The sequence below is a fragment of the Oreochromis aureus genome, linkage group 16 (genome assembly GCF_013358895.1).
Source record: "Oreochromis aureus strain Israel breed Guangdong linkage group 16, ZZ_aureus, whole genome shotgun sequence".
Lineage (NCBI taxonomy): Eukaryota > Metazoa > Chordata > Actinopteri > Cichliformes > Cichlidae > Oreochromis > Oreochromis aureus.
Window position 1 is genome coordinate 10,527,452 of NC_052957.1, and position 134,153 is coordinate 10,661,604.

Sequence of the window (134,153 nt, forward strand, 5' to 3'; positions counted from 1 at the left end):
ATTTACACTTGGCACAGTGCAGTCAGACAAGTACCACTCTCCAGGCACCCTTCAAACCTAAACTTGTCCATCGGATTGCCAGATGGAGAAACGTTATTCGTCACTCCAGAGAACACATCTGCTCTGGAGTCCAGTGGTGGCATGCTTTATAACAATGCATTTTACGCTTTGCATTGCGCTTGGTGATGTAAGGCTTGGATGCAGTTGCTCGGCCATGGAAACCCATTCCACGATGCTCCCTATGCACTGTTCTCAGCTTGCCTTTAAATAAAACTCAGCCCATTTTACTTCATGTTGATATAGATAATACAAAAACTATGGAAGCCATGGTTTTTTCTGAGTGGACGTGAGATACACAGGGTGAGTATAAACAAGAAAAGGATGTCCATTTAGGGAGCACACAAGTGAGTCAGGAATAAGAAAACTTTGTCATTTCATTTGTTGTGGATTTGTTCTGTTCATTTGCAAAAGTGAACCACACAACAGGAAATTGCAAAGAACAACTCTGTAATACCGTTTCGATGATTGTGAAAATTGCGAACAATGCCGTCATTTTTGAGTCCATCACTGATTGTTGCGGTAAATGCTCTCCAACACCTAATTTGTTGTATTCCTGATTTGGATCCTTAGCTGGCCACCTACCACGGTACCTGAAATAGAGAGTCTGAAGCAAATATGAAAACATATTTCAAGTGCTGAAGTTTTTCAGTGCCAAATGTTGTTTATTTAAACATTTGTAGTTTTTATATACAAATACAATCAGTTAATTGTGTTTTTTTTCTTTGGTTATCATTGGATTGACTGCCCAAAACCATCCTCTTAAAACTGTAGTTGATGATTTGGACATTTCTCACTCTGTTACTCAGTTGACATCAAAGCAAACACTGAGTACAGAGACATCCAATAGATGGAGCTTTTTGGACAAAATGATAAAACTGTCAGCCTTTTCTCTAAGGGAAGGCATCATGTATCCACATCTTACAGCTCTGCAAACTGCTTTCATTTCTCAATAAACAGACCAAAAGGAGCGATTTTCAACAGCCATTTTGAAGCATTTTCTGTCTCAACTGTACCTTGTATTTGAAAAAGAGAAAAAGCACTTTGTGTATGACTTGACCGTGATGCCCTACAAAAAGCCCCCGCTGATGTTGTTGCAAAATGAGACATTATTCATAGTGTCAAAAATAACTTGAAGGTCAGTGACATTTAATCCATTGTGTCTCATTTTTAGGGCATCAGACACAAAGCAGGCCTGGGGTTTGGAGTGTAATTGACTCTGACAAACATCATGACAAATGTAATGCCATCCACTCCTTGAATGGTTTTCATGTGCCAGATGTGTCTGCATGTTTTTTATTCACATTTGGTATTTAGTCATGGCGTGGACTGTGAGCCTTCATTCCCTCTGTGAGACAGTAAATAACCCCAGCATCCTCTGGGAGTGACTACATAAAACACTCTGTGGTTAGAAGGGCTCTGTGCCTGCCAGAGGCATTGCTAAACTGTGGATGCTTAACTTGTATCAAGTAAAAGCAATATCCTACATATATCTGTTTATCTAGCCGAAAAACACAACACCAATAAACAGTTGCAATAAAAACACATGTCTAAAGATCTGAAATGACAAAACAAGACATAAAGAGAGAAAATGGCAAAATTGGGAAATTCTTGTCTTTGTTTGAGGAACATTTTTTTTTTATAACCAGCCAAACAGATCAGACAATTTTATTTTGATTATTTCTAGAATCTTATGCCAAAAATGATTCTTCTGTTGTTTTTCACATATTATGTGAATCACGAGACATCTTTAGGCTGATTAAGAAAATGCAGGGCATTTTTCTTTTTAAGTCCCCTTATTTGCTGCTTTTGGTCTCTGGTGCTCTTTCAGACTTGACTTGGCACGTGTGTTTAGAGCGGTTGAATTCACTTTTAAATATGCCTTTTCTCTAGAGGTCCCAGCCCCTTGTGATGTGACCCGCATGACTAATTCCATTTAAAGGGGAATAACATGCATTAGGGCTCTCACTTTTCTGCCTTCCATTTGCATAATTTTGTTTGGCAACTTGGAAAAGGGCCATTAACAGCACTGAGACACACACTGTAAAGGGTAGGGACGGAGGCAGATCGATACTTGATTTCAACGTCTTTAGCAGCATCGGGGTCCAGATCAGGATGCATTCACTAATTCAAATTCGTGCTGGAGTCTTGTGATGCTACTATTAGTTCCTGATAAGGAAACACCGTTGTACTGCCTCTCTTAATCTCTGACAGACACATTCGCTCGATCGATAGTCTTTTACTTTTTTGTTGCAAAGACAAGATTGATTGCCAGGGGTTAGCCCGTGCTCAATTCCACTGCTTGCACCGCTCATTATTGTTTCAATTAGGCATTCTCTAGAGACCTTATTCAGTGTGGCATGAAAATGCCGTGACCCTCTGCAATTCACATCAAACACCAGATGTTTGCCAGGAGAACCTCTGACACCAACTTTATTCAGGTTGAGAAGTGAAAGCACCGTCCAAACAAGTGGATTAAGCAGGAGGTGGTCTGTCAGCGGGGAAGCATGGGGATGACCGGGGGAAGTTGCGACTCGCGCCAGTGAGGAGGAAATAATGACAATGTTACCTCCTCATGAATTATTAAGTGCCCTGTTCTTATTTTAGCCCGACTCAAAATGCTGCATTTTCATCTGTGGGTCTGAGGCTGTGTGCAAGGGTATTTTTTTTATTTATTTATTTTTTTTGACAGCTGTATTACTGCTGATAAGCGAGACTGTGTGAGCTGATCAAGTAGTGAGACAAGCGTTCAGAGCACTAGCAGCACAGCAGCAGCAGCGCTGTAGTCACTAGGAGCCGTGGCAGCAGAAGCAGCAGCAGCACTATCAGTCACAGCACAGGCAGCAGCGACAGCAGCAGCAACAAACTCTCTCCCGTCTTTTTCTTTTTGGAGTTGTTTCCTGCTCAGACGACAAAAGGCGAGGAAGTGGGAGAGAAGTGATCCAGGGCTTATAGCTGTCATCAAAAACAAAACCAAAACGCAGACCTGGCTGCCCCCATGCCTATCGAATTTGTTTGCAAAATCAAATTTGCAGAGGAGGATGAGAAGCAGAAAAGCAAGCAGGATGGGGACAAGGAGAGCCTGATCGAGGAGAGCTGCACACCTCCGGCCAAGGACCTGGCCGGGTTTGCTAACTCCTGCTCCCTTCATGGGATTAACCACATCTTTGTCTCTGGTCGCCTGGGCATCCGGCAGACTCTCTGGGCTCTTGCCTTTTTGACTTCACTGGCACTCTTTCTGTACCAAGCAGCTAAGTGTGCCATCTCTTACCTGGAGCACCCTCACGTCACAGCTCTGAATGAAGAGGCGACCCCCGAGATGGTTTTCCCCGCTGTGACCATCTGCAACATAAACCGCTTTCGCTTCTCAGCGCTCACCGATGCTGACATCTACCACCTGGCTAACTTGACAGGTCTGCCCCCCAAAAACAGGGACGGGCACAAACCCACTGATTTAATGTATCCTGCTCCTGACATGCAGGACATTTTCAACAGGACAGGACATCAGTTAGAAGAGATGCTCATGAGCTGCAATTTTAGTGGACAGAACTGCTCAGCCGAGGACTTCACTGTGGTGAGTGTAAAAGTTTCTCAAAGTTTTGTGTTTTGCTCACTCTTACAAAGTGACACCACTCATTCGTGATTTATTGGCTTCAGAAAAACTTTTATTGTTGTTGTTGTTGTTCCTGCAAAAACAACCTTGTTAAACAAGTATTTGAAACATTAAAGGGGCCACAAGTGTGTAACTTAACAATGTCCTTGTTCATACAAAACTACCTGTAAGGATGAAAGCGGTAGGATCACGTTAAGACAAGAGCGGTTTAAATTCTCTTTGTGTTTCTACTCATCTCTTGGGGCCATGTGGTTCCCACGGTACAGTTCTGCATGCAAGATTCATGTCTTTTGTTCAGTCATCGAGCTGTATCTCTTCTCACTAAGTTCTAAGCAGCAACAGTGTTTCTCTTCAGCCGTGCCTCCACTAGAATCTATTATGTCAAAGAACAAAGGCTGCTCCCAAAGAAGAAAAACAGAGAGCTGTTGTATGTGGTTGTGGACTTTTCCAAGGCAAACTGTGCTTTAGTGCTGCCTCCAACCCTACTAGCTGAGAGTGCATGGCAACAAAATTGCCATCAAAAATAGCCGAGTCTCTTCTTCCTCTCTTTTCCATCTCTCCCTGTCGCTTCCACTCTCTCTTCCTGACATTGCAGAGCAGCTGCCTGCCTCTCTCTCGCTCTCCCTCTCGCTGGGCTCTTGTACCTTTCAGGAGGGAAGGAAGGAGTAATGCTTCTTCAACGTTGTATTTCAATCTCGCTGCTGTTAAGATTAAATATTTAAAGACTGACATACATGATTTTTGCATTAGCCAGATTGACTAAAAGGAATGAAACAATTTCCATGAGAGGGAAAGTGTGTGTGTGTGTATGTGTGTGTGTGAGAGAGAGAGAGAGAGAGAGAGAGAGATGGAAAGAGAGAGAGGATCAGGTGAAAGAGGGAGAGTTTGTGCCTGTGTTCTGTGCACTATTTATTAAAGGCACTGTCCTTGCAGGAGATGGATTTCCCCATCTCTCCTGCAGGAATAGGAATATGCAATTGCTTTAGTGATGATAAAGTGGGGGTGTCAAGTCTTAATAGGGTATGTTGAACATTGATATGCTCACCTTTCTGAGACCTGAAGATTCTGTCTTATCACAGAGATGGCACTACATTATGTCTGATGTGCCAAATTACGCTGAAGAAATAATGACGTCTCTCTGCTTCTCATTTGATTTCTCCGACACTCTAGCACGGTATTTATTTTTTCTTTATTTTGTTGGCAAGGCAGCCTCTTACATATACACATAAAATTACCTGTGACATGAGCGTGGATTCCCCTCCAGAGAATGTTCTCAGTTGTTCTGTCGAGCAAAAGAAAATGTTGTGCTCCTCGGGGTACCCAAAAAGTTTTGCAGTATTCAGTCTGAAGCGGCATCGCGAGTTTATAACGTGCTTCTGGCACGTTTGACGGCAATATCCTCTGACACTTTGACACTCACTCCTCTCCGAGTACATTAATTAGCAGACAATTCTGACATCCAGGAAATGTCTGTTCCATGTCGATGAAACGTCCTGTAGCTCTCTTTGGACACTGGGTGACTTCATCACAGATTAGGATCCTGTTGGAAGTTCCCTAAGCTGCTGTTTCCTCTCTGTCAACTATGTGATCTGCATTTTCAGGGGCTGTCAGTTAGATTTGTTACAGACTACTTGCTGCCGCCACGCATGAAAAATCACTTACTTTGAGTCCTGGTGGGGATCTGCACTGGGAGTGCAAGGAGAGGAAGGACTGGGAGTTGTGGGATCAGACTGGTGAGCAAAAACAGGACAATGAAGCTCAGTCACGTGTATGCATGCCTCTGTTTTTGTTTGTGCATGTGTATATTTGTAACTAGAAATTGCGTGCAGCAAGAAGGCCATTATTACAGGTGATGTGCTATTAATCACATGCAAGCATGTTCAAAAAACAAGAGTCCTGCACAAACCGGTCATTATTCTTCCTCTCTTAGGGCCCTGCTTCAGGATCGAAATGTATTTTCTTTTGATTGATCATTCTGAGAGCTCCAAATGTTATATTTTGGTAAAAGCTTCATGGATGCGGGACTCTTGGGAAAATTGTATGATGAAATATAATTGTGACATTTTCTGACATTTGAGCTTTTCTGTAACCAGACCGTGTTCTGTGTAATAGACCTCCGGTTTCCAGTTTTCATTTTTTTTCACTCGGAATCTTTATTATATCTTTTATTTTTTTAAATCTGAATTACTATAAAATCCCAAATCTAAATAGCCATGCATGGTAAATTTAGTGACTGAAATGGTTTCTGGAAAAACACTAAAATCTCAAAAATATATCAATATTTTTCTCTCTTTTTTTAAGTTTGTTTATTTCAGAAATCATGACTTGCCCTGTGTGCATTCACTGATGAAAGAGTCAAATAAATATGAGTCTCAAGGCCAGGAAAAAAAAAATGGTCTGGCTGCTTTAATTCATGGCAGAAAAATACATAATCACGTAGCAGAGAAATTTGTTTTCCTCTTTCCAGCATTGTGGACCGGCATGATTATTTGACGTAGGTAATAAGGCCATTCTTTATAATTAAAGATTACATTATTGACTTGGATTAATCACAGAAGATAAAGCTGATTCAACAAGCCATGAATAAATAGATTAATATTTTTCTTCCAGTCTAACTCTGAATAATTGTTCATCTATTGTGTGGTGCTGTCGCACAGATGAGCAGCGAGCCCTTTGGCTTTTTTTAAACAGAGCTCTGAATTGGTTTGCTCTGACTCTCAGCTGTGTTTGCTGCTGCATTATCAGATTTTGCTCTCAGCAAGGACAGATCCCTTCTGCATATATTCATGGAGATAACTAAACAGCTATAGGGTGGCATGCAAGGTGATCTATAAAAACCTGGGTTAACGGGGACAACACTGAAGAGCTCTCTGCCTGCAATTTGTCATTTCACTGACTGAAGCCTCCATTGTGTGTTTTATAGATAATTGAATGTTTAATGGTGTAAGCCACAGATGATGTTCACCCCCTTCCCCCGTCATATCCTTCATAGTAGAGCAAAATCCGAAGCCGCATTAATGTAAATCAATATAATGTAAAAAATGGCACAAAAGAGACATAATTGGGAGTTGATCTCAATAACTGTACTGCTCCTGTGTGGGTCATGAGAGAAAGGGGGGAGGCAATGAAAAATTATAGTGAGAGCGTAAATAGGGATGCGAATTTAAGTCTCGGTGGTAACAAGCTGCAGAACTGGCATACACCTAGACTCAGAGTTTTATATGTAGCTGGCGTGGATTCACATAGAGCCGACTTTCAAAACAAGTTTTTACATTTTTCTGATATGCTGAAGCCATACACAGTCTCCGCAATCTCCTACTTGGGCCTGATGTGCAAAATGTGGCTCCTGAGCCCTTGCATGAGTGTGACATTCCATGTTACAACAAGAAATACATCTCTGACCTTTGGCGTTGTCTTTGAGCCCTGCAAAAACTCAGTTACAGGATTTCATTCTCACTTATATATACGTGTGTGTGCGTTAGAGCGCGCGTGTGAAAATCTGTGTATATGTGCAGATAACTGTGAGAGTGACATCCGCTTCCCTAGTGGCTCCAAAGTGTAACAGCACATACACACACACACACACACACACACACACACACACACACACACACACACACACACACACACACACACACACACACTTCTCCCCCAGCCTGCCGTCTTCCCTCCTGGTGGAGAGCGAGGAGTGTGGGAGCGTGAAAGTGACTGGCTATCTGGACTGGCTTCGTCTTCAACAGCCTGTCAATTAGCCATCTACAGTTCCACTGCTGTGGGAGTCCCTGCAGCTTAACATGCTGTCTGATATCGGATTCAACCCTAGAGGCCAGCGGTGAGCGTTATTACATCCTCCACCACCCATAAACAAACAACTCTTTTCTTGTCTTTTTTTATCATCTTTTACTCTTCTTGCAAAATGCAAGAGAGGGAAAAGAAACAAAAAGCTGATCCCATATCTTTTCAAGGCTAAAGGGAGGACTACTGCTTTTGCAACCTACTTCAGTGCCACTGCACTCCTTTCCCACCTTCTCCTCCTCTTCCTCCTCCTCCTCCAGTGTATCAGAGGAAGATGAATTACAGTGCATTTGGTCCGTTGCTCCTCCTGATATGCATCACCACTGTCTAATCAGATTAAACCCACCTGTGACCAGCCAATGGATAACACCAATATGCAAACTGTTTATATTTGGGAAGATTTACCTTTTCCATCGCTCCCTGAGCTGGTTTTAAAACCTCTAACTGTGCCTCGGTTTAGAACACTCGGCGTGATGAGGAGAATCTGCGGCTCAGGGATGGCGGTGGCTTTTAACTCGACGATAAAGGCTTCCGATGTTGTGGTACAGCTAAACCCCCTTTCTCTAACCCCTGGGAGTCTTTTACTCACACAGACATTTGTCTCTTTCTGACAAGTCATAACACCGAGCTGTTGGTAGTGTTAATGTGGCTGCACACAACACACACATGCACGCAGGCACCCGCACACAAACATGTGTACCAAAGGGTGTATAGTGTAGATAGAATACTTCCCCACACAAACACACACAGGTCTCATCACAGATTGAGAGAGTAGGCTTGCAAGATTGATCATGACTCCTGACTGGGTGCCCCTCCCTCTCTGGAGGATCAATACATCCTTCAGTCAGATTGCTTCCCTGCCCTTCCTACTCCAAGCCTGGTGTGACTAATTATCTTGTGCCTGTGTTTTGGGCCCAGTCTCAGCTGCATTTGTTAATGCTGCCAGAGTTAGTGAAGAATCTGATCTTTGGAACAAGATATCTGTTTGTTTTAGCGTATATCCAACCCAAATCAATCAATATACACTGTCTACCTTTCCCCTAAAGGGCGCTGAAATTATCGAGCAATATAAGATGACTCACGGCTAGAGCTGAGATGAGGAGGAAAGAGCGTTTTGACAAAGCAATATAAAATTTACAGACAGATCTGAAAGTCAAAATGCATATTTTTCATACAGCTATAGGACTTTTTTTCCCCCTACAAACAGGTCTTAAACGTGTATCGCTCCTCAGGCTCCACCAGATTAAATGGAAGTCTTTTTCTTGACAAATAAACCATGTGTTTACACGTTGTGCAGGTGATGGAGCATCTAAGCAACATCTTTTTCTGTCTACCCAATTTTCATATCGCAGATGTTCTCCATATTAGCAGGTGTGATATTTTCAAGTTGGGTATGTCCACATTACCAATTTAAAAAGTTTCTCTTGCAGCTCTTCTGCACTATGAACATGTTTCGGACCATAGATTTTTGAAAAAATGCCACAATTTGGGTAGTTTTTCCTCAGTACAGCACCGCACTGGTTTTAAATCAGTTAATCAAGATATGATTCAAATGCAGACTTTCACTCTTGGGTTGATTTCGTGGTATGCTTTGGGTCTGTCAGATTAGTTTTATAGCATTCGTTTGAACATGGCAAGAGAGTATGCTGCTTCTATCAGCAGTCAATAAACACTAGTGGCCCAATTAAACTGGAAGCCATACATACCGATGCCATAACACAACCTCTACCATGTTTGACAGTGAGGTATGCGTTAGACCATGCCTTTCCTTCTCCATACTTTTTTAAATTTTATTTTTTAAATCGGATACAAGTTGTTCCTGATTTCACCCGCTCAAAGAATTTTTCCCCTGAAATCTCCAGGCTGTTTTTAGATGTTTTCTGACATCATCTATTCAGGCTTTTGTGTTCTTCAGTGTAACCAGTGGTTTGCACCTTGTTGTAAACATGCTGTATTTAAAAAGGGGTTTTCTTAACCCTGGAAACAATTGTGTGATCATTAACTTTAGTTGCAATATATGGTCCTTCAGGTTTGGTTTTGCAGACCTGGTTAGTGCATTACTTGCTTTATTCTCGTTAAAATGACTTTAACGCCATAACCACATTAATGCGGAAAATCTCCATTAGCGAGTTAGCATGGATCGCCCTTGCGTGGGGCTGCACAGCGTCAACGTGTTAGCGCGGTTAGCTCGTTAATGCGTTTTCGCCGTACGATCCGGGCTAACTCGCTAACGGAGATTTGCCGCGTTAATGCGGTTATGGCGTTGACGTCATTTTAACGAGATTAACGCTGACAGCATTAGTTTGTTTTTGTTTGTTTGGTTATTTTTTTTCTTGTTTTTCCAGCTTAATAATGCTTCCTTTATTTGCATCAACATCTGTTTTTGGAGCTCCAGCTACCAAAAGTTCAACACTTAAACTCCTGCTCTTTGTCTGCTTATTTTGTTGTGGAATAATGTGAGTACAGCCCTCGCCAAAAATTTCCAATTACTTTAGAGACTCTGAAAATGTTGACTGTGTATAAAAGTAGCTGTAATTCCTAAACAGTTGATGCAATACTTTTGTTGAAGCCCTCGAATTAAACCTGGGAGTCTGCACTTGAATCGCATCTTGACTGATTGTTGTAGTGTACAGAGGTAAAATTACAAACATTGTGTCACTGTCCAAATACCCATAGACCCGTACAGTTTAACCATAGCACTGTCCTCAGCACTGCTGCTGCTGTTCCTCTGGGTTTTTTTGTTTTTTTTAAGAACCCTCATTAAGCAGTGATTTCGGGAAAAGTTAATCAGTTATTTAAGTATGCATTTTCTTGAGTAAAGTTTAATGAAGTATTTTTGCACATGTGTCATAATAAGGCTTTTTTAAAATACTTTTCAGTAATGATGAATGGCATTCACTGTGAAGATAAGTATGATTATGAAAGTCTTTGGCCGAGACACTTTAAATCTACACTTGTCTTCCTAGCTGCCAATGTGAGCCTTTTATTTTGTCATGTTTCCCGGTCTCTGAATACATTAGTGGAAATTCCTCTGAAAAATTAACCAAGCTTGCTTTTAGGCCACCACATAATGGGTTGGTGCTTCTTCATCCCCCCCCCCTCTAAGATTTAATTACTTTGAGAGAGATAGCACATGCAGGTGGACAAAAAAACAGAGACACCTTACAAAGTAATTCTGTTTTATACACTGGGATTATTTTAATCAGTAGAAACTAAAGTAGAGTTTTGAAAAAGAAAACATTGGTTTTATGAAAACTGCAATGCTACAGTGGTAAAATAAACAAGACAAAAGTATCTTGGTTTTCTCTTTGTTCTTTTAAAGCCTCATCCTAACAACATTGAAAAAAATGTCTCATAGCACTGATATTACTTGAGATTAGGGCAGGGCAATATGGCCAAAAATATTTATCACGATATATATTTGAAAATTTGAGATAATGATATAACTCATGATATAATTGACGTGAGACAAAATACTTTACAACTCCACAACTTTATTAGTGCAAAAAAACCCTCATCAATGTATTTTCACTTAAACGAGCAGCTGTTTTTTATGTGCATTAAAGCTATATAAAAATTTAACAGTGCAAATGCAAATTCCTTGGTGACAGTTTAACCAAAAAGGCATTTCCAGTGGAAATTGGCCAACATATCCTGAGCATAACCATGTATAATATCCACAAAACTTAAAAAGAGGTTACACACACAATGCAGCACAGTACGTATCACTCCGCGAGGCTCCTGACTACGGTAGCTGTAATGCTCCGACTATCCATCAAGCGGTGCAGCTTTGTAGCTTACGAAAGTCGTACTAAAACATTTTTTGACAGATTTTTGAACGCTGTGTACCACATAAAATCGGTTCGGTAATAACGACGGCTCGCTTGCATGCTCTAACAAAAAATATGCGTTGGTGTGTATATGACGGACTAAAGCCAAACCAGTTCCACATCACTGAAGTTGCACCATTTTTACAAACCAATTCTGATTCATCTGTTTCATTCAACGATCCGCTTTCGCCGTTCTAATTCTCTGTCGCCGCCATGCTTTTTCCTGCCATGTCCGTATGAAAACAAAGGCATTGCGCATGCGTGTTTTACCCATATTCTATCGCGATATTTCATTTTCTTATCATTGCCTAACATTATACCGGTATTACCATGAACGGTATGATGTGGCCCAGCCCTACTTGAGATCATGGACTTGAGCTACCAAAGTAAAGGTTTAAAAGAATTTATTTTTGTGGGATAATTTTAGTATGGACCAAAATTTGTATCAAACATAAGAGCATGCCTTCTGGCAGCCATTTGTGGATTGTAATTTAAATTGAAAGACTAACATAACATCTTTTAAATGCATCCCCACTCCCCCAGTAATGAGGTCTTAAAAGATTTTAGGAGGGGAAAGACAAGACAGAAAACAGCTGTAGTGACTTTCTGTATAGTATACTATGGATGTCTAGCAGAATATATAAAATAATGCACACTGGTGCATTGGTTTAATGTTACCACTAAAGTATGGATGGTATTTCAACCAGAAATGCAATTCAGTTTTTACTGAAAACTATTCAAAGTTTCTATTTCACTGTCAAATGATTGTGCCTAGATATGGCAAAACTACTTTTTAATATAATTTGATAACTGTTTTACTGTTTAAAGCCATCCTGACTTCAAAATGAAGTAAAACGGATGTATTTTCAAAATAAAACTTCATTGAAACAAAGGAGGAAAACTAAAAAGTGAATTAGATGAAATCTTTAAATACTAAATGAAAACTGCGACTGTTTCTGAGGCTGTCGTTGCATTGCTACTTCTACTGTTAGGTGGTCTCGATGTGTGCAGTTCCTTTCTGTCTGATATTTTAAATAGACAGAAGTGGAGAAATCGTGGCCAGCGTTACTTGGATGAAAATGTCAGTCGGCTACAATTCAGCCGATGGAAATCGCACGCAGCACAAATGTCATACCGAATATTTACCCCTGGCACAGTCTGAACATGAGGGCCTTGTCTGTCCGCTTGGCTGGACACTTGGCCCTTATTCTGAATTATGTCTAATGTCACACACTTGGCTGTGCCCCTTGCTGCTTTTTAGAGTTTATGTCCACATATGCAATGTTTTCTCAACAAGCATGCTTATTAATATCCTTTTGCTTTCTTTTTTATTCTACACTCAGTTTCCCTCATTACTGTTTGCTACAGTTAATGCAAACGAGGTTAGAAGTCTAGTACATAAACGCTAAGGTGTTATGACAGGTGTGATATTTTGTCAGAATCTGTGAGTTTGTTTTGTGCACCACCTGAGCAGGCCTTCCTGTATGATGATTTTTGGCATACCTTGTTGCTTCCTCTCAGGAGACACGAGCAATGATTTGTCAAACAGCTTCGGGGCCGGCTTTCCAGCAAAAGCACTAAATGCATTTTTTCCCCTCAGTTTAATATCGGTTCCTTACATTGTATATAGCTTAATAATGTACGCCCTTCTTATAGAACAATATGCTCTGATAGAAAATGCTGAATTATTCAAGCTAATGCTTTCCTAATGCCAATAGCTCCTGGTGGCCATCTTTGAGGCCATTTGCTGTGGAGGGACCCTTGTTAAGTCTTTATGCAGTTTTATAGGCTACAGCTTGGAGGGAAGGATTAAAAAATTTCCACCAATATCACCTTGTTCAAGAGCAACTGCACTGCTGTAGACACGGCTTAGACAGCTAAAACAGAGCCACTCGATTCATAATATCCAGAGATGAGAAGAATTCATCTGTACCCTGGTTGTCCAGTCAGCTACAGAGCCGAGTGGGAATTATCTGACCGCAAATATGTTCTGTGTTCATGCACAGTATGTATTAAACAACATATTTAAACCAACAATTTATTTCTGCATGAATAGGATCAAATAAAACGCCATGATTGCTGTTCAGATCCTCACAAGCTCATCTTGTATAAACCAATCGGTCAACTTCCGTGTTCACGACCTTCGAATGTAGCATTATAGAACCATATTTGCTGAATATCATAATGGAAAAACTGTTGGTTTTGCTGACAACTCACTGTTGACAGGTCTGCACTGTAGCCGGCTGAGCTGGCGTTACCTTCACACACTGACAGAAGCTTTTTCACAGTTCCTGGAAGTCCTTATTCAAAACTTTTAAGAGGAGATGAAAGAAGGATATGTTTTTAAAAATTTAACTGTGAGATTTTCAACACAGTTCAGCTGTCACTTACACTTGGGAACTCCAGCTGGTTGCTAGCTGCTCAACCATAATATATGTAAGGCCATGATCGATGTTGTTTACATTGTTTATGTATGCTGTAACAGAAAAGATACAGCTTTTATCACTTTGTTTTCTTTGCCTTTATCCAGTTGTTTATAATGCATGCACCAGGATACTGACAATATTTTAATCAAACAACATGTGTCCTTATTTTTAACAGGAACAGAGTGCTTTAATGGACGTGCAGGAAATAAGATCGCAAGGCAGGCTATACAAAACTCTACAATATCCAAAACCATTACCACGCATCCAAAAAAAAGACAAACACAAAAATGAGTTACAAATATAAGCCTGGTTTGGTGCATGTTATTGTTTGACATGTGCTTTTAAACTGTGATATATATATATGTATAGAGTGCTCTTTTATTGACATTAGATAGCTATTCCAATATTTACTTTTACCAACAGCAGTTTGTCCAAATGTTGCACAGTTATTAAACACCTCACTGTCCCCTGCAGTGGCTGCAGTAGCCCACATCAGTCTTTTTGTTAATTTAAAGAAAGCCTCAATATGGAACAAGCACACTGGATTCAAAATGTTTGAAAGTTCAAAAGACTGTTTTTCTAAAATGTTGGTAATAAAATGATAATGCCTTCTTCCCAAAACTCTGTGGCATTTTTAAAAAGGGATTATATTAATTCATTCTTGTTATTTATTTAAGGTTATTTCTTTACCTGTGTGACCCACCTGATTTGTATAAAATTACAGTTACTGTTACAGTGGTTGATGCCTGTTTTAAACATGGACGAAGTTTCAAATAATGAGGGCTGGTAGCCAAAAACCATTCTCTAAAAACACTTCTTTTATATCTATTATCAGTTATATATGTGTATGAAATCAAAGCGAGGGGATGTCCTTAATATGGTCAATTCAGGCACTGGCTATTAACTTGTAATGACACTTAAATTACAATTAAATTGCAAGTTTCAGTATAAAAACAAGGCATTGCAAATTTAATGTAAAAGAAATTGTGAATGCAAAGGGCAAAAATACAGTCATTCAAACATTTTCTCCACTTGTAGTACATGCTGCACATTAGTATGTACCTTGAGCATCCCCTTCTTTTTCCCTCAGTGGAGAAAAAGCAGCCGTCACCCAGCCAGGATTTCTTCTTAAACACAATACTTTCACGCCCCTGTTTTGATAATATGAGGACATCAAATCTTTCACCTGATGTTGGCAGCTTTATCATCTGGGCCTGTCCTTTGCTGACAAAACACTTGACCTTCAGGTGTGGCAAAATGTCATCTGATTTAGCACGCCCAGTTTGAATTGCCACCACTCGTTTTGTCATCCAAGCATTGCTTTTTGGTTTGCAAGTGTCAGAGCAAATGCATTACAGTGAAATAAGCCTGTTTAAAAGGGAGAGAGTCACGCCAATGGGGATTTCTAGCATCATTTCAACGTAGCATTTAAATAGCTGTTACTGTATATTTATGCGTCTGCTTCCGTGTAATTTTAAAGAACACGATGATGGATATGCAATTCACATTGTCTGGTAGCTTTGATGATTTGTAAGTCAAGTAAATGTTGAAACATCTCGACCTCTTTTTTTCCCAGCACGACAGAGACACTAGATTTATGCACTACAAATCTTTGAAGTGGCGTTCAGGCGGAAACGCGTGATTTTATCCAAAATGACAGAGGGGGAAGCCATGATGCACTCAGGTCTTGAAACATTGAAGATGATATTGTGGATGGCGTGTTTTCTAAATATAAATGAAACATCGCTGCCTGTGCTCGTCCTTTTTTTAAAATTTATGCTTCTCCTTCAGTTGGCACAGTAGTAGCTTTTTGTCCAGTATAATGTCTGTCAAGCTGCATTTACCTACGTTTTCATCTCGCCATCACCAAGTCACTCTTAGGCGTGTTTGCTTAAACAAGCATGTAACTGTCGTCATGTTATCCGATGGTGTTGTCAAGATTAATTCTCTGTTTTCTTAATGCATGCTAATGGGAAAGTTGTGTGCATTTGATTGTCAATAAAGTGAAATACGGCTCTGCTCCCTAAATGCTGGCTCCGTTCAATATCCTATTAAAGTTGAATCACAGATAACTTGGCGCGCATCAGGAAAGCAATCTGAAATTTGTGCTGACATTGATCCAGCAGGAAGGAGACCTATTGCTCCGATTAACACTGCTGCCCCAGGAGAGGAGTCCCTTGGCCATTAATAGCCCTCTGTCCTAGATTTTACTTAGACCATATAAAATGCTTTTATTTATGAGACAAATAGTGCAAAGCATTATGGATGTAGAAGACGAGTACCAACCTTTTTGGCTATCCCTGGGAGCTCTGTGTTTCATTTCCAGGTAATACCTTAGCCCATATTATTTTTCTCATCTGTTAGCATGACATCTTTGCTGATTGTACAGTGTTTTAAAGATTACTCTGGCACACCCATATAAATCTTAACCATGCCGTTATTGTAGCATTGGGAGTCATGTGTATTCTGAAAAATCTGTTGTGCTACCATGTGTGTCTGGTGTCGGTATGTTGCTGTTCCTACAAAATCATATTAATGTTGCTTCAGCACCTGACCAGCTTCAAAACTAGGGTGTGTTTCCCATTTGAAACCAAAATCAGAGATGGAATTCATATTTTAGACTCAGTGAACCTCTTATTTTCTGCTTACAAAAATATTTTCATTTTTCAGACGCATGTTAGTTATGCATAGCTACAAAAAACTACTTAACTTTTTATGAAAAGGTTTGTGTTTAGAGAGATCCACAGTGTTTTTGGCTTGGCCTTCTGGCACAGAGCCCTGAAGGCTTTGCGTGTGTAGTCTTTTTTTCCACCAGGTTTCAAAGCTATAACAAAAGCATGGCTGATCAGTTTTAGTGATGATACTGGGGCAGCACTGATTACAACGTTGTAGGCAGAACACCAACACAGGGATGGTCTGACAGTTGGTGTAGCCTTATCCTCACAGTCAGAGTAGGAAGCTCAACATAAAGCTAATGGCTCAGAGGAAAAACAGAATAGCAACCACAGTGGGACTAGGAAAAAAATCAGTGGTTACCTTATGATTGCGTTGATTATTTATTTATTTATTTTTGCATGTAGTGACCAATTCCAGGTAGTTTTTGCAACCATAGGCAAAGAGGCACCACTAGGGGAACATTTGCTCAGGTTACCTGATGGGAGGCAATGTGTCACCAGACGATCTCGACCCAACTCGAAGTCACTCTCAAACAGACTGGTGAAGGACTGCAAACAACAGCAATCTGTCTGTGTTTATAAATTAGATGACAAACATGTTTTAATAGGTCTGAATCAGTCTGTGCTGACGAGCATCACTCATGATGCGCCTCTTTGTAATAATGCACTCAGCTGCTTCCCAACTTGTTGTAGTTTGGTTATATGTAAACATGAGACTGCCAAGCACCTTAATGTGACTTTCTGTGTAAATGACAACACATTTGTTTTATTTATAGCAGCTAATCACTATATTACCAAAAATAAATTGTAAGTATTTGTCTAATTGATTCTGCAAATGAGATTGGTGTGTCAAGATGATGACTGACTGAGACAAAATTGCTTTAAAGAAATCAACTGTGACTGTGAATATTTGGAGACCCGGTCCCCGTGTTCAACACAACCATTTCAAAGACAACAAGAGTGCAGGTTTATTGCACACGGTCCCAGAACACGTAGCAATACCATTTTACAGTTTGCTAACATTCATATAAAGAGAAAAAAGGGGAAATTTGTGTCCAGAAGGGAAAAAAAGAAAAAATTCATACATGGAGTAATAGATTAAACTGAATGAGTACTGCTCAGTACTGAGTCCTGTTGATGCTGAGGTCATTTTATACACTCATGGTCGAAAGCCCATCTACTGTACACATGAAAATAATATAATCAGCAGAAACAAAACCTTGGAAGGAAAAAAAAAATATTGTAGCTCTATTCTGGTTTTGACAAAACAGAGCCAGTTTTTTCCTTTTGGTCAAAAACAGAAAAAGTAATTAATTTTTGGGAACTTTTTTTGTGTGTTTTGAAATTGATTATACATTGTCAAATTTGTTTATAATGTAAACTCTTCTTTTTTTTTGTCTTTCTCTATTTTTTGTTATGCTTCAGAAATGTGGAATTGAAGGTGTGGTTAAAAAGGAGGCTCAACATTTGCAGACCAGGATTTCTTTAATTCTCGACTAGATTTTTTTTTCACATGTTTAATCATCTCAGATCCAACTAATGGGTGTCTCGACAAATTTTAAATGGTTCACGAGAACATCTGTAAAATGCCACACACCCTTTCTAAGTGTGCCAATTATTTGAATACCAGATGTCTGCGTGCGGCTGTAGTCTAATGCCAACTCAGGGGAGGCTGCGATAATTACACCCACTCATAATGTGATTGTCTGATCTTACAACGCGACAAAACGTATGTAACATGCATCATGGCAGAAAAAGACAAATAGCTTATTTATTAGGCAAACCCCAGGAGCTTGGAGAAAGAAAATGACACATCTTTGTTGTCTTTCTTCTTTCTTTAACTGTGATCTCATCTGTTTAATTATAAACACTGTGATAAGGGCAGCGTCTTAGAATAAATATGACCAGTAATGAACTATGGCATCACTGTTTATGCATGTCCTTGACATTCACTTTGAGAGGGGGGGGAAAGGAGGGGGTAACAGCATCCTTCTAAACAAATCTTAAAAGTCCACTGGAAGGGATAAATGTCAGTGGGCCTCACTGAGAAATCGCCGTGCTTTTTTCTTCTTGTTTGACCTTCACTTTGTCTACTCTAAAGAGAATTAGCAGGATATTAATAAATAATTGGTATGTGGTATATGAAAGTGATCCCCAGAGACAGATTGAATATGTCTTCCATAAAAGCATGCCCTTAAACTGACAATTAATTAGTGCGTTTAGGTAATGATAAATAATTAATTAGTATGACATTGAGGGACTTCTGGGACAGCGCGACAACTAGATAAATTACCAAGCTCCAAGATCGGCTAAATAAGCCTAAGACGTGAGCCCACACCACATAAATCCATTGTGTATTTGAATATCAGTGTAATCTAATTGGTGTCATCATATCTCTCTTGGCAAGCGCTTCGCCTAAGGATACTATTTGGCTGCTTCAGTGGAAGTGTGCTGTGAACAGATCAATAGATGTAGTGGGCATGATTATGTTACGATTATACACTGGAGAGAGAGAGAGAGAGGTGATTTGAAGAGAGGTACCACACCTCTTGGCACAGTTCCTTCCGCTGAAAAAGCTCAGTGGGAAACAGAGCGGTCAGCGAGCTTGGCTGCAGCCCTGCTTTAGGACCAGCTGGCTGGAGAGCAGAATTAGAGCCTCCCCCCTTGTTTCCACCTGCCGTATGCTGCTCAAGTGTTCCAAATCAAGCCATTATTTGCTTCATTTCCTTGCTGTCTGACTCAGCTTGCAAGTAAGTCAGCTGCCCACCCCGTGGCATGACATGTGACTGTTCTGAAAGATCAGTCTGAAAGAAATCTAAAGGCAACACAGAGCACACTCATTTAACTACAAACAACAGGAAAAACAGCAGGATAAGTCTGTTCTTTAAAGTCTGGGTAATAAATGCGATTCGTGTTTGTCATGCCTCGAAAAAAGTATCTCAGCCGAATTCTAATGATTTTAAAAAACTGCTAAACTATAGTTGGTGTTCAAAATTCTGCTTTGAGGCCACTGATTAACAGGTTGCAATCAGCCAAAATGGACGGTGCTAACCTGCAAACCTGGGCTTATTTAAACCAGACGTACACTATAAATGTGCAATATTTGCAGATGTTTTTGAGTGTGGGACATGCAGAACCCTGGCAAAATTATCTGCTGGTGATGTGGCTGGAAGATTTCTTGATATTTAACATTAAATGCATAAATTCTTATCAAAACACTGTTACTGAACCTAAAGAGCTACCGTGGACTTTATTCCCTATGATACTAACTGAATGACTCCATAATGTAGTGGTTTACACATTTATCTAGCTAGATAAAAAAAACCCTGGTCGATCTTGGAAAGAGTCACAAATTGGAGTTCCATCATGAAGTGCATCTGACACAAAAATCTGCCAGATTAAAGCTGTGGAATGTGTTGTTATGACCTCTTGTGGATAAGGGAGCAGCTGAAAGTAGCTTTTAACCTATACGTAACAATAAGGCGTCTTAGACTCATTAGCAGATGTGTAGTTTGGATGACAGCAGATAACGCCAGGATATCAGGATGTCATTCAGTTTGTCCTGTTATGAAGCAGCAGCAGATTATCGATAAGTACCAGTGTAAAATGGTGATGCGGGTGGATATTTTCAGCTCTCCATTAATGGAGATTTTCACAAAATCAGTGATTCTTTGTCTCATTTTTGGGAAATTCAATTCAGAACATTGAGTTGATGCAAATTCTAGCATCACGAGAAAATGCGTTTGCAGTAAGAAGGCAAAGCTAGCAAGCGAAACTATATGTTACTGTATAGCACCAGTAGGTGTAGTAAGCAAGGACCAACCTCCAGAGCTGCAAAAACAAAGTCAATGTGAAAGTAGCAAAAACTGCAGTGGCTAGGTGCCAGTTGAAGCTGCGCAAAAAGGAAAGTCAGCTCCATAGACTTCTATGTAAAACTGTGCAACTATATAGCTTAAAGCATTTTTACAGCCTGGTAAAAAATATAGTTTTAGCCTCTGTTGATAGTTTTCCCCTTTTATAACATCTCTACTTGGGCTATTTCTTTTTAAATAAATCATCCACCTAATTGATTTATTTAATTGACTAGTCACTGGAGCAGGCTTCATCTTTATGTTATTTTGAAGCATTTTTAATTGATTTTCAGACTAATATGTGGCTTTCTGTGTGGTACAGCCCACCCAAGTTTGTGCTGCAGATTTGATTCAGTTCAGTTTTATTTATGCAGCGCCAAATCACAACAACAGCTGACTCAAGGTGCATTATATTGTAAGGTAAAGACCCTACAATAATGCAATTAAAACAGAAAACCCCAACAATCATATGGCAAGTGCACTGGCAACAGTGGGAAGGAAAAACTCCCTTTCAACAGGAAGAAACCTCCAGCAGAACCAGTCTCAGGGAGGGACGGCCATCTGTCCAACTGGTTGTGAGTGAGGGGAGGAGGACAGGACAAAGACACACTATGAAAGAGAACCAGAAATTAATAATAACTAATGATTAAATGCAGAAATTATTATTGTTATCATTATTATTATTATTATTATTATTATTATTATTACGGTTTGATGCTACAGTTCAGTAAAGTTGAAAGTCCATCAATTCCATTCACACAAACCTTAAAGTTCTTTTTTTAATGGGACCACAACAGAGTCTGTTTTCATTCCTACGTCTCTGAATAATTGAAATCAGCACTCCTAAAAGCTACGGTGTGGAAAAATGAACCAGACCTGATCCTCACAGAGGTTGTGATGATCCTCGGAAGAGGTCACCTTTAACTGTGGCTCTTTCTCGTGGCCAGACTCTGGTCTGATCTCACCAGACATCGCCTTTGTACAGAGTAGATGCCACTGAATAAATAAAACCCTCACTCTTTGAAACAAGAGTGTAAGATTCCCGGATTAGCATCTCATTAGACGGAACTTGCACTTGCACTACGTGGACAAAGAAGTGAGAAAAAGAGACTGTTTGTGCCAGTGTCTTTGCAAAAGATCAAATTTTTATGTCGAGCTTGTTAGAGGCTTGATCTCCTGTTCTGTTATACCAGCTGCATTATTTCAAAAGTGCTGTGGGAGAGTTGTTGGCTCGGGGTACGAACAATTTCACAAAAGGAAAATTCACCCTTGTCATTCTTTAAAAGTGCAAGATTATTGCTTAAACCCAATCAGCTAAGAAGACAGTGTAATCTAGTTGATACTTGCGCTGAAAAACTTGGTGACAGTTTGCTTCTGAGATAAATTGGCCTCGGCAAAAGTGTCTCCTGCTGGTGGCCAGTCTGTGTTATCTGTGCCATGAACATGCAATTTCTCCTTGATTGTACTCCCCACGGATAAGTAAACACATTCAGCAGAGCAGTAAACTACAAAGGACAAGCATTCAAAAGACAGTAGTAATAATCTGGCTGAAGAGACAAATTCAAACCCTAATTCACAGAGATTCAGAAGATTTCAGGTACTCGGATTGTCAGCCGGCAGTAAACGTAGTTTTATTTTTTTTGGAGGATTCATTTATTAAGATAAAACTTGCTGTCAGTTTGTTCTTCCTGCATGACTGCAGATTACGAAGCAAAGAACTTTCATATTGTTCTGATTTCCTAGATGTCTCTGAGAGATGTACTATACCTGACAGATATGAATGAAATATGAAATGCCTTGACAGCCCGGACTATCCCGAACACCACCTCAGTTTTGCAGTACAAACCAGCACTTTGCAGTTTTACATGGCCGGGCTAATGTTGCAGACTTGTATGGAACAAAGTGCAAGAAGAAGGTTAGCATGTAAGTCCCAGGTGTGCCGTGCAGCAGATTTAACTGGAGGGGTTTTGTCCCATATGGATTGTGAAACATGTATTTTCATATCTGAGGGGAAACGATAGCTACGGCACTCTATGCTGTAGCACGTATTTAGATTGAAATGGCAACGGCATGTTTACCTCTGGCTGTTGATAGAGCCATAATCTCTTTCAAACTGTGAGGACTGTTCCTCGTTAGTGTGCAACAGTATCATAAAAATCTTTATGTCACCACGAGCAGCACAAGAATCATACTTTGAATTTTACTGAAGTTAAACTGCCTTCTCTTGTCATCCTGTAGGCAGTCTGAAATTAACTTTTTTGCTCACTTCCAAAGGCTGTAAACTAAAAAAAATTACCTGCCAAGAATACCACCTCTTATCAGGCAAAATAATTATATTTTTTTTCATCAAAGTACATCACCCTGCAACTTCTTTGCCTTTTTGAAGCGCGGCTTTAATACACACTCGCATAATCACTTGTATCCTCACTTATTTTCCCATAATAATTTAATGTGTCAGACCTGCCACGAACGGTAATCAGTGGAATAGTGTTAAGCGAGAGATGACATTAATTTAATAATATGACATTTGTACTCGATGGTTCACTGAACAGTAGGCTTTCAGTTGTTTTGATTTACTAAAATATGTCACGAGTTGATTTCACAGAGAGAAATATTAAACCTCCCCTCCTGCTGACGGGTTGGAAAGGGTTTTGTTTGAGCACACAGTGAGCAGTCCATTAAAGATTTTTGAAGCTGATACAAAAGGGCAAATGTGGCAACAAAAAACCCCCCAGAATAACACAAAACACTGGAACAGCAGTGTGCACACTACTGTGTCTACCATGGAAAAGACATATGTGGGGTTTTAAAAATGTGTGCCATTTTATTTGCCTTGTAGTGGAAAAAAAAAAAAGATGTTCAGGATACGTTGGCTGTTACTTTGTCTCTTCTGTTTGGTTTCTTTGGGCTGGAACAAAGATTCAATATAAGTTGTTTTTCACCAAAGACAGTTTTAGCAAATTTCCCTGCATCATGGTTGGTGCTGTGATGCAGGGACTGCTCCTAGGAGCCCGTTCAAGGCTGTTTTCAGGGGAGAAAAAAGTACCTACAGCAGCGTAAGTGCTCCTAAACAGCCCTGAAATTTTTCCGAGCAGGACTTTGTGCTGTATTATTTTTTATAAAAAACAACCCAAAAAACAGTAGCATATCAGAAACAAGATGAAAAATAGCAGACTGCTGGTTTCTCAAATAATTGCCATCAAAAACACAAAATTTGCCATGCACCCTGATGCCAAGGTTTTATTTCATTCACTGTATCAAAGCAGGAGCATTTCCGAAGCTGAGAGTTTAGTCCGGAAAGGGTCTTTTATTTAGAAAATTGACCACATTCTCCATGCCGTTCCTCCTCCTGACTTCCTCCTCTCCTCGTCTACTTTGTACAGTCTGACCTATCTCCTATCAAAAATAGATTAATAGACTCGCCGTGTACTTTTAGCGACACAGAGCAGAGAGCTGCTTCTGGAGCACTTCCAGGACACGCTGTGGCACTTCTGGTGGAAAAGTATTGTCTTGAGTGGAAGCAGTCAGCCGTGTAGCAGCGGTTTTACATCCCTCCATTTTCACAATTGTTTTAGTCTCACAGATTTCGAATTAGAAATCCTGCACTGTTTTGGGATGTCCTAACTTGGTGTCATGGCAGAACCTATTCGAATTATTCCACCTCACCTCTGGAACCCAGTGGATCCTTCATTGCCATGGAAACAGAAAGCCTGAAAGGTCCGTAAATGTTCTGGCCACCGGAGAAGGCGGCTGCACTGTCCTTGAGTTGTGTCCATTTTTTGGGTCATAGCGACATATTACAGACCACATGAGCTAGACAGGAAGATACGCAGACTGCAGGTAACTCTTTTATTTGATAGTATTGGTCACTAATCACCTCGCTTTGTTAGGACCTGCAGGAAAAGCAGAAAACACAGTTTGTTCTGGTGAGTGACAGCGAGCCTGCACTCTATGGCTACATTAATCTTCTGTGGTATTCGAGGAAGAATGGCAAACATACTAGAGCTTACATCTGTGACATCGAAACCACAACTTGCATCCTGTGTCATGTCAGCTTATTTTTAACTGGGGCGCCTTGACATCAGCCAAATTGTTTTTGTGCTTTAAAGTTGAACATTAGCAGTGTCGGGTCAGAATAATTTCATCTGAATTACATCTGTAACCGTCATTTCATGTAGATAGAAAATGAGTTTTTTTAAGCATTTTAAATAATCAGTTGTCTTTGTAAAAATGTATTTTGTCTTGTATCTTTTTGATGAGTATAGCTGAATGCTGCCTTCCTGTTTTTTATGTCCTCTTTCACTAGCAGCAAGTAACCAGTTACCAATTTTAATTTCATCTTTTTTGTTTTTGTTTTCATATCTGACAAATACTGCAGGATCATCATGGAAATACTGGAGATTATACTTGGAATAAGCATCTCTTAATAACTGCTCTATTTTTCTGCTGTTTTGTATCCTTACCTAGAACTATCTATTATGTTACTAATTATTCATTTAAAGTCTCTTGAGATGCACTTATTTTATGAAAAAAAAAAATGGTTGCGTAAAGGTTTCATTGAAATTGTGCATCTGTAAGATTTCCTGTAAATGCAAGAAAGCTCTGAAGAAGAAGAATTACAGTGTAAAACTAATAATAATTGTCATCTCAGGTAAGAATCAAGAATGCCTTCAGCCTCTTACTTGTAACTATTCCACCCATTTTATCAGCTAATATTTGTGCCATCAGAGATGTAGCGATGATAATGAAGTTCTCCGCTTGTTTATGTGGTTAGTATTACTCGGGATCATGCTAGCTGGAATATGTATTATTGTCATAATTCAAAAGGAAAGAGAAAGGCCATGATCATATGATGGGAAAGTGGTTGGAGGCACTATCATCCTCTCCCGAGGCCAGTCATGTAATTTCTTTTTTAGATTCACAGGCACAGTGAAACATTATCAAAGGGGACGGAACTGAAACCAAAAGGCTCCAGTTGCCAAGCAAAACCAGCCGGTGGAAAAGCAGAAGTTTAAACGTTGCGGTTTTGTATGGACTGAATAATAGAAAGCCACTCGGAGTCATTGTTTTGCTTTGATGTAACTAGCAGACAGTGCATGGAGGCAGGCGAGAACAAAGAGTGAGAACAGAGACATTCAAATGCTGCTGTTCTTTTTACCAAGCGGTAATAGATACACCAGTTAGAGCTTTTAGGGTCATGATTAGCCATAATTGGCTAGAAAAAAAAAAATTAGACATTTTTAAATTTGTGTTTCCAAAAAGAGAAAGGAAAAAAAAAACAAAACAGTGCAACAGCATGGAGGTTCTAAATGAGCTGAAAGACATTTCACTGTCTGCGTTTGTGATATCTCTCTTTCTTTTATGCAGGAGTTGAAAATGAACACAATCTTTAAACATTTATTATTATATAGTAGAATTGTGTAAAGGGTCTGCATATATAAAATATAATATAATCTTCAAACCTCACTTTGGTGGGATCAATGTAGCAGGTGAGATTGAAACAATCTTAAAGCTGCTACATCCGCCTGTGAAATATTGATAAGTGTGTCTGGGAACTGCTACTCCAACAGTCTCCCCATGCTGGAAAGTTAAGATCATTTGATCACCCACCTCAGAGACATCCCCGGCAGTGATTTACTCCCTGTATTTTATTTTATATTTTATCCGGCCGATCATCTATCTTGGCCTGGCACATGGAGCTCGGATTTGCCCTCTGTATTCCGTCTTCCAGATTACACCAGGTTCAGCAGCCTGTCTGCCGCCCACTGCTCAGCTGAAGCCTTCTGTGGGGCTTGTGGGACATGGCTTGGTGCCGATGATCCTGAGATGTTGCTTGAGGTTTAATCCCCGGCTCTGTGAGAAATGAGGTTCTCTCGCCTCTCCTCCTTGCTCCTGCAACTTTGATCAAGCTCTAATGTGATTAGGCAGTGACCCTGACATGACTGGCCCAGCAACTTGTAAAAGAAGTGTGGAGAGAAGGGGAGAGGGGGCTGGGAGAGCATATGATATGACCAGTAAACCAGGAGAAGAAAGGAATTATTCTGAAGGTGTCTTTTCTCTGTTGCTGCTCTGCCTTGTGGGTAATAAAGGTTTCATGTATTCGTTTTACCCTGGCAAAAATTGCGATCTATAATGACCTGACATTTCTTTTTTAAAACTAGCCAAGAGGCTCATGATTTGAATGTTAACAGGGCTTTACTTGACGTAAGGTGCAGTCTACTGGGAGGAAGCTTCTTTTGAATTCTACACAATCCGGCCCCCTGTCAGACGAGTCGTCATGGACACTGATGTAAATCTCCAGCTTTCTGTATGACAGAGCAAAATATTTGCGTTCACCTCTTGTCACGAAGCGTAAATAACACACTATAACATATTTCAGCTACTCGCATGAGATTGGCCTTCACTACACCCCTTACAGACATGTCTTGTTCAGAATCATGCACTGAGCCTGTTTACTGTGTCGTGTACTGGACTGCTCCCATATGTGCCGCACATTATTCTTGCCGTCAACTCGCTGATGATGTGTGGGGTGAAATGCGGTGCCTTAACTTCAGAGGCCAAATGTGTCAAGTCTCGATATATTAACTTCACTCTAATGGACTTTATCAGCCATAGTGCAGAAAGTCATGGAGATTAGAGTGAGAGGGAGTGGATGCTTGATTATTTTTGCATTCTGTTTGGTTCCCTGCACCATGTCAGCAGCTGCATGCGGATAGTTAAAATGCCTCTTGGAAACAGTTGAATGCAGCATTACCTGCATTTCATCTGCTGATACAGAGCTGGGCCACAACCCCGACTGACTAAAACTGAGTTTGAAACCTGATACAATTTTGTGTACTTTAACAGTAAAACATATATACTGATGAATTAGAAATATAAAGCACATGCTTTTAGTTTTAATCTTTATGAATAGGGTCATTAATCATATGCATATGCAGTGCTGTGCAAAAGTCTTGAGCCACCCCTCATTTCTGTATATTTTACTACTAATATGGAGCAATTTATTGCAATGTGCAAACATGCAAGAAAGGCAAAAAACTGAGTTTCTAGAGTTCTTATGAGCTTAAAATTCCATATTTTGTATGTTCACCTTTATTCTTCAGCACATGCTGATCTCTCTGAGCAGCTTGCTTGTAATTTCTTTTAACGGTCTTCAGGAATAGTTCTCTGGGCTTCTTGAAGGACATTCAAAAAAGCTCTTCTTTGGATGTTGGCTGCCTTTTGTTCTGATGCTCCCACACTGCTCAAATAATGTCACGATCCAGGCTCTGGGGAGGCCAATCCAGGACTAATAGTGTTCCTCTGTGTGTGCATGCTTTTACTGCATTGGCTTGTGTTTGTAATCATTGCCATGCTGAAAAATGAAGCCACTCTAGATGATATTGCATGGTGGACCAAAATCTGATGGTACTTTTCTGCATTCGTAATTTCTTAAACTTTGGAAACTAAACTGAACTAAAACAAAAAACTATTTAAATATACAAAACTATAAGAACTCGACACCCCCTCAACCTTTACATGAAACACTGTGTTTTTCATTTTCAGTGTGCGTATACAAATGACTGTGTTCGAGAACTGTATTAATATTAAAGTCAAGGTAATATATTCTACATGTAGACTTTTCCTTAATAAGTATTTCAGTCAGACAGCCTAGCTTGCACCTATGTATTGTGCATTTCTTGCTTTCTTTGGCAACCCCAAAGGGACAATGTCAAAGAAGAGACAGAATGTGAAAGATGTCCTGTACAATTGGCAGTGAGATGGAAAAAGATGCAGCACCACCAGGGATCCTTCGCCATTAGTCTAGAATGAGAGAGCTGGTGTAGAATGGAAATAGGCTGATTTACAGCCACGATGGTGCTTTAGATCAAGAAAAAATGTGTCAGATAACTCCCACTGGTGATTGCATTCAGTATCTAATTTTGACCAGGCATAAAACAATAAACAGTATTTGTTCAGCAATTAAATATGGACGCAAACCTGACAAAGGCCCATTTACTGAAACACATACAGATGCAGCATATGCAGCAACCCTGTGGCATGTTTGGATTTAGTGCATTTATAATCTAACAATGGTGTCTAAATTAATGCACAAATATAAATTATAATCATAATAATATGTGTATTTGTGTGTGCATGTGTAAACAGAAAGAGTGACAGGTTACTTGGAGGAATCTGTTTCCTATGCATCAAATTAACTGTAATAGTTTTATTTTGAAAACGGTACATTTTCATATTATGTATGTTATTGAATTCTGGGGGAACCTGTGACTATAATAAACAAGAGCAGTCAGAGAAAGCCACTCCCGAAGGGCAATGGCTTTACTAAAACTTTACGCTGGTTTTTATTATAACATGCTGACTTCAGCCTCTTTTTATTACAGTATGATGACATCAGATTGTTGTGGCATCATTGTGACATTATTTGGCATTATATTGAAAAAATAAAAAGTGTATTTATCTCATCTTGTACATCTGCATGTCCTTTTATATGATATGGTTTCTTCATATTTTTTTTCAAGGCCAACTTTTGACCTTTTGAACTTTTGACGATGAAGGTCAAAGTCAAATGCTTAGTCACCTTAGGTATTCGTGTCTCCCAAGTCCTAGTAATATTGGTGTGGAGTTCGAAGACTTTCCATAAAAAATTGTGGGTAATATGAGGTTTTTACTGATTTTCACATTTGTGTGACCTTGACTTTGACCCAATTTTCAACAAAATTAAATCAGCTGAAGCTGTTATTGGTATCTTCAATCACACAAAATTAGAAAATGATATCCTGGTAGACTGCTAACAAACAGACTGACAGACAACAAATTGAAATGATTATATGCTCCCTTCAGGGGGAGAATAAAAGCATGAGAGAATGAATAGACCTGCAAATTTACGTATGCAGACACATATAGATACGTACGTTAAGGGATCAAGAGTTTTCGTTTTGGGACAGAAAACAGATCAGGAAGGGAAAATTAGTCACAAACATCAACACTGTGAATTTTTAACTGAGCGACTTTTGTGCCTGTGCAGATTAAAAGAACCAAAACAATACAAATAAAAGTGGTATTTGAATGTTTAGCTGGCACTGGGAAAGTTATTTGCTTTAACATGTCATTATAAACCAAAGGTTGATTGGCTAGCGAATAATGACACATCTGCATTTAGACTGGTTTCCATTTCTCTTTACCTCTCAGTATGAAATCTGTGGAAATGAAGGCTCGACTGTGCCACTGAATCAGGAAGATGGTAGCATTTTTGTGTTCTGTGTTAGCTCGTGGAAGCTTTCTGGAAGCTCGCAAAAGAAATGAGTCCCTTAGGGAGAGGGACAAAACCAAAAGTTAAACATGATCAGTATTCAGTTGATAAATGGAGCTTAAAGAAATTATTCTATAAGATCAAACCGACTGATCACAGCAGAAGGTGGAAGGGACCTGGTCTTTGGAACACAGGTGGATGTATGGAGAGTGGATTTGTCCTTTGTCCTTTAAAAAATGTAATTTGGGATCTAATGTAATTTAAAAAACTTTGATTTTATGCACACATCTGGGGTGAAGTAGACAGTTAAGCACAACCTTTTACTCCACTTTGGCATCCAGCGAAACGACACGCATCAGTAGAGCAAAAATCTTCCTGAAAAACAAGTTTCAATTTTGACAAAAGCCTGGAAAACGCTCTTCTCTGCTTCATTAGGACTTATCATGCTTCCACATAGCACTCGTCGGGCACTGGGAGTCCAAAATCACTGTGTGCCTCACTGCATCCCGAGTCCCACTTCGTTCAGAGGCGTAATTTGATACTCCGTGGAGCTAGACAGGAACATAAACTAACAGAGATGCCAATGTGATGGCCTTTCCTAGATAAAGTGACAAATGCATCATTTGAGCGAGGTTCATTAATTTGGCTGGCCTATCTTAAGATTGTTTCTGCTCAGTAAATACAAAGATCATGGATTGAGTCATTTATAATGAATTAAGCGTATCCTGCTGCAGCGTTTGGGTTGTGCACTTTCCTCAGTTTACTTGTCAATTGTTGGATTAATCAAGCTGTTTTGAATGGATGAATGCATATGTGGCTTATAGAGTGTGAACCTTTTCCAGAAGGAGAGAGAGATACTTTTGCTATTACAGTAAAGTGAAAATACAGGTTGAATAATGTGTCATCTATCTTTTTTTTAAGTTTAGAAAGTAGAGCTAAAAATTTGGAAAATGTCTTTTAGGTGAGAAATTCAGTGTTCATGGCAATCGACAAGTATGCTGTTTAAAATCTCTGCAGGCCTGAGTGAATAGATGTGGACATGAACAATTATGGTGATACCTGTGCTGTTCTGCTAGTAGATGCTAAGCTAAATTTCAGGTAAACACAAAATATTCATACATCATCGCCTCTAAAATAATTCTAGCAAATGAATGTGGACCTGTCTGTGGAAGGTAATCTTCAGGAACATGCTCCACTTTTAAAAAACAAAATTAAGACCACTGAAACCACTGATTCTAGCCTGGATGTGATGTCATAACTCGAGCTTCCTAAACCTGTTTTCACACATGAACTCCTGGCGGTCTTTAGAGAATCAGGAAGTGGAGAGAGACTCATTCTCACTACTGGAAATACGTTGTTGGGTTTTGTAGGGAGAGCTACCTGGAGACCAGAGGCGGCATTCCGACACGCTCTCTGTGAACACACCACACTATTGTCGCATGAGCACAAATCTGGCATCACACAGATTTTGGACATAGAAAGCTGCCAGGTTAAACATCCATTAATGTCAATCTAACTGCATCAGATTTCATATGCACCTACGGTGGGTAATGTTTAGAGTAATTCAGGACGCTGTGCATGTGTGAAAATGGCGTAGGAGTCAGGAGTCAATGATGGACAGGAGCTAAAGTGAGCAACAGCTAATTGCTGGTCTGGTGCTTAAAGAACCACTGGATTTTCATTTCAAAGACAAGTGCATCACTTTGCCTTGCAGCTAGGCCAGACACTGTGTGTAAAACTTTAAAACCAGATAATTCTCAGAAGGACTGAATGTTTTTCAATCGAATGATTCTCAGAACAGTATCCTTGGAAAGTAAAACAATGTGTATCGTGTCTGAGTGTTCAGAGCAGACCGAGTTTCTGAGGCAAACTGTGGCATTTGGGCAGGCGGGCAGGCTTCTGTTCTTTTTCCTTCGCTCAATATCTTTGTCTCATGTCTTGTTGCCCTCGCTGCAACTCACTGTGCAACCATATGGCAGTCTGAAAACTTCATTGTGGTATCACTGCATGTTATAAAAAAGAGTTATGGTGCATTTGTTTGAGTAAAGAACATTGTGGATTTTGGCTTCTCAGATGAATTTGCCGTCCTGATATGTAAGCCTTGGATTGCATTGGCTTTTACACTTTGTTCACGTTGTGTTGTTCATTTCTTTACCCTGTACACACTTTATTTTCCATGTTGGAGCTCTGAGCTGAAAAATGAAATACATGGCAGCTTTCCTTTTCTACCCAGAATAGAAAACTCGTTTACATCCCACACAGAGTGGGCCAGACATTTCACCTTCTCCTGTGTTGGCCTTTTGTTACTCCTATTCTCCAACATTACACGCGCACACACAAAAATATATACCTGCTTTCAGCTGCATCGTGGACCAGTGTATATAAACAGAGACCTCAAAGTAGTCCTAAGTCAGTGTCCTCCCCAAGGGAAGTCAATCAAAGCCTCCCAGCAGTGAGCCATTTCTCCAAGCCTAGCTGATCATTTTCCCTCTAATATCCTCGGTCCCAGCAGCTCAGAGGCTGATCAGTGTTGTTGAAAACAGAAAACTGTCCATTCTGTCTGGGAGCAGTGGGTGAAGTGAAAAACACACCGAATTGATGACTTTGTAAATGGAAGCTGGGGTAGACTTTGTGACACCCATATGGCCCCCCCGCGCCTCAAAACACGGTCCCCGTCGCCCTCATCACAAACAAATTAGCAATTCAGAGCGTGGCCCTGGGGTTGCCGAGTGTTTATGTGGATGCCTGGTGTGATGAAGCCTCACATTTGTTTTCTGTCACTGACCTGTCACTCACTTGGCTATTAGACCCAAAACCTACACTGATTTTAACCTTAAATAGTTAGAAAGACATTGGTAGTGACCAAAGAGGGAAGGACGGAAAGATAGAAGTGAGAGGAGAAATGTTTACCAGCCCACTCCACTCCCCCTAATCATCCCGTCACACACAAACAAAGCAGGCGTTATATCATCAAGGCTTTCAGGGAGAAAATGCCCTTCACAAAACTGGTGAGCTGGCACACTTTCACACTAAATTATATGGTGTGAGACTTGCAGCCTGTTTTGGTTTTGTTTTTTTAAATATTGTTATATGGAATCAATATTCTTAATTAACACATCTAAAGAAGACTGAAGTACTTGTCAGGTTTTTTTAGATTATGGTTTCCAGTGAGTGGATCAGTTAGCTCTTTGAAGTGCCATTTCACCTTGTGCATCGTAGTCTTTTAAAAGGCTGCTTAACTTTGCATTAACTTTACTGTAGTCGAATATGAGGCCCAGCCCCGACGCACGCACCTCGCATTGTGTAGTGTTGATTAGCTACATTGAAAGTGGAATTTTACATCAATCTGATGCAAATACCACCTGCAGGTGTTAAATGAGATTCAGTGTGAAGAATGCTATCGAGGTATCGGCTTGTGTTATGCAGGAGGTTATTTTATGCATGCCATACCATCGGTTTTACAGTGTCTGCTCAATGTATGTTGGTCTTTAGCCAGTGGTATAAATTCAAATGAGAGGTTTAAGCTTACGTGACAGTTGCCTCCTTCCTCTTTAATTTTTGTCCATTAAACCGGTTCATGATTAGAGGTAAAGCAGACTCTGTCCACACACAGATTTTTATTAGCGCACTCTTTCGACCTGAAGGAAAGGCATCCATGTGAACAAAACACAGTCTATATTTAGTGTACAATTAAAACAGGACAGCCAAATTATACAAAATTATACACAAACAACATTATTTTGCCTACATAGAGAAGACAAAATACAACAAAATAGCCTATAAAAGATGGAGAATATACATGAGGACAATGATTAATTAATAGTTGTTGTAGGTCCTGACATGGGAGGAGACATATAATTGAAGCAGGAAAATAAAATCACATTTTGTAACATCAGTCTTAAAAAAAAGGATTTATGGCATATTATTAGTATTTAAACAGTGTGGCCTCACTGCGTGTGACTTGTATGAATCCAAAAAGAGTTTCTTTTCCTAGATTACAACCCTTAGGAGACTTTTTTCAAAAGCCGGTATAACTCTGGCTGCTGATTGCCGGGCCCACCTACTTGAACTGAGCTGTTTCTGATGACGACAGCACAGCTGCAGCTCTGAATGCCCTGAAGTTTGTATTTTTGCACACATAATACAGTGTACTATCCAAACAATATTGTAAGCGCCTGGTTACTACTCCCAGCACAACAGTGCAGTAATATCCTCCAACAAGGAAAAAAATAAATAAATGGGAAATGTGTTTTCATGTTGCCTCCTAAGTAAGCAGTTTCACAAGCATCTGTATTTTGTATTAATGTTATGAAAAGAGCCACCAAACCAAAGTCAAACACATAAACCTGCAAGGCTGTGTTTTTTTTCTCAGCTCAGTTTCTTGAGATGTTTTTAAATGCATGCATAGAATGAATATGTAGTGTAAAAGCACTTTGAGTGCTCGGTAAGAGAGGGGGAGTGCAATTTATTTAAAAAAGAAAAATATTCAACATTTTGCTGCGGCGTCGCTAGTAATGACACTAAAAATGGCGGTTTCGGTCTCTTTTAAGACCTCTGCAAAGGGTGGTCTCCTGTATTCTCACTCACGCCTCCACTCGAGCAGCCAACCTCTCACAGGACTGGAAATGGAGACATCCCTCACTGTAGCAGACCATATTGATTTCCAGGCCACCCGAGGAGCAAGGAAACGTGAAATAAAGCAAATTAGGAGAAGCGATTGTTTACATCCATGATTTCTTGCTAGCGGTTTTCTTCATCCTCGCCCTTCTTCCATGTTTTGCCATTTGTCGTGTATTACTTACACATTTCCACCTCCACCTTGCAGTGGAAATGCGTCAAACGAATGACGGGCCTGCATACTCTGCCGAGCGTGAGAGGATGCGTGTGTGCACGAGATATAAGAAAACGATTGCTCCACAGGGCTTTTAACCTGCATTAACAGCATATTTAGGCAGGATATGGGTGCAGCATCCGAGGCTTTAAACACGTTTTATCACATGATAAAATATGCTGATGTGCTGAATTAGTTCTCAGAACTCTTACTCATCCAGCTTATGACATTAGCAGATATTTACATTCCTTTTATTTCATTTATTTATTTTGTGTCTATTTGATTTTTGTCTCATGTCCTGTAACGCTTTTTTTTTTTTTTTTTTTTTTTAATGCTGAAAACAGGAGAAAAAATGCAAACACATAAATGGGCTCGACTTTTTAATTGTACAGCTTAGTTATTAAATGTTTCACCAGCTGGCCAAACGTTTTCAGCTTCTAGAAACATCACACGAGAGAGCAGTAAGAATTAACCAAAGCCGTTAAGTTAAAGCAATAAAGCCAAAATAATTAGCTGAAAGAAGCTAAAGCTCTGTAGGAACGCCTGTAGAAATAATAGGTGTGCAAACAGGGAGACAGATGTGTGATTTTTCGTGAACAGTGGGACCTTGAGCTGTGTGTGCTGCTTAAACAAACTCTGGGGGAAGAAGGGGTGAACAGTGGGTAGCTCAGAGGCGGCTGTAGGCTGCACAATTAGAAACAGTGCTGGTGTTTTTTTTTCTGCAGTTTTTTTTTTCTTTCTTTTGGCTTAAATCGATCTTTTTAAATTTTGTCACCGAGACTCGTAGGTGGGCCCAGCTTGCTTGTAGCAATCTCTGGCTTAGCTTAAGCATTAATTTGATCAGTTTACAAAACATTGATTATATTTTTTGCCTTTCTTTGACCACTTTAGCTGCTGTTTTCTTAAATCATTAACTGCTGTCTACTTGCTGTCTACCACGTTTGCATCACCAGTTGTTAGTTAAAGGTTTGCACTCATTTATTCACATTATAATAACAAAGCAATCCTTTTGCTTGTGTTCTGCTGCTAAGTTATTGTCTGATAAATAGAAGGCATTGCCGCTGAATTATTATCATATTAGACACCTTTAAGATTGTGTTCCTTTTAACATTCACTTGTATATTAATGGGATTCAGTATTTGTGGATCGTGATAAAACGGAGTGCTGCTTGCTGCAGAAAGAGCCTAATCAACATGTTGTTTCCTACCTCATTTTTATCCACCAGCTCCATATAGGATGACAGCTCATTGTGGCTGCACAGTCTTATTAAATTCAATAGCAGTCATATCAGCTCAGGGTTTATATATGTGGTGTTTGTCCATCGCTGACCCTAATTATTTAAATGTAGCATTAATCCTCAGAATCCGGGGGATTGTGAAGCTGAAATAGGGTCAGCCAGAGGTTAATGATGGTCAGAATTACCTGGGTGGTTCTCTGCACAGTCTTCTAAAAGTCCTGAATTTAATGTGGCTGCTGTGTGATTACACCCCGCAGACTCGCTTTTGACCGCTTTGTGTGCATCTCGTTTGTGTCCCTATTGTGTTTGTGTGGCCATTTTTAACCTTTACTTTGTTTAAATATCAGTTGTATTTTTAGGCCCACTTCCAGATTGTTCTTGCTGTGTTTGCCAGATGTTATCAGCCAAACAAATAGCCCGTTTAATAGTATAGATCTCTGTGGGCAAAGTGTCAAGGTTTGACTGTCTTTGATTTCTGTGAAAGCGTTGTGAGTGTCTGGTGTTTCAGTACGCTATTGCCTAATCAATAAGAACTTGGGTGGCCACTTACATGTTCTACATGAAGCCATTCACTCGGCTACAGTTCTTTGAAAACAAAGCACCAAACGAATTGAATGAATTTTGGTAGGAAAAAAAACCCAGCTGCGATCCTGCAGGTGAAAAACTGCGAATATTAATTCAATATGCCTTGAAAGCCCTTTGATGTGATTTTGATGCGAGTTTTTCTTCAGGCCGCACTTCACTCTGCGCGATCAGCAAGTGTTAGTGGAAGGTGAGCAAGTCTATAAAGTGCTCCTTATGCAAGGTTTTTATAAATAATACAAATAACGGTATAAAAGACCTTCCAGGCGTTTTTCCATAGTCTGCTATCAGATAAAGTGGTTGTTTGCCTTTTGTTCCCTCAGTATCAGTCTCTCTGTGGTGGCGAGATGTGCCTGTGTGTTGGTCAGATTACCACAAGACATAATGACGATGATAATAGTGAAGTTTTTATTACTCTGTGATGCATTTTAATATTCCCAGGCCGTGCTGGCTTAAAAGACTCCGCTAATTAATATAGACCAGATCGAGACTGCAGTGCAGCCATTTCACGGTAATCTTACAGAAAGCAGCAATTTCCTGGACTTGATGTGCGCAGCACAGTTCACTATAACCTATGGAAATGTAACCTGCAGAAGTCTTAGTGAAAGACTGCATCCTGCATTCATTTCTATTTCTTCTTCCCGTGTCTATTTGCCAGAAATGTTTTCATCAAGCGTTGGCTCGTCTTTTAAACTCTCAGTCTAAAGTCGTACCGCGTCTTGGATGCTATCAGGTGCTGCAAGAAACCGAAATTCAATTGGAATATCATTACCCTTCATGTTTGTTTTTCTACTCATCTTGCATGTTCTTTTTGGCGGTTTCACCTGCACTCCTGAGTGTTGACCTGATTTAAAACACTGTACAAAAACAATAATTACGTGGCACAAATATGCAAACAGAAGTCTGGATTCTGGGCTCATTATGGCAGTAATTTAACATTTAAAGTCCCAAAATTGCTGCATTTTGAATTAAATTTATTTAAGTCATTTTTTAATCCCCTACATAGTGACATTTTCATAAAGCTCAATACATTAGCTCACTGCACTCACCATTCCACGCTCAGAATGGCTGAAGCAGCCTGAAGCCTCACCTGTTTGTGATCCTAATAAGGCAATCTGGCAGCCTGACAAAAAAGGGCTCTAACTTAATTAATAACATGTCATAGCGTAGCTGGCATACATGTTGTATTAAGCACCCTACAGCTCCAATCAAGTCTAACATGACAGCGCTGGTTACCCGTGACTTGGCATAAGCAGTATCTAAGGAAGAGTGCATGGGACCCAGGGGTGCACTTGATTTGGTCATCAACATAATGAGGTAATTTTAAACAGATTGCCGCTGAGACAGATAATAGGCACATCATCAATGTGCCAGCCTGACCTTTACTAACAAACCATAAAACTGTCTTACTCTGGCTTGATATTCATGTTCTCAGTTAAGCCTTCAGACCAAGTGATGAAGCTTCAACGCAGCTTTTCCTTCTTTGATCTCTACCTAACGAATATGGTGATACTAATTAGTATGTCCTACCCAGCGATCGTACTTTATTATTTTGCTTTTTTTCCACAGTGAATTACGTTAAAAGTGTAATCTTTGATTTTTATGGAAACTCATAAAACTGAAATGAAACGCTGACATTCCCAAATTGCTTTTCATGATCCAAAGGCAAAATAAGCTGTTTTTAGGACTTTTTTAGCAGCTGAAATTATGTTTCCAATCTGCATTCTGGAAGTTTTTTTTATGTTTTAAAGTTACACAAACCTATTGATGCTTTAAATAATAACTGTACACTGTGGAGATCTTTTTTTCAGAGATCAAATCCAGCTACTGAGAAGGAGAACGGGCTCATACAGCCTTCCATGTGAGTGAAACTTTGTTTTTCAACACAAATTGAATGCAGCGCAGAAAGCTGGAGGAAAATTTCATTGAGATCTGTCCAATATGTGACAGAGGTATTTGAGTCCAGAGAGAATTCCTGGTTCAATAGACCAAATGAGTTTCAAAATACCATTTTTTAAAGGTTCGTTTTATCTGACAATAAAATGTATTTGTGAGTCTTTTAATAAAGGTCACTGTTTTGTGATTGTTTGAAATGATTACATGTTCAGCGGCGGGAAGGATCCGGCTTCAGTCGAAGCCGCAGCACATTAAACGCTGGAACTAGCGGTGTGTGAGCCTGTTATTTACTTTGTACAAATTGACAACCTCAAATAGAAACTCTGCTCTGACTGATGTTCTCATCTCACCGTCCTGCTCAGTGAAAGATGCACACTCTATCTCTGGTCAGTGAAAAACTGTGAGTGTTTTTGCGTAGATATGTTAACTCTCAGCAGGGCTCCGACTGATCTGGTGCAGCTGTAGACTTTCATTTTGAGCGCACATGCGATTCTGTGTGTTTTATTTTTTACCTGCTGCACTGAGTTTCCACAGCTCTTGGGGACGTGAGGCCTTCGCAGCCTGTTTTTCCATTTTAGGAAGCAAAATGTCACACAGAGACAACGTGGCACTATTCGGGACGGATGAACCGCAGGTTGAAACCAATCTGCCAATGAAGCAGCTCTTTGTGGCATTTTGACTGTGTGCGTAATTGCAGCTTTGACTTGAGACTTTTGAGAACAATAATCAGCCCATCATCTTGTAAGAAAATGTCAAATGCAGAGCAAAACAAATAAAAATGGACTAAAGAACAAATGTAATAATAGAGTATAATAGTCCCCATGCATCATGGCTTGTTATGATGCCTGTTATCAACATCCATGGCATTAGTCATCATAGACAAATGCTCACAATAGCTGGCAACAGACATTACAGAGATGGAAGCCGGCAGTGTGATGAAGAATGTGTTGTCCATATTTCTCTTGCATCCAGAGCCCTGAATGATTTGTCACACTTTCTGTGACCAATTAAATCCGTTTGCATGTAAAGGCTGTGATATGTTTATGGCTTCCTCTTTATAAATCTATTGTGGCGTGTGTTTTACATGCTAAAATCTCATTAGATTGGCATGTTTTTCATAGAAGCAGTGAATTATCTTGTGTTTTTTGGGTTTCTTTTATCACTTACATATATTGGACAAAGAAAAAAAGTTTTATGATGGGAACTAAATGTGTTTTCTTTAGATTAATGTCTCCCCTACCTCTCAGTTATTGTCGACAGTACAGTAGATCACATCACTGGGAGAGGCACTGCAGATTAAAAATGTCAATTTCAGACGTCACCCTCTGCTCTGTGATATACAGCCCAGGATTGGAAACGCACACAGGAATTTGAGCAAGGATTCTTCACTTGGATGTCACAGAGAAAACACCTGCTGGAGCCACATTCACTTGAGCACACACAGGACGTGACTGTCTTGACTCCTGGTGACACGACTATACACTCTAATCTCCGTTAGGGTTCGCCCGGCGTGCTACGCGCTTCAGCCTGAATAATGTTTCTCCATCCTCTGCCTCCTAAGCCACGCTGGCCTTTGACTTGTTTACACAGATTAAAGATGTGATGTTGAAACATGTGCTGGCTCAAACAGCGGCTCTGCCGAGGCGTAACAAATGTCAGCATGATGAAGGTGAGGACTCTAATGCTGTATTATCTCTGCTGCATTGGGAAGCAGGTGTGATGAATGTCCAGCAGAGACAGATGCACATTTCTACCTGTCTCCACCTGTCTGCAGAGGGGGAGGGGGGAAATCTATTTAGCCATTGGGGGAGGGGGTGTCAGGCACTCCAATCTGAAGATGTTTGCTGGTTGACGGGGTGGAAGTGGTGAGCGAACATGGCACGGTTTGGCCCTGGGAGATTTCTGTCTGACACCGCCAGGGAGGATGGACAGGAGAGGGTCGAGAACAAAATAGGAAGGTCGGCACAGGACAGGCAGGTGTCACCTGATGTATTGTGGGTTAACAGCTTCCGAGTAATGTTGCCATCGGCTCAGACCACAACAGAGACATCAGTGAAACAAAGCTGAATTCCTCCGAATGCCTCTGATGTTATGGGACTGATTCCAGGAAATCCTGTCGTACTGATTTTCTGTCCAGGCTGCAACGCTCGAAAACAAGACAACAAATGATGGCAGTAATTTACCCATTCATCTGGCTATTATTAAATAATCTGTTTTAAGCCATATGGTAAAGACATTAAAAAAAAAAAAAAAAACAACACTGTGCTTCTGAGAGTAAATGTTTCTGTTTCTGTCACTTGTCAGCCTCAATGTAGCATCAGTTTTGTGAGCTCGTGTTTAAGGTTTGATTACATTTATTCAGTCATTGGCGCAATGCTTAACAGTAAAAACGACATCTTGCCGGGACTGAAAACAGCCGATGTTTATTATGTCCGTGCTGGTCTGGTAGGAGGGGCTTATATAGGGAGGAGTTGCAAGAGGACTCTGGGCTTGTTTTTAGCTAGAGGCCACCCAAGGAGGCATCTTGCTCACCCAATAAAGGAGGTGACCAGCAGCAATGTGGCAACCAGACACCACTGAAAGTTAATGACATTTGGTGACCTCAAGCGACTTTGGGTGAAATATCCACTGGCAGCACAAAGCGGGCGGGTCCCGAGTTAAACTTCTCACAGCTTTGAAACGAGCGGCCGAACACAGCGCGGGATGCATCTGATATATGACTGCTGGTTTTCAACACTTAACCCCTTAATGCCTGTTGTGTCATAGTTTTTGAAACATCATCAGCGTGATTTTTTTTATTTTATTTTTTTTTTATTTTAGCAATAAATAGTAAAAAATGTTTGACTTGGCAAATATGATAGAAACTAAAAAGTCATAAATGTATTTTTAATTATTAATTACTATTATATATGTTAACATTTTACAAGTTTTGGTAATTGTTTCATGGTTCAGGGTTAACAGTGACACTGAGTCATGTTATTTATTGCTGATTTATACTGATGATGGTTGAGGATCATTCACAAAAGCAGTGATTTCAGAGAGGAGATGAACCTGCAGGTTCTCAGCTGGCTGCTAATCACAGGGCTTCATCTTGTTTAAGTTCCCCACCTGTTATTTCCAGGTGCTCTTTACTTTCAGTTCTGCTGTTTTTTATGTTGTCTGTTGCTTATATTTCTTCTCTCTGCACCTTTAAGTGTGGCATTTGCAGCTGATATTTTCTGACCACTAAAGTCATAGTGGTCTAACATAAGAAACATGGTGAGCAAGTTTGGTTTATGGCTTCAGCTGATGACAAGAAACTTGAAGCACTTGCTAATAGCAACTTGTCATTTTTACACTTAGATGAGGTGGGATGAGTTTGCTATTTTGGGATAGAGCTCTTCACAGGGTTTGCTTAGAGCAACAAAAGTGGTAGATTACCACTTATTGGTGGTTTTTGTTTAACCACCAGTTAGGATAAACCTACTGCTTTGCATTTAAAATAAGAGCTTACTTGCTATAATGGCCATCTCTCCCTTACATTAACCATGCTGTAGTGGCCCTGTGCTATCTTCTTTTGCAGAGCTGTCTAATATCTTTGATCTTCTCACTGGGTTTTACCCTCCTGACCTCTACAAGTATTTGTGACGCTTTGAAAATGCCTTTGCTCCAAACTGCCAAGGGTCATGCTTCAAATGGCAGCTGGAGGCAGGTTATATCGGGGCTTCTGAACGAGTGATGAATGCTGTTGTTTTTCTCTTAAGGATAATAAAATGAATAATAAGTTTCCATCAGTGGAGTAATAAATGATGAATCCCATCGTGTATCGGTATACAGCTAATGTTTTACTCTCACTGAAGAGGCATCAATCACTATGGCTGCATGAGACAAGTCAGTCAACAACAGCTTCTCAGCCTCTTCAGATTCAGATAATGAATCGCGGAGCTTTATCAGCAGTCAGTGGTGGTGAAGCTTCCATTGTATCAGATCATACTGGTGTCTTATTCCAGTGGAAAAAAAGAAAAGAAAAAAAAAAGCTCTGGTTTCAACATGTTAAATAATTATAAAGTAGCACACTGACCTTTTCTCTGACCCTTTTTTTAAAGGCTGTTCTGCTGACAGGCTCTAATTAACATTAGCCTCCAGAATCTGACTGCTGTCTTCTGGGAAGCGGAGAACAATCCTGGCCAGGCTGTAGTCCTGTAAAACACAGCAAAAGGCCATCAGTTCATCTGTTCATCCCCCACCACTCCTCCTCATCGCTTCCCACTCCCCCTCCTGCTTCTCATCTCCCACTCAAGTGAAAGAAACAGCTGGAAAGATGCTCGTAGATGCTGCCATTAGAGACGCTTTCTATGTGTTGCGTTGCATTTAATCTTTTCACTCAGTTATGTAGCTGACTGGCAGCTCAAAACATGCTGATCATTTTGATGATTTTACAGCCTGACAAGCAGTAAATGTGTAAAATGCGACATGATGCTCACTGGGATTTACGACCTTTTGGACACTGGATGTCTTAGAAATGTCTCGTCAGTTTGAAAAGTAGTTTTTGGCACCTGTTGCTCCCTTAAAGCCCGACACTGCCAACAGTCTGAGAGCCCAAATGTTCCAGAAACTTCAGTCTTTTAAAGATGTTTATTTAACTCACCACAAGCAGTACAAGTCAGCTCATGAAAACGGTGCTATGACATATTTTATGGAAGCTTGTTTCTGCCACTGAAGAGAAAAAAAATGCCATCCTTAACTTGAAATTTCGAGTTAATAAGTCAGAATTTCAAGTTAACTCTGCCAATGAAGAATCTCTGTGAAGGTACTTTATTTCCTTGTTACCCCAAAGCAGAAGGTAGAAGACATCAGATCCCAGTGTGACAGCTGCTGGCCATGATTTAGTAAACTGCTGAGCATCCTCAGCATGGATTTACAAATGATGGCATCCTTGTAACTAGGTGGATCGTGTGGCATTATCTGGACAACAGCAATTTGTTCATGTTTACTATACATTGGTATCTCACTGATGCCATCTCTACCTGATTTTGCATGTGCCTGTTCCTGTGCAGTCTGCTTCTGGGTAACAAGGATGATGTCATTCACGGAGCTTCCTGATTGTAGTTAGAAAGTAACTCAAAATTTCAAGATATGCATGGCAATTTTATTATTGTTTTTTTCCAGTGGCAGAAAAAAGCTTCCATCCTTTCCTGAATCTAAAGGTTAAAAACATAACTATTGTATAATGACGTAATAGTGATGTCATCAGGGTCCATTGAGACTTGGATTTGAATTTGTCAACAGAAATCTTCTTTTACCTTGAGGCGTAGGAACAAAATGGAGATGCATTAAGGCAATCATTTTAAAATCTGCATTCCACTTTCTGGCGGAGGAATTCCAAATAGCTTAATGCACCTTTTTTATGTCTTGTATAGAGAGTTGTGTGTAGTGTGCTGATGGGAAATGAAGCAGCATTACGCAACACACTCAGTATTTGTCCCTCTCCGGGCCCTGCTGCTAGCAGAGCAGGAACTCAATTAAAGCTCAAACAGTGAGAAATTGTTTAAAGTTAATGTTTTCTTTATGCATTTTTTTAGCATTTTGTGTATAATGAATACCCAGAAGTGTAGCCAAAACTAGCAGAACCAGAAATCAATGAATGCCCTCCACTCCTTATTCTCCTTGTGAAGTTTTCTCTCCTTCATCCCAGAAGCACCTGAATCAGCTGCACATTGCTGGAACGTGGCCCCTTTCTACTTGTTGTCCTGATATTACCAGTCTTATGACAGTCGAGGCTGACATCACATAAGTGCTGTTTGTGTGCTGTATTTACTCAGGCATCAGTTAACCCTTGCTTGTGCCGCACTCTCTATATCGATTTTGTTTTTTCTTCTCAGCTCTGAAGCTGTCGGCTAAATCATCGTTTCACTTTAAACACATTTACCTCTCCAAAAATGATTTTCTGGCTTTTTCCCTTTTTTTAAGTTCTATTTTTCCAGCAAGAATTGCCTCTCTGTGTGTGTTTTCTAATCTGTGACTGGTTCAGATTTTTCAGTCAAGGTCAAACCACTTCTGCTCCTGAAATCTCAAAGCTTGCAGTTTCCCCTCATTCTCCATGATAAATTCAGGTAGCATGAGAATACGTAGTGAAAACGATTCCCCATTCCTTCTGCGATTCGTGTAGTGCCGACAAGTACTCCCCACGCACCTGCCATTTTTCACTGAAAAAAATCAATCAGCTGCATCTGGGGGCTCGTTTTCATCATCACTTCATTGACTTTCTCCCCAGCTAAATTTTCTTTACAACTACCTAGTGATACTGCTGGAGGCCAGGGAGATCATAGCACGTCTTAATGAGCTTGTGTGTGCAAGCATTGCTTTTTCCTTTAGCCTTGTTAGCTGACATTTAGTGAAGGTGCTCATGTTGCTGACAAAAGCATTCCCAGTAATGCTCTTGGAAGGTGAGACACGTATAGCTCTTTGTTTGATCTTGACAGCTTAGAGGCATGATCATCACACAAGCGGTCAGAGGAGCAAACCAGGTGATACGAAGGCACCATGCTAGGATTTTTTGTTGATTTAGCAGTTTTGTGGTTTACATTAACGGGACATATTTCTGCTGGAAAAGATAAAGCTGCAAAAAGTGTTTTTTATTTAAAACTTTCACGAAAAAGCTACAGAAAGTGTTGATTTTCTCCATGCCGTGCCCCAGCATGATCTGGTATTGATCGTACGCATCTCTGGAGCTCTACTTAAGTCTCGCAGGTGTTTAGTAGACTGAGATCCGGTGACTGTGAAGGCCACAGCATATGACTAACACCATTATCATCCTCATCAAATCTTTCAGCGACCCGTGCGCCCTGTGGATGGGGGCACTGACATCCTAGACGAGGCCCCTGCTATCAGAATAGAAATTTTTTCATCATAGAGTAAAGGTGATCACTCAGAACAACTCTGTATTGATTTGCAGTGACCCTTTCACTCTAAGGGGACGAATGCCAGCAAAATGTCTCCCCACAGCATAAAAGCGCCACAGGACTTCTTAATGTAGGGGTCAAGGGTCAAGGTTTTTCTTGGGTTATAATTGATGTAGTTGGGCCAATAAATATTTGGCACATTTACATTTAATCGTTATTATTTTGCATACTGTTTAATTTGTTCGGGGACGTTTCAGGCCTGTAAATCATTAGTCAGAAATTTTTCCTGAAATTTTTTCAAAGGCCTCATATACCTCATGTACAGTACCGTAAAAACATTTTGAGTTGCCCCTCATTTCTTTCTATGAAACTGTAAAAAATCAGAAACTCGTGCAGCAATTTATAGTTTATAAGGTTAAAACTGTTTCCTTGAATGTATTGAATATTAAGCTTGAAAGTTAGTTTTTAGTAGGGCCTCCTTTAGGCTTCGCACAGCCTGAACTTTCTTCTCCAGGCTTCCTGAAGGACATTTAAAGCTCTTCTTTGGATATTGGCTGCCTTTTCTTCTGTTTTCTGTCAAGATTATCACACGCTGCTTCAGTAATTCTGAGGTCTGAGGTAGGTGGAGACCAATCCATGATTAACAGTTAATTAACACTGCACTGGACGTGTGTTTGAGATCATTTTCATGATGACATTAAGTTGCTTTCAAGGTCATTTTGCGTGGAGGATCAAAATCTGCTGATACTTTGCTTTGTTTATAATTCCATCAATTTTAATAAGATCTCCAACACCACTTGGCGACATGCAGGCCCAAACCATGACAGGGAGGCCAGTGTTTTACAGATGGCTGTAGATTCCCACTATTGTGCCTGAAAATATGCCATATTTTCAGCTAACACCTCTTTGGAAATCACCTTGTTGGTGCAAAATATTACTATGCCAGTCAAACTGTGTTATCCTTTGCATTTTTCTTTTCTTTTCTTTCTTCTTTTTTTTGTATATTTAAGTAAAGAAATTGGGGGCGGGGGGTGGGGGGGTGACAGGGTGCTTGTAATGAATTACCTAAAATTTGTTGTATTTTTAACCAAAAATTACAAATTTAGATTACTAATACCCAGTAATGAGTCAGTCCTATACTACTAAAATTATTTTATAGCGTTTGTTCATATTTCTTGCTTTCTTTGTTGTATGACTTTATCTTGGTTCACCAAGTCATGCAGCAACTGCATGGTCCAGAATAGCCCTGTTTTGTCTTGCAATCAGGATAATTGCAAGAAATGTGAATGTTTGACTGTATTTTTTGTATTTGCAAATTTGTGTATTGTTAACTGAGCCGTGAAAGTGGAGAATTTCCCTTTTTGAGTACATCTATATTTGGGAAGCTGCTGTTTCTAACAATCCCCCCACTTCGAGTCAGCTCCATCCTTATAGCTGTTCAGTTCTTCCGTGCTTTTCAGTGCTGACCTTACTCCCAGCATGTGTGATGTGATCCAACATGACATCGAGTATGTCTCCTCGACCATCGAATGGCTCTTAGAGCTGTGTGCCAGAAGAGGCCCAGCTCTCCGGTTCCCTCCGCTGTCCTACAGGGAACCAACCGATCGTCTCTTCTTTTCAAATGGAGCTTAGGTTTTTCACTGTCGCATCAAGAGTGTCCCCACAGAGCTGCTACTCAGCTACTCAGGTATGTGGAAAGGTGTGAATGAATGTCACTGTGGGAAACAAACACATGTTTCACCCCTCCACCCCCACCGCCCCTCCCAAAAGCACTCTAATGACTGTGCACAGTTGCTTATGCTAGCTTTACCTGTCAGGGTTTGCAGTGGAGCTTATGTTCAGTTTCTCTCTCTGTTGTTTCTACAGCATTATTTCACCACACCCCACACGTTTCAGTGGAATTATTTACCTGAAACCTGATTTGTTCTAGACATACATACAAAATATAGTTCTTCTTGGTCTTACCTTTCACAATAAAAGCCCCAGAATTATACTGTGTGACTGTTATACTTTTGGGGTTTTAAAGAGAACTCTTACTAGTATATTTAGAAGTACGTCAAAACAATTTAGGATTTATTTATATTTTTATCATTGTTGATAGTAGTTTTATAGCTAGTAGTTGCTGTGACTGTAATTTTTAAAAATATATTAATTATATGATTATTTAAATTATTACAAAAACATAATGTAGAAATGTGTACAATATGATTTTTCTGTCCTTTTGCTTCATGACAAAAATTCCAGCCACTTCTGAACAGATGAATGTATATTTTTCACATTAAGCATATTTTCTCCAACACACGTGGTCCATTTAGTAAATGGGCTGGTAGTTATATAGTGTCCTGTTATACAGTCCTTTTCTACTCTAACTCGGCACTCAAAGCGCTTTTCACAAGCATCAGTCACACATTCAATCAGATCTTTATTCAACACCTTTTAGCGATTTCTAACTTTGATGCACACACTTCTGGATGCATTTAGGGGTTCAGTATCTTTCCCAAGGACATGCAGGCTGGAGAAGTCAGAGATTGAGCCGACCTTCCAATGGGTGGGCGACCCAGTCTGCCTCTGGAGTCACAGCAATCCCCTAAAAATGACCCTGAGGCATTTATCAACATAAAGTCTGGCTTTGATTCACAAAAACAAATACATACACCAACGCAAAGAGAGAGATATGTGCTGCAACAGCAGAAAATAACTATACTAGAGTATGATGGGGAAAAAAAACCATATTTAAACAAATGAGCAAAAATATATAGCCTACATGTCTATAGACCACCACTTATCTAGCTGAGGGGTGCAGCTGCCACAGAGGCATTGTACACCCTGGACAGGTCATTGGTCTATTGCAATTTAAGTGTCACTAATTAACATATCAATATTAAATTATTACAGGTTTGCAGTATTTGATTGGACAGTGACAGTTAGTAACGGCTTCTTCTCCTTTTTTGCTCTTAATCGAGATGGAACAACAGCTTAAAGGTGCATTAATGGCACCTACTGTAGCATTTGTAGTGCCTAATATACCATAAGATATGGGTAAAAACAAGGGGAAATATGTTTTCAAAGAAATAAATTACATTTATTGGCTTCTTTTAAAACTTGACATAATAAAGTAATGTGTAGTATGACTCCTATGAGAAGGGAGCACTGAAGGTCACCATGACACAGTATGCTTGCTCATGTCTAAAAGCACTGGTATCTATCCTAACCAGACTGATTATGGCCTCACCCATGGGATGTGAACTGTGTTAATGGAAATCAATGATATCAGTGGCGTTTCAAATGTGACTTGATGGGATGTCGGAAGTTTCTGGGAAAAACACATTGGTCACGTGAATATTGCTGGCACTGGATAATGTTTCGCAAAGGCAGGAGCTTGGTGACCTTTAGGCCACCTTCATCCAAACATCATTAAAGTCAAGTCCCAGCTTTAAATATTACCATAGGGAATTCCAACCAAGAGACATGGAGGACCAGTGCCCCAGGGTTAATAACAGGTAAATAACCATCGGGAAGGAGGAAAAACATTAGGCCAGGATCCCTTAAAATGTTAGTCTATGATAGTACTAGTTAAAATACAGATCCCAAATTGACGTTATGTGGGTGTTGGATGTGTTTTAGATGGTCCCCCATGAGATTCACGGTGAGAAATGTTCTTTGCCGAAGGAAAGGTAGAGAGAAAATGCATTCCTACTTCTTTGCTCCATGATACACAGTTCAAAGGTGAGCTGCCAGCCTCCTCATCCCACTTTCTCATTATTTTAGAACAAACAACATTCTTGCTATGTCAAAACACAAAAATAAAACATCTTATCTCTTGCTTCCTTCACGTTTGTGCCATATAAAACCAATGATCTGCATGCATGCGACGCAAACACTCGTTTGGTCTTTCTCTGCAAATAAATGACACAGAATCAGCCGAGACCAAGCTCAGGCTTAATGCCTATTTCCACCTGTTTATTTTTCAAATATACATTTCCTAAAGGCACACGTTCTGTTTGTTTTCTCACTCTGAAGTATTATAAGAGAATGCAGCGAGTCTCATACATATAACCACAATGTTTTGCTTTTCTTAGATAAAACCTTAAGTTATTTAAATGTAAATACAGTGATGTCTTGTTATATTAGTAGTCATTCATAATTATTGAAAACAGCTCTTATCAGCAGATTGCTGTGAGGGAGATAACTCCTGATAAGAACAAAAAGGGGCATTAATGCATTTCATTAGCTTAATGTGCATTTTGCTTGACCGCATGCTGAAAGCATGTTAGTGTGACTCTTTAGTCCTCTCTCATTGACAGGCCATGAAAGAGTGAACGTCGGGCTTCTTGCGACCACTTTGATAGAAAAATTATGTAGTGGCTTCGTGTTCTTTAGATATTCTTCGCCATTAAATGAGGACATTGTTCCAGTGGACAAAGAGAACGAAGTCAAAAAGAAACAGCAGAAAGAACAGAAAGCCGCCCATTTGGCAGACAGAGTTTCTGCAGCTCCCAGCAACTCTCTGTGGACTCTGCCTCTGACAGTCAGGGATAAGTGGCCATTAAAATCCCATGATCACTTAATACACCTGTCATTAGCCATCAACTGTGCATTAACACTGCAAGCCGGGACTTACTACAGAGGAAGAAATAGTCTTGCCTCAATTAAAAAAACAAAAAAAAAAATCATCCCAAATTTGTCGGCATGTCTGTATATTAGTGTGCACTGTTTAGTGCGCTCAGTAAAGTTAATTGATTTATCTGCAAAGTGACTACAGAAGTGATTATGTAATTCAAGTTATTTATTTTTTTATTTTATAATATGCAAACACAAAACTGTTTTTATTACAAAGAAGATGCTGAAAAATGGTTTAGCGCTGATCTCAAAGCAAATCTCTTCACTGCGACGTCATGCATTTATTTAGATTGCACTGCTGGTTGTTAGTGGTCATTTTGAATTCATCTAATCTGCACTTTACCCAATAAGACATCAACAATTTGGGGTCGCAGGAGATGCACTTCATTCAGGAAACAGAAAGGATGAAGGGGAAATGTCTTGCTGCCTATCAAAATAAGGTCCAACAATTCATCTTTCACAAATTGCTAAAATTACTACTTTTGCTCTTGTTCTCCTACTGCTGCTCCTTTTAAAGCAACCTATCATGCAGTGGGGATGGGGATAACCAAGAACAGGCAGAAGATTGTAATGTTCTGCATTAATGTCAATTAATACCCATCTAATAATCCCACACAGGACTTCAACCTTCTATTCTGGAGGAAATTCTTGTCTTTTGTGCAACCACCATGACATTTTTCTCCCTATGCAGATTTCAGCAGAATAAGGAGCTCTTTGGAGTTGAATTTTACATAAAATGTAATTCAGAATAAAGTTCAGTTGTATGCAAATGCAATCTTTTGGAGACAAGTTCAAATAAACATTAAGAAATAGAATTGGGCGATCGAACTGGTAGAATATCAGACATAAGCTACCACTGGTTTCAATGTCCCATGATTTGAACACCCTATTCGTCCCCCTCAGTTTCCCTCCTATGATGCATCGCAGCTGTGCAAATACTTTTATCTCTGTTGCATTAGAGTATTTGAATGGCCTGTGTTTTCATTTTTCTGCAGTCTTAGCCTTAAAGTGTTTTTAATCTTTCCAGCTTTGTTCTTCTTGTTTTCGGAGATGACTCTGTGCTCAGAACTCAGTTCTCCTGATTCTGGCATTTAGATGACACAGACAAGTCATCAGTGTAAACAAAACCGGTACCGGCTTCAGCTTTCCCAAATCCCAGACATTTTGATGCACAACTTCTGTTTTAATTGCAGTTTCGTCTGTAAACACAGTTTCTGCCAAAACAATGTTTTCTACCATTTTACGGGGGGGGGGGGACAGCAACAAAGCCGGGACCAAGGCCAGTCAATGAAATGTTATCATTAATAGAGTCATTAAAAGAATAGCAAGCTGTCTGTGTATTAATGGATTTTCTGGTAATTGTTTTTGTTGCCTGAGGCCTTGGACGTAGATTTGTTTTGTTGGTCTGTTTGTTTCTTTCAGTATCATAGCTAAGGGTCGCCCATTTTCTGCATGAATATACCATTTGAAAAGGGTAAGTGCCAGGCCATTTTAATTAGGTCCTAATGTCCAAAACAGGACTTTTTTTCTGCCAATATTTCCTGCAGATAGAAGAAGAGTCACAAATTGAGACTCAAAATTGGACTGTGTCAGAAGCTGCCCATTTAACCACCTTCTCTACCTTCTACTAAGTCATATCACTGGTAACAAGAAAAAGGATTGCAGAAACGAGTTGTACAATATCATAATATCCACCTTAAATTGACAAGAAAAGCTAGAAAATACTTTTCTCAATCACAACAAATGGCATGACAGAAATATTCTGGCATTAGTCTTGCAATGCCCATGCAAGCGTCAGAAAATTGTGAAGAAATTTTAATGGTTAGTGCTAAAAAGTCTTTGAAGCCCTGTTGGCAAAGGATTAGTATCACCAGGAGACTTGATGTGATTTGGAAACCGTCACAATTTGTGTCCCGCACTCACAAGCGAGAACCCAGTTGAATTTATTTACATCTACGGTCGCCTGCCACAGACCTAAAATCATTATAAATAGACCACGACATAATAAGTCGAGGCAATTGAAACACCCTGTGCAGCAATGCATCTTATCCATCTCATCATCTTTTGAGATTTGAGATTCTGAGATGGATCTGCACACTCCTGAATTTGCACCCAAATTGCTGTCCAAACTTTCATTTATAAATGCCAACGCAGCCCCCGTAGCTCATGTTGGAAAGACGCAGGAAAAAAGCCGTTGTGGGATTTTTACTAACAAGTTGCGTAGATGGCAGAGTCACACGAGATTACAGACGACATGCGCATTCATTACTAATTGCTAGAGATCCCAATCGAGTAGGTCTTTGGAATGCAAAAGGAAAAGAAAGAAAGAAAAGAAACTCAACAGTTTAGTTTTCCCACAAATTAATTATCTATGAGCTGAATGTAAAAGAGCTGCAGGGTTACTTGTTGGTGATTTTTTCCAAACAGGCAAACAATATAAGGTCTCTCTCCATGTGCGGCCATCCAGGATCCAGTTATTATTTGGAGCCCTCCAGAAAAGTCTGCTGAAGCCGAAATGGTGGTTGTTAGGTCAAGTGGAAACTATCGTCAAAAGATTTTGAGATCCGAGTTCCTTTCACTCTTCCTGAAGGCAGGTCAGTTGTTTCGTGCTGTTCTGTTGTGGAGATGAGCTTGCGGCAGACCTGAAGTAGTAGCTGAGATAAATTGTGGTGAGATGCTTTTGGTCAAACATGAATATCCATGTTTGAGTTAGCTAAAATGCAAGCCCATGTGGGATATTTTTGGTTGCTTTGCTGCCTGAGGATAGCTGACAGCTGTTTGGTTTGCCAGCAGTGCTGTCAGATAACAGGCCAGCGAGTTCCAACGTTTCTTCGTCGACTTTTTCCCTTATTACAGTTTCACCAAATAAATGTGAAAACGGGGCTTGTCGGCGCTCAGTCCCACAGGAGCAGAACTGGCGACATCGGGCTCTCTGTGGTCGTCACAAAGCCGCACGACAGGGAGGGTGGGAGGTACGGCGTGTGCTTGTGGTAGCGCTGTCTCTTAATGTTGCTGCAGTTAGCTCGCGCTCCCTCTCCCCCTTCACCCCAGCAAATCCCCACCACCTAGCACTGAGTGATGTCAGACAGTCAGGAATGCTGGATGCTGAAGGAGAGCGCAACGGCAGCAGGCGGCAGAGATAAGGTCCCCCATACCTCCACAGATTAAACAGCAGGATTAACCTCTCTACTCCACCACTGCCACCACGGTGTCTTTCACCCCCTTATCTACCCCCCACCTCCTCCTTTTCTCCTCCAACATTTGCCACCATACATTTGTACAGTTGTCATGATGTGGGAAATTGCTTTTTAACCCTATGTGGCTTCGCTCTGTCCTTGCCAATTGAAACATAAGAAAATGGAGCAGGCCTTGCCAGGAAAAAAAAAAAATTACTGTTTTGCCCCAAAAGGCTTTCTGGTCTCGTCCCAAGCCAGACATGAAATAGTACGTCTGCAGGAATATGGAGAAAAGGAAGAATCTGCTGAAAATGTCGCGTATTACAGCAATTTTGTCAATTTTTGTCAGTTTCTGCGTCTTTTCTTTGAGCCAGACTTAATAACTTGAAGATTCAATTGCTGCTTTTGAGTTATCATGTTCAAAGGAGTAAGGAAAGCACCAATAAATAGTCCAACAGATAATGTCCTCAGCAGTGGCACCCTGAAGCCACACTATAGAAACGATTTGCAGATATTTATTTCATGCTCCAGTGTTCAGGGCTCCAGCCACACTTCTCACAAAACATGTCCGGTTCTCAAACTTTACGGTTATTGGATAGCAATCAGAAAGTGTATATGTTTAACGAGTCCACTAAAATGGAATGGTGTATATTTACATAAAGTGTACGGTGCAGTATTGCTTCACCCAGTATCCATTCAGAAGACAGTGCATCTCGACTATCCTTGCCCACGGCTTTTACTTCAGTTATATAAAAACTACATTTGAAATACTAATAGTTTTGTTATTCTTACACAAGAGTTATTATGTTTTCTAATCTAATTCATTTTCTTTGTTTGTCCCAGGTTAGCCTGTGGGTTCCAAGTTGAGCTATTCAAAGGGAAATGAGATAGTTGGTATGCTCTGCGTTTTGCCTGGACATTTTGTCATGATAATGAATGCATGTTTACTCAAAATATAAAAGAATGCTCATAACTCGATATGTTAACGCTTTTTGTGCCTTTAGCCTTTTGTTCAGCTGCCAATGACTATCATTGGTCATATCAGATCTTCTTTTTGGTTTGGGCTCAGAACGATGGAGGAAATGTAGATCCCAGCTCTCCAAACCAGGCAATTAGCATAGCATCCCCCTGTGTTAGGTACCTGCGATAAGAGGGCTAGTGACCAAGTGAGCTATGACATTCCATTGATCCAGAAAATTGCTGCGGAGCCAGCCTTGAAATTAGTTTAAATTGCTGAATCAAAAAATGTTATCCTGGGTTCTGGCAAGGCCAGCGTAAACCTCATGCCTCTAATCCCCAGACTGATGTGAAAAGTTGTCAGGGATCGTGTCACCCACCACCACGATTGATGGGGGACTTTGGATTACGCGTGACAGAGAGAGACACATGCAAGCAACTGGGATTTGACTTGGATGGCACTTATGGCTACCAGGGTCGTGACTTGGTTCCAAATCTGCAGGCTTTGGGAATTTCCAGTGTGATCCAACACTGGCTTTGTGCTTTTCAATTCAATTACACGCCATCTCTTTACTCTGTGACAATGTCAGATTGCAAGCTCTCTTAAATGCAAGTTGAGTCATAAATCTAAGCTTTGACGCTCGGTTCAAGGATTGGTGGGGGGATAATTTACCATCAGTCAGGTGCCTCATTTTATCCGCTTCGGATACTCTTAAAATAGCAACAAACAGCCGCGTTGGAGTTGCAGACTGATGGAAGGAGGGAGCAGGCAGGAATATGTCAACTCTAAACAGCTTTAATGTGGAATAACTTCTGGTAAGAGGATCACTGAAGCAAACACAGAAGTGGATTAAAGTCAAATATATTCTGTAAGTATAATCACAAGTCAGTTAAAAGCAGGGTGTTACCCAGAATAGTAGCGTTGTGAATCGTAGGTGACGCTTAAAGTAAACAGACAATGATTGCTCACAATGGCAAACACAGCAGCATGTTAAACTTAGAGTGACGTAGTGATTTGAACTTTAAGAACTCACTTGCGCTCCGGTTAGCGTATCATATGTTTTAGGCAGTAATTAAACAGGGAGTAGACAGTCTTCTAAAACAATTTGAGCTCACTGCTTGGCTGCAGTGTGCTGCTGCTGCTGCTGCTGCTGCTGCTGCCGCCGCCGCCGCTCAGGTGTGCTTCAACTGCTCACTAATAAACGGCTGAAATATGATTTTAACACCACTGCACAGCAGCCTGCCACAGTCAGATGCAGCAGATGCTGTTTTAATCAGTTCTTACAGGCAAAAACGTGGAGCTGTACAGTCGGTGCTTCCTCCACCTGACATCGCTACGCTCGGCGTGTCTTCTTCCCTTCTTTGCCACAATTGGCTTGTTGTGTATTCACTTTCACAGTTAAAGAAATTCACCCATCTTCACCACTTAGTTTGGAAAATGTCAGCCACCAAAGACAAAGGCATTTTTATGTGCCAGTTTGACAGGGCAATCTTTGCACCACCCGTGTTTTTTTAGGTTTGTTTATCACATCCCACGATGTCAGCAAATATAAAACTGGTCTCTGTTTCACTTTCTCTTTTTGACTTATGTGAAAAAAAGTTCAGCTCTAAGTGGGTGAAGCCTTAAGTATCGTACATAATCCCTTTTGCTTCTGACAGGAATAAGAAACTTGCTCTAAAGACCACTCAACAGAGTTTTAAGTTAGTGTGTGAAAATCCAGCAGGATAAGAGAATGCCCCACTGGATACTCCCGGATTAGTATATCTATTGATTTGTGTCATCATGAGGAACGCAGAGTATATTACAGCACATTAGAAGACAGTATCTCCCCACATTAAAATGTGAAGCAAAGGGAACGAGGCAGGGGCACTTCAAACGGCTGCTTAGAAGCTTACTGATTTGCTGAGTGTGTTTCTTCCCAACAGGTATGTATTAATGTGATCTCATTAGAACTCAAAGCCACAAAAGAAAAGAAAAGCTTTTCTCTACTAGGAACAGCTGGGGACTTCTTTGCTTTCCTTATAAAGCTCAAGATAACAAAAACTCTTCTAACTTTAAAAAAAATAAAATAAAAAAAGAATGTAGGATGATGAAGAAAGTGCTATTGCAGTGGCCATTGCTCTACCTGAGCAATCGTCAGTGATTTGTGTGCTTACAATATCCCACTGGGCAGTGAAAAACTATAAGGCCTGACAGGGTGTTGACTCTGCAATGTGTTAAACCTGTCATGCATGTCACATCAGTACAGAGGCTGATGTGGTGCAAATATAGCCAACTATAGCAAAGTCAGTATGTGATGGTTGGCTATAAAGCTAAACGATGTGTGTCCTTATCCAAGCTGCAGCTTAAAGCTTTTTATTTTCATTCAGTTTAAGCCACTTTTATTCAAATGGTTCCAGTTGACAACAATAGCCCCCTGTAAGGAAGCACTTGGCAAAAGTGGGAAGGAAGAACTCCCTGTTAACAGGAAGAAACCTGTGTGCTCAGCGAGGGGTAGACATCTGCCACAGCTGGTTAGGGATGAGGAGAAAAAGCTGAGAGGATGTAAACTATGGGATATATTAGATCACACCTACAAACACTTAAACTAAAACTAAAGACAGGGAATCCAAACAGGGCTCTGGTTCCACGGGAGTGGGGGCTGATACCTGAAGCCTCTGGCTCCCATTCTACTCTTGGAAACTCTATGAACTAGAAGGATGCAGGCTGAGTGTTCTATTGGGATAATATGGTAATAAAAGGTCTTTAAGATATTATTTTAACAGCCACTATCATTGAAGAACACACACATAACTCAATTTCAAGGCTGTTATCATAATGCATATTGTGCACTAATACATACCACAGGGAGTATCCCGCTGGCTTGTTGTATAATTTGTAACACGAAAATTGCTAACCATAAATAAATATCATGCAAGCAGACCAGCCCTGATGCTAATGTAGATTAATGCAAGAGCTTTGGCTGAGGTAGTGGATGCAAACACTAAATTGTTTTTGCACACTGTCCTGCATTTTGTTCTGCAGGAAAAGGTTTAAAAGTGCAGTTTAGAGTCTCAGCCATTTGAAGAACGGCGTCTTCGACTAGAAATCTAAAAGGCTGAACAGTCATAATGACGAGAAGAGTACATGACCTTCTGGGTTATTTTCAGAGGATGGAGAACGGATGCAGTGCATCGCTCACCTCCGTCATGATGGACATCATCTAGTTCAAGCCTGTGAATCACAGACTAATTTAAAGTCTTTGTCAAGACACTTGATCAGAGCTACTCATCAGCTGCTGCTTCGTCAGGCGGATTTTGGCCTTAGCACTGACGTGTACGCTTTACTAAATGAGCACCTGAACCTTCTTGCATGACAGTGTTGTTGATGTAATTGAACGACAAGGACAATAAATCCTTTTAGGTCAATGGTTTTACAAGCAAAGGTCAGACACTGAAGAGGAGATGTAAGGACGTAAATTTTAGGTGGTTCTTATTGGTTGCTGCTGTCATGAAGATGTGAGAGCTGAACTCATATTTGAGTGACATTGAGGAGACGTGTATTATGGACGGGGTGAGGAGGACTGAGAGCAGCAGCTGCAGGCTTCCCATCGCACTGCAGTAACAGATTATGGATGTGTCCTCAGACTGTGAGCTGAAAATGAAACAGAAAAGATACTGTCACAGCGTGAGGACCCTAATGAACCCTTATCCTTTGGATCTAACTTGACGTGTGAACGAACGGCAGAGCAACAGACTCAGTATCGAAGCATCAGTGTTAAAGCTTTCAAGGAAAAATAATCTAAGATGTCTTATCAGAAAAGGAGAAAAATGTCTGCGGATTTTTTTTTCTTGTTGCTTATTATATTGATTGCAGCTTTATTAACATTATCAGCAATGCAAAATGAAAAAATGGAAGCGATATTAAAGTAAGCACCTTGGAAGGCCCCAAACAAAGCTTCCACTGGAAATGACACCAGCATGAATACCAGATTAACTGGAAAGCACTTATGTGACTAACCTTGAATGTCTTTGAGCTGTTTTTCTTATTGGCTTGAAAAGATTTTAACAAATACTCAAACTGAAACCTTGAAGGGGAAAATAAAAGCTCTACCCTTTTCTGTTTTGTTTTGGGGGTTTTTTACTTTCAGCTGTCTGTTCATGGCCTGAACCTCTGGGAAATAGACTTAAAATACACATCTCTCTCCACATATTGATCAGGATTATAATGGTCTGAACATTCAAATATGAAAATCTTGACAATACCACTCTTCACTATGACCAAGTTGAGGGAACTCAAGGCCACTTATTACTTTAAAGTTCAGTATGAAAATGCGCACCTGTTCCTTTAGCTTTACATTATTAGAGCTTGGAAACGCTTGAAAACATTGTAACTAGTACAATTTCAAAAAGGAAAAAGAATATTGAACACTGGAAACTTGGAACTAAATAGGTTTATCTTTAAACCTATTTTTCGTTTGTTTGCTTGTTTTTTTTAATTGGATTTTTTAGTTGATATAACGCAGACTTGGATGTTAATTCAGTATAACTATTTATGGGATTGCGTAAATAGAGGTTTATAAATCATTTTCATTAACCTTCCACACACACACATTAACATGCAGGAGAAAACAATTGAATTATCTGACAAAATGTGGCCTGTTTATACTACATAGTATATAACTAATATGGAATGCCTCCGAGTTAACACATTTGACCTGGCACTTGATCAGAAAGTTGTGTGAATAATGAAGTGAGCTGGGGATATTTGCTTTCTGCAGCAAAAACAGAATAAACTGTAAATTACAAAACATTATGCAAATAAATGAGACAATTTTTCTATGCTTGGATATTTCGGCATGAAAATGCATGAAAACTGCTACTGAAACAATACTTGTGAATTTTCTATGAATACATACATCAGCCACAACATTAAAACCACTGACATATGAAATGAACAGGCTTGATTATATAGTTACAAAGAAGTATTCTGCTGGGAAACTTCGCGTCCTGTCATCCATTTGGATGTTACTTTAACTTAATATTTAATTTAATACCGTCTCAGACCAAATGCACACCCAGCACCGCCGCATGGAGCGACATCCCCCTGCAGAACAGTGCATGTTGTCTGCTCCACAACATCCCAGAGAACATGACAAAGAGTCCAAGGCACTGACCCAGCCATCAAACTCCCCAGATCTCAATCTGATTGAGCATCTTCAGGATTCAGTAGAAGAAGCCTGATGCTGCACACACAGGGGATCCCAATCGAACATTCCCGGAGGTCTCATATCCGTAATTTGAAGGGATCAGTCCTCTTTTGGTGGTTTTGAAGGGATTATTAAGGGTGATTGGTGCACTGTAGGTAAGATTTTTAAAAGGCATTATTAAGAATGTAGCTGATCATTATAAAACTACTGTTTACAAAGAACACAAAGACTCAATAAACAAAGTGAATAATAGTATGTTTGATTTATTTTGTGGGTTTTAAGGCGATTATTTAAGAAAATCTGAAACCAAATATGTTCTTTTTTCATGTCACCTCTGTTTTAAATAATGAAACCTACTTTTTGCATGAATAAAAGACTAAAAGAGTTAAGAATAGCACTCCGGCGCTTATCCCATGCAGAGCTTCGAAGAAGACCAAGTGAGGACTGTGCATATAGGCAGATTATTTCATGCTAAGGTCAGTCATAATGACAATAGGAAAAAAAGCATACCTTTTAGTTTCATTCAGCCAAGCTGCTCCATCGTTAAATAGTTGCTGTGCAAGGACCTCCTGGGAAATTAAAAACATATTGTGCCACAATTTCCCTGTGACTCAGAACATCCCTCGGGAGAGAACTTTTAAAATTTCTAATAAAGGAGACTTCAAATTACAGAGAGGGGACCTGGCATTAATTAAACTGGGGATTTCAGTAGGGTCAACCTCTCATATTTATCTGTTTATATCCATGGTTTGGTGCTCTGTGAAGACTGTTTGGTGTATTGAGGTCACAGCTCATGGGTAAAACAAACATGTGGATGTTGTCACATGTGATACAGAGATTATTTATGTGTTACAATAAGCTAAAACCACAAGGTTATAAAAATAAGCTGTGCGTCGAACAGAAACATCTGACGAAGTTTGCTTTTCTGTGAGCCACGCTCCATTCGCTGTGTAAAATTCTGCTGTGTGGGCCATAATTGTCAGATTGTAATGTCATCAACTCATCTGACCAGCTAACCTTTTAGGAAGGTGTGCAGTAAGAGTCGTTTTGATGAGGCTTGCAGCATGCATCGCTGTGAATCTGTCTTTATTTCTGCTGCATCGATGATCCCTCATCAGCTGCCTGCACTTTCACAAAACTAAAAGCAACATTTCTTTGTGTCCTTCTGCTGAAGATTTGCAGACTAAACGTGTGGCTGTCGTTGTTTCCAGCCTTGACCTAACTGGTTGAATTTCTGGCTGTCTGGCAATATGCGAGGAATATAAGATGTTGTTTTTCTCTGTGTGTTGTGGGTCCATCTGAAGCAGAGCTGTGGTCGTGCATGAATAATATTCTACTTAACTGTTTTAAGAATGCCTTCAGGTTTTTGTCCCATAGCTGTTTAAACACAGCCATGTCAGACAGATTGCTGAAGTCTGATGATGTAAAATGAAGTAAAGCCAAACTGATGGAGACGGGTGGTGACATTTATGGTTCCACATGATTTAGGTGATTTACTTTCCCGAGGACTAAATTTCCTCGAAAGCACTAAAACTAAAGGCCGAGGCTGAGAAATTATTTGTCAGTAATTATGACCTTCAGAGGTTAAATCCTAGCATGTAGCAAATCCCTGACCTTTCCTGTAACAATGAACATCTCTCAACTTAAGAGTTTCAGTGCTCCCTGAATGAAGTGTTTATATTCAACATTGATGCCAGAGAGAGCATTGATATTGGGCATTTCAGGGGGGAAAAAAAAGCCTGATTTACATTCAGTGACATTTTTAGAGAATTTCTAATCAGTGTTTTCATATTTACAATGGAACAAATAAATGTCTGTAAAGTGAAAGGTGGCATTTGTGATGACAAATCCTGGGAGCATTACAGGCGGACTCTGTCGGCTCCGTTTGCTTCTTTTATCCTTCCTTTTTTATTTAATTCCAAACAACTTGACTTTTGGTTCATTCTCACTGCTCCCATCAGTGCTTCCTTGTTTCCAGCCACAGCAGGCAACAGAAAATGATATAATATGATCTATAATAACAAGTGACCTGCTAAAGGGACGGATACTTCCCTCAGGAGCTAGCAAATAGCAAAGCTGAGCTGCACGAGGGTTAATATTGCCCTTAATTAAACAAAACAATATCAAAAAATGCTCCTTTTCTGCAAATCCTGTTGCTGTTCTTTCAGTTTTCTGAACCCTTTTATCCAGCTACACTCTGACCACAACCCACTGCCTACACTGTTACCACTGCTCTCACATTACATTGCAAATAGATTCATAATAGAAAGAGAAAAGAGCTTTTAGTGCAGCAGTTCGGTGCATGAATGTAAACACACTTGACAGACGCATCAATAGCTGTATCAGAAGCTACTAGCTATCGGCCTCAGCCTCTGTAAAGAACCGTACAGCTTACTCAGGATCTTTTAAGAACTGTTTTTGAAATAAGAACACCTTTTATGTTGCTGTAAATGGTGTGCTGCATCAAAATCCTCCTTGTGATTTTTTTTTTTTTTTTTTTTTAGCTGCTAAACAATTGCTATTGTCAGCCATAGTTTGTATGTTAGTGTGTATTTGTGTTCAAATACTCACCAAGTTTAGTGAAATTTAAGAGTGTAATGCAAATTGGAAACCCTGAATACTCACCGTCAAAGTAAAAGTTGTGCCTTTTGAAACATGTTGCCTGCTAAAGATTTATTTTGAAGGTGAATGGTCTCCCTTTTCTGTCTGTACTACAGTTTCATTATTACTCTGAGAATAGTTGGCAAGTGTTTGTGGACAAGTTGGCATCTTCCATGCAGACTACAGGCAATCACAGCAATCTGCTAACAACCAAAGCAATTGCAAGGCTGTTTTCAGTGCTGTATAAAGAGTATATCTTTATGACCAGTTTTACCTTACGACTTGCAGAAAATCCAGCAGATGGGAAATACACACCTTTCCCTAGAAACCTCGGAATTCAAAAATAAGAAATGAGAAATTAAAGCTTGTTGTGGTGCCCCCAAGTGGCCAAAGCAATAATCTTTTTTTTTACTATTGCTGCTATTATTGCTACTTGTATTTGTCTGTGATTAAATACATACATTTGCTATTAATGTGGTTAACTAAGTAATTTAATCTGTTCTTTAAATAATGACTCCAGTCTTTTATTTCCTGTATTAGCTTGTTCCTTCGTAATGTTACTGTTTATACTGAGTCTGGTTTTACTAATGTTGTAGTGTACTGGAAACAAACTATGTGCTATGAATTCTAAAACTCTTTAATTAGTGCACCTTAAACTTCACATTAGCTGACTGGCTAAATAATAGATGGATACAAACTGACTCAAAACACTGTCTCCTGGGGGGTAATTAGCTGTAAATGTTGAGATAACACAAGCATGTATTCGCAGACACACTAGAAACAAAACTATGTTAGAAGTCTGTGTCAGCACAGAACCTGAGAAGAAGGATGTGGCTACACGTGCTTCAGTTCTGGTACAAACCATGGTTGCATGACTTTAATTACATTGTCTGTTTGGCAGAGCTCTGGCACATCAATCTTATCTGCTCAGCTGCAAGCAACAATCCCAGATCTCAACAAAAACCTCTCAGCTGACACAGGGCCTGAAGAAGTACAGCAAACATTGTAAACCTCTTTAGTTTGAATGATTTTAGCATCTCACCTCCCGTCTTGCTTAAAGATCTGTCATATTAGGCATGCTGAAACAACAACAAATGTTGGAAACCGTTTCCCCCGTCGAATCATAAATCATAGAGTAGTAAGGAAAACTGGAACAAGCTGATGATCGATAGTAGCACTAACACGATGACTGATGCAGAGGACATGAATGAATCTTAACAGCCTTACTGTGTACAGTTGTTATCATTTCATTATTTGATTTTTGAATTCTATGGGCATCATGTTCATCACTGCAGAATAATAAAGTGGCAATTGTCTGTTAATCAATATTGCAATAAAAATGTCTTGTATTCCTTGTGAGCCTATTTGTTGTGTTTAGCATTTCAGATTAGGTTTTAACAATGTTTGATCAAGCTTAATTGAAGATAAGGCCAACTTTATCTCCCCTTCAACAAACAGCAGGGTAGAGCCAAGTAGGAGTGATGGATGGCTCCTCCTAGCTTCCCTTGTTGTTTGTTTCATCCCTCGCTGTGTTTAAAAATGACCCTTCAAAATGGTACCAAGGGTGGAAACTAGTGTTCTCGTCTGCAGCGAAGGAGGACATGCTTGCTTGGGTAATCCTTTACCATGGCTTTTACAAGGGCCTTTCTTGGCACCACGGCGCACTCCTTCAAACATCAATATCAGCTGCGTGCTATCCCCTTTGGGTAGGTTCAGTTGATGGCTTTCCGTCTTTGTATGAGGGCTTTCTGGCAGAGATGGAAGCGCCATGGGAGTGGACTGACATTGATTTCTTCATCCCAATGCACACGCTGATGTATTGACTGCCATGCTGATCAGTTAGAGACATTCTGTTTCTGTTTGGTGGAGCTGAAAGATGAGAACAGAATTGTGTCAAACTATGCCACCATTCAAAGGCCATATTAATTTCTTTTTTACTGTAGCACTCTGATCTTTTCTGTTTCTTTCACGAGGAAAAATTCGACTTTATTCTGTGTTTGTCTGTGAAATGCTGTCGGAGTCGGTTTAGAAAAGAAGCTTTGACTTACTCTTCGAGCTACGGCACCCAGTGTGATTATGTTGAGGGTGTCAGGCGCAAACAGTAAGGCCCGATTCTCTCTGTTGCACTTTCTGTCATTCAATTAAAATCTGCTGCTCGTGTTTAAAATTTCTATAGAGTCTCTGAAGGGGAAAAAAGGCATCTAGAGTCGGGTGGGCCTTCCCTCTTTTGTCACAGTGAAGAGCCTGTGATTCATTTCAATTTGTAATCATAATTTAGTCATCTCACTGGAGCAGTTTCTCACTAATGATGTAGTCATGCACAACACAGAATTCACAGAATTCAGGATGCTAAGGCTTCTGATGTGTTCAGAGGTATATTTTGCAGCCTGTTGTCACAGTGCAGCTAAAATAAACATGCTCCGTTTCTGACATCTGTCAGAGTGAATTATAGATCTCCAGAAGAGTTGCAAAAGTCACAATTCTTCTTCTTGGTGTACGGCTTTGTTGTTTGTTATAAAAAAGAGGTTTTCAGTGTGCCTGACTTGCATCTAACTGATAACACATACTCTGGAGGCAGAATACGAGAGCAAAGCGTGCTGCAGCTGCTTCCCCACCTTCAGGTAATGAAGCTGATTGTGTGCATGTGTGTTTGGTGGAAGGGTGCAAATGACCTTCTAGCAAGATAAATAATTCTGCACGCTTGTTGACCTAATATAAAAATGTAAAAGCTGAATTAATTGCATCTTAAATTCAAATAGCTGGTAAATTTCTAAATCCACTGCTTGCTAGATATGATGGATATGTAAAATGCTTACAGTGCGTCACCTCAGTCCTGCCAGTGAAAGTGATTGTCACTGGAAGCATTCGGGATGGCTTTGTGTCTGTTAAATCCAATGAAATTGCTCTGAGTTGTATTAATGGAACTCACTCACAATTTGAGCAGCTAGGGACAAGGTCAAAGTCGAGCCCACCACCTTTGAAATTGATTTGACACCGATTCATCCGTGTGGAGCAAATGTGTGTTAAAAAATGCATGCCTCTTGATATTTTTGTATTATAAATGTTGAAGCCACATTCACCTGTGACATAGAGGGGAAAAATATATCAGTCTCCTGTCTCTGAGTTAGCAATTTAGCAGGCATACCTCAATTTTCACTGGAAATGATACATAAATTTTTTTAATGACTAATATACAGGTTTTTATTACGGATGAAAATAAAGTAATTTTCAGTCTTTCATCCAGCACAGTCCAAGTGACTAAATAAATAAGTATAAACACCAAAACGATTGTTTACCTGAACAATGAAATGGATCATTTTGGATCTCTGGCTACGTAGTGAAGCCTGCGTAACAAATGGCCAAAGGTCAGTGTCATTTTTATTTGTCTCTGAGTGTCTGAATCACAAGAGTCTTTCAAAACATTCTTTGCCCTCCATAAACATGAAACAATAAATCTGAGTAAAATGCAACTGAGATATATATTATCAGAGTTTTATTTATTTCAGTAATTAATCATTTGGAAATGTTCTTGATATGACCTGAATATATATAATACAAGTAAAATTTCCATCAGATTGCATTACATTTAGTTTTACATTGTACACATGTAACAACATTACATGTAAAAATTTACATGTAATCAGATTATTTAAAGTCAGCATTTTTAGGTTCAGTTTCCTTTTAGTGTGTATCGCGTGTGTTTTCTGATAGTGTGCTGGCTGATTAAACGTGTGAAGAATTATGCAGGTCATAATAAATTGCATATCCGTGGTTGTCATATATGCACAAATAGACTAATCATGTTTTCAGTGTTTATGAGTGTTAGTGGTTTTGTTTACCAAGCTATAGAATCAATCACTGAGATTCATTGAGCAACAGGAATGTCAAAATCAAATTTCATGGCCATCTATCTCTTAGCTGAAAAAGAACTCCTAACTAAAAGTTGAAAATGCCAGGAGATCCCTTAAGAACCTTTGGATAAACTTTGTTCTGTTGTTATTTTGATGAATTATGTTGTTTATGATAATTATTATTCTCATTATTATCATTCTATTAGAAAGCACAGGAGCTTGCTAACAATGTTTAGCCTGTTGGTGACTTTAACAAAATTCCACCGCAGATAAATATTTGGATAACTATTAAATTATGTAAACTGAGAACGTAACATTGCATTTACAGGTCACTAGGCAACGTGATGACATCATACATATCATGCATAATTCAGCTTTTTGATATAAATAGGACGTTACTATCATGAAATTAAAACGATATGATGCTTCCACAAAGATGGTCTAGATGCATAAAGGCAAAAAAGTAGGTGGTTGCTCGGCAACCTGATGATGTCATAACATCTGATGTAGATAGGTACCCCCAGGGGTCTATGATATATCTGTGTGCCAAGTTTTGTTGCTCAACCTCTGACAGTGTAGGAGGAGTTGGCGGACAAAGAAACAAACACACGGACAGAGATTTGGTGTATTATAGTGAGATGGTGATTATTATTAATGGTATTTCTAGTAGTAGTAGTAATTGTAGTAGTAGTAGTGATCATGGTGGTAGTGGTAGTAATATAGTTGTATGTCTTGTGGAAGTATTTATTTGGTTTTAATTGTACTCTCAGCAATATTTAAAATGGGAGAATACTCTCATCCCCTTGTTTTAAGTTCTAAAATGCTAAATAAAGAATTGAGTGTATGAATGCATAAAATCTGCCTCTGGGGACCAAAACTCAGGGACAGAGTTTAGGTTTGTACTAACAGGGAATGTCTCATTCATAGGTGCCAGCTGGAAACTGGCACCTATGAATGCATTGCACTGCATGCATTATTTCTTAATGCATGCAGTGCAGATGTTACAACATGTTTTAGTCATATTTAATTCCTGTTTTTACGCTTAGTAAGAGGAATTTGCTTTCTTCGTAAAAACATTTGCACTTGTTGGACTCACTGAGAACGCTCCTAAACAGGGGGTTTAAAATTTCCCACCCAATGCTGTGGTATAAAAACTAGAAACACTTTAATGAACGACTCAGTGGATCTGATCTAGGAGATTCTCTGAGAGTCGTACATATCTATAGACACTTAACTGAGATTCCAGCACGGATGAAACTTTTACTGACATCACTGGGTTAATTTCATCTTTTAAATGCGAGGGATGTTTTCAGATATTTAACCGAAAAGTTGAACATTTTCAGTAATTGTCAGCGTGATGATGTTACAGTCGTGTAAGAGTAGGAGTGTCTTTGTCTTTCTCCCAGACTTGGTCAAGTTGTGGCTTTCCTGGTTCCAAATGTATACTGCCAGAAAAGTCTGTTTATGTGCACATATTTATACTCCAAGAATAGAAATCTTAAAATGTTTTGGCAGCTCACCAGTTGTTATTTTTTACCTATAACATGCTCATAGCCAGTCCAGTCTGTGCATTTTAATCAGCGTTCCGACATGGTGCGAAAGTAAACTTCCCTGCTCACACTGTACAAGTCAATGGGGCGGAGACCATGTGGAGCTCCTTCCGAACATAATCAGAAAGTGTAGCCTTCTGAACCTTGACTCTAAAACTGAATTACATACAGAACCGAGAACTCCCGTTCGAGACCGCAGCCATCTGTCCACTTTGTGTGTCGAATGTAGCATATCTGTTTGTCTTTGTTCTAATTTTAACACTGAGTAATGTGTTTCAGTAATGCACCACATAATTGCAGCAATCACCTCAACCTCCACCGTTGCTTGGCTGGGTGGCACAGACTTACTCTGAGGCTTTGGCTGTAAATAACAACAAACAACTTCAGTGTGAATAAACTCCCTGGAAATCAAATGCGCATTGACAGTCAGGGCTTTAACCACAGGAAGCCTTCCAATATTCTGAGGTCCTATCACAAGCAAGTTCTTTAACTGACAGTCAGAGCCCAGGCAGCAGGCCTGGGATTGTCACGACTGTGGGATATACAGAGCCCAACATCAACTCTTTCTAATCCACGCTGAGCTCGGTGGTCCCTGAAGCAGGATATCAGGAGAGGCTGTTAAGTTCACAGAAAATTAAAAACGTAAACGTGAGGCAGCCGTGTCATCAACCTTTTAAAGGTGTCAGGAGCAAAGTAAATTAGCTTGTTAGCAAGATGTGAAATTGATTTTAAAAAAAAAAAAAAAAAAAAAAAAAAAAAAAAAGATCCATTTCAAATTGATAAGTGTATAAAAAAATTGGAATATTCCATAAAATTGCAACTATTTGCATTAAAAAAAACCTGTGACTACAGGTTTGTCCTTGACGTTTGGGAACCTCAGATGCTTCCTGGAAGGCATCCTGTGGTCTCTTGATCCCCATTTGGCATAACTGGACTCCGCATGCCAAACATCTGGGCAGGTGGCAGCCAGCCACTCTGCTAATAGCAAGCCAGATATCTTGCCTGTCTTTGATGTGCAGACAGGGATTACTGTGGTTCTCAGCACTCACATTTAATAACCTGGTTTAAAAAGAGCATCAAATCATCTGTAATCTTTATCGACCTCCACTGACAAACAAAACGTGTCGCAGCAGCAACGATAGATCAGCCCGAGGCACGGACGCGATAGTGAGGCAAGCGAACTAACCGATCAGAGATCGAACAAAAATGTCAAAAGAAGAAGTGATGGAAACTGAAATAATCACACTGCGGAGTAATGTTATTTCTGAACGTGTTTAATATTCAGGAGTGAAATGTGTCGTTGGTGCTCATTTGTACTTCAGTGCTGCTCTGTGTGTGCATGTGGGTGGGTGGGTGGTTAAATGTGCCTGTGGAGTTTTTATTCCAGAATAGAATAAGTAGCAGAAAGCGAGTTTATAATGCCAGAAATGTCACCACCTCAATTGTAATCATTAATTCGCTGAAATTAATCATTAACTCTATCAGTGCCCTGCAGGTCCACTGTGCAGAAATATGGTCCTTTTGTCATGTAAAAAAAAAAAAAGAAAAGAAAAGGAAAAAAATCTGACTTTTACTTTGATCAGATGCAGTCAAGGACAGAATCCATGGTCCAAGGTTTTCAATTCCTCTTTGATCTGCCTGCTCTTTGTTCCATTGCTGCATTATCGCCTTCCTTAACTCAGCCATTTGAGAGGCCAAATTAAACCGGGTGTGTTTAGGTGTGCAGTTTAAAACTCTGTGTCTGCCAAACTTCCTTGGGCTCCGGCTTTAGAGCCAGCTTAGTCTAATGGACTGTGAGATCTGCTTTTGACTCAGAACAAGCTCTTTCGCCCGAGCAAAAACACTAATCAGACTTGTTTACTTGAATGATTTATGTAGCATGAAAAACTTGAATTCCCATGCTCATAAATGTTACACGGTTGAAAAGGCAAATATTGTTTCACTGTTGCGCACACAAAAGGAGAAGGTTTAGATAAGTGAGGCAGTAAGTAGTAGAAGTGACTAAGTGCACTTATTGCACCATCTTGTGAATGAAGCAAGTGTTGCATGTCATTAAAGGTTCGACAACAATAGGCTTGTCACACTGGTGGAGGGAAAAAATACCTCATGCATAAGCCACATTTCATAAAACATGTGCAATCACAAATATTTGTGTATGCTCATATAGTTGCTCGGTTATGAATAACTTGTCACAAACTGACAAGAGCTAGCAGCTGATATTTATTTGCATTGGCATCACTCTCATATCCCCGAAGGGACACCGTATTTTAAATTGATGATTCACGTCAAGAGATAGTAGATCCTGCTTCTCCTTTCCGGAAGTTTCATCAACCCCAACATGTGGCTCCAATCCAGTAGATATCATTTCCCCCGAGTCACTGGGAAAGAAAAACAACCAAGCAGGTGTCTTGGTTATGATGAATACTAAATAAAAGGTAGGCCAGGGAACTGTGCTGGCGTTTCTTCAGTGGCAATTGGGTGGGAGTGTTTGTGCTCTGGAGTGGGTGCCAGAGTCTGAGAGAAGCAGAGTGGCGTGAGATTGAGAGCTTCGGAAATTAAATCATGTGTTAATGACAGAGTTACCTAATTAAACCTGAATATCTAAATGACTGCAGAAAAACAAAGTCGACAGTTAGACAAATGCCTAAGGCGGGACTGTGTGTCGGTGCGGTGCCCAGAGCAGGCTTCTCCTCGGCTTTATCAATTTATAACACACAGGAATGACTGATCCAAGCTGTGGGCAATATGAGGTGAAGTGGAAAAGTAAAGCACACTCGGCTCATGTATAGTGGGCAGTATGGTCCTTTTCCATCTCGAGAGCACCATTACACTTCACGTTCAGTATGACTATACTCTACTCCTCTATTCTGAGCTGTGCCCTCGAGCTTTGCAGTGAAATATAAAGCCTAGAATTTGTAATTCACCGGAGGTCAAAAAATAAACACACTGCTTAAGCAGAGGCGCGGTTAAGGTGTGACGAGGAAGACACTAAGCGACTCGGACGACTTTTGCAGGACACCTCGAACTTGCCAAGTTCCTAGGAGCTTAAACATGTTGTGACTTAAATGTCATCAATTAGGCTGACCCATTTTAACGTTGATGCATTTCAAATAGCGATAACTGTTCCCAGGAAAGCACAATTAATAGGTCCTATTTGACTTTTAAGGACAAGAAGTACCTGTTTTTGTAGGACCCAGGCACCAGCTCTAACTGCAGGAAATGATTCATAATTACGTGTAAAGACTGATTAGGGACCTGTCTCACTGCGGTGATCCAGATGAATTATCTCCCATTATGACAGTACTTTCTAATCACATTTATAAAACAAGGTCTTTATGGGTCCATGGCTGTGATGTTAGGGCAGACTGTACTCACAGGAAGCTTTCATGTCTCTGAGAGTGCTGGATGTTGTGGACTGCTCTGTTTGCGAGTTGCTGTATTGTGCTGGAGAGCCTGTCCATTTTCAACCGCTTTTTCAAGAGCATCCCTCACTGCTCCATTAGCTGAGTATGCTTGGATATGTGGAGAATTGCAGAGTGGGGTGAGTGGAGGGGTGGGGGGGGAGGTGGCTGAATGCGTAGCTCCAGCTTAGGTGCTCAACTAATTTTTGATGCTCTGTCAGAGGCAACCAGAAAGAGGAGGGCAGCAAAGAAAGAGAAGAGATTAGTCAGAACTCCTACACTAATAACTGAAACAAACCCCACAGGTTTGCATCACAGTTCATCATTTTAATCTATGTTCTTTAGTCAAAGTGAAGGGCAAAAGATGCAGGCAAACTACTTAAAATGATCAAGTAAGATCATTAGTTTATAACGTAAACCTGCCTCGGTGTTTGCGAACACAGCGGGTAATCTGAAATCCCACAAATTCCTTTTATCAAACATTCATTTGCATTTCTTTACAGAACTTGTCACATTTATAAAACATGCTATTCGACCCAACCACGGAGTAAGCCCAACCATGATGACTGAGCAGTGTTTACCTCACTTGAATGGCTGTATTAAACTACCATTGAGATCTCAGCACTCAGTTGTGTAATGAAGGTTGGAATTGATACACAATAACTGTAATGTGTCGAATTGCAAGCGAGCGCGGTGTCTCTGGTGGCGCGTTTACAGACCGACATTGAGATGGAGGTTAATGATGCAAAACTTGTGCGTTTCACATACCACAGCACTGTTTGGGCTTCATGTTTGAGCTCTGCCTCTGTTTAGTCAAGCTGTGATTCCCTCATATATAAATGAAAGGGGGGTTATGATGGGGCCAGTATTTACTCCCCACTGGATGAATGTAGAGATCTTAAAGCGCTGACCCTCGATAAAAGTAATCCGTCTGACATTTGATTGAGGATTATATATGAATTATACAGCTTAACCATGGAGCATGAGAAGAAGAAAGGTCTAGCAGTGAGTTCTTATCACTCCATGTCAGTTTTTCCACAAATCACTATCATTTTTCTTTCCTAATCTTGAGCTAAAATATGTTTAGAATTTCTGCAACCTTGCTGTTAGCCTTGCTCGCGGTTTCTGAAGTCTCTTTTAGGCTTTGCTGCAGTCATGAGAAGGTACTCCCATCACATGGGCTGCATTTCTAATGGAAACTGTTTGATGGGTTTCGGATTAATTAGAAAATACAGTGAGATAAAACTTGATGTCCATATGTCAGTGCCATGTGTTGAAATGGCAATAACTGACAAGGAATCATATTAAAACATGTTTTTCCTTAACTTGTAGTTATATACAGTATTGTGCATTTTTAAGCCAGCCGTTGTTTCTTTATATTTTTCTAGGAAACTAAGAAAATAGGTGCTGCAAATTACTGTGAAAAACATGTGGAAATGCAGTTTATAATGTTTCTGCAATTCTAGCAACCTTGAAAGTCAGTATTGGTATGATCATCTTTATTCATCAACACATCCTGAACTCTCTTTGCCTTTCCTGTAATTTCTTTAAGTAGTTCTCAGGAATAGTTCTCCAGACTTGTTGAAGGACATTCAAGCTCTCGGTAGCCTTTTGTTTTGTTTTCTATCCCACAGTGATCAGTAATGCTGAGGTCTGAGCTCTGGGGAGGCCAATCCATGACTGACAGTGCTCCACTGTGTTTTTTTCTATCCTGGTATCTTTTTGTAGGGTCTTTAGTACCTTGCAATATAAAGTGCATTTAAGCAACTGCTATAGTGATTTGGTGCTATAGAAATAAAACTTGAATTGAATTATTGCTTATGCAGTGCATTTGAATCAAACCTGTGCTAATCCAGATGCTGCTGGGTGGTGGATTAAAATCTGTCTGTTGACTCCTTATTGTTGTACGTCTGTCTTAACCTCATCTGTAGATCCTAATGATGATTTGCATGAAAAATTTCTAATTGTCAGTCCAGTTCTTGTGTAACTCGGTCTTTTCTCCCCATTTCCCTTCCTTAAGTTTGCGTTCATGACAGTCACCCTTCCACTGCGATCATTTCAGGCTTTGGTGAACAATAGATGGATCAACTGAAGGGTCAGATGTGTTTCTCAGGTCCTGTGTCAGGTCTTTGCTGCATTTTATGTCTGTTTCTTAAGGACATGGCTTTCAGATAGTGTTTATGTGCCGTGGACAGTGTTTAGGCCTGCTACTTGTTTGGTTTCATGTTTTTGTGATTTTTTTTCTGTTGTAAACTCAAATAAAGAAATACAAACTATTTATTTGTTTTCCTCCTAGTAACAAAATACCTAAAGATAGGAAAAAAACGATTTTTAAATTCTAAGTTGTCTGTTATGTGTTCACACAATACTGGTTTATCCATTGACAGAGCTGCCTTTTTTATACTTGAATGTTGAACGTCCGTGTTAAGTGACTTAAGGAAAAAATAAAAAAATTCCTTTGAAAATAGTCACAGAGGAGGACCTGGGTGAAAATGAGCGAAAAAGCAGACAATTTCCAAAGAAAAACTTTGAAAGACCTTTGGAGAGCCTCGAAAGCTGTTGCTCAAGAGCACTTAAAAATGACAAGTCTGCCTCTTTGGAAGCAAACTATAAAGAAAAGAGGGGTGGCTCAACACTTTTTGCATTGTGTTGTTATTGCTCTCGTAACTGGCCGCACTATAGTGAAAAGTCTTTTGGGGCAATCATGATGAACTCTGGGAAAATTGTACAACTGCATCAAGAAGTATTTGTAAGAGCAAACAGGTGCTCCAGAGCTTCTCGTTGAATTTTAGTGTGGGGACGAATTTCAGCAGGCTGTAGTTTTATCTGTTATTGAATTAACCCAACACCAGAAAAGATCAAGACAACAGATTTTTCTTTCACTGTTCTTGACCTGTGAATTGCTTCCCTTTTCTCACTTTTGGGGGGAAAAATACAGAAAGCATGCCAGAAAAATTCTTTTGTGTCACATAAGTGTTTTTTTCCCCGAGCAGTGGAAGACGGCAGCTGAAGGGTAGAGCTGAAAACTGCTTATACAAGTGATAAAGCCGTGGCGATAATCTCTTTTTCTCTACCTCTGACTCGTTTAAAAGTAGATCACATACAATTTAAAGATATGTCACTACCCTTTACTGTTCTTTTCCATGCAGTCTGGTGGTGAGGGCTCCGTCTGTAGTGAGAGTGGGAGACGAAAGCAGTTACTTCATAGAGAAAAGTTTTGTGTAGGAAGTCCAAAAGGAACAAATGGGATGCTGCAAAAATGTGGTAGCTGGCTTTGTGCCCCGCACTTAAAGGCTATGTTCACTCTGTAAATTGCGTTTTATTTTTTTGAAGACTCATTCCTCACATTCTTCTTTGCTCTTCTGTGTTCAGAAGGAGCCTTGAGAATAAGACATTGCATTTTTAGTCTGCCTTCTGATGGCTGTTTACAACAACAGCTTTAAAAGAGCTGAGTGGTCGCCACAAAGGCTTTTTAGAATGGCTACATGACTTTAGCCTTTGACCATTAAAACACATCACAGCGTTTGTGAGAAGGTGATAAAATGTGAACCGTTTGTTGTTGTTGTTCTGCACCAACATGTAACTTGTGTTGGTTGAAATGAATGTTGTTTTTCATCCTCTCATTTTGTAATTAGACTGAAAATCACTGAAATAGGATTTCATATTCAGCTTAAACTGAAATTATTCTTGCTTCCTTAGTCCCTTCTGTTTTACAAGTCGAGAAACAGATTAAACATATAACATTTTAAGCTGTAGATAGAAGTTTACCTACGCTCATTATATAGAAAGAAGCTCAAATTTATACATAGAAACCCTGCTAAACTTTGGTTGAATGTCTCTTAGTAAGTTGCATCTCAACCAGAGACTTTTGGTAGCCATTAACAACCTTCTGGTATTTTTCTGGTTGGATATTAGAATGCTTTTTCAGTATAATCCATTCAAATTGGTTGATTTTTGTGGCACAGATCCAGTTTTTAAGTGTAGTCCAGTTCAGTAGGCTAGAGGTCGGGGCTTTGGTGAAGGCCATTCAAGACGTTTAATGTTCACCAGCTTTATCCACTCCAGAACCAGTTTTGATGTGTGTTTGGGATTATTGTTCTACTGGAAAACCCAAACTGTAGCCAAATTTCAACAGTCTATCTGTTGATTTGAGGTGCAGTTTAATTTAAAGGGTAGTTCTCCTTCTTGCATCCACTTTGTACAATGTATCAGTACCAATGAGAACCAGAACATGATGCTATCACCGCAATTCTTGACCGTTTGGTTTCAAAGCCTGAACTTTACTCCTCCAAAAATACCTCTTGTCATTGTGGCCAAATAGCTCACTTTCTTTCTCATCTGACCATAAAATCTTTCTTCAGAGGTAATTTGGTTTGTCCATGTCAGCAAACATGGACAAATCTGAGTCAGTCTTGAAGGTTTTGGAGCTTGTGGTTCTTTCTTGGTTGACACTTTCTCAGTTCATGGCGATGTAAAACTCTTCTCTGTGCACAGTGACACTGGTATTCCAACAGTTTCCACTTCAGGCTTAAGCCTTGGTTGTTACGGAATATAATCAACTTCCTCTCATCGGAGGGTGACACTTAGGGTCTTGACAAAGTGATGACACAGCTGAATAACTTACAGCTAACAGACCTTCCCAACTTCTCCTTGGATTTTCAATTCCTTAGAGTTCCTTGGAGTTCCTTAGACTCCTATTGTTCTGAGTATTGATCAATCAAATGAGTGCTGTCAAACAAATTCTTTCTATACTGGCAACCAGAAACTCCCAGCTGTAGTGAATCGTGATAACTAATGAGAATTTAACATTTAAGTGAGTGTATGCGTATATTTGAGCCTATATGGATTTTAAAAATTCCTAAATACATTTTATTTTTTCCATTATAGATGTATTGTGTATAATTATTCCACCCTAGAAAAAGAATAGTTCAAAGAAATCCTTTGCCCCAAATTACCGTAACATTCATACGCACAATATATTTAAATGTCTGATCACAATTTTATAACTATAGATGAAAATATACACTGAATACGCACTAAATAGCTGGATGAAGGAGAGAGACTTTTGCAGTGAACGGGCAGCCCTGTTGCATATACCATTTTTCCTGAAAAAACATTTTGAAATATCATGTAAATATTCCGTTTATGCCACACTGTGATCCAAGTCTTTCTGCTGCGAAGTTGTAATGAAGCCATTAAATCAAGGATCGCTCTGTCTCAACCTTAAGCCTTCATGTGCCAGCCTTAATGGTTTTCAACTGCCAATCAGCGCTCTGGCATATTCTACCACCCTGCGTAAATGAATTCAAATCCTCCTTCCTCGTACTCAGAGAGCCACCCGATGACACGCAGCCTGCCTGGAAATGGATGTCCTCTGGAGAAGCACTGAAGTGACTCCTGTGGGTTATTTAAAAGGAAAAGTTGGGACTGTCAGATCACAGTCATAAAGAGGGTGTTTAAGGGTTTAGCCCACCAGGGCTTATGAATTACATGGTAAGGGGTTGGTCTCTTAATGCATTTAGCATGGAGAGACGGAGACAGAAACAAGGCACTCTAGGAGGAAAAACACTGGCGAAAGACACATAATGAATTGACATTTAAAGCAGATGCATTATAATTGGTGAGATACAGGATAAGCAAATGACATGATGACGGGAATCTTTCCAAACTATGTTCCAACTTCATCTTAATGCATTCGTACTTTTAGTGCTTAATCTATTCAAGTTGAGACAACTTTATTTATGTTGCCAAGAGAAACAGATTTGTGTCAACTATCCTAGAGAGAAAAGAAAACGCAAAATCCACCTTTAACAGAAAGCATCCCTCCTGTACTGGATGGACAATAGATGTTACATATACAGCCAGAAATCGTCAATGCAGAGGGTAAATATAGGGATAAGACACCTTATTCTTCCTGCTGTCTTTGTACTATGGATGTATTCTCGTGCACAAGGCAGGCTCCACTTAATAGCTTTATTAAATTTTGCACAGAGACCGAGAAATTAGCCATTACTAATGTTCTGTGAAGCTTTTCATGTCCAGGTTTGTGACCTCAGTAAACATAATGCAACATGTATGGACAATTTCAATTATTTACTTTTGATCACAAATGTGGGATGAAAACATTAAAACATGTATTTTTCTAGTACATTAGGTGACTTCACTAAATTTCTTAACTTTACGCTTAAAGTTTTCTTATGTATGAGGTTTTTGGGCCTCAAGGAAGAATATAGCTCGCATTACTCGGTTGGTAATTCATCTCTGAATAGTCCAACTACTATACAAAGAAACAAGTTTAGGTTTCTCGCAGACATAACTGACAGGATAATGCAGAAACTGAGTCCATGTTTTGATCAATTTTTCATTACCATCCAAAACACTGTCACATAAGGTGATGTTGTTTTAGATATTTTGAACAATGCTGCATTGACTGCTGCAAAATTTAGCTCTTGAGCTACTCAGAGGAATACAACGCTTCCTTTCATCTGGTTTGTAACTACAATGCCGCTGCACTGTTTCAGCTTGTCAACAGCAGTGCCAGGTGCCCACTTGGGATTTGCCCAAGTCAGTCCTGTTACCTTTACTAAATTTGGTGCAAGATTTAACAAGAGAAAAATGCTCCATCAATCATGTTGTGGATGCAGGAAGAGGAGTTGGAGGAGGGGAGGGGAGGGAGAGGGGGTAGGTGGAAACTGAGAAATAAACCAGTGGAAGCTCTGCCAACATCCATTTCCTGGGTGAGATGATGGGAAAACTTTCTCATATTCTCTGGGGGATATCATTTGTGAACACACGGCGTCCTCCAGAGCCTGAAGTTTTAGAGCGTAACCCAGGCACTTGGTCTGGGTGTTTTGAGCATTTCTGAAGTGAAATCCTCCTTTGCCTCTGTTGCTTGCTCCATCAGATAAAGACTGCCAGTCGAGGCTTAAGTGTGTCAATGAACCCAGGTGGGGGCGGGGAATCAATGATAAGTGCAGCTTACCTCCTCAGCCGCGCCGCACCAGCCAAACAGAGATTAAACCATTTCAGCCTAATAGCACATGTCAGTCAAAAGTCACACTTGAATACTTGAACCGTCTCTCCCACGGGCCTCCGCCCACACTTTGCCACGTCCCATTATCTAATCACACCAGCTGAGAAGATGCTGCAATTTACAAAAATGCATATTGGCTGTCAGAACTAACAGAGAAACCGTTTATACCACAACAGAGCACGAGCCGAGATCTGTAATTGTCTAAAAATTGTCTGACTCCTCAACCAAGATGCACTTTGAAGGTAACCATTTGAAATTCATTCAAAAACACACACACACACACACACTCAGCGCAAACTAGCATGTACAAAGAGCCAGATCAAAGGCCCCGAGGCCTATTACTGCATAAAATACAGCTGTCCTTCTAAACAGCTTTTGTAAACAGTACTCATTTCTTGCTCTAATCACTGTTGTGGACATTGCAAAATTGCCAACTGTTCCAGCGAATTACTTGACTGAACCCCACAACCATGGCTTTGATTTGTTGTTCAACCATCTCAAATGTGGGTACACCCTGTGGTCTGTAAATGAGAGCTTGTGTTGTTCCGCCAGTGTCCCTTATTTAGACATCACAGCACTCATTAGGTGGATCAAGCTGATATCAAAGTCGGATCACAGGCATTCTATGTTTTTGTGCATGCAGGGACCATCACTGTCTCTTTAATGATATGTCTGCTGTCTGTTCAGCTCAATTGTTATTTCACTGTCATTTCTCCAGTGCCTTGTCTGTTGACCTCTCCTGCCCTGTGATTTCCTAAGCTTGAATACTTTCATCACTGTCCTCTTTTATTTGATGTTTGGACAAAACGAATCCATAGATTATTTTTCCGCACTCTGAGTGGGGACAAATGGGTGTTTTTCAGTGGGGAAAGCTGTAGTCTGAGGATTTTTTTAGGGATCTGCATATGCAGCAAAGCTCATATTACTAGTGCTGTTTGAATCCATCATTATTTCTTCATGAAAGATTGAGTTCACACAAGTAGACAGAGACAGGCCTCTCATTTTTAGCTTGTGGTCTCCAGTTTTACTGGATGAAATGACAGCTGTGGTGAACATTTTCATCAGCTGCAGCGAGCTGGTTAATTTAAGAGCAGCTGGATGAGTTGGTAGGAAATACTGTTTTTAAACGTTTCTAGCTGGCTTATTTAGAAAAAAAAGGTCACTTTAAAGGATTCTCCCGTTATTCGTTGCATACATGAATAACAGGTTTAGTGCAAAACAACCAAAGACTGTATATAAAGATGGATGTAGCCAAACTTTATGTAAGCGAGCGGTTTGTGGTGGTTTGAAGCCTTGAGTTTCCATCTGAATCTTTTAAAACCAAAAGATGTCATTAACGGAAAAACCGAAATACCAGTTGAATGTATTTTTGTACAACTGAGTGCTGAACAAGTGAGGCGTAGATCTAAATGAGAACCCAAAGACACTGAGTGCTCATAAGGTAACAGCTTATATGCCACAAGGTTGCCAAATCCTTACGCATACCTTGCTTTACTCTAAATGAGATCCTAATTTATTAAATGAACACAAGTGGTATTAAATGAGACTTACAAGTATATAATGATGAGCCAAATTAAGTTAAAAACTGATTTATTAAAATCATAAATGAGAATCTGATGAGTCCACCTCCTTCTAGCTATTAGAAAATGCAAGTTACTACTTCTGTTACAACTGAGCTACTTCTACACTGGCTTCAGTTGTAATAAGTAGCTTATTAACACTTCATATGTCATGCTTTCACTGTATGGTAGTTCTTAAAGAGCGCTTTATATAGCATGTCTCAGTCACCCATTCATACAAGCTCTCTTTTTACACCTAAGAACTTCACATACATTCACACTCAGATGAGCACATTGGGAGCACCTCAGAGTTCAGTATCTTGCCCAAGGATACTTTGGCATGCGGAGCAGTAAAGTCAATTTTTCATTTTTGACTCAGGCCAGGAGTTAATATCTATATTAAATTTTGAACCACAGATCTACTTAGACTGTGGTTCAAAATTTTCAGATTTTTGAAGGAAAACATTTATGAACACATTATCATTATGCCTAACATATGAAAATATAACATTTAAATATATTTTATTGCAAGTGAAACTGGGAGGAACTGTTGAGGTTTATAATATAACTTTTAAAACCATTAAACACTGTCCTCACTGCTATACTTAAAAATCCTTTTAGCTACCATCTATAATTATCAATATTAATTCAACATTTATTAACACATAGAACACAAAAAAAATGCTTCCTGCAAACTAGTGAAAATTTGTGTTTACCACACTCACCCCTTTCAACTCTGTTACTATCCCATGTAGTTTAATCTCCCTTAACTCAGAATAAATTGATTATTATTTGTTGTATTATTTATAGTTTTCTGTTGCATTGTGGGTGCAAATGTTATGTCATGTTCTTGTATTTCTATAGCACTTTTCTAGCCTTACTAACCACTCAAAGCTCTTTTAAATATAAGTCACACTTTAACCATACAGTCATACAGCTATACACTTGAAGCACTTTATCTACCTCACATCCACGGTCAATTTAGAAGCACCGGTTAACCTAACATGCATGTCTATGGACTGTGTGAGTAAGCCAGATTGCCCAGCAGAAATCTACGCACACACGCAGGCACGACATGTACAATTTCACAGTTTCAAGATTCCCTAAAACCAATCGTTTTCCTTGATTTGACCCACACTGGTGGATCTAAAATCCATCTGAATGGATACAACATCAGTTAAAAAAGATCAGTGTGAAGTGTTACAATATTTAATTTTGTGTATTTTGGGCCACTTGATGAAAAGCCATTGAGATTTGACATTCATAATATATGTACGTATGGTTATGTGAAAAGGTGCGATCAGACTGAATGTACCAAATATCACAAGTATTACTACCTTGGGTAGGATCAGTCTTGGTTTCTTATATTTACCCTTTTTATTTATACAGATAAATGCTCTGTATCTTTTTTTTCTTTGCCTTGGAAAGGGCAAAAATTAGCCATCCTCAGCTCTCTTCACAGTTTCCCTCTGGCTATCGAACTAGAGCTTGACACGCTCTAGTTGAACGTGAGAAGAAATCCGAAGCTGGACACCTGCCATACCTGGTGATAGTGTCTAAGCTATGATTGTATCATCATTGCTCAGATGAAGGACTCAGCTTTTCAAGCAATAAACTGCCTTTAGAATCAAACCTTAATCAGTGTCTGTGAAAGACTTCCAATCCTGGATATTGGTGGTGCTGCTACGGCACCATTTTCTTTGCATGTGGATCACGGATTGTGCCTTTAAAACTGGCTTCAGATAACAGTTAAATGACTGGTAAGAATGATATTTTCCACAGTGCAGCAGTTTAGATGAGAGGTATAAACAAAGAGATGATGTGTTCCCTACTGAGACAGCTCCCCTGATAGGTGGTGGTGTGATATCTTACTTAAAGCAGCCTCTCTCTTATTGTCTTTTGTTTTCTTTTGAAGAGAGATTAAAGAATCTCTTATGCCATTTGATATTTCAGTGGGATGGTGCTACTACTGAGCAGCATTGTGCAGGCTTTGTGTGGTGGGTGTTGGAAATTGATTCAAATACTGCTTATCAAAATCCGCGAGGGACCGAGCCGTCACTGCATCCAGAGGTTTGTGGGTAATATACAGCGACTTGTCCAAGCAGAGATGCGGCTTGTTTATTTTTTGCTCCATATCTCTGATTTCATTTCAGTGCGCCTGTATGAGCGCGTCACGTGCGGCATCTGGACTTTGTCACGCTTACGGTGATGTTCATGATATGAATCTGTTCTCTCCCAGGTGTACACCAGATATGGGAAATGCTACACTTTTAATGGCAACAAGACTACATCCAGGAAAACCAAGCAGGGTGGAATGGGAAATGGGCTGGAGATCATGTTGGATATTCAGCAGGATGAGTATCTGCCAATCTGGAGAGAGACAAGTAAGCTTCAGAACTATTTGTCTATTGTAATCCTATCCTGTGCAATGCTGTGACATACCCTCTGCTGCAGTTTAAATCAATAACCGCCCCCATCTATTTGTCTTGGTCATGTACTGTAAATAATGCATTTTTTGATTGTTTTGCTGCACCTGGGAATGTGATTTGTAAAAGGGAATTCCTAAACACAGTACACTTCCTTTGATTTGTGTATGCATTGTACTTGTCACATAAAATTAATCCCTACGGGCCTATTTTTTAAACATGACTGATAAATGATTTGCGGTTAGCATCATACTGAGCCCTAGCTGTCAGATGAGGCAGCCATCTGAAATTCCCTTGTATTTTCTCTTTGCAACGATCCGTGCTCCGTTTCATCCTGATGAGAAGATGAGACATCCCTGGAGGCCGGCATCCGTGTTCAGATCCACAGTCAGGACGAGCCTCCTTACATCCACCAGCTGGGCTTCGGTGTCTCTCCGGGCTTCCAGACCTTTGTTTCCTGTCAGGAGCAGAGGGTAGGTCGTCTTCATCTTAGCACACCATCCCTGCCCCCGCTGACCCGCTACCACCACCCACCACCAGATTACTGTTCTCCCAGCAACCCCGGTGGCTCAGACTGGGTCTAATAAATCTTTGTGTGCTTAGCTGACCTACCTGCCCCAGCCCTGGGGGAACTGCCGCTCCACCAGCAAAGAGAAGTTCCCAGGATACGACACATACAGCATCAGTGCCTGTCGCCTGCTCTGCGAGACCAACGAGGTCCTACGAGTGTGCAACTGCAGAATGGTGCACATGCCCGGTAAGATCAGCCCCTACATTATCTTTACACAGAGCGGCGCTTGTGTCAGTGGGAAAGAGGATTGTGTGCATCATTTCAAATGGACACACAATAGTAATTCATTCTCTGACACATTGTATAAGGTGCCAAACTGTGAACCGTAATGACTAAATGTATGATTGGAACTTAAAATAGTCATTCAAGGTCATGATATGGCACACAACAACAAAACTTATATTGGGAAATTTATGCAGGGGAAAAAATACTAATCAGAGTTGGTATTTTCAAGTATTTCCTTCTGTTTTTAAAATTGTTCGCCTTGTTGACCTGCTGTAATTGAAAAGCCAATCTGCCCAGTATTTGCCTGAGATTTGATGACCCATTGTGCAAAACAAGTCATCATTTTTGGCCCACTTGAATCACTCCAGCATAGATATAATTTGGACTGCCACATGCCTGACCTTGATGCTTGATATCTGGAGTGGTATGCTCTTCTCCGCTGCCAGCGCTTTGGCTACAGGCACATCAGACTAAAGTCTCAATGAGGTTTGGATGCTTTTGCTCATCCATCTCCATCTGTCCTGGAATTGTTCTGTTGTCCTCCCACAGTCATTATTAATTATTATGATTGATTATTATTACTGGTATTGGTCGTGTTTGGTTTCTACTGGTAGGTGGCTTACAAACTGCCCTTAGTACTACTGCTTGTATTGAATTATTTGGTCATTTACTTACATCATGACATATTGCCTAAGGAGCACATATCTAATTTAAACTCGGTCTTGACTTGAGTTATTTTTGTGTATGATTTTGTTTGGAGTTTTTTTTTTTAGCAAAATTAAAGAAAAGAGAAAAAATTCCTGAATGTGACTCAGAAATAGCTGAAATTAGAACTACTGTTAGTGTTTTAAGCCAGTAACAAGAGTCTAAAGTCAAGTTATCTTCATAACTACATAGTTCCATAGTGCAATTTTCTTTGCTTATACCACTCAAACTTCCTAAAAGCTACCATTTTGCTCTCATGCCAATATTTATTTATTAGACTATTAATTTATTTAGGATTTCTATATAACGGGAGAACTCCCACTCTGGAATTCTGGTTTGATCAGGACAGAGATGCTCCAGAATAAATGGGACCCAAAAATGTAACACTCATTTCAAATTTTCATCACGTGTTCAAAATGAACTATTTATTTGTTTATTTAACAGACTAATTGCTGCAAAATATCTTTCTGTGTGGGTTAGGAATGTTACAGCAATGCAAACCTCTTTATGGCATGTGTCACTTTGATTTCACACATCAAATGAGCAGCAGCAGAGCATTTCTAGCCCCCACCTGATAGCAGTCAAAACAACCAGCTTCTTAGTATGCACGTGTAAAAGTTTCTCTTTTGATTTGAATGGAAATGTGTGGCATAGTAAACCTTAATTGACTAATCATCAAATATTAGCAGAATTGTCTTCCTGTTATGTGAAAGAAACAAAAGGCTTTTACATTATAGCTGAGACATCAAGTCATTGCTATATCTTTAAAAAATCAAATCAAATCTGCACTTTTCTTTCCAACTAAAACTGATGAAAATTGTTATTTTAACCATTTAGCTGTTCACTGTTCACTGTGGACTCTCTGTTAAGCACCCCTCTACATGAATTGCAGACAGTTTCTGTTGAATGGGATTGATAGGAAGTGGCCAAAGTTAGCAGTTCATCTTGTAATTAGTTGTTTCACCCAAAACTTTGGCAATGGAGGAAAAGCAGACCATGAATGGCTGTACAAAACCTAAAATTTTTTGAGACATGATGTGAATATAGGTCTATTAGGAAACCGAGAACACTGGTTAGTAATATGCCACCATTTGAGCAGTTTTCCTCCCAGTGTGAGAATATGTCATAGAGTTGAGTACCAGAAACACAAAATGAGCTCTCTGGACTTATTCAGAGTGTGCGTCATCATGGCTAAAGAGCAGGAAGTCAGAGCTGAGTCACTGGATGCTGGCTGTTTGATGTGTCTAGCAAGTAGGCATGCTGAGAGTGGTCACATTTAAAGTTAAGACAAGAAACTTATCATGTATTCTTTTTCATTTCCACTTTTGCATTGAGTGCAGCTGACATTCAAAAACCGATTAAATAAACAAGTATGAGACAGCTGATTCGAGGCCGATCTGATTCATCACATTTTTTGACAGAGCGATGCTGTGGTTATCAGCCTACACATTTACATAGCAGTCACACATTTTAATCTTGGATTTGCAGACTGAAATGGCAAGACCAAAGCGGTGGTCTGATCTCAGAGAGATTGTGTGCCTTAAAGGAACTTGCTATGTCATGATTTGGGAGGAACCTGGTTATAATTGTTCCAGAAACATTTTACATTTGCATTTGCATACACTCTGTACTCAGCAGATGATAAATCCACAGAAAAAAAATGTGCCTGCAGAAAACTGTGATATACTTGGATAACACTGTGAGAAAACAGCTTTTTCAATTATTTATTGGATGCAATATTCTCCTGTTGGAATAGTAAGCATAGAGGCTGTGTTAGGACACTTGCAGGGTCTTTTTTTCATTTGTTTTTTGTTTTTTACACTTTTTCTATTCAGAATTTTCAGTAGGATTTCAATCAGGTTTTTTCAAAACTTTAAACCTGAAACACTATGAGTTTCCCAGCTCCCGAGGCAGTAAAATAACCCCCAAATCAAAACATTTCCACTACCATGCTTCACAGCTGGTATGAGGTTCTGACCTCTTTTGGTCTGTGCTAAAAATGTCTGCTGTCTCTGCGGCCAAGCAGCTCTATCTTTGAATCGTTTCTCTGCCACACAGGCCTGTTATTTGCTTATATGTTCATTGACAAAAGCCTTTTCCTGGCAAACCTCCCAGATTCTCAGATTCATTTCAGGTTTAATTTGTGGAATATGCGGTTGTAGACGCATGCACTGACACTAGCAGCTGCAAGAGCTCCCTTTAATGACGTTTTGCGGTTCTTAGACAGTCCTGGATAAATCGTTTGAAATCTCCACAGTTTGGTGCACATTGGAATTTCAAATGCTGCACTCAGCAGCATTTTTTTTTTCCAAAGGCCTTGGAGAGCTCTTTAGATCTTGGCATGATGACACTACACACATCATTGGCAAAGACAACACCAGGCTGTCAGTGTCAGAGGTTTAAATAAGACAGGTTGTACCTGTCACTCTCTGAGGTGTATCTAATCTTTGGCACCAAATCTGGAGTCCCTAATTTCTGCTGTAATAAATGCAGCGCGTGCTTACTTTTCTCAGGTGGCTATTTTATTAATTTTAATAAATAATGAAAATGGGAATTAATATGCATTAATATGCCTTTGTAATGTTAAATGTTTGGCCATCCAAATATGTAAAAAAGCAAAGAATATCCACATGAAGTCTACATTTTTTAAACCGCCAGAATAGCCCATATATACAATTTAATGAATGAGAAAAGCAAAAGGGGTACCAGAAAAGGGAACTCATTAAATCAATGAACAGGAAGGACAGAGCAGAGGTGGTTAGAAAAACCAGCAGATTCACATTGCTTTCTGTGGTGATGTATCACATCAGATATGATATTTATTATGTCAGAAATAATAAATGTGGAAGCTTTTCCAGGCCATTTGCTCTCAGAAGAGGCAGACGAGAGCTTTGCAAAGGTAGCGGCTAGCTCACGTTAGTTCACTGCACTTATCAATAATGAATAACATTTATTGTTGCATATTAAATTAAATTCTGGGGTTGCTGGTTCAAAACTCAGGAAGGGAAGCTGAGGCCATCCAGTGAACACACCATCCTGTATCACTGAAAAATAAACAAACATGGCCACCATCTGTTGCATTTTGAGGTGGTCAAGTCATGGCCAATTTTAACCTCACGACTTTTGAACTGTGAACCGTAGAAGCAAAATTGTGTTTTGCTTGGATTTGCTTGGATCTGTGTTAATATTTTAGTCTTTCGGTCTACTTCTATATTTAGAGGACCACCCAAAAAAGCTATTAAGTTGTTCTTGATGTGACGAGAGGACTGCTTTTGCTTTCAAATTCAGAACATCTGAAAAAATAAAATACACAAGGCAGTTAAAAGGATAATGTTTAATAATGAATAATATTTAATGACGTTTTTTGATATTTCTGCTTCTGGAAAAGAGAGGCATATCTGTGAAAGTGTGTAAAAAACACACTCCTCAGATCATCAGATGTAATTTTGCTTCCTGTTAATGAACATTTCTTAGTGTCTGGGAAGGAGAATTCCACAAAACATTAACCCCATGAACATTTCACAGACAGACAAACACACCTCTGCTAATTAATTGTGCTGCTGATGAATACCTGTCATTAATGGCCTGGGCAGCATGTTTTTCTGCCAGGAAGTGACTCATTGATTGGTTTTTAAAGACTTTCTAAATATGCCTCGCGGGTGGAGCCAGCATGCTCCATTTCTCAGTGCAATCAAGGACAGACTTCCAAGATGGCCCAGACTCCGTGGATGGAAGTCATCCTTTGTGCGCCTGCCTTCATTTGGAGATGAATGATAAGCTGTGGAGTGTTGTTCACAGCCACGCTTCCTCATTGCAGCAGACACGGGTCACTGATCATTTTGTTTCTGATTGATCAGACTCATTTTCTGTTCTCCTTTGCAGGAACCGCAGATATCTGCCCTCCCAGTAAAATCAACTGTGTTGACAAAGCGCTAGGTAAGAAACAATCTCCCTTCATTTCTTTTCTCATTACAATAGACTTCCCCGAAGGGAAATGGAAACACAATCAGTAAATATGATAAGGACTTTTTTTCCCCTGTATTACAAATACCTGGAGGTAGACTGGGTATTTTGAAATGACTTTTCCTCATTGTGATTTAGTCACTTTAGAGCTTGATGACTGTTCTGCTTCCATTGTTGAACTCTTAATATGAAAACCCCTTCATTCCTGCATATCTGGACCCCTCAGCCTTGACCCTGCAGCAGATACTGAACCTTGATTTCAAAGTAAAAGAGTATTCCAGTAAAAGAAAGACTTTTTTTTTTTTTTATTGCCATAGCGGACATAAGTACAATTATCATGTATCAGCCAAATAAGCCAGAAATTTAATTAAGTCTCTCTTCACCGAACTCATACCCTGCTTAAAACATGGCTGAATGAAATTGTAGATATAGCTCGCAAGAATGGACCATATTCATGGGGGTCATATTCCTGAATCAGACAGTACTAATAGATTCAGCCCCCATGAAAGGTAATACATTAAGATGTAATTTATATATTTATATTATAAAGATGTTTTGTTCCCACATCAGACAAATGATGTATGCCACCATGCTCCTGCATACAAATAACCTAATTGTTTGAGTTATAAAATTCATAAATCATCAAATTATAATCACTGCTTTCAGTGCTCTCCGTACCCGTTTTTGTCTGGACTGAATGCATTTAGAATTTAAAGAGACAGGCTGGGAAAAGCTATTTACTCTCCTACATACACCGTGATGCCTTAAAGTCAGGACTATAACAACGTATTTGCCAGTGTGCGAGCATTTCATACCTGCATGTTAATTAGGCCTAATGTGTAACGTCCTTAGTAGCCCTTCTTCACCATTTATTCTCTAAGTGGATATTGCCACAGGATTACTGCAAACACCATTACTATAGTCACTGTCTCTTAGGTAATTTGATTAGACTAACAGATAATTTTGTTAAGATGTTTAGACAATAAGTCATGTGTGAAAATGGCCGGATGCCATCTTCTCTTGGCAAAATTCATTTTAAATGGACTGAGGCAAAGTGGAAAAATTGTTCCGTGATGATAAGAATCAAAACTTGAAATTCTGTTTCGGTAAACATGGACACTGCATCCTCTAGACTAAAGAGGAATGGGCCATCAAGCTTGTCATCGGTGCTTAGCTTTAAACATGTAGCTCTGATAGCACGGGATGCTTTAGCGCCTCTGGAGTTGGCAGCTTGAGCATTTGGAAATGTACCATCAATACTTAAAGGTAAATAAGACTTTGAAGCAACATATGCTCCCAATCAGATGATTTCTTGCACATTTCAGTAAGATAATGTTAAACTGGATACGGCATTTATTATAATAAGGTGGTAAACATGACTTTGTGTCAACTTTATAGAGACATGTTGCTTCAATCCAATTTAGAATGAGCTAATATTTCATTTAAAATGATACATTTTCTCTATTTAAACATCTCAAATGTCTTCTGTGTTCTACTGTGAATAAAATACAGGTTTGTGAGATTTTCAAATCATTGTGTTCTGTTTTTATCTACATTTTATACAGTGTCCCAACTTTTGGGGGGTTATGTTTTAAAAGCTATGATTTCTTTTGTCTGTCTTCCCACAGACAAAAGGCTGTTAGGATAAATGATTATAAATTGGATATGAGATAGATGAAGTATTTAATGTGAATAAAACAAAACACAGTGTGAAGGTATGGTTAAAAAGCAACTTCTAGATTTCTCTAACTGGTCAGTAAGACTAATAAAGTGCAATGTTATTGCGAGTCTGAGCAGTCTGACAACACGCCTAAAATTCAGTGTGTGACTAAAACTGTGTGTAAACACAAAGGCAGAATCATGCTAATATTTTTTTTCATCAGATTTAGAAATCCATGCATACGCAGCATCCACATTTAATAATCTCGGCTATTGTGGATTTTTATGCACATGCACGAGCCTCATTTCCACTCTTATCTTTATCCATGGAGAGGATGTATACAAATTTGCACCTGAAATTATTAGATGTTTGAATTAAGCCAGCAGCTAATAGGGAGCTCACATGTACCAGCGTGAAACTGAGACACTCACCGGAGGAGAGGAAATGGAAATCTCAGTTCTGGAATCACAGACACACGACCAGGGAAAGGGGAAAGAAGGAAGGAAAAAAGCGAGCAAGAACAAATGTATGGATGCTCTTAGCTCTAAGTTCAGAGTAAAAGGACCCTGACAGGGGGCGAGGAGCAGGACGAGCACATTTGTAGCTGTTATATATAATAATATCTATAAAATACTAGATACATTTATAATAATAATGAAACAAAATACATTTGATTACAAAAAAAAGCACGCTAGATGAAATCTGTGGGGGGGGGGGTTATACTACAGTGTGAAATAAGCGCGACATCCACAGATTTTTATGCACATTCTTCCAGTTTAAAATCAGCACTTCAATGGATACCTTTTGTACATGCATCTTTTTTTACATCCAACATCAATAAAACATTATGTAACCTTTTCTGAGAAGTAGCTGTAACAGTTGTATATACATAATTTTCCCTAACGTGCTCATGTTTATTTTTACAGAATAGACTTTAAAACATCACAAACTGTACCCTATTGTTTTGGGGGGTGTTTTTTTTCACAAGGACCAATCCAGATTAGAAATCACAAAACACAACATACAATCTGGTCTTTTCACAGTGACATCACTGGAATGAATTGTACTAATGGATTTTTTTTTTCTCCCACATAGCTGGTAGTTTTCAGTATTTACTTACACAAAAAGGCAAAAAGTTGATTGAATTAACTGTAACTTTCTATCAGTGTTTACAAACCACCAACAAGCTGCAAAATATCTTCTTCTTCTTCAGTCGGATGGCCCCTTCTGTCACACCAACTGTCTGCAGCTTGTCTGTTGTCTTCCTCCTTTCCTCCTCCTCTAGCTCCATCTTCAGCATCCTTTGTCCAGTATATCCACTATCCCTCCTCTGCACATGCTCAAACCATCACAGCCTTGCCTCTCTAACGGTGTCTCCAAAGTTTTCAACCTGAGTTGTCCCTCTGATTTACTTATTGCTAATTCTGTCTCTACTGGAAATGAAAACATTAGCATTCAACAAACTACTGAAAACAATGCTGTAGGTAAACTACTAATTTAATTGTATGTAGCCTCTAGCACTTCCTGTACAGTTGGGAGAAATATTAGCAAAGAGAAGTTTGCATGGCACGAAATTAATATGATTAAATGATGCTTAGTGGTGGCACAATGTGTTGCTTTACCCAATAAACCATAAAAACAAGCCTATTCATCCATATCAGCCAGTATATACAAGTATATGTTGTACTGCATTAACACACAAGTGCACTTAGTCTTACTGAGTGTAACAGTTTGACTCTGGCAAAACAAAACTGCACAAATGAATCAAATAGTGGTTTATAAAGTAAGAACAAAGCTGTACATAATGATAATTACCACCTGGCATCTGTGTTGTGGATCTCTTTTCTGAGGTGAAGTGAAACTGACCCAGTCTGTGTCTATTAAACAGCATCACTGCCATTTTGTGTTGCAGCACAGCTACAGAAGAATAGCGGGGACACCTGTCCATGTGAGACGCCCTGTAATCTCACCCGCTACGGTAAAGAGCTCTCCATGGTCAAAATCCCCAGCAAGGGCTCAGCTCGCTATCTCTCCAGGAAATACGACAAGTCGGAGGACTACATCAGGTGCGGCAGGGAAGCTTCAGCCAGACCTAACACACTTATGAGCAGTGATGTGGTGCTCAGTGCTAGTGCCATAAACAATGACCTCCAGCCTGCAATCACTGACAGACCCACGACCATAAATATAAACAAAACTCAATTATATTTTGTACAGTATTGGAAAACTGCTCGTCATGCACTAGTGTGTACATATATATGCATCTTCTTTTTTTATTTAATCTGACAATGTGAAATATTTATTGTAGTATAAGATTCTAAGTTTGTTGCTGGTATTGCTGCTGTCTGTTAAAGACTAAAGGTTCCCTCGGGTGCTTTTTGGTTTTTCTCTTATATACAGCCATGATTTTAAAAAAAGAAAGAAGACCCTCTTTCAGTTGTTTTATATATCAGGACATAATAAAAATCATCTGGTTCTTAACTGGCCATAAAATTAAATAAATAACACTCATATGAACAACACCACTTTGGATATCCGGATATTATATTATTATTATTATTTTTAATAATATCCTGATGTATAAAGTCTTTGAATTGACAAACCTTAAATATATACATTTTCCTAGAATGTATGTATTGTTACAATTGTTACCGTTTTTTAAAACATGGCTAGAATTTGAAGCAATGATGTCAGTGTATGTGCCTGTAATCACTCACATTCAGACAGTTACTTTGGGGTCTTTATGATGTCAATAAGAGCCGATATCCATAAAACGGACATCCCAGGAACTCTGCTCTGCCTGTGAGGCCAGCCGCTGTGCCAACCTTTAGTTTATGAAGGGCAGCCAGTCCATCAAATCAAAACACGGAGCTGTGAAAAAACATGTTTACTGCTTTTCCACATTATCTTATATAGATCATTTGCTAATATTTACATTATAAGTAATTCATTGCAGTTCCTCTCAGTGCCTAATTGTTGGGGATGTGTAGAAAGTAAACATGGCTAAACGAATGCGCGTATGATGCCTCACTACATTTAATATTACCAGCTTTTCTAAATCCGAAGACATCGGGGACGTGGCAGTGACTAAGCATGCTGTCAGCGCACGTTCAGCTCATCTCAGTTAAACCCTGTAACACCTCATTATCTCGCAAGCGCTGGTTAGATCTGTGTAAAGCGCTGAAGGCCTGGCAGTTAACAGTGAGCATAAAGATGACTTGATTTTTAAACTATGTTATATTTCTGCCAGTGAATTTCACTGTTCTCTATGGTATTCACACTGTTTTTTCAGAGACAACTTCCTGGTCTTGGATATCTTCTTCGAAGCTCTGAACTATGAAACGATTGAGCAGAAGAAGGCGTACGATGTTGCAGGTTTATTGGGTAAGAAATTTCTGTCTCTTTTTTCCTCTATTTTCAGAATATGAAATGCTCTCGCTGGAGCCGAGTGAAAGGTGTTTTTATTGCAGCGCTGCTTAGTTTTCATTATCATTAGCAGAAAATGGGAGCAGATTGGGTATTGTGTCCGCTGGGCCTCTCCTTCACTACTTAAGTCCTTTCTTTTCAGGTGACATTGGTGGACAGATGGGTTTATTCATCGGAGCCAGCATCCTGACAGTCTTAGAAATACTGGATTATATCTATGAGGTACAATGTGCATGCAAGTCCGCACGTATCAGCCAATCACAATATGAAACCAGACCTGCAGTAGCTGCGGTATAATTAGCGATAATTAACAGTTATTGTCCCGCTGGTTTTCAGAAACCAACCAACAGTCACTATTTACAAAACACATTAGTGCTTCATTGTTGCCTCTAATTGTCATCCTTTTTTTTTAATTTCCAAATGTAACCACTGAGCATGTCAGTATGTTCTTCTGAGACAGAATCACCTGAAATTTTAAGGAGAGGCCTTGCAGTGCAAATCTTATCACTTATTATGCATGTGAGAAGTTTTATTTGATTCCCAGGCAGGAGAAACTAATATCCGCTCAGGTCGGTGCTGAGGACATGGTACTAACGCTGATCATGAAATGAACTCCTGCCTCATCTGTATCCCCTTTAAGCTTCACACCCAGCTGCCTGCAGACTGCCAAACATGTATGAATAAAGCAAAATCAGAGGCAGGGATTGTAATGCAGACGTCATGTCAGATGAACCCTTCACACTGCTGCGTGTCTTGTCTCATTCCTTCATCTCTTCTCTTTCACCCTGCCTGCCGCTGTGGTCTCGGCGAAACCAGGTGATCAAGCACCGGCTACAGCGTCTGCTGAGGCCGCAGAAAGAGGAGAAGAAGAACAAGCAGCAGGCCAGCACTGTTGCAACAGTGGGTCTAGAGGAAATGAAAGCAAAGGTACAGCACATGGTGCAATGTAACAAATGATGCTTACACTGGTTTCATGCCGAGTGTACAACTTCCCCTGCAGCACTGTAACTGCATTAGAAAACAACAAAAGAGTGAGTAAGGGAGAAGCAAATTAATATTTTTTCCCCCCACTCCTAAAACAATAAAGAGTGTAATGTTCCTAATTAGTCCTAACCACTGCACAAAGCACATCCTCCCCCAGAGTTCACATTAGCTCTTGCACAACTTTATTTGGAAGTTGCTCATTTCTGTGTGAACAATGGGCTTCTTATCTGACTATGACTGTGTCTTACATCCACGCTGCATGCCAAAACCATGACAAACTGTGTCAGACGTTGACTAATATCGTATTTCGTTGTTGAGGTCAGTGGTACAAGCGGTTGTGAAATGGTTATAAATACAAGCAAAAATGCCACTGCATTAAAATCCATTAACAACTTACAGAAAATTAATCAACGCTGGCTTTGCTTAGATATTAACCATCTATCTTACATACAGCTCTGAAAGTACTTTAAAGTGGAGCTATTATGTTTCCCTTTCCTTTTTCTGTAATATTTATACTGTTACAGCAAGAGATGCTGATGTTAATCATGCACCAGTAATCCCTGTGATCCATAACCTTAGGCTTCAGTCGGCTCTTAACACCCAGTTCCTGACAGTTTTTACTCCTCAGCTGTAAAAGGATGATGGGGTATTGTCAGCACCCTGCCAGGCGGGCAGGCGGAAGGCCAGCCTGGACTCCCAAGTTTGTGAATGTGATAACTCCAGAACGAGGCAACGTATGATTTTGAAATTGATACCATACGTGCATCTACTATAAATCTTGGGCGAGTGCAAGTTTCAGTAACTTTGAAATTAAGATCAAGGTCAGAGATCAACTTTTCTGAAAATCAACCAGGATTTTCTAGTTTATACCGTAGATGCATCTACTTGGAGGCTCTCAGGAGGCTGAGAGTAGCACTGGCAGCCACCAGTACGTTTTTTTACCCTACTTTTAGAGCTTTATCATTTCAGTGAGAGGGGATATTCCTAATATGGTCATCTCAGGGACACAGCTCTGGCTGTTCAAACCTCATGGTTGCGATGGGCAGCACATAAGAAGAAAGTTGGGTTAAAGAGAAGGTGGCCTTTGAAGAAGAAGAGGTAAAACAGCTTGTTTCAGGCAGAGGATGATCTGAATGACTCCATCAAGGCCCCAGTATAAAGTATGTATAAATAAATATATATATGTGGAGGTGGAAATGAGCATAATAAACCCCTTTAACCTAAACCTGTCCTTTTGTGATGAAAAAGGCTCATCGCAGGACACAGAAAGCAAGTAAGGGTCAAGAAAATTGACACAAAGCGGGAAGAAGTTCAAGGACATTTTTGACAACTTGTAGGTTAACATCAGGCAGGTATGCTAGAGTGACTGACATCTGCAGCTAAAATAAAAAGACTAAGAAAAACTAACAAGAATGAAACAAGAAGGCGGGTAACCATGGCACCCTTAGATCAGACACAAGAGAATCTAATGATCTGACTAACAGCAAGTATTTCCCCAGGGATAAGGGGCCTTTCCTTTAAATCAAAATGACTTTGAAAGTATATTTAATGATAAATATACTTAGTGATCCCCTTTGCTTTGCTTTCAACAGGAGCCCAATGACATGCCACGGAGTCACCCAGAGGGGGCCTATGCCAACACGATTCTCCCCAACCACCACGTCCCTCACCCTCATCCTCACCCTCACCCCCATCCTCATCCTCACCACCACCATGCCGGACACCACGGGGTGTTTGAGGACTTCGCTTGCTAAAGCCAACCATTGTTTCCCGTCTTGGTGACAACAGAAGATAAGAGCTGTCTGTGTTGAGACCAATAACAGACCCTTGGCATTTCCGTCACTCCTTTGCTGTCACCAGTGAAAAGCTACAGCCAAAGTCAAACACCAAACTTGTGCTGCTAACAAACCACTTGTACGTACAGTATGTAGGCACAAAACGGACACGGCTTTTTCTCCTTTCCTTTTTTTTTTTTTTTTTTTTTTGCTCTATCTCTCTCTCTGTCTCTGGATGGGATCCCACTCAACATCGCCCCGCTTCACGTTGTGATTCAAGACACCTTGTGATTTCAGGACCAATTTTTTGGTACATGATCACTACGAGGGAACAAGGGGAGGACTGCATGTCACCTTGATCCAGTTTATATTCCAAAAAAAGAAAGAAAAAAGAAAAAAAAATATGATTTATTTATTCAGCTAGCATCTCAGATTTTTTTTCTGTCTGTATCCCTCCATGTATGTCTCTTGAAACTGTTTCTCTTACTTTGAGGAGAACACAGTGTACCATATCAAGTCATCTACACAATATATTATGTAATTATTTAAAGAGATACTATTATATGTTCTATATTGTATACAAGATGACAATAATTCAGTAAGCATACCTTATTCACCATCCAAAGTATGAAGGGAACTATTTAGGCTGAAATATATGACCTTGGCTTAGAAGATCTAGCAGCATCTTTCCACATGATACACTTTGTCTGGTTTGTGGTTAAGGTGTTAGAGAGTAGCATTGTACCTGTACATAAAGTCCAACGTAAAAATGAGAAAGTTCTAAAGGTTCTGTTTCGATGGTTGTTGTTTATTTTTAGTTAATATATACCTTATGTACTATTAATTTTGGTTATTTATACATTTTAGAGAATTTTTATATGAAAATATAGCGATCACGATTGTAGCAATTACTGTACACTTTCAATCTGCAGATACGATAGACTGCCAGACATCGATACTTTCGTCCAGGTAACAAGAACGGACTGAATGCATTGTGACTATTATATCCATCATTTCCTTTAAGATGTCTGAGACAACACAAACATGCTTTGCTTATGGATGGGCTTTGGGTTATGTTTTCACTTATGACAAGGTTGTGCTTTAAGTATTCCTCCTATTCGACTCATTTCTGCCCACCATCCACTCTTCATCTTGGTTAGCATCCTTACTTAAAGCTGACATAAGCAATAAGAGAATTTTTTAATTTTTTTTTGCCAACTCATCTCCTTCAGAACTACTGTAAAAGTGCAGCAGCTATTTACAGTGGGGACCCAGCATCTGTGTGTGTGTGTGTGTGTGTGTGTGTGTGTGTGTGTGTGTGTGTGTGTGTACGGGTTCGTACTATCCTGGTGGGGACCAAAATCTGACATTTACTATACTGGTGGGGACTTTCTGCACTGTGGGGACCAAAATCCAGGTCCCCTCGGGGTTGAAAGCAATTTTCACACTGAAAATGGGGTTTAAGTGTCAGGGTTACAATTAGGTTATGGTTAGGTTTAGGGTAAGGGTTAGGGTTAGGCATTCATTTTTAATGGTTAGGGTTAGGGTAAGGGGCTAGGGAAACCATTATGTCAATGGGATGTCCCCACTAGGATAGCAAACCAGACATGTGTGTGTGTGTGTGTGTGTGTGTGTGTGTGTGTGTGTGTGTGTTCATGTGTTTGCATGCGCACTTTAACATTTTGCACACATGACTGAGCACACTAGACTGACACAGCTCAGATGAGCTGATCCATGAAAAAAGGAGGGATTACAATCAAAAAGCTGGAAGAGTATTACTGCAGCGGGAAGGTTTTATCAGCTGAAGCCACCTCTGGAGATGCAGATGTGGCAGCAACGTAAACAGGTATTGTGGCAGAGCCAGATATATATTCTTATTGGTTTATGTAAAAAAGGACAGAACGAGAACAACACAAATTTTTAAGAGCACAAGTAAGCAAAGGGAAATATAAACTGATTCACGATTAGTCTCTTTTTTTCCACTGCAGGAACTTACCAGACTTCCCATAGCCACTTAGAAATACATATTTGATTTAAGGCTCTTTCTTGCACCATGCTTTTCAAATAAGAAACTGGAACTTACAACAGCATCGTCTATGTTATATCGTATAACCTAAAGTAGATAATTGTTTATGATAGCAGAGATGGGATAGACAACCTCGGAAACATTGCCGATATGGATTTTTGTTTCAGGGAACTAGTGGGACCAACACAACCAGAATGGGGTCCTGTGCTGTCAGCCACATCATAGTCATTCGTTTCATCTGTTTGGCCATGTGTCTGTGCTTTGTTTTTAATGGTTAAATAGGAGCTCGAGTGTGATTTTAAAACAGAAATATCCAGTTCTTTCTTAAAATACTTGCAGTGATAAGATGGCAGATGCTGCTCACACTTTTTTATCTTGTGACAAAGAAATCTGAGTTTCATTTACTTTAGCAAACCCTAAAGGCTGGAATTTGCTTTTATTTCATTATAATAAGAGCAGAAAACAACCGGGGGATTAGATTGTTGTTTTGCTTAAGTTCCTGCAGTAGAGTAGTGGGAGCTGTACATGAGGTTACCCAAGTAGCCGGTAAAGACTAGCTGTGAGCTCCTCATTATTTTCTTTTGCAAATTAACTGCAGTCTGTTACACCCAAAAGAGAGAATTATTCAGGACTGATACAAGTTTTTGTATGCTTTGCTAGTACAAACCTCTAAGAAATTTTAGAAAGGTCAGCGTATATGCTAATCCAGATCGGTGACATGGGACCGCATGTTTTATATCACAAGCACCTTTAATCTTGAGTGAGGTTTTTGCAGATGTGTGCTCTCAAACTGTAGTTTGGACTTACACGTGTCAGAATAGGTATCACGCAATGCACTGGTGCAGAGTGTGAACCAAATTCGTTCCTGCACAGAAGGTGGCAGACACTCCAGTGTCTGAGAAATGCACGAATACGTTACACGATACAGAATTTCATGTTAACAAATGACAACATCATTTTTCCCGTTAATTTGATTGGTGTATTCTGTTGCTGCAATATTGCCATACATCACTTTGGCTCACAGTGAGATTCCAGTCTCCATCTGCCAAATCCTCTCCTCCTTTCAAGTAATCATGGGCTATACATGGCTGTTTAATATTCATAATCATGTGTCACTTTGACATTTTCAAAAGGTTCCCAATCTGAGTCTCTGATGGCATCCTGTACAGGCTATGCATAACAATCTTCTCCTCTGTCATCAATAATTGTAGCTATCCTCAGAGAAGTCACACAGGGGTTGGTGTGTTGAGATGAATACAGGGCTGCTTTATCGCTGTAGAGTTTTGTTTAAACGGAAAAGCCTGGAGTGGATGTGGAAAGACTTTTTTAATCCTGAAGACGGTGTGTTTAGGTTCACTGCAAAACACAACTTCAGATAATTCTGCATTCATCGAAAAACACAGATAACTTTACAGCAGCAGCCTGTGTGAGGTGCCACATGACCACACGGTGGGCGGCAGGTCTGTGCTGTAGCAGACGGGACAACTTCCCTTCTTAACAACATGTAGCTCACATTCCTGGGATTCCTACTCCAAGCTCCCTTTTCGAACGGTTCCTGGGGACCTACCTGTGTTTTTAAAAGCTTAAACTACCAATCAGCCTGTGTGTGCTTATTACATTACCCATAAAAATTAATGTAATCTCACTAGCCACAGATGTTAGGTTTTGAATATCTGCCATTTTCCTGCTCGTTTTATTTTATTTTTTTCAGCTGAGGCCTCAGAGAAAAATATAAGTGCAGGGTGATGCAAGCAGCTGTCAGGAATTCAAAAGGAGAAATTTCATCCTATATCTGACAGAAATGGAAATGGACTATCCCTGCAGTAACAAGGAACGCTTACATTTTGTATATAAGTGTGATCTTGTGATTATTTCTTCTGTTAGAACACATTTTATAAATGTTAAATATGGTAAATACAATGACTATTAAAGTTTAGATAAAAACCAGTGCCTCTTAAATCCCATTTCACTGTATGCCGTCTTTTTATTCCCCTACAAACCACACCGTTGAATAGCATTTCAGACTCTGGTCATTTTTGTTTCCTTTTTAATGACCTTTAAGGTTGCATAAAGACATCTCGAAGGCTAACTCCTGGAAGACGATGCGTGAGAGCTCAGATTATTGATAGAGATGGTAAAATATGTGTAATTCTGCTTGTTAAAAGGTGAATTGTTTGGGGTTTTTTGTGATGGGTTAATTTTTTAATTTTTTTACTGCTTTCTGGAGGACTTAAAACAACCTTGTCCTCACATGGCAGGAGAAAGTCCTGGGATTGAACATAAAATAAAGTACAAAATAATGGCTTACAATTAACTCACAGCTGCTCTGTAGTTATGCGGTTTTACAGCATGCCTCAGGGCAGTACATATAGACCCTTGAAATAACTAAAGCTGTAATTAAGGTTGCGACGTTTTCCCTGTTTTTACCCAACCCAGACATCAGGAATACCCAAGGTCTAACGTGGGCAGCAATGTTGCTGAGAAAACGCTGCTTATTTCTGTGAGATTAAAACCATCTTATTCATATTAGAAATGTGATTTCTACACGTTCAGTCCTCTGCTTGTAGCGGCCAGTAGCCATTACTGATCTGGGACCTGCGCTGCTGACGGTAAACGCGTTCTTCTGCTGACACCTAAAGGACAAAAAGGATTCTGTTCCTGCATTGCCAACAATGTTATATCACAGCAATCCAGACAACAAAAGGACAAAATGTCATATTTAAACATTCTTTATTTAAAAAATTTTTATTTTTTTTTTACAATTCACAGCTTATTGGTAATTACAGCACACATTTGGATGTGATGAACTTTTTAAATTGAAATATATTGCTTTGGTTTTACAAGTACCCATGTGCACTGAACATTGTAAACCAACAGGTTCAATCAGCAATGGAAATTTTTAAAGAAAAAGAAAAAAATGTTTTATTTTAAATAATTTGCTAGATCCAAAAGTGAATTTTTTTTTCTGTTTGAAAGCACAAGGACATAGAAGATACTTGAATCTGTCACAAAATAATAACATGGAAACTGCAGAGTAAATAAAGCTTTAAAAAAAAACCAACTTTAAAAATAGAGCGTCTATAAAATATTTATAGATGTACAGAAAATGTCATGGAAGCCTCTGTTAGTGCTGAAGTGTTTAGAAGCTGCATAATTTAGGAGATACGACAGATTGAATAAATTATGGACAAAATACTTAAGAGACTGCGCTCAGCGATGACGGATGTGATAATTAATCTGCCCGCTCCTTTAATTTTGGGCTTCTCGTGTCTGCAGACGGCAAAGACGACGCAGATCACCACAATAACTTCATATTGTAATCTCAGCACTTTCAGCAATCTTTCACAGTGGTCTTTTTTTTTTTTTTTTTTTGGAAGATTACGTTTTCAATTACGCACATTATTAGCGTCGTACTCTTCAAAGATTAAGACGAACATTCATACAAGCTGGTGCACCGTCATGGTAAAAAAAAGACTCATCTTGAAAAAGACGCGTCGGGGGAAAAAATGAATGCAAAGATCTGACCTCAGTTGTCTGTGTTCACATGGCAGACAATACAGAAAACACCTTTCGGGACCACCAAAGTGGATGTAGTGTTTCCAACATATACATCAAATCCAATTACAGTTAAATAACAGGACTTGCCTTGATTTTATGTATTTCCAAGTAAACCGGATGATGAAAAGTGTCTAGTGTCAGAGAAAATACATTAAAAGGTCTTGTCATAAGAAATTACAGTGTATTTACTTCGTATCAAACAGAATGAATGAGTCACGTACAGTATTTTGATATACACACTGCTTTCAAATGAAAAGTCCTCCATCAGACATATATTCAGCTGTGTTATCTGTAATATTGCACATTATAATATACTCAACAACATTATGGTGTCCAGTACCGCTACCTCCACCAGAAAAGACCTCCCACTGGGCAGCGTTACAACTGGGAGAAAGCAGCCATTTGTGTAACTGAGCACACTGCATGGGAGGACAATGACACCAACCAGTGACTTACAATATCTTAACAACACAGTTGAAATTCTTTAAAAATAATAAAAAACAAAAACTTTTGGAGTTCTCAGACTGCCTACACCTGGTGAAATGTCTTCATACATTCTTTATTTCAGCTGTTACTAAACTAATTAAATTCTAATTTAAAAAGTACCGTACATTTCAAAAGGGACTCTTGAAAAATCTGAGCAATCGCTACAAGCATTTAATAATGAGCCCTCGCCCTCGTCTACTGCCTCATGCAAGCAAGTTTTCTTGGAAAACTTACAAGTAGACAACCTCTGAATAACTTAAAAACACAATGCTGGCCTACATAAAAATAAAAGTCTGTAACTATTACATAAAAGTTCCAGCAGCGATTTCTCAGAAGCTCCATTCCCTGCTTTGAGGCACATGTGCAGCCTGTGGATAGCTGGTGTCGTTACATTTCTACGATAACCAACTTGTCCGCTGTATCAGGCTTCATGCACACTGAAAGGTAACACCTCCCATTTATTCAAAGCGTTATTGATTTTATTCATAAATCTAAAAAAATATATAGATGTACATTACCTCGTGGAGTCATTTTTGTCAAGGCACATATGCAAAGATGCACTTTTGATATTTACTGATTTGAGTATTTACCAAAGTGCAACACTTCAGTGCCCCCGTGTGAAGGGACACATAGGTTACCAGTACTCCGCTTTAAAATACCTTTGATACCGACATTAAATTAAAGGACATTCCCACTGAAAAAGCAACAACATACTAAAGGTTTTTGCAACTTGTTTTGGTTCGTTTGGTTGAGCAGCTGTAGCCAGTACATCAGCTCAAATAAGCCTGTTGCTTTTGACAATTTTGAATACAAAGTATTACATCCAAGTGTTGCGAGCCAAAATCAAGGTTAAAAATCCCACTGGATGCATTGGACGTCTTAACCATAATAAAGTCAATACTGCAAAGTTTCTGCCCTCTAGTGGTCAAAGCCTGCTTGACGCGATCATTAAAACTATATGAAAAGGTTTCATTGGGAGTGTACTGCATTCATATATCCAAACTGCCCTTAATGCACACAGGAAGACAGAGACAATCACTTGTGTTACCTGACCTGGTGACTAAAAGTCACCTACACCCCTAAGCAGGGGTTGTACTTAGGTAAAAAGTTTAAGCGATGGGTGGTGGGACAACGTTTGCCCTCTTCACCCTAAATTCAAGCCTGGATCCAAAGACTTTTCAGCAAACGTGCAGGAGCACAGGTTTCACCGCTATTTTTAAGTGCTGTTTCCTTGCTCTTGCTCAAAAAGCAGCATGGCAAGTTGGGAGCGAGAACCGATGCTCTCCAAGTTGCTCTGAACACATCTGTGATAGATGTCCTCACTGAGTCTTGGATTGCAGACTTCATAACGGTATTGCTGGCGTAACGCTGGCTCTATTGCCCTGAATACGTGCAGACCTGAATACTTTACGAACATTTCGTAGATATCCATGTTCTCTAGAATCTCCTCATTTTCTTGGACATCCGCCACCATCCGACTGCGCGTCGTCATGTAGTCCGAGTTGTAGAAGCACGCTTCATCAAACGACCTGCGGTCAAAAAGGCCCGCGTCCTTGACCAGATCAACTGTGTCTGGATGTGGCTGGTTGTGATAAGCCACGTCGGGGTTGTACTCCTGGAAATGAATGGGGAAGAATACTTGCCAATTGTTTATGGCATTCATGCGACAGCGATTCAGAAACTCTGAATTGATGTTTGTGCTGACTTCAGCCAGGAAGAAGAGCGTGTCGACGGGGTGCTTCTTTGAGATGATGTCCATGAATTTGATCTGGGATGGCGTTTCCGTCTTAACACTGATCCACGGGATTTTCACCGCAGGGTATTTGCGTTCATAAACGGTTATCTGAGACTTCACGCTGGCAAATATATCATTCTGGCTAACTTGTTGGGCCTCCACTGGGTCATAAATAAACAGGAAGGTTAGGATTGCATTTTCGCTGGTCTCAAAGGCATTCGAGGCAAAGACTTCAAGAAAGTGATCGACGTAGCTCCGGTCCTGCAGAGTAAGCGGTATAATAATGTGGACCCTTGTAGCTTCAGTGACATATGGCATGGGAATGATCTCTATCTGGCTCAAAGGTCGCACCAGATGAACCCTCTTTGTGATGGAGCGGCTGTGACCTTTCTGATTAACAGCCTCCAGCTGAAGGTCTAAGGTGTACTCCATCCCCCTAATGGGGTCAAAGCGTCTGTAGCCATTAATCAGTTGCTGCTTCTTTAAGTGTATAGTGGGCATGTACTTCTTGTTCAGCTCTCCAATGGCGGTGTCAATGACATCCGCCACGTCCATGCGGTCAATGCCGCGCAACTCACACTTGGGAGAGCCATCGATGCACGAATAAATCTCCTCCTCTGTGAAGTATTCCCATTTCAGAACTTCAAACCGAGACTTTGGTTCAAAAGGAGGATTGATCCCCACTGGCCACTGGGCGCTTCGGTTCCCCTCAAAAGCAACAACACTCACATTCTTTATTTCTGCCTGTGGAAACACAATAAGTGTTAAAATAGACACATTTAACCCAGCTGGTACTACACTGAAATTGTGGTATTTTGTGCCAACAATAGAGGAAAGCAGAGAGCAGGCAGGTTTTTATTTGTGACTGATCCATGGGTGATTTGCGACACTTGAAAATCAGCTTACCTGCAGCTTAGCAATCTCATCATAAGTCTTCTGGAGTTCAATCTCAGTGAAGAATCTGTGCAGGCGGTACATCTGCTCCGGGTCAGACACTGGATGGACGGTCAGGGCTTTCTTAAACTCTTCACTCTGTTCTTTGCTTGGATCAGAGTTTTTTGCCAACTCGTAATGGTGGTAGTGAAGCCCCTGAAAGGAATCACACAGGTCCTTTCATGAGGTGCGACGACACAAACACGCCTAGTGTTATTCCAAGCTGTCAGCTGTTATGCAGCGCTGCTTTCATTCAAACAAACATGACATGCCATCTAGGCAGCATCTTGTGCTCGTCTCTGCTGCAAGGCTGACCATAATTGCACAGTGAAATGTAGACAGATTTTTTTTTTTTTTTTGTTTAAATAAAACAAGACGGTTATATAACTGGAGATTTTTACAGTTAGACTTTTGGTCATTTTTAGGGATGTGTTTATTTTGGGCACTCTTAACAGTGTCTCTCACTTTAGTAACAGGCTTGAAGGGAAAAAAAAAAAAAAAGGGAGGAAACTAACAGAAGTGACTGACACAGGCGGCAGAATCCCACTTACAGACATAGTCACTTAAGCCGAAAACAAAGTAACCACCTAAGGAGCTTGAGTGATTAAAAAAAGTGAACCCAATCTGATCAAGCTATTAAAAGAACAAAGAACAGAGACAATGCTTAACTGAGCAGTGAAACAATTCTGTTGGAAATGTTTGCCAACAACTTACACCCTGTAGCTGAAGACTTAGTGAAGCATTCACTGAGCCTAATTGTCATCAGTGTTCTCTTTCTTAGCAGAAAAAAAAAATAATGTCTGGGTCTGTGTTCAAGCTGTTTTCTTCAGCCATATGAGGCCTTTTAGCTTGCCTCTGTTTCTCCCCCTTATCTTGGGGGTGTGGGAGTGTGGTGGGGCTCTAGTGGAGCTATTCTGGCTCAGGGCACTTAAGATAGCCAAGTTACTCACTCTCAGCTGTGGTACAAGATGGTTTCCTGCTTTGGGGGAAGGCCAAGTAAGGGTAAATGGAAGCTAAAAAGATTTTTACATGTATGGAAAACAATACAAACAAAACAAAAACTTTAGTATGGGTGAAGCAGACTGCCCTGAATGACACAACCAGTCGCCTAAAGGGTGCTCAAACAGAGCTTGTTTGACCTTAAATGTTAATGACATTACAGGAGCAGAGCATGTTGACCCACAGGGGATTTTCACGCCATTGAATCTAAGCTGAACTCTGAGCTGTGCTTTCTTTGCCTGTTTGCTTATTCCACAGTGCTGCTGGAGATGCAAAAAATGCAAGGCTAAAGGGTATTAGCAAACCATTCTGTAACACAAATACCATCTCTGTACTTGCATGGTAATTACAGTTTTATATAGCTAGCTGTCCATCAGTTTTAAGTGCTTTCCCAGAGGCAAAGCATGATTTGTACTGTGAGGGCTAAACTAAAACAAACTAAAAAAAAGTTTTTAAAAATGACTGCTATGACCCATCACGTGGCTGTTCTGAATGAAAGACTTTGTGCAAGTCTTCTTTGTGGTTTGATACACAAAAAAAATAATAATACACTATTAAAAAAGGTGTTTGGTCTTTCAAAGACTGAATAAACGTTTCTGGGTCCCAAATGTAGATTTAAGTGCTTTAAACCTGTATTACTTCTGAAAGCCAGCAGACAGCGACTTTTCTGGCTGTCAGTATGTCAGATTGCATAGAAGTCTATAGGGTCATAGGATTCTAAATCCCCTTCTCAACCTACCTCATATTCGCCAACGCAGTTTATGCTGGTGTAATCGATGATGCATCGTCCAAGCCACTCATCAGGCCGGGCACTCAGGATGTCGTTCCTACAATTTTCCAGGAAGGGCTGGAGTCGTAGCAGCAAGCTACGTGACAGGAGGTACCCAAACCCTCCATAGCAGTACCTCCCTTCCATCGCCCCACCTATGAACTCCTCAGGCCTGCCCATGTAAAGTTCTCGATCCATACTCAAGTGCTCCACCAGGGCTTTGATCCGGTCGGCTTCAGTGTAGGCGTCATCTTGGACAAAGTAGAACCAGTCGTATTCATTGATGTAATGGTCGAAAATGTATTTGATGGTCTGGAACATGTTCCATATCAGCCTCTCGTCTCCATGAGAAACCACAAACATGCCGTGAGGGATTTTGCGGCTGCGCGAGCCAGTAAAGAAGATCACAGCGTCCAAATGATGGCTGATGGTGCGATTCACAGCTACACCTAAGGTGCTAATGGTGTTTTTGGAGGTCATGACCCCGACGAACAGACGCTCCCGCATCCCCAACTCCGTGCTGATGTACTTGGCCCTGAAAAAGATGTCAAACGGTGACTGAGTGGATGCTGCTTTGAATGAAAACTGCCAACAAAAGAACTAATGATCTAAATAGACCTCATATCATAATATATTATTTCGCATATGTAAAGTACTGTGTAAGGATATTGCGTTCAGATATCTGACTAACGGCTCTTTGGGAATCACCTTGTTGTTCTTTTTTTAATAAATTCAACTAAACAAATTGGAACAAATTATGTGGTTTGGGGTCTAAAGATATCATTTAAAATTGGTTACGTGCCAAGTTGTCTATGTGCAGGCACAAGACTGGTTTTGGTGTCTTTTATTCTTGAATGAATGAATGAATGTCATAGGTCAGTGTTAAGTGGCTTAACAAACAAAAAAACATTCCTCTGAAAAATACTCAAGTTCAAAGATCAGATTGAATGTGAATTAACGAGCAGTCAATGTTCAAATAAAACATTTGAAAGACCTTCAGAACGCCTGGAGAACTATTGCTCAAGATCACCTTTTTTTTTTAAAAAAAAAAACACAAGAATGTCAGACTCCTTTGAAGTAAAGCAAAATATTGAGGAGTGGCTCAAAAACTGTTGTAGAGTCTTGTAATTTATTGTTCAGCTCATTAAACATCTAGAAATTATTAAATAATTACAGAAAACAAGGACTGAACAGACATGATGTAGCGACCTATAGTGGTGGCTTGTAAGTCTCAAAAGATAATCACACTGGACTGCCTGAAGACTTTACCGCATTTCTGACAATTTTTTTTTTGCTTCCCCTTTCAAATCTGCAAGAAGATACTCTAAACATCAGTGTCCGTTCAGGCTTTCGCAATATTTCCATCTTAACAGAAAACACCAAAACCGAGTTTGTCGATCAGATGATTTAAATGTCTTGACACACAAGTAACAAGTAATGTTCTTCGGAAAAGTAAACATGTAAGAACTTGCATTGTGTTTCAACATTTACCACAACGCCAAACTGATTTCATTCCCTTGTTATGCTCCACATAGAATTAATAATGGACTGTTATTAGAGCTGCAACTGTTGGTCAATAGATCACTCAAGACACTGAAACAAATTTTAAACAACATTTTTCCCCCAAGAGAATTCGCAGCTGTTCTCTTCACATGTGTGGTCCCACATTAAATATTTGCATTTTGAACTCTCGGTTGGACAAACAGTATATGTGAGAACATCACCATGAGCTCTGGATATCTGTACGGTGACCTGGGTCTGTACCGTGACGTGAGTTCAAAATACCCAGGGTATCTTTCTGTTATCTGGACTAATTTAGCATAACACTGGTGATTGAGATAAGCGGTCACACAAAGCTGGTTATCAACTCACTAAGTTAAGCCAGAGTTTCCTTTTCTTGATATCAGCGTGTTCACATGAAAAGGGTGGTTTTGGCAACATCTGAGCAGTCACACTGATTATTTTACTGGAAGGTGATTTTGCAAAGAAAGAGTGAACTATGATATTAGAAAAATATGAATAGCTTACACAGATAATATGGAATGAACAGCTGCTGCAGTGTGAGAGGAAAAGCATTGTGCAGTAGTTTAGTGTTATAAGCGATACATGATTTCTTTAAATGTTTTGGTCCGTGAGACTGGAAGAGAGCGACTATATAAACAAAGTTAAGCCTGTTTAAAGACAGAAAGAAAAGCTGTCAAAACCCCCCAAAAAAACAAGTTGTGCGAGTTAACAGACATGATTATTAAGGATGAGGTATAAATGAGTATTCCATTAAATTAATGTTTAAATTTGCATAGGACAGTTTTGGTTTTTATTCATTCAGGTCTAGATTTCAAATGTAGGTTTTGTCTACATGCAATTGATAGAGAGTCCACAAGTACAAAGAAGGTTTCCCGATTTTTTATATTCATGCTTGCAGAACAACAAAACTGTTGTAAAATCATTTACAGCCAACAGAGAAAACATATCAAGGACAAAGTCAAAATAAAGCCATTAAAAGAAAATTTATAACTTTATAACCTCCTGTTATCAAGGTCAGATATCTTCCAAGACGGCGGGCGCTATTTTCAAAAAACCTGATTGGTCAGGAGGTGGCGACTTTGTACTTGATGATCTTTAATGTGCAAGGTTCACGGCTTAAGTTACCATAGTGAATGAACCCTGGTAAAAAGTGAACCGTTTTCATGGTACAGAAAAACCTGGGTTAATGCCAAAGTTACCTGGATAAGTCAAAATCCTGCTTGGTAGTACAGACCTCAGGAGCCTCACACCCGATCCCGTGTCCCCCCAAAAATCATTATAAGACAGTGGTTCACATTTTAATTGGCTCAAGTTTACAAAAGTTAGGATGCAACTGAAAACTGAGGATTACCAGACAGACAACGGCAATAAAAAAACAGTATCAACCTCATGTGGGAAAGCCTACTTCCTTTTGCCCCACATTTAGCTTCATGAGGATTAGGGTTAGGCATAATTCACAAGAACAATTATAAGACGCACCACCCTTTATTGAACAAACCAATGTTTGGCATGAGCTGCCTCTAAAGCCTGGGCAATTGCACGTTTGCATCTCTAGCCTCAGCAGACTTTCTTTACGAGGAAAGACCCTTTCTTGAAATTGAACTGAAATTTAGCCACTGTGGGTGCAGAGGCCAGCACTTAAATAAGGTCTTTACTCAGAGAGGGGGAAAAAATGCAAGCGTGGAGGCATACTGTAGCACAGAGTGACTTTAAAAAAAAAAAAAAAAAAAAAAAAAAAATTAGCTCTACTCTGGCCAGGGTTACACTGGAAAACAGCAGAGGAAGTGGTGCAGACTTCACGTTGTGTCCAAATTTCTGTGGATATGTGATCTGGTAGAAGGAAACAGGCTCTGAATCAGCTGTGGCTACCACTGGCTGTGTGTTATTAGTTTTAATAATGATGATACTCAATTATAATCTTATAGCTAAAAAAAAAAAAAAGTCTCTGAATGCAATTTTCTCAACTCCCTCACTAATTAACACTCTTTGCAAACTCCTGTAATCACATTTCTCCATTGAAGTAACTGTTAAACCTGCAATTTCAGCAGCTTTTCTGCCTGTTAACCATGTTTGGCGTGCATCTACAGATGTGCACGTCTCTTGTGAGGCATCTTGTCCTCACTTTACTTGAGCCTGTAGACTTGCGCCAACCAAACCTAGATCTTTGTCTTCACTTATGGGACACAGGAACAATGGTGTACACAGAAAGTAGGACACTTGGTCACCCTACCCGCGCAGGCGTTATGATGTGAAGTAACACAATGAGTGATTTCAACACCACCATCATCATAATCTTGACCATCAGAGACCAGTCATCATTTAGAGGGGATGATCTACACAGCGGTCTGCTGTGCTGTAGTGTATAGCAACGTGACCTGGATTGAGTATCAGCCACATGCTGTCAGGCTGTGCTCTCCAGTCAAAGTGAACCAACAAACACAAGTTACCTGAAAACTTTCTTTGGGGCGCTCGGTTGGACCTGTTTGTACGGGACTATTCTTGGTTGAAAATCCTCTTCGGACGTCACATCGCTGGCAGCAGAAATAGAGTTGGGCTTTCGGGCTCCTTTGAGCAGTCCATCCTTACCTAAAGACACAGCCTCCCCTTCCTTACTATCCGGAGAACACGCGTCTTCCGACCAGCTCACGCTCAGTAAACTCAACGTGAAGCCTAAAGAAATACCGATCACCACCGGGCCGAGCGACCGCAGCACAGAAATTAACAACGAAAATCTCATCTTGAGCGTCGGATCTCTCTGTCCGGCAGTCCCGCTTCGGTCGCTTTCAAGGCGTCCAAACAGGCCTCTGGACTGGGACAGCTCGACTCTACATCGAAGTGGAGCATCCAGAGACAACTTGAGGAAAAGATGCAGCTTCTTCCTTTAATTTTACGCAGGACTCTTACGTGTCAGTCTGGCTCATGCTTGGCTCCGCCCCCTCCTGCTTGGCGCGTCACAGGCGGGACTACTTGCACATTTATATGTGTGTGTGTGCGTGCTGAGCGGGGCGGAGGGATATTGGCCAATCGTATTTATCGATTCGTGTTTTGGGACACGGATTTCCCACGCTTGTTTTAGTGTCCCTGAACACAATTTTAATCTCCGTGCCCATGAGCGCCAAATAGATATTTTCCACTTCTAAATAATGACACCCACCCCGGATATCCGATTACGAGTTCGCCTTGAGAAGGTGGGAACGACGCCTCCTCCTTGGCTACATGTTAAACACTAAAGAAACTAAGTTAAATTAAAGTTTACACTGTAAAATGTAATATTGTGTTTAATTAAAAATATTAAATAGGCTGAACTCAATTTTTATCAATTTGTTATTAGAACTCGATTTAAATAAGTTGCCAGTACTTTTTATGCAAAAATGCTGATAAACTCAATTTATCTGAGTTGTCTTAACTTAGAAAAACTAAGTAAGCTGGAAGTTGTGCTTCTCAGGGCAGAAGGATGAAAGATGTGTTTTGAAAATGTCACGTGACTACCGTCCTCCTCCCTCGGGGATCAGTCCACATGTTCATGGTGCCAGCATTTGTTATGGAATATGTTGAGCAAACCTGGAGAAGCGTCAGCTCAAGATTATTGTTGTCATTGCTGTGGATCTTTACCTGATACACTGACTTGTTGAGTAAATGTTTACTCTTATTCAAACTGGTTTTGTGGCTTCTCTTAGTTTAGCACCAGGTTTATAATCTTGCTAGCTAGTTAGTGTTAGCCTAGAGTGGCTGCTGCCGCTGGGCTCATGTTACTTAAAAATTAACACCACAGCCTTAAAAACCTTATATAAAACTATGTCTGTGAAATTTTCTGTTGATTGTTTGAAATAAAAAAGTGAGATAAGAGCCCAGACAAAATTCTTCGGGAGGTGCAGCCGTTAGGGGTAGGGTGGGGTGTGTGGGGTATTTTCAATCCATAGCCTTAACTAACTAACTAACTATATATCTATATATATATATATATATATATATATATATATATATATATATATATATATCATCATGTTTAACCTGAGTAGCAAAAGAGTGCAGGGGGTTGAAAAGAATACGCCAGGAGTTAGCTGTGCTCCCGGACTCTATCGAGCCTTGACCAACCGGTCAGCTATCGCGCTGTGGATAACAGAGCTCTCCGAAAATGTGGAAGCACTTTTGCAAATATGTGATATTTTGATAAATTAAGTAGATATTTGAGCATTACATAGCTACATTCTCGCCTGAAAATATCTTAAAAGGTTATTTTGTGACCCAGAAAGGGTAGTCTGGGGAAAAGGAGGATGCATTTGTCGGCCGGTTGTCGGAGCCTGTGCGCGGCAATGGCGGAGGAGCGCGGCTAAAAAACTTATTACTTTTTCTGGGTCACAAAATAAACTTTTAAGATATTTTCAGGTGAAAATGTAGCTGTGTAAAGTTCAAATATCTGCTGGATTTATCAAGACATCACATATTTGCAAAAATGCTCCGACGTTTTCGGAGACGTCCATTTTTTTTCATGCTTTGTGGCAGCTTTTGAACATCTGTGGCATCTATTAATGTCAAATCGAGCCTTTATTTAACAACATAAGCAAACTCTATGTTACAATGATTGCACAGCCATTAAGGATCAAATCAGTTTCTGAAAAATGTTCTGTTTTTTCTCCCTCTGCTTGCTTCTTACTGTCTTTGAGGCTCGGGACCAGCACTCCTGCTGTTGGACAGAAAGACATCAACTCACTTTAATCATACTTTAGATCAGCCTGTTTTACTTATTGTTTTATTTGTGCTTTGGTTTGGGGAAGTTGTTTCTTTACTGATCTTTTCCTGTCTTCTGTTATTAGACTTGAGATATGACTGCACTATGCTGTTGCTGGTGACTCCAGTTAATTCTACAAGACATGCTGTGTAAGTAAACAAACAACAACAGTTTGGTCTGCATTTCTTGAAAGATCACATCCCCCAAACTTAGTTTAGAGCAGGGGTGTCGAACTCCAGGCCTCGAGGGCCAGTGTCCTGCAGGTTTTAAATACTCAATTTTTTTGAGGCAACGAGTTTCCTCAATTTTTTTTTGAGTTCTGGGAACTAATTAGATTTTACAGTGTAGGATTAAAGCTACTATTTTTATTTTTAAGAACTGGGTATCCTTTTAGTGGTTGCCAGGGCGACCCTTCTCCAGGTAAAGACTCTAGATAACCTGCCACAGGGGCTGCAGACAGGAAACATGCTGAAATAGGGCCATTTGTGTTCAGGTGCACGTACAGATTTTCTTTTTGGGGGGGCTAGATCACCTTTCATCGCCTTGGACATCCAGCACAACACGCTGAGTGACGACTGACGACAGGTAAGAGACAGGTGAGGGGGAGCTGAAACACAGCCAGAGTCCTGTCTACCTGGACCAGGTGATGGCCTCTTTTCACAAGCTCAAATTAAAGAACTTCAGCAGCTGCTGTCATCGTTTCACTGCTCCCCCCCTTCCTTCCTTTTTTAAATTCTGCTTACACCAAAGTAATAAACAGGTAAACTTAATAGCTGAAATTAAGGACATAAGAATGAGAAAACAATGATTGTTATCATTTTATTCAATCTAATTAATGATTAGATGTTATTACAATAAAGAACAAGGTTCAAGAACAGTTAACCTTGCTGTGTTAATAGATACAGTTTTACAGTTTTCTGGCCTTTTTACTTTACAACATACCTTTTCTAATGTAATTCATATAGTGTTCCAATTTTATATCTGAAACCGCCTTAAGTATTTGTGGCACATATCCTGGAAACATTCCTCTGAAATTTTGGTTCATATTGACACGATAGCATCAGCTGCACGATGATGCCAATCTTCACCACATTCCAGTGGTGCTCTGCTGGATTGTGATCTGGTGACTGTGGAGGCCATTTGAGCACAGTAAAACTCATTGTCATGTTCAAGAAACCAGTGTGAGCTTTGTGACACGGAGCTTTCTCCTTCTGGATGCCAAAGCTCAGTTGGTGATACTGGGTGGAAAGTGTGCCAAAATATATATTAATTATTAGCAGTAGTAGTAATGTTAATAAAACGAACAAGGTTGTTTCAGGTTGTTTGCGCCAAGTTCCTACCTGACTATCTGAATGTTTTAGCAGAAATCAAGACTCATCAAATAAACAAACATGTTTCCTGTCTTATCCGAGGTTCGACTAACGGACGAACTCTCCTTTCCAGCACCCTGGCATAGACTTTCCCGGGGAGGCTGAGGAGTGTGATCCCCCTATAGTTGGAACACACCCTCCGGTCTCCCTTCTTAAAGATGGGGACCACCACCCCGGTCTGCCAGTCCAGGGGTACTGCCCCTGATCTCCACGCAACATTGTAGAGGCGTGTCAACCAGGACAGCCCTACAACGTCCAGAGCCTTCAGGAACTCGGGCGGACCTCATCAACACCAGGGCTCTGCCACCGAGGAGTTGTTTAACTGCCTCAGTGACCTCGACCCCAGAAATTGGCGGGTCATTCCCTCATCCCCAGACTCTGCTTCCTCCTCGGAAGACGTGTCAGTGGGATTAAGGAGGTCCTCAGTATTCCTTCCACCGTCTGACAATTTTCTCAGTCGACGTCAGCAGCGCACCGCCAGCACTATACACAGTGCAGGTAGAGCACCGCTTTCCCCTCCTGAGACGCCTGACGGTTTGCCAGAATCTCTTCGAGGCAGTCCGAAAGTCTTTTTCCATGGCCTCTCCGAACTCCTCCCACACCCGAGTTTTTGCTTCAGCCACTGCCTGAGCCGCATTCCGCTTGGCCTGTCGATACCTGTCAGCTGCCTCTGGAGTCCCACAGGCTAACCAAGCCCGATGGGACTCCTTCTTCAGCCTGGTGGCTCCCTTCACCTCTGGTGTCCACCATTTGGTTCTGGGGATTACCACCACGGCAGGCACCAACCACCTTGCGGCCGCAGCTCAATGCAGCAGCCGGCAATGGAGACGCTGAACATGGTCCATTCGGACTCAATGTCCCCAGTCTCCCTCGGAATGTTGTTGAAGCTCTGCCGGAGGTGTGCGTTGAAGATCTCATGGACTGGGGCCTCTGCTAGACGTTCCCAGCACACCCTCACTCACGCGTTTAGGTGCACCGGGTCTGTCCAGCGCCCTCCCCGCCACCTGATCCAACTCACCACCAGGTGGTGATCAGTTGACAGCTCAGCCCCTCTCTTTACCCCGAGTGTCCAGAACATATGGTCGCAGGTCTGGTGATACGATTACAAAATCGATCATCGACCTGCGGCCCAGAGCATCCTGGTGCCACGTGCACTTATGGACACTCTTATGTTTGAACAAGGTGTTCGTTATGGCCAAACTGTGATTTGCACAGAAGTCCAATAACAAAACACCACTCGGGTTCAGATCAGGGAGGCCGTTCCTCCCAATCACGCCTCCAGGTCTCGCTGTCGTTACCACGTGAGCATTGAAGTCTCCCAGTAGGACAACAGAGTCTCCAGGTGGGGCACCTTCCAGCACCCCCAGGGACTCTAAGAAGGCTGGGTACTCTGAACTGCCACTCGGCGCATAAGCGCAGATGACAGTCAGGACCCGTTCCCTGACCCTGAGGCGCAGGGAACAAACCCTCTCATCCACCGAAAACCCCAACGCACCGGCAGCAAGCCGGGGATATTAGAATACCCACCCCAGCCCGCCGCCTCTCACCAGGGGCAACTCCAGACTGAGACAGAGTCCAGCCCCTCTCCAGGAGACTAGTCGAACCTCGGATACAGGAGGAACAATGCGGTTTTCGTCCTGGTCGCGGAACACTGGACCAGCTCTTTATCCTCTCGAGGATACTTGAGGGTGCATGGGAGTTTGCCCAACCAGTCTACATGTGTTTTGTGGACTTGGAGAAGGCATTCGACCGTGTCCCTCGGGGTGTCCTGTGGGAGGTGTTGCGGGAGTATGGGGTGTCTGGCCCACTGTTACGGGCCATTCGATCCCTATACAACCGTTGCAAGAGTTTGGTTCGCATTGCCGGCAATAAGTCGGACTTGTTTCCGGTGGGTGATGGGCTCCGCCAGGGCTGCCCTTTGTCACCGATTCTGTTCATAATTTTTATGGACAGGATTTCTAGGCGCAGCCAAGTGGCGGAGGGCTTTCACTTGGTGGCCTCAGAATCTCATCTCTGCTTTTGCGGATGATGTGGTTCTGATGGCTTCATCGGTGGGGGCCTCCAGCTCGCACTGGAACGGTTCGCAGCCGAGTGTGAAGCAGCGGAATGAGGATCAGCACCTCCAAATCTGAGGCCATGGTTCTCAGCCGGAAAAGGGTGGAGTGCCCACTCCGGGTCGGGATGAGTTCCTGCCCCAAGTGGAGGAGTTCAAGTATCTCGGGGTCTTGTTCGCGAGTGATGGGAGAAGGGAGCCGGAGATCGACAGGCGGATTGGTGCTGCGGCTGCAGTGATGCGGACGCTGCACCGGTCCGTCGTGGTGAGGGAGCTGAGTGTAAAAGCGAAGCTCTCAATTTACGGTCGATCGATCACGTCCCGACCCTCACCTATGGCCACGAGCTGTGGGTAGTGACCCGAAAAGAACGAGATCGCGGGTACAAGCGGCAGAAATGAGCTTCCTCCGAAGGGTGGCTGGCTCTCCCTTAGAGATAGGGTGAGAAGTTCGGCCATCCGGGAGGGGCTCAGAGTAGAGCCGCTGCTCCTCCACATCGAAAGGAGCCAGTTGAGGTGGTTCGGGCATCTGACAAGGATGCCCCTGGGCGCCTCCTGGGTGAGGTGTTCGGGCATGTCCCACGGGAGGAGGCCCCAGGGGCAGACCCAGGACGCGCTGAGAGATTATATCTCTCGGCTGGCCTGGGAACGCCTTGGTGTTCCCCCGGATGAGCTGGAGGAGGTGGCTGGGGAGAGGGAGGTCTGGGCTTCTCTGCTTAGGCTGCTGCCCCCGCGACCCGACTTCGGATAAAGCGGATGAGGATGGATGGATGGTTTCCTGTCTTATTTTGTCCAATTTTGTTGAAACTGTGTGAACTGTAGCTTCACTTTCCTGTTCTTATCAGACAGGAGTGTCACCCGGTGTGGTCTTCTGCTGCTGGAGCCCATCTGCTTCAAGGTTTGACCTGTTATAGTTTCAGAGATGAGTGATTATTCACATTGCCATTGCCTTCCTATCAGCTCGAAGCAGTTTGTACATTCTCTACTGATGTCTGGAATCAACAAGTATTCTCGCACATTGGACTGGCGCTCACTGGATATTTTCTCTTCTTTTGGACCATTCTCTGTAACCTCTGGAGATGTTTGTGTTTGAAAATCCCTGCAGATCAACGGCTTCTGTTATAATCAGACCAGCTTGTCTGGCTCCAACAACAAGTCTGCATCCAAAGTCACTTGAATTGCCTTTTTGTTCCTCATTCTGATGCTCGGTTTGAGCTTCCGCAGGTCCACAAAATGCACTGAGTTGCTGCCATGTGATTGGCTGATTAGATTGAGTAAAGCATAAAGTGGCCTTAGAATGTATATAATAAGCTAAAATGTAACACTTACAAGAGGCATTTTTCTACATCTAATAATAATATAATAATAATACTGAAGTATACATTTATTATACTGATGTACCTTTATTTTCTAGAAATCGTCATGCAAAACTTAGTTGTATGGAGAATTTTTGCAATGTAATATTTTCCACTTCAAAGGACATAAACTTCCTCAAACACCCCGCTGTTTACACGACATGCAACTTCATGCCTTTCTCTCCAAACACAGGAACACCTTCATTAGCACACTGATACCACCCAGGTGTATCACTACATGCCACTGCAGGCCCTTTTTTCTTCTCACTAAAAGCTGCACACTAACCACTCATTAACTGCTGGACACCAACAAGGATTTTCACCCTCAAATCTAGGCGTTAAATCCTCATTTTATATCAGATGCTACAGATATGGGCTCGCCTTTAAAGCTGTAACAGTAAAAAACATTACCAGCTGTATCTTAAGTTTCTCTCTGCCACTGCCCCATGTGCGTTTTATTAACAATTTCCGCTCATCCACCTGGTTCTGCTATTCTCTGTTGGCTTCTGTGCTCCTCGTCCAGATGTCGGAGGCTCCGTGCTTTGTGGTCTGCGCAGTCCACCCTTCAGCTGCCTCCTGATTTCACCCTCTTCACTGAGACTTCCATTCACTCCTCCTCTGACCTCTGCTGATTAATTTTTAATGGGGGAGTTTAAAAGAGATTAAAAGCCTGACATGACTCAATATTGTCCGTGTGTCACTGATTGCATGGAAGCATGCAGTGCTTTCTTTGTGTGTTATCATCTCTTGGAGTCATAGCTGTGGGGGTCCAGTTTTTGAGCAGACATTAATAGGTAAAGACAGACCAAAAATCCAGGTATCCCTTTAAAAGGTGAAGCTTGTTTGATTATATAAGGCCTGGTTTCAGCAACTGAATCTTGTGTCTTTACCTCGTGTCATTGCTCTTTTTTCCTGTCGTCACAGCTGATCATATCATTTCTGATCCACATATTTGATTTGGCAAAGATTTTACGCTGCATACCGTTCTTTTTCTTTATCTGGGCTTGTGACCAGAACTGGGAATACATCACTCATGAGTCCTGCGTGGGTGTGTTAATAATATACTCAAAGTAAAATACATAAACTTAAAGTCTCCTCTTTCAGCGTACTACATGCTTTACATCTTCTGTGATTTTTCAGGGTTACATCTCCTGTTCATTCATTTAAATACCAAAAAATACCAAACAGATTTGGGCCCCCTGGTGGTAGCAAATATAGTCATCAATTCAGTTATATGGAATCTACTGTAGATCATAAGAGTAAATCAGTGGTTATAGGAGACATAATTTACAGCATTTAACCATTGGTACTTTGCATTAGTTCATATATTAATTTGACCTTTAATTGCTAGTCTGATTCTTTTTAGGCATTCATTGTAGCCTACCGATTAAATGAAGGGTGATTGGAGCATTTTTTGTGTTAGATTTCATGGCATAAATTAAAAAAAACCAAAACATTATGCAATACTGATGATGTTACCTACTGTCTAGTTAAGTGAAAGTTAAATCATATTCTAGGGAGGCATGGCATATTGTTTGGCATCAGCAGTGACTGGAACAGAACATTTGATCACTGATGTAAGCACGTATATCATACTTTTTTTTTCATGCTCAAACTGAAGTGCTTTATCGTTGAGAATTAAGATTGTGTGCTCATTCCTGAGAATCTTCATTACTCAAGGTTTTAATAATCAGTTCACAGTCCGTACACGATAACGCTGACCTTCCTCACCGTCACAATAACTCCCTCAGCTGTGGAAGTAGCTGATATTGTCATAGCACAGCTGCCTGTGTTTAAAGTACCCAGCTTTGTTAGATGAGTCATGTCATGACCCAGAATGGAGTCTACATGATTACATTAGTTACAACTACATTGGAAAGTGAGCCAGTCTGAAATATAGAATTGCCAGGTGTAAGGTTATTGTGTCACCAGGCAATACTGAGTCTCCAAAGCAGTATCTCACTCACAAATCCAGCTTGTCCTTGAACATTTTTGTCATTAATTTCGACTCTGCGTATGTGAAGACCTTAGAAATCACTGATATAGAGTATAAAGAACACACTGAATACTTTCTGCTGCAAGATCAAGCTTTTTCATGGTTAGCAAAGCCTTTCACAGATATGAGAATAAAACTGAAAGGAATCAAGTATGAAATTAAATTGAAAAATCAAAATTGAAAAGTTTAAATGAAAAAACATTGCAAATTAGCAGTCTGCGGTTTACAGTGAACAGTCAAAAACAGTTGTGAGGTATATTATTGAAGTACATTGTTTTGTTATTAAGTGCAAGTACAGTGATGTGATATGAGAGAGATCAACAACTGCTTGTTGATGTTACTAAATCCTCTGGTGGACTGTTGCAATTGGTCAAAATCCACCTTTGATAACTTAATGAATGCTGTCTTTTTAGAAAGGACAGCACATTTAGTCTTATGGGCTTTTTTGTTTTGTTTTTTAAATATTTATTTTGACAACTGAAAACAAACCCTAAGAAAACACTTCTCACAGGCAGTCAGGATGATTGTTGAAGATGTTGGAGCTCAGGGTTGCTTTCTCACAAGTCTTTTTTTTCATCCAGAGGAACCCCCTGGATGAACCCCTGCTGGCCATTTAAATAAATGCTACATTGGCTTAACTTTACAGACTTGGAAGCTATGTCCAACTTTTATACTCTCTGTAAGGACTAACAAATAAAATAAAATAAATAAAAATTAACTTAACAGGTGACAGAATAATGTTTGTATATTTATGGTGTCTGGTTACAGAAGAAGGCACTAGCTGGCAGTCAGGCCTTACATATTTCCTATGTGCTGCTGAAATCATCCACAGAAGTCAGCTTTTTAGTTGAAACTGTAGTTGAAACTTAAATCACAGGACTCTCTGGCTCAGTACAAGACACAGTATGAAAGCTGTTTGGTTTCACAGGTATCTGGAGAGCCTGTACTGCTCCATAGTTGTGTGCTATTGGTTATTGATTGAAACTAAAGAAGCGGGGGAGGGGTTAGTTTATCCATAATTATTCAAACCAAAAGCTATTTTCAAATTATACATCCTACAATAATATAGTGAAATGACAGTGAAAACTATTCATTTTTCTCATATATCACTCAACCATGTGTTGAACATATATGTTACATGTTTTAAACAAGCATTTTCTGGGCTCTTTTTGTATTCTTGAAAGTTTTAAACAAAATTTAAGTAGGCTTTCAACCAGCAGTATATATTAATATAATTAATGTTCTTTGGAGATTGTGAAATAAATTTATTGTTTTGCCTGTGTGTGGCTGTTTCAGTTGTCTTAAAATATATCTATGTCTATGTTGATCGTGTATTTTGTGGAAAAGGTGTTTTCCTGTCACACACAAAAAAATAATCACTGATAAACGTCAATCAACAACGGGAACCCCTTTTGTGTTTGTAACCCAGTTTTCCTATATTCCTGGTGAGTCTGTGAATGCTCCACTTAGGAGTCCTTCTAGCTGCCTGAAGAAAAAAAAAAAGCCGTAAATGTGACTCGACAGCACAGCTGCTGTCCTTCAAAGCTGGACGTATTCCCCACATGCTAAGTTTCAGCTTGCTTCAGGCTGCCCTGATCTTTAATACTGCTTTAGGGTAAAGTGAATCAGTCAGGTGTTTTTTTTAAACCCAGGTCGGCTATAATGGAGTGTCGCGTGTTGTCCATTCAGAGTCACGTTGTCAGGGGATACGTTGGGAACAAGTCGGCAACATTCCCGCTGCAGGTAAGAAGAACCGGATCTGACATTCAGGTGGTAGTTTCAAACAACCCTCTGTAGTCCAAAGAGAGAGAGATTGGGAGGGAAACAGCATCAAACTTGTAACGAAAACGGAGAAAATCGAGCCGGTCCACAGCGACACTTCCTGATTTATGAGATTTTGTAACCTTTTCTGAGAAACATCAAAGGCCCTTTTTCCATTTTCCACCCTTTAATCCCACTAAACGACTGTAAACCTAAAACTGCAATAGCAAATGCTGTTTAATATTAGTTAAACTGGAGCTTAAATATTCTAGCATGATTCTCATTGTTACTAGTATATCACTCATTGTCAGTGATTACATCACATTATAGCGTCCCAATATTCATCTTTAAAAAAAAAAAAAAAAATCTAATTTAACACGCTGGGGAAATGTATGCGATCTATATTGATATTTGAAAATAAATCAAGTTAATTTTTGTTATTTATTAGAAATATGAATAAATAGGAGTTATTTGAAATCGAAGTCTTTCTTAACAAAATTGATCAGACGAAACAGATAATCTTCACTTTCACTGGTTAATTTCTGTGTTTGCCACTTACAACAGTGCATCCGTGAAAATGATCAGAATTCACTGGTAACTTATTTAGTTGTGGTTGAGTAATATCATCTTACATTATAATCCACTTTATTGTTCTTCTTATCTCAAACAAGTTTGATAACTGGAGTTTACAGTCCACAAAAGGAGCTATTTAGAAACGAAATTATGCAAAAGTTCTACATGCGATTTTGTGAAATTGAAAAACTGTTGAAGCTGTCAGAAAAGGGGGGGCGGGGCGCAGAAACTTTGAAACTGAATGTTGACCAGTTCTCACAGTGGTTCACCTTCGGCGTGCTGTTCCTGCAGTGCAGTGTGATTCTTTTAGACAGAGTGCAATACGGAGCCCATTGTTCTCTGTTTTAACAGCTGCTTCATGTCTCTCTTCCCAGGTGCTGGGCTTTGAAGTGGACTCCATCAACTCGGTGCAGTTCTCCAATCACACAGGTCGGCTGAGTGATTTTAATGGAGCAGCAAAGTGCTGCTATCATAAAGTCGATTGACTCCTTCTTCTACTTGTGTAACAACTCAGCCTTTTGATGCTGGTTGGCTGGACCATTAACTTTTGTCACTGCTGCTATATTACATGGATCAAATATGGAAATCATTTATTGAGAGCTTTTGTAAGGGCGGAAAAACAATCGTCCGTTCTCATCCAGTTAGGTCGCTTGCATCCAGTTTGCCATAGTTGGTTAAAATATAACAGCTTAAGTTTAACAGAGTAGGTGAATTTATGCACATTTTAGGTTCATTTAAGGATACATGCAACTTTTTTTGGTTGGTCAAGAGATTAAAAGAAGACTTCTTTGCACGCATGCATTGGGACTCTTTTGCTAGCTGTACAGGGGAGTTATCTCTCTCTGTGTACTTTGGCTTGTTAGTACAGAACCCCTTTGATGAACTCTGTATGATTGCTATATGCGACTCAGTGAAAGACAGTCACTGTGACCATCAGCCAGGTTTAGAGGGGGAGACTCAGGGACTGTGTTTAACTAGAGAAGTTAATGTTTTTCTAAGAATCGGCTTCTTCACCTCTCAGGTTACTCAGCTGAGAGGAGGCAGATAAATCTAAACTCTGAGCACATCCATGTGACGGTGCTGTATGATAGAGATAGCTTATTACATCTGATCATAATCCTTTACCTGTATATTGTGTAAGGTTGGGGTAAAAATTGATACAAGATTGTTGTGAGTATTCTGTTTGGAGATATTGTATTGGCATAGGGACACAAATATCAATATTTTATTAAATCTCTGACAAACAACAGGGCTCATCTCATGCATCACTATCCTGAGATAACATTTGGCGAGTAACCTTCCATTAAATCATCTCAACCGAAAAACCATCCAAAGTACTTATCTTCGCAAAGCTACCTCCTAATTCCAAACAAGTGAATGGCTCAGTCACACGAGTGAAAATAGAACAGCAACTTCCTTGCATCCAGTTTTAATTTCGTTCACCAGTAGTTTTAGACAACAATCTTTGTTTTCCTTACAAAAACAAGATGATATATAAATAAAAACTAAGGCACGAGGACAAAAAATTTGATGAAATGTATCGACACTTTCGTCAACAACATGAAAATGTTTTCAAGAGACGAGATCCAATCAGAACTAATTAAGTTGTGCTGAAAGGCGAGACAACTTTGGAAGTGATCCAAACAGAGATGAAGCAAGGACATCCACAATTTGATCTGCTCCTGACAAACAGCATTGCAGGGGGGGTTCAACTACCGCATTTTCTGCACCCTTTAATTTTCTCAAAAATTGAGTGCGCCTTATAATCCTGTGTGCCTTCTTCTGGTTGTGCTTACGGACCTCGAACCGATTTTATGTGGTACACGGCGCTCAAAAATCTGTCAAAAAAAATGTTTTAGTACGACTTTGGTAAGCTACGAAGCCACACTGCTTGATGGATTTTCGGAGCATTACAGCTACTGTAGTCAGGAGCCTCGCAGAGTAATCTGGGTCCAAAGCTCTGTCAACTTCAGGTCCCAAAGTCAAACGAACACTGCGACATCACTGAGAGTTAAAAACTGTCTAAATTCTTTCATCTTTAATAAAATGGTCCATCAAGCAGTGTTGCTACTTTACCAGGTGTAACAATTAAGTTTAACATCCAGACATCCATGAAAACAGAATTTATTAAATTTAACAGGGGTTAGAAGTTAGCAGGAAGTTAGCTCGCTAGTTTCCACCTAAACATGTTATACCATCTTCTGACTGCCTGATTTCTGGAAAAATTAAAACGTACAGCTCTGCTATCACTTCCAACATAAATGAAGACAGAAAACTAAACAGCAGTGATGTTTGTAGGGTTACTGAACTTGGACTAGCTGGTATATAATGATGTGCTACGTGATCGCTAGCAACACAGCTATGTTAGCTTTACATTAAGAGAAGAATGAGTTGAGTAAAGTTTGACTTATCTGACTGCTTTGTTTTGCTTATTGCGCCTTATAATCCAGTGCGCCTTATGTATGAAAATAGACCCGTTCATCGACGGTGCGCCTTATAATCTGGTGCACCTTATGGTCTGAAAAATACGGTAACTTTCATGCTTCCTGTTTGTCATAAAGTGCCACAAAATGTCAACGCTTGGGAGGAGAAGTGCTGACATGTGGAATCAGATTTAGGATACTGTAATTTTATACTTTTTAGTTGACTGAGAAACTAAACTAAAAGAATTTAGATAAATTACCAAAACCAATCAATGTTTTAGTCTAAAGATGAACTAAAACAAAACCAAAATTTGCTGATAAAACAAACACTTCTTGAATCTGCAAAAGTAAAATCTGTGTCTGCCTGTTGATTGCAATCAATTTTTATACATTATGTAACCGATTGCAACTTTGGGTGACTAAGTGGTTGCCCAGAGCTTGAGCTTGTTGCAGAGCCACTTCCGATCACAAGGGGATTGCACAGGTTTCTTGACGGGAGGCAACCTTTCTGCAAACAGTTGAAGTCTGACTTGGACTGACTCCAGTCACTCTCAGAGAGATTGTTGAAGGTCTGTAAATAATTGCTGTAACATTTATAAATGCAGATAAATTGTCAGCATGTTGCCATCAGTCTGAATAAGTCTTTGTCAATGACCACAACTTTAGGGGACTCGATTCAACTGGCTGTCAACTATTTGTATTCTGGTTAAATTACTGTAGGACAGGAATTTTATGTCCATGCAGTAGTCCAGATAGTGGACTATACAAACTAGTGGAGTATACAAACTTCAAAGATGTTATATTTAGATAGCAGAAATAGATTTAGGATGGAAAGGAATTAAAGTACCTGCAGACTGTTTAGCATTATCTAGAAGATCATTGTAAAGATGACCATATAGATGTTGATTATCATATAGATATCTCCAGTCCAGAGACCAAATGGACACTGTTCAGTGCACTAAAAGGATCCCCAAAGTAACAGCTAAGAGCTTAAAGGAATCACTGCTGCTGGTTAACACAGCAGGCATTACAAAGGAGAGACACAGCACTCGGAGTCCTGAATCTGAGTCTGTGGGAGAATTTCACAAAGGCAAAGACGACGGTTGTTTCACTCCTTTCACCAAAAAGGCTTGATTGACAGTCCTAACAGGAAACATGTTGGTGAATGTAGACGGTAGAGATTCACAGCAGTTTTAACGGCTGACATATCTTTTACTTATTGTTTTTCTTGGCTTACTGTATCCGTCATGTAAATAAACATGGTACTTCTCAGTCTAGTTGGCACTCAACAACAAGCCATTTGTGAAGCTATAATGTTGTGCAACTTACAGTGTGCACAGGTGAAACTTTTCAGCCTTATTTTGGGACAAAAACACAAAACTTTTAAATTGTCTTCTGTCTCTCCCACTGTTCAGTTAGAGAGCAGGTTCAAAATAACTGCCCACAGGCCTTACTTCTACCAGGACTCTCCCAGAAACCTAATCATTGTATTGGCTTAATATCTGGTAGCCCCAGTCTGTATTCCTTATATATTAAATCACAAATATTTTCTGCAAATATTTTCTCTTTTTTGCAGTACTGTGCAAAAGTCTTGAGGCACACTCTCTTTTCTTTATATTTTGCTTCCAATGAGCCAGATTTTCTTGTCATTTTTTGACAAATATGTTTTGAGCACCGGTTCTTTAAGTTTCTTAAGATTTTTTAAAAAAGTTTTTCAAAGGGCACTAGCTGCTTTTTCACTCATGTTCATTACTTGTACCTGACCATTTTCAGACCGTTTTTGTCTGTTTGGGCATTTAATAAACAGATAAAGAGATGAACATATCAATTCAATAATTTTTGTTTTTATTTAGCGCTAATTCACATCAACAGTCTCATCAAGTCACTTTGTATTGTAACACCAACAATCAGACAACCCCATATGAGCAAGCACTTGGTGACAGTGAGAAGGAAAAACTCCTTTTTAACAGGAAAAGTGTGCCCTTAAAAAAATTTGAGAACTCGCAGGCCTTGGAAAAACAAAAAAGCTGAACAGCTGAACAGCATCTGAAAGCCGTGGCCTTAAAAAATAAAAAACACCCAGCAAAAACCTGACACAGGACTTGAGAGATTCATCTGGACCTTCAGTTGATCCGTGTACTAAATGGTCTCAGTGGAAGGGTCGCTGTCAAATTACCAAATTACCCAATAACTTGACTGAAGATCAGTGGCAATGGGTCTTATGGTGTGATGAATGAAAATTCAGAACAAAAGGCAGCAAGCATCCAAGGAAGGGCTTTGAATGTCCTTCAAGAAGCTTGGAAGACTATTCCTGAAGACTACTTAAATTACAAGAAAGCTGCCTAAGAGCGTTCAAACTGCGATTGACTGATTTTCAAGCTTACATAAATTGTACATAAGAATTGTAATTTTTTTACAGAAATTAGGGCTATCAAGGAGACACAGTTCGAAAGATCAGAATGTATTGTTGTTCATATAGTATCCGTAGAGTCCTCAAAGACTCCTCTAAGCAGCTAGATGAAATCAAAAATCAATCAAAAAATCTTTTTGATTGACAGATTAAAACGATTTTTACTTGTCTGACCCAAAAGCAAAAATGTGAGCATTCCTGCTGCTATGGTAGAAATCTCAGCAATGGAAAGTAAATGGACTGATTCTTATAGAGCACTTTTCTACTGGAGCACTCAAAGCACTTTATATGACATGGCTGACTCATACACTTAAGTGTTTTTTGTCAAACACTGGCACTCTGGTGGATGCATCAGACCAACTTGGGGTTCGGTATCTTGCCCAAGGACACTTTGGGATGTAGACTGAAGCAGCCAATGATCAAACCCTTAACCCTCCAATTAGTGGATGACCCACTTTTCCTCCTGAGCCACAGGCATCCCAAGTCAGTGTTTACTTGCTTGCAATCGCTACTGATCTTGGAGATTACTTCAAGCGAGTGATTCTTAAGCAACTGGTGTGTTTTTTCAACCACTGTCTTTTCATTTACCTTTAAAAAAAATCTATTTGTGAATACATGCATGTTCTCACAAGTATATTGTGCAATAGTCACACAATCAGACAGTGAAAATATGGCAGTTACACTAGTGGGCTCAAGGCTAGAGTTGCCATATTTTTTTTAAAAGTCAGCACTGCAGGACAAACACTGCAGCAAAACCTGTCACAATTTTTTGCTGCCTAAGATAACTGAACCAGGAGTAGCCATAATGTCACAAGCGGTGCAGACTTCAGCAGATTACAATGAAAGCTATCACAAAGAAAAGAATATGCTGGAAAAAAGCAGGAAACCAGCTACATGTAACACAAGTGAAGCTGATGGAAGCCGATGCTCAGAGAGGTTATGCAAGTTAATTTTCAATTATGCATGAAGGGAAAATGATGAGGGATAAAGCAAGTTAAACAGGGCACATGTGACTCTCCACATGAATCATGGGGCTGAGGAGGAGACGGAAGACAATTTGGACAGATATTGGACGTGTTACATGATACATGAGTCTGATGACAGTTGCATCCTATCGCAACAAGCCAGGGTAGTTGCAAAACCTGTAACCTACATGGCTTTTGGTTTTTTTTGGTTTTTTGTTGTTTTTTGTCATTGAAATTTCTGAAGGTTTCAGTTTACTCCTCAGCATTAGTAAATTACCCCATACAGCTATAACCTTTGCCCCACATTTAGTTTGTTGGCATTTTTCCCCCCTAATCAACACACCTGCGGAGATGATGGGATTATTAGTTGGGGTTCATGTGTTGAAGTATGCAAAGAATGCGCTTTTCTCTGCAGGAGGAGGAGGCCTACACAGAAATCACTTGAACCAATACAAATGGGAAGCTGATGAGTTTTGAGCATACGATCATACTCTGAATGTGACCCTTCATCTTGTTTATTTCCGGTATGTTTAAAGATTAAAATTCTGAAATGTTCCACTTTCAGTGGAAGCGCCCCCAACCACAGCACAAGCTTCTGCTTTGCTGTGAGCTTTCTGTTAAGTCCTCTCTGCAGGAGGCTAACTCGCTGGCTCGTGTTCAAGTTTGGGCTCTGTGTGAGCTCTTATATTTTTTCCTCTGGTATACAGGAGTGTTTGTGTGTCCATTTTGTGTGCAGTCATTTGTAGTCAGAACAGCTTTTTAGGGTTTATTCTAGTTTAATGGTGAAAGAGGGAAAAGAAAGGAGAGCTGGCAGCCAGGATACAAGCTTTCCATTCAGTAGCTGCGGAGGCCCTGCTAAGTACAAAGGGGAGAGGGACCTCAGCAGAGGGAATTAGGTCGATGGAAAAACAGAGAAAGGATGGCAATGTCTGCTAAGTTGATTTATACACAGTAGGGCTAATGCAATATATGAGCCCTTCTATTAGGTTAAGTAGTGCAAATGTGTGTCCTCCTTCCTCATTTATCCTCAAAAGGTCTAAAATCCTGGTTTTAGACTTTGACACAAAACATCCTTGAAATAAGAGAGTTAACCAAATCAAATCAGATTAGCAATGGAAAAATTTCATCTGTTTTATTTATTTATTTTTTTATCTCTGCCCAGGCTACGCCCACTGGAAGGGGCAAGTACTGACAGCAGAAGAACTGAATGTGCTCTATGAGGGCATTAAGCTCAACAATGTGAACCACTATGACTACATCCTCACAGGTGAGTTTAAGGAGTGTCTCCTTTCAGTATTATTCATACAAAAATCTTAAGTTTATTGTGGGCGGCATTGATCTGATAAGACTGGGTGGGACATTGGGTTACAGCACACCTGATGGAGGTAGGCTTTATCACTGAGGGGTCAGAGAGGGGAGGAGCCTCCTTGTGATCGCTTTGGTTGATAGAAGCTTGCCATGGTCACCCACTGTTTGCATGGAAAAATGCCATCTTGTCTGCAAATACTTCCCATTTGCACTCAGTCATAGCGAAAACTACAGACAAGTAGTGACATCCAAGCAAGCTATTAGCAACTACAGCACTCTACTAGCAACCAAAGTACCTTTTTGGTGCAACAGCATATACCTTTTTGTGACCAATTTTGCACTAGCAACCTCCAGCAATCACTTGCCAACCTAGCTGTGAGTTTTCTCTAGAACCTGGCAGTCACCAGGAAGAGGTAGATTCTGTTGAGGTGAATATCAGAAAAATTGGGATTCACTTTCACATTTTGCTGCATTTGTATTTAATTTTTGGCATCAGGATTAACAAAGCTTCAGAAAATGTGATTTTTTTTCTATTCTCCAGGTGATGCACTTGCTTCATAAAATGGTTCCAGAGACTGCGGTTCTCATTAGTACAGACTTGGGGCGTTTCTCAATATGCGTACTTGTGCGTACTTGCGTTCTCGTGTACTCGTGATACGTCATCAGTCGGAGACCAAGTACTGTTCCAATTCGAAGTACGCATCACGCCGAGAACGCGAAAAAGTCCCGGATGTGTTCTCGCTCCGCCCGTTTTATCGAGCATGCATCAGTGTGGACTTGGTACAGCTAAATATCCCAGAATGCATGTCGTCCAAAACTCAACAGCGGACTCCCGGCACATCGTTTTCAACCCCCCCCCGCTCACGGTCTTCTCACTACTCAGGTTACAGAAACTCCAGCAGCTGTCTATAGTATTGAGTGTCCACTACAATAGAAATAAAAGTGTTCTAACATCTCACCTGCTTGTTTTTATTAAGGTATGTACACGTATGTACATGTACACTATTTTTATTAATAGAGGTTTCACTACTGAGGTTAAAAATGATATATAAGTCACTTAGATCACTTTTACATGTTAATGTTTGGTTTATTTCAGTGTTTTATTTGTTCCTGAGTAAACCGGTTTGGCTGTGATTACAGTTGAGCTTCATAACATGTTACTCACAGTTAAATTAAGAGGGGACGGCAGTAAAAACTCCAGACCTGTGACATCATCACGTACGCAGGTGTTCCAATTGTACAAATCACGAGTCTGTGCTCGCGTTCTCGGCGAGTCCGTACTCACCGAGAACGCGAGTACGTACTCGCTTACTTGAGAATTGAGAAACGGCCTTGGTCTTTGGCCTCAATGGCCTTCATTACTGGGACTTTAGATCAGCTTACAGTTCACTTACACAGCAGGTGTCACCAACAACAGGTTTTTACCTTATGACCAGTGGTTGTTGTCTGTGTGACCGAGGTCCAAAAATCTCATACCAAACTTTAGGAAGCTCAGAAACTAGAAATTGTGTGTGTGTGTGTGTGTGTGTGTGTGTGTGTGTGTAGCAATGCTGCAGTTCAGGTTAACCCAAAATTTCTTCCTAAAGGATACAGCAGGGACATCTCCTTCCTGGAGACGGTGGTTGATATTATTAAGGAGCTGAAGAAGGCCAATCCCAGCTTGGTGTACGGTGAGTGTCAGATTGGATTTTCCATTTTAAAAAGTGACCTTTTTTTAAGCCTCATTTTTTTAAATTTCTTCTTTCCAGTTTGTGATCCTGTTATGGGAGACCAGGGTGCCATGGTAAGCAGTTATCCACACACATCCAGCTGCTGACAGTTTAATGAACAATGTTGTGTTCTTTTTGTGCTCTTCAGTGCACTCTTGAATTACAGTGTAGGATTTGTTTAGTCATTTTGGACAGTATAACAATTTCCATTTGTTACTTGTAAACAGGTTGGGAAATCAGATTTATGTATTTTGTTGTTGTTGTTGCTTGTTTCAGTATGTTCCAGAGAACCTGCTGCCAGTCTACAAGAACAAAGTAGTGCCTTTGGCTGACATCCTGACTCCAAACCAATTTGAAGCAGAGTGAGCGCATTTTAAACAGTTTTTACATCGAAGAATTAAAGAATAATGATCCTTTGCATCTTTTTTTATTTTTTTTATTTTTACAGAAGCTTAAAAATATGCTGTAAAAACTAATTAAAAGATACAACATGGCAAGCAGTGTTGCTTTTTTGTGACATTTTTTTTTCATAGGCTCTTAACTGGGAGGAAAATTAACACCGAGGAAGATGCTATTGAGGTGAATATCAGAAACATTTTTGTTTGGCTGTGTTTAGATTTAATTTGTGGCATCATGAATGACAAAGTTTGAGAAAATGGGATTTTTATCTATTCTGCAGGTGATGGACCTGCTTCATAAAATGGGTCCAGAGACCGTGGTCCTCACTAGTACAGACCTTCCATCGAAACAAGGGGACCAGTTCCTGGTGGCTCTTGGAAGCCAAAAAATAAGTAAAGTATCAGGCTGACTTTGTCAAAATGACTATAAAATGTGGGGATGCAGTCCTCGTGTAGGATCAACAGAGTAACCTATAAAATTAGGATAACGGCTGTGTTTGTCATCGCCACTGCAGAGAAACCAGATGGGACCAACACAGATCAGAAAATCTGCATGGACATCCCCAAAGTCGATGCTGTATTTGTGGGAACAGGAGACCTTTTTGCTGCCATGATGTTAGCCTGGACTCATCATCACCCCAAGGACCTGAAGGTCAGCAACACATAAGTGTTTTCATTCAAATGCAGATAATATATCTTGCTCAGTAAATGAATCATAGCTAAACTAATCTTCCTTTTTAACAGACTGCCTGTGAGAAGACTGTTTCTGTCATGCACCATGTCATTAAGAGGACCATTACTTATGCCAATGGTAGGGTTTGTGTGTGTATCCAGTGACTTCAGTGTGTCTTCAGGTTTTTCAACTTTGTCTTCAAGTTGTTTACTGGAGCACTTTTTGCTTGTGTTGTTAATAGGTTTAGGTTAGATATTTAGTGAAAGCTTTTTATATTTTTGAAACAAATAGCCTCGTGACTGTGTATAACCTATCCTTTGAGTTCTTGGTTGTTTAGTTCACCACAGGGCAAAAACCTGTTTGTTTGTTTGTTTCCCTTAAATGTCTCCCTCTTTTTCAGAAATGGCTGGCCCCGGGAAAAGGCCTACCCCTGCACAACTGGAGCTGAGGATGGTTCAGAGCAAAGCAGACATTGAGAATCCTGCCATTGTAGTGGAAGCCAAGGTTTTACAAAAGTCTTCACAGTGAAGACTGTAATGTTCTCTGTGAACTTTTCACTTTAAGCTGGTAGAAATCTGGGCGGTCCGCCAGACAAACATAGGATTTTCACATCAAAGACTGTCACGTGTCTCTGCCTTACAGAATCACTGGGGGGGGACGGGGAGGGGGGGTTTGGGGGGGGGGGGGCGTTACTACTGTTTTTATTTTGTTCGTGAGCGGTCAGCAGGATTTCTGTTTGTGTTCTGCTCACAGACACTGAAATAACTGCCATACGTGTCTGTTCTGTGGCTAGCGAAGACAACATCTGCCTTTGATTCAGATCAAAAACAACACATCAGCCAGTTTTGAACCCTTTTCAGACACAGGATGCGTAACATTACTGGCTTCATCAGCCTCTCGGCTGATTGCATTGTGGCATTCTGGCATGGGTTAATTTTAAGTTAATGTCCCTAACAATTGAATTCAGACATACTCGGGACTGTGACAGACACAGCTACGGTATGAACACGATATTTGTGGGTCTGGTGAGAAAGCTTCACGCTGCCCCTCTTAGACATGAAAGAGCTCGCTCTTCTGGAATAGTGAAAATGCATCATGTGGGAATGTTTTAATCTCATTGCAAATTTAAAATGGTTGATTAGATACAATATTAATATGTACATGTTACTGCTTTTTATGTCGTCCTCTGGTGAGTTGAGAGACCCACTGAGATGCACGAGAGGCATGCCCAGTTCTGGTCTAACAGACCTGTCCGTTAATGTGACTGCAAACATTCATAACTATGCCAAGTTCAAAGCGATTTGTAAAGGTAACTGGTGCAAAGATTTTTATTTACCTAGCAGCGATTCACAACAACAGTCTGCTCAGGGCACTCTGTATTGTACCGATTAGACCCACAGAATTATACAGAGAAACCCATTGACTTTCTTTAAGCAACTGGCAATATTGAGGAGAAAAAAGTCTGTTTTAATAGCTTTGTCCTCACCCCAAGTTTCTTCATTTAAGTAAAAAGTGCAACAAGTGACAACAACCAATATTAAAATAGGCAAAATGCAGGAAGCTATAGAAATGGGAAGGATAATGGGATACACATTTGTGTTTAGCCATGAAGCTATTGCAGCAGATTAATCTAAAGACATGCATGTCTGAAAGGGGCTCGTGTTTATATCGAAGAATCATTTCAAGGTAGTGAAAATAATTTATTAAGCTGAACAGAAAACGCACAAAACCAGTGTTACATGCATGGCCATTTGTCTACTTGTTTTGAGACTAGAACATCACTACAAGTATGTCGCTCACAAGGCATTATAAGCACATCAATAGACTATCTGTGATAACATTAAAAGACGCTGGGTTAATCCACTATAAAATGATTTTTAACTGTTAAGAATGCATGCAATGTGCTTAAAATGCACTTCATTTCAAGACAAGTGTTGCCACCTTATAGATCGAGTGGATAAGTGCTGAAATGTGTTTCAGTAGGTTGTAGTCTTGTTCTCATTTTATTCCAACTCTGCTATTTTAGAAAACTTGCGACTTTAACGATAATCGTAATAGCTGATGTCAAAAATGTTCTTTTAATCAATTTTCCTAAAAATGAAGTTTGTCACCTCCTTTTTTTAATTATGCAATGCTTTCTTGCAGGTGTGTAACATGGTAGATTCATGTCTTAAGCATCTCAAATTGAGGTATTTGCACAGATGATCTTTAATATATTTACTAATGGTCACTGTTTTCTTTTATGACTGTTGTCATATCTCTAGAAGAGTGTCTATGAGAGACCACGTTGTACTGTAGCCTTAACAAGGTTAGGAAAGCAAAACAGTGGTTGTGAATGTTTTTGTGTGCTTATATCTGATTCTCGCACATAATGTTAGAAAGTCAAGTGCCAAACCTTGAGCTGCTGCTCTGTTATAGAGCAATACATTAACAATTAAAATAATCTTTTTATTGAAATTGTGCCTCATTTGTGTTAATTTATTTATTTATTTTTTGTCTATTGGGTTTCAAGCTAAGTGTTCTAAGAGAACTGAGATCTGGTTACTGCAAAGTGAGCTCCCTGTCGTGTTCAAGAAACCAGTTTGAAATGATTTGAGCTTTGAACAGCCACTCATTTTTCAGACGATTCTTTGTGAACTGTGGAGATGGTTGTTTCGGTAAATCTCAGCAGATCAGTGTATTCTGAAATACTCAGACCAACCCATCCGGAACCAACAACTGTGCTATGCTCAAAATCACTAAAAACACCTTTCTCCCCCCTTCTGATGCAGAGTTTGAACTTCAGCAGGTCGTCTTGATCATGTCCACGTGGCTAAATGCATTAAGCAGGTGCCATTTAAATGGCTGATTTCTTATTAATGTTAATGACCAATTAAACAGACGTACCTGATAAAGTGGCCAGTGAGTGTAGTTTTTCTCTGTTAAGTGTAAGTACAGGAGGATACTGGAGCCATTATGGAGAGGTAATTGCTCACCAGCTTAAATCAGGTACCACAGTTGAACTGGATCTTATCCATGTGCTCCAACGAGAACACATTTTAATATGAAAAGAAATAATGGAATATGAAAGGAAGAACAAAGGCAAAGACGTCAGCAGGTCTTGGCAGGTGCTTACTATATTGTGTGATTAGGGCCGGGTGACAGGGCTGTGTTTTGTCACTAATCCACAGTATGAATAGCCAGCATTAGCCCAGATAACCACACAGGCCAACATGTCCGTAACCTGATCACAGCAACAAAGAAAACGACTTCTTATTCGAGGCCAGTATACACCAGAGAACTTAAATGTGAAGGTACAGACTAAAGCTGGCTAAAACAAGGTGTGATAACCATTTTTGGGAAGCTGACATAAATGCAAACAGAAGGCAGCTTGTAGATGAATTTGATTCATTTTATCAATGCAACAAGGACTCTGGTGCATCTGTTTATTAAGCTTGTCCTGATAAAGACCCCACAGTTAAAACTAATACTGAAGCTATGACTGTAAAATACTTAACAGCTATGAGCACACTTACACTGAAATTAATCTGAAAAATTAAAAATAAGAAAATGATATTAACTATTCCAGACATTACTGTGAGACAGAAGGTTTAGATCCCCACAGAAGTGCGGAGTAGCTGCAGGTATGGGTATGCACCAGCAGAGGGCTAAAGAGGCTTAAAGTTAATCGAGCATGTACACTTGCTCAGGAAATGAATAAACCGGTGACATGACACTGCAAAGCGGGAATCTGGACGTGAATAAAATTGCTGAAAAAACGAAGCTTCTTGTAGTATTTTGCATGCAAGGCCAAAAAATGGTAGA

General features: G+C 40.1%; 3 protein-coding genes across 3 annotated transcripts; 2 read left to right on the top strand and 1 right to left on the bottom strand.

The window, feature by feature from the left end:
- Nucleotides 1-2,920: 2,920 nt before the first annotated feature.
- Nucleotides 2,921-96,051, top strand: asic4a (acid-sensing (proton-gated) ion channel family member 4a). The gene is made up of 10 exons (XM_031733848.2): nucleotides 2,921-3,631; nucleotides 81,104-81,248; nucleotides 81,636-81,763; nucleotides 81,894-82,047; nucleotides 86,674-86,727; nucleotides 90,327-90,480; nucleotides 91,707-91,798; nucleotides 91,983-92,062; nucleotides 92,657-92,767; nucleotides 94,417-96,051. The coding sequence occupies exons 1-10, from the start codon at nucleotides 3,056-3,058 to the stop codon at nucleotides 94,576-94,578; spliced, it is 1,656 nt and encodes a 551-aa protein (XP_031589708.1). The 5' UTR covers nucleotides 2,921-3,055; the 3' UTR covers nucleotides 94,579-96,051.
- Nucleotides 96,052-99,338: 3,287 nt separating this feature from the next.
- chpfa (chondroitin polymerizing factor a) lies at nucleotides 99,339-109,567 on the bottom strand. Its single transcript, XM_031733846.2, has 4 exons — nucleotides 109,077-109,567; nucleotides 105,076-105,640; nucleotides 103,311-103,493; nucleotides 99,339-103,148 (listed from the first exon to the last, which is right to left on the bottom strand). The coding sequence occupies exons 1-4, from the start codon at nucleotides 109,364-109,366 to the stop codon at nucleotides 101,886-101,888; spliced, it is 2,301 nt and encodes a 766-aa protein (XP_031589706.1). The 5' UTR covers nucleotides 109,367-109,567; the 3' UTR covers nucleotides 99,339-101,885.
- Nucleotides 109,568-119,612: 10,045 nt separating this feature from the next.
- On the top strand, nucleotides 119,613-132,806 carry LOC116315523 (pyridoxal kinase-like). The gene is made up of 11 exons (XM_031733844.2): nucleotides 119,613-119,872; nucleotides 120,838-120,892; nucleotides 127,424-127,528; nucleotides 129,156-129,239; nucleotides 129,318-129,352; nucleotides 129,555-129,640; nucleotides 129,812-129,857; nucleotides 129,958-130,069; nucleotides 130,192-130,328; nucleotides 130,421-130,487; nucleotides 130,750-132,806. Exons 1-11 carry the CDS (start codon nucleotides 119,792-119,794, stop codon nucleotides 130,875-130,877), a joined length of 936 nt encoding a protein of 311 aa, XP_031589704.1. The 5' UTR covers nucleotides 119,613-119,791; the 3' UTR covers nucleotides 130,878-132,806.
- Nucleotides 132,807-134,153: the final 1,347 nt, after the last annotated feature.

Coding starts and splice junctions, on each gene's coding strand:
- asic4a (XM_031733848.2), top strand. CDS start 3,056: ATGCCTATCGAATTTGTTTGCAAAATCAAATTTGCAGAGGAGGATGAG. Junction 81,764..81,893: donor TTTCCTGTCAGGAGCAGAGG/GTAGGTCGTCTT, acceptor TTGTGTGCTTAG/CTGACCTACCTGCCCCAGCC. Junction 92,768..94,416: donor TAGAGGAAATGAAAGCAAAG/GTACAGCACATG, acceptor TGCTTTCAACAG/GAGCCCAATGACATGCCACG.
- chpfa (XM_031733846.2), bottom strand. CDS start 109,366: ATGAGATTTTCGTTGTTAATTTCTGTGCTGCGGTCGCTCGGCCCGGTG. Junction 103,494..105,075: donor ACTGCGTTGGCGAATATGAG/GTAGGTTGAGAA, acceptor GATTCCTTTCAG/GGGCTTCACTACCACCATTA. Junction 103,149..103,310: donor ATGAGATTGCTAAGCTGCAG/GTAAGCTGATTT, acceptor GTGTTTCCACAG/GCAGAAATAAAGAATGTGAG.
- LOC116315523 (XM_031733844.2), top strand. CDS start 119,792: ATGGAGTGTCGCGTGTTGTCCATTCAGAGTCACGTTGTCAGGGGATAC. Junction 129,240..129,317: donor CAATCCCAGCTTGGTGTACG/GTGAGTGTCAGA, acceptor TCTTCTTTCCAG/TTTGTGATCCTGTTATGGGA. Junction 129,641..129,811: donor CCAAACCAATTTGAAGCAGA/GTGAGCGCATTT, acceptor TTTTTTTCATAG/GCTCTTAACTGGGAGGAAAA.